General features: G+C 46.1%; 2 protein-coding genes across 3 annotated transcripts; one reads left to right on the top strand and one right to left on the bottom strand.

Annotated features, from left to right (window-relative positions):
* Positions 1-8,467: 8,467 nt before the first annotated feature.
* Miga1 (mitoguardin 1) lies at positions 8,468-48,322 on the bottom strand. Its single transcript, XM_051195523.1, has 15 exons — positions 48,209-48,322; positions 45,990-46,167; positions 43,646-43,782; positions 41,895-42,021; positions 40,088-40,221; positions 39,116-39,239; positions 22,740-22,837; positions 19,315-19,433; positions 18,947-19,019; positions 18,027-18,113; positions 15,894-15,992; positions 13,964-14,098; positions 13,001-13,054; positions 9,838-9,954; positions 8,468-8,701 (listed from the first exon to the last, which is right to left on the bottom strand). The coding sequence occupies exons 1-15, from the start codon at positions 48,305-48,307 to the stop codon at positions 8,483-8,485; spliced, it is 1,800 nt and encodes a 599-aa protein (XP_051051480.1). The 5' UTR covers positions 48,308-48,322; the 3' UTR covers positions 8,468-8,482.
* Positions 48,323-67,632: 19,310 nt separating this feature from the next.
* Positions 67,633-108,847, top strand: Usp33 (ubiquitin specific peptidase 33). 2 transcript variants are annotated; one of them, XM_051195535.1, is made up of 23 exons: positions 67,633-67,756; positions 67,903-67,956; positions 68,377-68,439; positions 69,818-69,967; positions 71,375-71,477; positions 73,756-73,825; positions 78,964-79,077; positions 79,503-79,581; positions 81,508-81,922; positions 84,368-84,508; positions 87,702-87,814; positions 88,987-89,156; positions 89,250-89,344; positions 89,802-89,835; positions 92,861-92,906; positions 93,722-93,902; positions 95,101-95,227; positions 96,752-96,921; positions 98,143-98,224; positions 99,020-99,128; positions 105,419-105,521; positions 106,929-106,997; positions 107,746-108,847. In XM_051195535.1, the coding sequence occupies exons 1-23, from the start codon at positions 67,676-67,678 to the stop codon at positions 107,901-107,903; spliced, it is 2,727 nt and encodes a 908-aa protein (XP_051051492.1). In that variant the 5' UTR covers positions 67,633-67,675; the 3' UTR covers positions 107,904-108,847. The 2 variants fall into 2 exon arrangements, with proteins under 2 accessions (XP_051051492.1, XP_051051500.1); XM_051195543.1 differs by having other exon boundaries at positions 89,274-89,344.
* Positions 108,848-130,647: the final 21,800 nt, after the last annotated feature.

Genomic DNA, 130,647 nt, shown 5'->3' on the forward strand with positions numbered 1-130,647 from the left:
CCTTGGTCCTCTGGGAGAGCAGTCGGTGCTCGGAACCACTGAGCCATCTCCCAGGCCCTTTCTGTTTTTTGTTTGTTTGTTTGTTTTGTGTTTTTTAGACTGGATCTCATTGTGGGATCTTAGCTGTCCTGGAAACGGATATGTAGTCCAGGTTGGCCTCTGCTGGGAATAGAGGTGTGTGAACACACCTTCCCCCCCCCCACAGTGCTTTCCACTGTGGATGTTATGATCAGGACCCCAGAATGATGGGCTGTGCCCTGGAAACGTGAGCCTAATAAGGTCTTCCTCCCTTAAACTGCCTTTGTAAGGTATTTTATTACAGGTCTAGCGGCGGCTGTGACACAGCATACACAGGCTGTCCATTCACCAATGATTTCATTCAACAGTCAGTAGCAGACATCACGCAGCAGAGACAAGCTCCTGCTCTCAGGGAACAGATTCCCAGGGAACAGGGAAGAAAAGCAAGCCCGCCCATGAGCTGTGGAAGTGCTTACCGAAGCTCCACATGGAGAAGGAACTGGCTGGTGTGTGGTGTGATGTTAGTGTGCACAGAGTCTCACGGGAGAGGTCTTAAGGAAAGTGGGGTACCGTGTGAGCCTTCCCTGCCACTGGAACAAATAACTGAGGCTGTGTAAGTCATAGCTGTTTTTCCTGGGTCTGACGGGACATTATTTCAGGTGGCACAGAATTTGTGGGAGGGGGTCACACATGGAGACAGGAAAGGCCGGGAGTGACCTCTCTACACTCTATTTCTGCATGTGTGTGGTGTGCATGCATGTATGTGTTGGTATGTGTGTGCACAAGGAGGTGAGAACCACATCAGGTGTGTCTGCTTAGGAAGACAGGGTCTCATTGGCCTGGAATCTACTGATTATGTTAGACTGGCTGAGCATCCAGACCCCGGCAGCCCCGGCCTGTTTACACCTCCCCAAGCGAACACACCCATGCCTGACATCGTTCTTACGTGTCTGGACTAAGGCTTGATGGTGTGGGGCCTCACACTGGAGAGGCAATCAGTTTTCCCAAACAGCTCCCTCCTCAGTGCTAGCGGCTCCTCCCGCAAAGGCCTTAAAGTTCCCTCTACCTCCTCTGACACGCAGGACCCAGATCCCACACAGATGATATGAGTGGAGAGCCACACCTCCTCCACAGGAGGCGGTGAGCTATGCAAATGACTTCAGGTGCGAATACCTGGGGAAGAGTGGGTCCACAGAGGGATCCTACCTAGAAAGAGCCAGGGAAAACAAGCAGGCTTGTGTGGGTGAAGCTTAGGACCTGAAGGCTGAAGTAACAGGAGCGGAGGTGGGCAGGGCCAGACGATGACACAGGAGCTTTTGTAGGGCACTGGACCCCGCTCTCAGATAGGCAGGTGGCCCCCAGGAGGTCTCAAACAGTGTGGGCGTGCTGACCTGACCTGCTGCAGCATATCTGTTGCAAACAGACAAATGGGGTGAAGGAGGAAGCGGGAGCAGACCAAGAGGGTCCACAGAATCGAGGTGAAAGGTAATTGGAGGGTGGTGGCTGGACAGGGTGAGAAATGCCAGGCATGTTTCTGATAGAACTGGCGGGCATTTTGGAGCAGAATGCCTGCCAGATACGAAGAGAGGTTTCTGGTCTTTGAGGTGGAAAATGTTCTGGTGGGGAAGGTGGGGGGGGGCAACAGTGGGTGGAGTTACGTTTTATGTACAAATTTGGCATTTGGCATTACTGGAAACCCAGTGTCTTAGTTAGGGATTCTGCTGCTGTGAAGAGACACCGTGACCTGGCAACTCTTATAAAGGAAAATGTTTAGCTGGGTGGCTTACAGTTTCAGAGGAAGTGGTCTGAGACATTGGGCATGCTGTGAGCAAATATGAGACCTCAAAGTCTGCCTCCACAGTGACACACTTCCTCCAACAAGACCACACCCACTCCAACAAAGCCACACCTACCTCCTAATAGTGCCACTGCCTATTAGCTGATCGGGCCCAATTCCATTCAAACTACCACACGGAAGATTTGTAAATATGTATATGAATTCCTGTTGTTTTCACCACAAATCAGCTGGGGCTATTTTCAACCTATTATAGTTTATAATAGTGGAATTCAAACCTGGGACCTTGAGTGTGCTGAGTGTTCTAACACTGAACTTTAGCTTCCATCCAAATTAGTCAAACTTCACTACATAGATACAGAAACAAAGTTGAAGCTTTGAAGTGAACTGGTAAGACAAATAGCTTATAAAAATTAACCATCAACCCTGGGAGAATACAAATGTAAAATAATGGGTACAAACATAAATCCAGTGAGAGTCTGTGGTTGTTATTCTTCTAAAGGAATTCTCACTTTTAAAAGTAAGGGATGCAATTGGCTGTCTAGTACCAAACAGTTAACCCTGAAAACACACATACAAGTAACATTATAGCGACTGAACGGGTTATATTTAGGGACAGATATATGAATATACAAACACATATGTATGCATTCAACAACAACTGGTGAAGGAAAGAGAATAGACTGTGGATTTGAAGGAACGGGAGGATTTGCAGGGAGGAAAGGGAAGGGAGAGATGTTATAATCAAAATACAGCTGCAAAAGTAAACAATGGCAACCAATAAGGTTGCTGGGTGGGTATGGGGGCACGTGAAGCCGGAGACAGGCCGTCAGACACCTAATGCTTGGTCTACATAATGAGTTCCAGGCTAGCCTGGGCTGCATAGTGACACCTTGTCAAAAAGAAAACAGGAAGTTAAGGACTTTTAAGGTGCAGGATGCACGTTAGTAGAACACACACGTAGCATGTGTGAGACCCTGAGCATGTATGCATGCGTGTGTGTGTGTGTGTGTGTGTGTGTGTGTGTACACGCGTGTGTGTGTGCACGCACACACATGGAGGTCAGAGGACAACTTTCAGGAGTAGAGTCTCTCATTTCACAAAGTGTTCTGGGGATAAAACAGTTCATCAGACCTGAATGGCAAGTGCTTTCCCCAAACAAGCTGTCTCTCAGACGCTTTTGGCTTCTGTGCTGTGGTGTTCAGCCAGCAGAAGGGTCGGATGAGCTTGCCTCCTGGCGAGTAGACTGTGCAGCCTTCTCCCACACTGGGCAGCGCTGGCGTCCTGCAGAAGCACCAGCGCTCCAGGTCTACATATTGCCAACGCTGGGAGATGCCAGTGGGTAAAGCGCTTGCCATGCTACCTGACCATCTGAGCCCAGTCCCCAGAACTCGTGAAAAGCCAAATCCATAGCCAGGGGTCTGTTCTCCCAGTGCAGTGCACTCCTATGGTAAGGCAAAAGAGAACTTCCGGAAGTGACAAGCCAGCTACCCTGTGGCTAAGGAGACCCTGTCAGTGTGGAGGCGAGCACTACTACCCGATGCTGTCCCGACTTGTACTTATGCACCATAGGCTGGTCTCTGCTTGCACGAGCATGTGTCCCCCCTGTCCCAAACATTGCCTATCACACAAATACTGCTTTTCACCTTGCTTTCCTTGTATTAGAGAAGGAGCCATTCTGTGTTCTAAAACACCCAGAGAGCTGTGATGAGCACGCAGCCATTTAGAAATTACGGTCTCCTGCCAATAACCAGCAATGGATAGAGGACTACTGACTGCAGGCCCGAGTCAGCAAATCTCCTCGCCTTCTTAACAGGCCTCTGCCCTGTAAACCCTGCTCCTCTTCCAGGCTGCCTTGTCTAAGGAGGTCTAGCAGCTTCGCAAAGTTACAGAAGCCGCTTTTCCCAGTGCTGCACATGGCAAAGTGGCTCTTTGTCCAGGCACTGTGGTGTCATTTCAAACAGCAAACCACCAAGCTCTGAAATTTCCTAGATAGAATGTGCCTGCGAAAGCTTCTGGTGACTATAGGCAGAAGCAGAATGCTGAGCAGATATTCAGCCGCTCTGCTAGGGCTGGCTTTTAAGTAGGGGATGAAAAGTGCCATCAGGCAGGTGTGCTCCAGCCCTTCCTTGCCCAAGTGATGGTTACGGCAGGGGTTTTGATGTACAAAACGCGAGAGAACCTGAAGTCCCAAAGTCTGTATAGCCTGATCACAGACAGCAAAGAGCAAGGGAGAAAAGGACGGGAGATGGTAGGGTAAAATATCAAAGAACACAGGACCCGTGGAAAAACACGCAGGAAAAGGACGGGAGATGGTAGGGTAAAATATCAAAGAACACAGGACCCGTGGAAAAACACGCAGGAAAAGATGCGTCAGAAGCTGCATCAAAGCCACAGTGAATACAGCAGGGACACAGTGTTCATGAAAGGGAGGCGCAGTCTCACTAAGAGACCTGTGGGGACAGCGGCAGAGGAGGGTTCACAGCCATCACAGCTGGGGGTGTGGCCCTACAGAGAGTAATGACAGGCACGAGCGGCTTCTTAAACACGCGCCCCTATTCTGCAAGAAGTGTGCACCTTTAATGGCAGAGCTTGTGAGGCAGAGGCCCCGTGGATCTCTGAGTTCAAGGCCAGCCTGGTTTATAGAGTTTTAGGACAACCAAGGCCACACAGGTGGACCCTGTCTTAAAACAAAAACAAAAACAAGCAAAAAACCAAAGCAAAAAGCATTCTGTAACATTTCTATGGTGCCAAAATCAAATCTTAAGTTTGGCTAGGAGAACCTAAGAGGACACAGAGATGACTAAGAGTGAGGCAGATAATGACGTGAGGGACCATGTGAGGCCTCGGCACCTGTGTAGGGTCCTATCCCCCAACCCTGCATCTCGGATCATGGAGAAACATCTCACACCTGTGTAGGGTCCTATCCCCCAACCCTGCATCTCGGATCATGGAGAAACATCTCACACCTGTGCGACCTGATTATTAAATAATATACTTCAGTTCATGTATTTAACAGATTTAAAACTGAAACAGGAACGTAGTGCATGTCTGTAACCCTGGCACTTGGGGTAGACGCAAGGGCATCTGGAGGTAAAAGCCAGCTTGGCCAATATAGACTCTCTTCAAAAAGCACACAAGCAAATCAAAGAGACTGAAAAATAGGAGCTGTGTGAGTAGCTCAGCGGTAGAGCACTTCCCTAGCATGTATGAAGTCCTGGGTTTAATCTTCAGCACTGAAAAGAGAAATCGCTGATGAAGGGAATGGTTGTAGGCAAACCCATCCCAGAAGCTTCTACTGTTGGATGACCTTGTTCAGTGAAATCGTCGTTTTTTAATTTTATTTATTTTTTATGTGCACTGACCTTTCTGCTTGCGTGTCTGTCTGTGCCAGGGTGCCAGGCAGTTGTGAGCCGCCAGGCGGGTGCTAGGAATTGAACCCAGGCCCTCTGCAAGAGTAACCTGTACAGTGCTCTTAACCACTGAGCCATCTCTCCAGTCCTCTCATTGAAATGTTTTAACCAAATCACGAGTACTGGGACTTTGTCCATCACAATGCTATCTTTATTTCCATGTTAGTGCGTACAGATATTTGGTAATATTTTACACTTGATTGCAGTGCTCCCAGAATCCTCTGTTTTTCTGTTTCCATATGCGGTCTCTGTCAAAGGGCAGGCCCCACAGCCATACAAAAGTTACTTAAAGCAGCCGGCACATCACCAAGACACCATCCCTTTTTATTTGGCTGGGACAGAAAGACATGCTCACCCTAGTGCCTGCCCGGGGCCGCCGCTGTCTGTTCCCATGGTGGTTTACTCTTACAGATGAGTTCAGCCCCGACACTGAGGAAACAGATTTGCCGAGGTCAGGCAAGGAAGCAGTAACACAATACGATCGTTAAGAACAAGGTGTTTCATGTGCCCGTTTATCACAAGTTACATAAACTCTTACATCCCACATACATACTTGATAGTTAAAAAATTTACAGATTTTAATTTAGTTTTATAGTCAGTTTGAAATCACAGCCAATCAATTTCTGAAGCCATGTTCATGTTAAAAGTGAAAATGTGTTATAAACATAACTTACAGTTCTGATCATGACAGGCCATGGAGTAGTTCATCACCGTTTTGCCAACCTTACTTTGCTATTACTCATTTCTAGGCTAACTGCCTGGAATTAAGTGGGAAACACCACATCTTAAAGCAAGAAAACATTTGTAAAGAGTCCTGTATATTCAGTTAACTCGACAAACCCACAGAGTCACGGTGAACAGATGCAAACAGTTTGTATTAACTCAGGAGACAGGCACAGGTCTTTGGAGCTGACTTTAACAATAGAAAACTTGGCCTCTTGTGAAAAGATAGCTTTATTTTGTCGTTTCATGAACAGTGTCAACCTTTGGCAAGAATAACTATCGTTTTAGTTTAGCAAGAACAGAGAGAAACAAAGGAAAATAAATCAACTGAATGCTTTTCCTTTTTTCTGGAAGACTTTTCTTGGGATTAACCCTGCCCTCTTCCATCCTGCATGTGGAGGCAATCCCCAGTTAATACCATGGGTCCCCTTAGCTGCCTGCCCCCAACAGGCTCTATCCGTGTATGTGTGTGTGTGTGTGTGTGTGTGTGTGTGTGTGTGTGTGTGTGTGTAAATCTCTTTAAGCATTTTCAACAGCTACGTCAGAGATTCTTTTTAAAAAGACATTTTCCTTTAAAACCTTAAGCTTCCCCCAACCTTCACCTCCCAAAAGATTTTTCTCCTATACTAATAAATAGTCCCCAAATCCTATTTGGTCACCCTTATCTCTTTTGTCAAAGGCCACAAAGAAAGACTCTGGCAAGTGTTCTAATTAGCTCACCAGAAACTCATCAAATTTAAGCACTGGAGTTCGACAAACCAACCCTTTCTTTCCTTTTGGTTTTTTCAAGACAGGGTTCTCTGTGCAGCCCTGGCTGTCCTGGCACTCGCTCTGTACACCAGGCTGGCCTCGAACTCACAGAGATCCGCCTGCCTCTGCCTCCCGGGTGCTGGGATCAAAGGCGTGTGCCAGCATCTCCCAGTCAAACCAACCCTTTCTCGAAGATGGGCTATTTATTTATTTTTCAGTGAAATATAAAACATGTAACAATCAAACTCTTTCTGGAAAGGCCCCCACCAGGGCTGCTCATGTAGCAGCATTATTGCTACATAGTGAACTCTTCAAAAACTATTTCAAACAGTATTTTCCCGCTTATAAAAACCTCGGCACAAAACAGTTAGCTCCCCCGCATCAGCGTAATCCACAGCCACTCACGTGCAGTGACGCCTCAGAGGGGAGACACATCCAATGCAAAAGTAAAAAGGGAAGCAGCATTAATACATTTTGGTACTTGTCATTAGTGAGAGTCAGGAATAGGCAATTAAGAAATTAAAAGGGATGTAGGAGAAGGCAAGGCATTGTTTATCAAAACGACTTTATGGTCCTAATAGCCTATACATACGATGGCATGAGTCTAAATTTTACATCTTGTAATAATTTACATCAGCATGTATATATAAATTTGAAATCTTAAAAAAATTACACTTATTTTTACTTTTTATTTTCTCACCATTAACCTTAATCTAGGCACTTTAAGCTGAAAATCCGTTTTTTTAAAAGACGCATTTCAGATCTTTCTGTATAACTCTTAAAACTAATGCAGTCCTTTTTAGGACCACCAATCAACAAGTCCAATCTACCAGTGAACAAGTGGTACATGATCTTAAAACACGGTTAACAGGGCTTTGAGAATACATAGTACACTTTGCCACTTCTTCATATGTTTATCATAAGGACACAGGATATATTCCCGATTAGAATATCTGTGTTCCATTTCTGAGAGGAAAAATCCTTTAAAACCCAAGCTGATAACATGGCAAGCTTCCCGTGTGCTGCTCTCGCTGTGGGGAGTCATGCTTGTTTTGCAGACAGAGCAAGGAGTAGATATTTGATTCTACCAGGTTTAATAACTTATGTCTCTTGGTAAATCATATTTTCAAGTTTAATATGTTATGATTTATAAAAAGATAAAAATCTCCAGTGTATTGTAAATCATAGGACTCTCGTCACGACAGGACCCTCCACAAGGTGCACACTCTAAACTCAGTTTCATTCTGTATACTAATCCTTCGTGATTACAATTTCTTCCATTCAAATACAAAAGCAAATACACAAGCAATAAGGCAAACAGCACAAACACCACTATTCCCTACATTTGATTAGACAAAGAGATAACTTGATGGTTAAGAGTACATTTCAGGCAAAGTTAGATATGTTGACAGCAGAAGTCATAAATTCTCACACATGTGAACCATGAGCACCTTAGGGTTAGTGTATTTTCAAGGTGCAAAGCATCGTGATGTATTTTGAGGATGATAGTGGACATTCCAGACAGTGGAATGTGGCAACAGCCACAAAGTATGCAACATTTCATAAATTATTACCTAGACGTGATTAAAAAGCCACTCTAGACACGTCACACACGGATTCGATGAGAGAATTTCCGCGCGCGCACAGCAAATCACCCGTTTTTTGAGACTTTCTTTCGCTCTCTCTCCCTGAGTCCACATCAACAATTCTGTGGATCCTGAGGCACACTTCACAACGTCATTCACTTAAGGTTCCAGACAGCACTCTCAAACCTCTTCAGTCCTTACTGTACTTTGCCTTCTACCAGGGTGGAGGACACGGCATGGGGGTGTCCACTAGTACAAGTTGCGGCATGCCTCAGGGCATCCGCACCAAGACAGGCGACGAGCAGTTCCGTGCGGCGGATGAGTAAGTGAGTGAGGTCCTCTGCCAAGGTGTCTATGCTCGAATAACGCACCTTCTCAAAGTCAAAGATGTCTTTGAGAAAGAAAAGAACTTGATTCTGGAAAATGAATATGCAAGAGATTGGTATTTATTACACCACAATTTGTTAAATCTATGAACTGCTGATCCTGGAACAGACAGCCTAGTTCTGGGGCTGGTTTCACATTTCATGGGCAAGGGGCTTTGAAGAAGTTATTTAACCTTTGGGCTGTTGTTTTCTATGTCTGTAAAATTTGGGCAAATACTACTTGTCTTTTTTTTTTTTTTTTTTTTTGAGCCATGGTTTCTCTGTGTAACAGCTCTGGCCGTCCTGAAACTCTCTTTACAGACCAGACTGACCTTGAACTCAGAGAACTCGGTAGGCAGAGGCAGGCCAAATTTTAATCTTGTAGGAATCATATGCTAAGGAATACGAGGACGGCTATCCCAGAGTCCCTGCAGGCCACAGGCCAGCAGCCTTCGAGTGCCCCAGTCTGCAGATGGGGAGGAGGTGGGAGGTGGGGGCCTCAGGGCTGGCTTAATCCAGCTCTACGCTTTTCACGGAAACACACACTTTACAATTGGAAAGTTAGGTAGACTAGAAACAAAGTAATGAGTTCTAAATAACAGTAAGATAAGTACTTCCTATGTCATTTCTACAACTAAAGCAAACAAAAATTAAAATAAAAAAATTCACAGTACAGCGAGACACCCAAGCATTCACATCTATACTTAGCTAACTGTTTGCCTCTTGAGATTCAGCCACCTCAATACAGTCCAACAGAGAGGTTTTCCTTGGTACTTTGCCAGCCACAACACTTTGTTGTGAGCTCTGACAAACACAGACTTCTAACATGAGGACATAACTGCAAATTCCAATGTGATTTCTTACAACTTGGGTTTCAGTGTTCATATCATTTTGTACAGAGCTGAGTTCTCTACCACCCAGGGGCCACTGTAGCATGGCAACAGGGTTCAAGGCCCTGACAGGAAAAGTGGGCAGTCAGTGGACCTGTGGGGTCTACTCTACAGTAGAGTGTCAGCTGCCTAAGACCCTGGTCTGTTACATTAACATTGGTATTTAGAAATGTCACAAACTTAATACTGGTACTTAAATACAGAATTTAGGTGATTTTTACAACTTTATATATGTTATACAAAAGCAAACAACTTTGTTTTATTTTTTTAAAGCAATGATTCAATGACTGAACATACCTTAAAGAAGCAACATAAGTCATACAGAGAATTTCTAGGGCCCAAGAAGCCCCAGGCTAAGACAGGGCTTATATGCTCACAAATGGCATAAAAATGGGCGAAAAATCCATCTGAGATCTGTTGGGAAGCAAAAGGGAATCCGGTTATTTTTACCTTCTTCAATTTACATTCTCTATTAATGAAGCATAAACTGGTAGCATGTATGTGGGCAGCACTCTTTGGGAGCAGACCAAGGTTCCATAATGAGGCAGCCTATTGGGAGCATTAACAAACTTACCAGTAATTAAGGGTCAGGGGGTTTTTATAGGCTATACCCTAGCCAGCAGATTTCCATGTGAAACACCTTCTAAAAGGCAAGTTCACCTCATAAAAATACATTTTGAATCTTCCCTATCCAGGAGCTCCAGCCAGAAAAATTCCAGATTGTTCTGAATTTTGGAACACCTCTTCCAATAAGGCCACACCTCCCAATCCTTCCCAAAGAGTTCACCTTGGGACAAAGCATGTAGAACAGGAGCCGTTAGGGGACATTCTCAGTCAAAGCACCACAGAGCAGTGGGTTCTGCATTTAACTTCTAGTTCCTAAAAGCAATTATCACACGGCAGCAAAATTCTAGCAATGCTACAGTGTTCTTCCATGACATGAAATGAATACACCTAACTTAAAGCATTTTCACTAAAAGTATTTGCCTTCTCAATGTCTTCCTCGGCCTAACTATCATTCAATAGCTTGCTGCTTAGTTTCCATGATTTTATGTACTTTTCTATTGCTCTTGGTATCTAGTTTTATTCCATTGTGGTCAGATAGACTCTAGAATGTTGTTCTAATTTCCCTGCATCTATTTACACTGGCTTTGTGTCCTAATATGCTGTCAATTTTGGACAAAGTTCCAAGGGCCGTTGAGAAGCACACTCTTAGTGTGTGGGTAGAACGCTCTGTGGTGTCTGTTATGCCCATTTTATTTGTGGCACAACTTTACTCCCCCATGTTCCCTGCTCAGTTTTTGTCTGTTGGTGAGACAATTGTGAAGTCCACGGTTATCGTGGTGCTGAGGTTAACGTGTGGTTTTAGATCATAGAGGATGCATTGTGCAAGAGTTATTTTAACTTTAGTCAAGTGTGTGTGTGTGTGTGTGTGTGTGTGTATCTCTGCGCACATAAACAGACATGCTCACAGAGGCTGGAAGATGTCAGATTCCTGGAACTGCAGTTACACGTGATTGGGAGTTGCCTGACTGGAGTACTGGGAACTGAACTTGTACCCTTTGCAAGAACAGTATGTGCTCCTACCTGCTGAGCCATCTCTCTGGCCCCAAACAGCTTGCTTAGAAATTCAGTGCCCTCCAGAGAGGCCTGTTTCTTTAAGCATGAAGTACCCTCCTTATCTCTTCTGACTAGTTATGGGGTGAAGTTGATTTTGTCAAACATTAGAAGAGCTACTCTGATCGTCTCTTAGTTCCATTTGCTTGGATAATTTCCATTCCATGACTCTAAGGTGCTGTCTATCATTGATAGTGATATGTGTTTCTTGGAAGCAGAAACAAAAACAAAACAAAACAACAACAATAAAAACAAAAATCCCAACAACAACAAGAATTGGGGAAGAGAAGGGTATCCTGTTTACTAATCACATCCACTAGCCTGTGCTCTTTATCGGGGAAGTAAGACTGTTAATATTATTGGACAATGTATGTTATTTCTTGTCCCTGTCATTTTGTGGTGTTTTATCTGTCCTTTTTTGATTAGCTGTTCTGACACAGTTTATTTTCCTAGGTGAGTGTTATTCTTCTCTACAGACCCAAAGTATTCTTTCCAGTACCCTCCACCTTCTGCAGAGCTGGCTTGGGGTCATCAATTCCTGTGATCTTCGCCATAGGAAGGTTTTCTTTTTCCTTTTTTATCTTTATGACTGATAGGTTTTTTTTTTTTTTTTTTTTTTAATTTTCGTACAGTGGTCTGGGATGTCATCTGCTGTCTTTCAGGACTTACAGACCATACATTTGAGGCACTGTGGCTCTTTAAGTCTCCACTAAAAAGTGGGCGTGGCTCTTACTCCGCTGGGACCCGTTACATGGGAGCTGGCCTTAGCTTCTGTAGCTGTCAATAGCTTCTGTGATCTGGGCATCCGGTGTTATGACCACTATATGACCCAGACAGTTTCTTTTCTGGTACCAACCATTTCATGTGTATGCCTTTTGCATCTTGATAGGCATTTTCTTGCCTTAAATTTGGAAAATTTTCTTCTGTGACTTTGTTGAACATATTACCTGGTTTTTGACATGGGTTTCTTTCTTCCATGTTTCAAAAGTTTGGCACTTTTATGGTGTCTTAAAATTCACCAGTGTTCCGTTCATGGATGTGCTGCTTTTTGCTTTTGTTTTGTCCACTCGACACAAACTAGAGCCAGCTGGGAGGAGGGACCTTAACTGAGGGACTGCCTCCATCAGACTGAAGCGGGCAAGTCTGCGGGCACCTTCTAGACTAATAACTGTTACGGAAGTGTCTGGCCCTGGATGACACAAGAAAGCAAGCTGAGTCAGCCAGGAAGAACAAGCCAGTGAGGAATGCTCCTCCAGAACTCCTGCCTTGAATTTCCTGGACGGTGCACTGTAACACGCAAGTAAGCCAAGAAGCCCTTTCCAGTTCCTTCTCCTGTCTGACATTATCCCACGTGGCCATATGTCAGTGGGTAAAGAGCTTGTCACGCAAGACTTACAACTTAAATTAAGATCTTTAGAAACTACGTAAAAGCCAGACACATGGCACACGTGTCTGTAATGCCGGTATAGGGAGATGGGACTAAGGGATAGAAGAATTTTCACATGATCTAGCTTACACTGCAGCAAAAAGACCTTTCTCAGATACGGTAAGCCCTGATACCCAAATGCCTTTACTGACTGACACGTCACTCTGTTCAGACTGAGCAAGCGACTGTGAGGGTGTCCTGTTACAGAGAAGACTGTCCTCGTGTCCCTCCTTACACCCAGGCCTGCTTATTCTGCAGGCCTTGGGACAGCACAGAGCCTTGTCACATACTAGGCAGGCAGCCTTGGCCGTGTGGTCTGAGCCAGCCTCCTCCCCATCCATAAATTACCCAGTGCTGGTTGTTTTACAGCAACAGAGCATGGGCTAAGGCAGGACCCTGGGGCGCGCCAAGTCTCACCTTCATCTGCTGCCTTTTCTGTTTCAACACCGACCAGCAGCTTGAAGCCACAGCCTGAATGTACACAGAGGAGAAAACAGACTTAGATTGATAGCTGTTGTCAATGTTTCAATTTAAAAACAGTGATTTGTATTGGAATTCAAAGTTTCTTAGTCTAGAAATTCCAAAGAGTAATAGTAAGGGCTAACCTGGGCTCCTGGTATTGTTTATGAACATTAGGGGGATAATTCATTTTAATGAAATAAAAATTTAATACAAAGCCAATAAGAGAAAAAGACTGAACTCTGGAACCAAGGTTAGCAATTACAACACAATTCTCAAGGGCTCATAAATTCTAAAGCTACATACGGGCACTCACTCCTATAACTCTGGTACCTAAGAGGCTGAAGCAGCAGGTCCCCAGATTTCAGAGCTCCTAAACCCTGTTTCTGTGGAAAAGCACTGAAGATAAATTTAGTATTGCATTTCATCCAAGGACAGTATTGCTGGAACATCTGAGGGTAAAGCTAAGTTTTATTCAAGAACTAAGAAATGGCAACCATGATGAGTGGAAGAAAAGCCCCAGTGGACCCTGATGAAGTCTCTTCTCTGGCCAACCCAGCGTTAGCAGACATCCACTTCCTGCGGCTAGAGCATAGTTTATGTATACTTGAAATGCTTTACAGTGCAGTATCTGGAAGTTTCCAATTGTGAAACAGTGAATGGAACTTTTAAAAAGACATTTCTAGCATTCAGACTTCATCACCCTCCCTCCCTCCGTTTTTTCTTCTTTTTTGAGACAGGCTCTGTTCATGTAGTTCTGACTGGTCTGGAACTCACAGAGATCCACCTGCTTCTGCCTCCTGATGCTGGGATTAAAGAGGTGTGCCACCACTCCTGACCTCTATGTAACTTTTTAATCAGCTGTCCATCTCTGGTCATTTCCCATCAGTCTGAATGGCGAGGAAAGTAAATAACACTCACTGTTTCCTTGAAAGAGGAGTTGAGCCAGCGATTGTTCACGACATTCTGTATGGATGTTGGTGGGTTTTCTAAATCCTCAAAGGAGTCCATTAAGATAAAATCCAGAACCACATCATAAAAATTTAAGTTTTTCACCTGTATTAAATTGCAAGATAGAAATGGGTATTACAGAGAGCTGAGTAAAGTCTGAGCACTTCAATGCCTGGTGTTTCTCTACAAAGAGACGGTAAGAACACAACCACATCTCCAGGGTATTCGTCCCTTCCTGGCCCACGAGGTCAGCTCATCTGCTTACTATCCCTTTCCTGTGCCTCAGGCTGAGTGGTGGCGGCGCTCATGGGGAGTGGGTCCTCACTCACCCCCAGGTCAGCCTGTCTTACTCCATCACTCTGTGAAGTAGCAAGTGATGTTCAGATACGGGGAGTCTACGGGGAAAACAGCAAGAAAACAGTCCCACAGATAAGCAATTACAACCCCAGTAAGCACAATGAAGCATCAAGAGTGTGTGGCACCGGTTGGTTTTAAGCTGGACTTTAGAGAGGGCTCCCTGGGGAGTGGGCCTTCCCAGGAGCAGGGAATCCTGTGAGGCTTTAAGGCCAGAGGGAACGAACGCAAAGGCGTCAAATGGAAACTGAGACCGAGCAGGTGGAAAGTCTGGCAGGAGACCACAAGTAGATCCTGTAAGGATTTATACCCACGTGGAGGACTTCTACTGTCACAGCAGGATGGAGCTGGGGCGGGGGGGATGGGGGATAATCAGATCACATAGCTTAAAGATGCTCGTGGCAAGTTTGGCCGGGAGGCATGTAACTGCGACCTCAGCACCTGGGAGGTAGAGGCTGGAGGGGCAGGAACTCAAGTTCATCAGCAGCTCCCTGGAGTTCAATGCTGGGTTACAATGAGACCTTGTCTGAAAAGATAACTTTAGCAGAAGTGTAGGTGGGAACGGGTGTAGGGGAGAGGGTGGGCAGGAGTCACAGAATACAGAGACAGGCAGTAGGTTGGGCAAAAGGCAATAGAGATTTAGGCCAAGGTAAAGGCGGCAGGAAGAAAAGCCGAAGGAGCTAAAATATGTTTGGGGGTTCAGCCGTGCCCAGGTCAGAGACGACTGTGGAAAAGCGGGTAATGGGCAGGAAGGCTGAAGAGGAAGGCTCGGGCGTCTACTGATTCAGTTCACAGAGTGAGAGAGCACAGAGCCGAGCTCTGGGTGCCTATGGTTCCCTCTGCGACGTCTCCCTGGTAACTAACTCACCTGTAAGTTCCACCACAGCGAGCGTCCCACTCAGCCTGGACTCGGCCTGCGCTGGGCTGGAATGGACACATTCTCAATGGTTTCTACCATTGGTGGCTGCTGGTCAGAAGCCAAGAACTGAGTTGGGAATGATGTGTGGTACTGTTGCTGCTCCCAGACCCCACATAACCAGGGCCAGGAAGTAAATACCCGAACCTTCATGTCTCTATCAAATCCACCACCGTGTGCATTTATAACCTACGACCCCACTTTGCATTGCAGCCACTGAGGTGCTAGGCTCTTCTGCCGTCTCTGACAGTAAGGCTCTGCCTCGGATTCTTCTTGGCACCTTTGCGTCTTCAGTCCTACAGAAGGCGTCTACTCCCTTAGCTTTCCTAAGGTGCTCATCCCTAGCTCATCTCAAGCTGCTCTTGTACAGGGCAGTCACTGCCTTGCTGAATGAAGCCTGCCACTTGATTTTCAGATGGGAGATGTGAATGAAGAAAAACAGTCATTTCTTTACAAGCAACCAATGCATAAAGAATACAGTTTCCACTGTTTATGAGTGTCAGGGACAGCATGGTGCCCACCACCACACAGCTGGATTTCCTGTCATTTAAAAAAGCAGAGAGACACTGCCTTCGTCAGGTGAATACATGCAGATAACAGGAGTAAAGGTTATATAAAATTTGAATTTACCCCTCTGGCAGCAAGTTCCATCTCAGTACTATCCCAGTGATCAGTCTGCTCTAAAAAATAGATCATTTCATCAAAAACATCTTCAAATTTCTTTGGATTCTGCAAAGAAAACATATTGAAGTCTAAACTTTATAACAAGACAAGTCTGCAAAATAAATAAGTTACTTTTCCATACAGTTAGTTGGATCTTAATTATTCTAGAAACCACTCTCAAAGCAAGCCAAATTATTTACTTTTTTAAAGTGTCCTAAGTATCCCAGGCTAGCCTCAAATGAACTGTATTGTAAAGGGTGACCTCACACTTCTGACCCTGTTACTTCATTCAACTTCCTCCCAAGTGCTGGGATGACAGATGTGCCCCATATGTGGATTATAGGGTGCTGGGATTACAGATGTGCCCCTATACCTGGATTATAGGGTGCTGGGATTACAGATGTGCCCCATATGTGGATTATAGGGCGCTGGGATTACAGATGTGCCCCTATACCTGGTTTATAGGGTGCTGGGATTACAGATGTGCCCCATATGTGGATTATAGGGTGCTGGGATTACAGATGTGCCCCTATACCTGGTTTATAGGGCACTGGGATTACAGATGTGCTCCTATACCTGGTTTATAGGGCACTGGGATTACAGATGTGCTCCTATACCTGGATTATAGGGCACTGGGATTACAGATGTGCCCCATATGTGGATTATAGGGCGCTGGGATTACAGATGTGCTCCTATACCTGGTTTATAGGGCGCTGGGATTACAGATGTGCTCCTATACCTGGTTTATAGAATGCTGGGATTTAACTCAGGCCCTTTTACATGACAGGTTAGGCAAGTAGTCTACATTTTTCAGCCGTTCACTTAACACCTGTTACTCTACGGAAGCCAAGAATGAGAATATTAGTAAAGCCTCGTAGCAAACTGCTATTCAGACTTTGAGATGAAAACGTGGTTCCAGCAGAAGACTGGGGTCCTTCCGATGCAGCTCTGCCCCTCCCGGAGGCACACTGGTTCAAACCCCTGGGCTTGTCTACAATAGGAAGGCCAAGAGAGCAACCCCCAATTTGTACTTGGACTGACAGTCACTCAGTATACTTTGTTACTTTCCCAGGTATCATTTATTCAGTCACAATAGTTTCTGTACTGTAACTGCTTAGTAGAGTGGATGCAATTCTACTACACTACACGGATCAAGGATCAAGGAATTGAGGGTGAATAGGACTGGAGCTGAGCACCAGCTGGCAAAGAGCTAACGGCAGGCCTTCTTATTTCTGTTAGCATGTTTAAATCTGGACAGGCCTGGATAAAGGAAAGTGGCTCCTTGCAGTCTGAACGAAGCCCTTATCCATGTCTCTGCTTTACTCAGTCCAGTGATGATGAGTGACAGGCGGCTCAGTCTGTGTTCAGGCTCCGCAGTGTTCTTCCTGCACAGCTGGAGGATGTGGTAGCAACAGCTGGTCACAGTAGCAGCTCTACCAACACCTCTACTCACCAGCGACCTCCAGTCAGCACAGTCCAATGTAAGTTATTAGAAACAGCCTGCTCAAAGGACACGAGCTTTACACACAGAAAGTAACTCAAGTGGAAACTAATGCTCTTGGGCTAGATGGGGTAGTGCTCATCTGTAGCCCCAGCACCCAGGAGGCAGAGGCAAGACAATCAACACACATCTGAGTTTAGCTTGATCCACAAAGTGAACCCCAGGTCAACTAGAGGAACACAGAGGCTTTGTCTCAAAAAATAAAATAAAATAAAATACTGTTTGTGGACCTTTCCAGTTGCTTACACAGTTTTCTTCCACCATTAAAATTTTAGTATATTTTAATTTTTAGAAAAGTTAAAAATACTTATTTTTTCGTTTGGTAGACAGGTGGCACATGCCACCGTCTGTGAGAGAGAACAACCGCTGGGCTGGGTTCTCCTTCGTGCGGCGTTCTAGGGTTCTCGACCGCGTGAGTTCTAGATCATGTGGGTCCTAGGGTTCTTGATCATGTGGGTTCAGGGTTCAAACTCGGGTTGTCAGCTTGTTGACAAGGACCTTTACCTGCTGAGCTATCTCACCAGCCCCTTGCATTTTATTATTTACTCTTCAATTACATAAACCACCTAAAACAAAACTTGCTTAGAGAATAGATTTACCTTCCGTGCTTTCACAATTAAAGCTGATAAAATCTTCCTCCCGCTTTGAGCAAGGAATATCCTGTTAGCTGCTTCTGAAAGAATCACCTGAAAAATACCAAGCCCCAAGGTGAGAATGGGTTCCAGTGACACCAGAGACCGCTGCCTGTGATGCTAGGTCAACACTGGAAACACAGGAGGCCTAGATGTACAGAAATGAGGATCTCTTAAACCCAGTGATCAAAAAGATAAGAGGCAGATAATTGGAATTTAAATCCTGCTTTAGACACTTGAGTGGCAGGTCACTTAGTGGTTCAGAAGTTTGGTTCCCAGCACCCACGCTGGGCACCTTAAAACCACCTGCTACTCCAAGTCCATGATATCTATCTCATACCATCTTCCGGTCCCCCTGGACACCTGCACTCACGTGTACCTACCTAACTTCCCACACACACGCACACACACATGAAAATAATAAAAAGATTTTTTTTTTTTTTTGAGACAGGTTTTCTCTGTGTAGCCCTGGCTGTAGACCAGGCTGGCCTTGAACTCACAAAGAGTGTTGGAATTAAAGGTGTGTGCCGGCAATTCTGGTTTTAGTATTAACAACCTCACTTCTGTTTAGGAAATCAGTATCCTTTATCACTGATGCAAATTTTAAAAACATAAATATACTCTGGTTGATGACAAAGCGCCATTTGAAGAGCCATTTACACACACGTACACCATCACTGTGTTCCGCTTAGACAAAGTGTGGTGGAGGAAGGGTTGGGGAAGGGCAATGGAAATGGGGACAGCAGCCTGGGGGGGGGAGAATAAACTTGGCCGGCTGCCTACCTGCCGTGAGCGGCCAGCATAATGAAAGGAGCTGTCCTGTGCACAGGAAGGGATGCCACGTCACACATAAAGGCACACAACTCACTCAACGCCCTAAGACACACCTGGAAAGCCTGCCGGATGCAGTGGAGTTTGGCGAGAAAGTCGCTGTCTCCCAGACACTCCAGCATCTCAGTTCTGTATCATAAAGAGCAGAGAGCAACCGTCAAGTCCCATTTGAGAGCGAGCCTTCCACACACCTGGACTTGAGCGGGGCTTCACCACAGGACCTTAACATAAAACACATGTCCTCTGCACACTGGCAGACCGTGGAAAAAATTCACTTGTACCAAAAATGTGTTTTCCCCATAATCGTAAGTATAATTTAATAACTGTCACACAAAAAGAGCATCAGCACTGTAATTTATTATTACACAATAATATATTAGCCGCTAAGATAAATGATTAGCCATAAGCTAAACTCGCATAATACCTCAGGACTCGGGAGTGAATTTTTCCCTCTTCAACCAAATGCATAGCTTCCTCATAAAAAGGGCAGCAACAAAAGGACTCCAGGCCGTAGCTGTGCTGTGCTTCTCTGTGCTCCGTGAGCTGAGAATGCAGAAAAATGACTCACAATGAAGTAAGAACTCCCAAAGCACCCGGACATTACCAAAATACGCTAAGTGTGACTAAACCACAAAACCACTAAATTCATTTTACTTCAGATCTCAGTTGTCACAGTTTCAAGGTGAGCCTGGACCAATATGGGCAAGACCCTGCATCAACATAGATACCCAAACAACAAAAACTCAGGCATTGGGCCGGAGGGCTGGCTGAGGGGTAACGGAGGCATGCTCAGTTTCCAGCACCCACAGCGCAGGCTCACAGCCTCCTGTAACTCCAGCTCCAGGGGAATCGGCAGTCCTGGGTTCCATCCACTCCTTTAATCCCTGCACTCAGAGGCCCGCCTTGTTACACAGTCTCAGTCCAAAAGAGAAAACGTAACAAGCTTAGTTCATTTCAAACCCAACTACTTAAATCCACAAGGCGTGCAAAAAGCAGACTAACTAATGAGGAAGAGGGTTTCTGTCATCCACAGAGCACTTTAAACTCCTATGGCGACACCCAAGAGGACACAGACACACATCCTACCTTGCTGTCGTAAGGAATTCTGTCTTATACGTGACTTTACCTAGCTTTTATGTTACTGAAAGATAATGCTCTTTTGATTCTACAAATAGAATCTAACAACTCTATAAATAAAATTCCGTCTGATGCTTCCTTAAAAAAAAAAAAAACTACAAATACTATTGGGTGGTCAGCTACACAGAAATCCCCAGAACACTGTAATGTGTGAGTGTGTGTGTGTGTGTGTGTGTATGTGTGTGTATGTGTGTGTGAGTGTGTGTGTGCATGTGTGTGAGTGTGAATGTGTGGATGTGTGTGAGAGTGTGTATGAGTGAGTGTGTGTGCGTGTGTGTATGAGTGTGAGTGTGTGTGTGCATGTGTGTATGAGTATGAGTGTGTGAGTGTGCGTGCATGTGTGTATGAGTGTGAGTGTGTGCATGTGTGTATGAGTGTGAGTGTGTGAGCATGTGTGTATGAGTGTGAGTGTGCATGAGTGTGCGTGAGTGTGTGCATGTGTGTATGAGTGTGAGTGTGCGTGCATGTGTGTATGAGTGTGAGTGTGAGTGTGTGTGCATGTGTATATGAGTGTGAGTGTGCATGAGTGTGCGTGAGTGTGTGCATGTGTGTATGAGTGTGAGTGTGCGTGCATGTGTGTATGAGTGTGAGTGTGTGAGTGTGTGTGCATGTGTATATGAGTGTGAGTGTGCATGAGTGTGCGTGAGTGTGTGCATGTGTGTGTATGAGTGTGCATGTGTGTATGAGTGTGAGTGTGTGTGCATGTGTGTATGAGTGTGAGTGTGCATGAGTGTGCGTGAGTGTGTGCATGTGTGTGTATGAGTGTGAGTGTGCGTGTGTGCATGAGTGTATGAGTGTGAGTGTGTGCATGTGTGTATGAGTGTGAGTGTGTGTGTGCGTGCATGTGTGTGTATGAGTGTGAGTGTGTGCGTGTGTGCATGTGTGTATGAGTGTGAGTGTGTGTGCATGTATGAGTGTGAGTGTGCATGAGTGTGCGTGCATGTGTGTATGAGTGTGAGTGTGTGTGCATGTGTGTATGAGTGTGAGTGTGTGAGTGTGCGTGCGTGTGTGTATGAGTGTGAGTGTGTGCATGTGTGTATGAGTGTGAGTGTGTGCATGTGTGTGTGCATGAGTGTGCGTGAGTGTGTGTGCATGTGTGTGTATGAGTGTGTGAGTGTGTGAGTGTGTGAGTGTGTGCATGTGTGTGTATGAGTGTGAGTGTGTGTGCATGTGTGTGTGTATGAGTGTGTGTGTGTGTGTCTATGGGGAGAGATCCTAGGGTCTGTACATGATATGCATGCCCTCTCGCTCCTCAGTTATATTCCCAGCTCTACACGTTTGAAAATAGTATTACTGAAAAGTCTTGCATATACCATGATATCCACTCTGTTAAAGTATACAACTTGCAGGGTGTTGGAACATGCAGAGTTACGTAACCAACAGTACTTTCAAGAATGTATTTGTCACTCCACCAGGAGGCCTCTTTTCCATTAGCAGACCTCCTGTTCGCCTCTCCTTGCTCCTGGAAACCATTACTGGGAAACCACAGTTTCCTACTGAGGAAATGGCATTTAATGGGATTAGCCTGTGTGTGGCCTTTTGTGTTTAGCTGCTCTCAAGGTTCTACCACGATAAACTAAACATCGGCAGTCCACTTGTATTTATGGATCACCAAAACTCAAATGCATGGGAGCTGAGAGATGGCTGTTCTTCCAGAGGACCCGGGTTCGGGTCTCAGTCCCTCACCAGATAGGTCACAACCCCTGCGCAACCACACTTCCGAGGGATCCAGTGCTCTCTTCTGGCCTCTGTGGGCACCAAGCTGCATGTAGTACACATACATACATACATGCATACAGTCATACATATACACATACATACATACATGCATTCATACATACAAACATACATACATTCATACATGCATACATTCATGCATACATACAAACACATTCATACATGCATACATTCACTCATACATACATTCATATAAATATACATACATACACACACTAATTCATACATGCATGCATGCATACATACATAATACATTCATACATACATACAGGTTATTCACACATACAAATATGTAGATAATATTTAAAACAACAAGGCTCTGATGAATGGGCACACTTCATTTTATTTGTCTATTTCTCAGTGATGGACACTGGGTTTTTCCACTTTCTGGGGTCATGAACAGGTTGCTATGAATATTTTTGTTCAACTTCAAAACATACGTGCTTTCAACTTTCCTGGTACATAAACAGAAGGGTAAGACGGTAACTCTGTGTTTTACTGTTTTGCAAAGTGGCTCTCCTGGCTCTCTGTCACCAACAAGTTCACACACCCTCTCATAACGACGGCTGTTCTGCCTTTATGTGACAACGACAGCAGATGAGCAGATGACTGATAACAGGTAGCACTTTACTCTCTTTGGAGAAATCTTTCAATTTCTGTTCGGTTTGCCCATTTTTACATTAGGCTACTTACCTATTTAGTATTTAATTGTAAGGGTTCTTTGTACAGCACAGACACAAGCCTTTTTTTTTTTTATCAGCTATGTAATCTGTGAACACACACACGCGCGCACACACACACACGCGCACACACACACGCGCACACACACACACGCCTGCGCGCACACACACACGCGCACACACACGTGCGCACACACGCGCGCGCGCACACACACGCGTGCGCACACGCAGGGTAACTGAGCTGAAGTGTAGTGCACTGGTGAAACTCCTTCACCATGAGCATAGCTTATCTTACCTCTGCTGCTGAAGCAAAGAGATCTGATTCACTGTCCCCTGTGTCCTGCAGGCCAAAGTCATCCATCGCCTCCTTCGTGCCCGCATCTGTGTCTTTATCTTAAAAGGGAAAAGGTGGGGCCCACATCGTTATTCTTTGTCACGCTCACTTTCTAGAGTGTGAGTTCACCTCTACTCTTTATTCGGACAGTCAGGGCTCGGCGCAAACAGTAACAAACTATGGTGGGTGGTAATCCGACAAACTCTACAGTGTCCTCGCTTGACATAGCGCCATGGCACGGGACAAAGTGCTGGAAAAGGCAGTCTTCATTTTTCTTTAATTTTTTTTTTTTAATTAAAAGAGCTCCCCCCCCCACCAAAAATACCAAAAACAAAAAACCCAACAGAGTTTCTCTGTGTAGCCCTGACTGTCATGGAACTCACTATGTAGTCCAGGCTGGCTTTGAACTCATAGAGACCCACCTGCATGCGTCTTGCAGGCTGTGGTGGCCCACACCAGTAAGATAAGCTGAACAAGCAGAGGAAGACAGAATCATGAGTTCAAAGCCAGACATCTACACGGTGAGACTGTCTCAAAATACCAAAGGGCCTGTGCCGCCACACTTGGGTTTTTGGGTTTTACTGAATTATTAACACAAAGTTTCTGGCTCATCACTGACAGAGAGCCTCCGTCAAACTCTGAGGGTGACTTTAACAAACGGAACAACCCATGAAGACCAGATATCAGATTGTCATGTTTATTCTTTTTACTTAAAAACTAACCACCTCGGTGGCTTTTGTTTTGTTTTAGGAGACAGGGTTTCTCTTTGTAACAGCCCTGACTGTCCTGGAAACAGGCTGACTTCGAACTTGCAGAGATCGGCCTGCCTCTGCCTCCCACCACCTCCCGGCTGGGTTCTTAAATGGTGGTAAAGCTTGACCTGTTTGGAAATAATCTATGAGGCTGTACTAGGACAGGTCACCTGTTAGCAATGCACGTCATCCTGACTGTGGGTCTGAAGAGCCTCCAAACTATCAACAGGAATCCAGTCAATGACAATAAATTTTCAGCTTGAAAACTACTTATCTGTTTGATTAGATTGTACCTAATAACCAACGTACTTAAAAAAAATGCATCATGGGTATAAAAAGCAAAGAATAAAACATTCTCAATCTGTTAAACTTGTTAAAATGCTTTATCCCCTTTAATAAGAAGCCAAGAATTTCCTTGGTTTCATTTATTCAAATTTCCATTCTACTAAACCTCCTTTAAATAAATGTCATAAATTTTGCCAGAAATCTTTCAAAATTTCTTGAGAACCCCTATGTATCAGAAACACAGAAATGTATTGTGTTTCATTGGGAAGTAAAATCCAAACTCTATTAATATAGTTTAAATTCAAAAACCGATTACATTTTAAGTCCTATGTAGAACAAAGGGGTGATGCCTAGGGGCGAGGTCCCGGGTAGGCTGTGGAGAATGCCCACCGGTGCTGCATACCATACTCTGTTTCGTGTTTGCTGCGACCAGCTCTTACATTTTAACTATTCACCTTCTAAACTTTAAGTTATAATTGTTTCATATGATGCTTGTATCAAGCCTTTGAAAGCACTTCTCTTAAAATTCTACCAAATCAGGTGTGGTGTTGCATTGGTACAATCCTAGTTATTCAGGGGTCAGGAACCTAGCTTAACCCAGCAGTTCAAAGCTAGTATGGGCAACATAGCCAGACACTATCTCAAAAAACAAAGAAATAAAACCCTTCTGCTAAAGGACCATTGTAAACAAAGATTAAATTATTCTACTTAAAAAATAACAGTCTGGGAATGTAGCTCAGTGGTAAAATACTTGTGTAGCATCCACAGTGACTACAACCCTGGATTCTTTATCTAGCATAGCCAACAAACACACACACAAACAAACCAACCACCCCAAACCAAACCAAAAGGAAATGACAAAACCTCAGAAATGTACAATACTCTCCCAAACTAGAAAATAAAACAAGTTCCTTGCACTTAAAATTTTATGCTACTACTTATGTACTTCTATGTGTGCCTGAGTAAATTTATGTGAACCATGTACATGTAGATGCTCACAGAGGTTAGTTCCTGGAACTGGAACTACTATGGTTGTGAACCACGAAGTGTGTGCTGGAAACACACCCAAGTCCCCTGTGAGAGCAGTATATACTTTTAACCGCTGAGCCATCTTTCCAGTCCAGTTCTTTCACACTCTTATAAATAGTTTCATAACTGGCAAATAGTATTTTTGGACACTCAATTATGGGAGAAATTCTCGTAAGTTTCATTTCAGTACATATAAGCCACTTAAAATGCACACACACACACACGCATACATGCAAACACACACATGTGCTAGCACACAGACATACACACACCTGTGTGCACATAAAGGCACACATATACATACATGCATGTAAAAACACACCTGTGCCAGCACACACATACACATACTTGCACACATACATATGAATGCAGGCATACATACTTGCACGTGTTAACACACATACACACTTGCGCACACAAATTCATGTGTGCAAAAATGTGCAAGCACACACATACACACTTGGGCACACGCAAATGCATGCATGTAAGCATACACAGACATACACACACTCATACACATGTATACACTTGAGATGTTTAAGAGTCTGCATTGTGAAGCTGTATTGTCTTAATTCCTTTCCATTGTCAGTGGTGCTTGTGTAAGCGTGTACCATTTCATTACACCACAGCTGTAAAGCAGGATGAAATTTACAGTCTGTTCTAGGTTCCATGTGGCTGTCGTCATTCTCCACACACCACGGTTATCTAGAACCACTCTCTGTTCTAGGTTCCATGTGGCTGTCGTCACTGTCTCCACACACCACAGTTATCTAGAACCATCCCCTGTTCTAGGTTCCATGTGGCTGTCGTCACTGTCTCCACACACCAGTTATCTAGAACCACTCTGCTTTGCACATATTACACAGGAACTGTTAAGCCTGTTTAGATTCAGTTGACAGTAACTAGCCATTCAATGTCATCCAGATCAATTATGATTGTACTTTATTTAAATAAAGAAAATTAACAAAGCTGACTCAATCCAGAGGGACTAGAACTACTCATTGAGTCCAACTCTGCTGTGGTGATGCAATATTACAAAGCATCTCTTACATTCTAACAGACTGGAACCTTTGCTGGACTTCACAGCCAGAGTTAATAATGTACCTTACACTCACGTAAGGCTTAAAACTGCTGTCCTACTGTGTACCTGGCCTGTTGGGTTAGCCCGTGTTTAAGAGAATAATGAAACAATCAACTTACTAGCTTGGATTTCCCTGTAACCAACTTTTACAACCTAAGCTAATGCATAGCTGTAATCTTAGGTACCATCCCATGCCCGACTCTGATCAATGTATGTTTTATGATAACCATTTGCTGGAAAGAGCAAACAGGCTGAAATCAGTCTTTTAAATGGATGTCCATGATATATGTCAGCTGGAGTCAGTGGCCCAACCCCTTGTGAAATTGCTAAAGGTTCCATGTGGTATCTTCTGTGCTGTTCCAGAAATGCAGAGAAAAGCCCCCTTTTATGGACAGCCCCATCCAGACAGACACACACAGGCAGACACACACTCAGTGACGGATTCCCATGTCACCTTCAGGCAGGAACAGACCCAAACTCATGCAGCAGGCAGAGGACGGAAGTCTTAGGGAAAGTGAAGAAGAGAATTCAAATCTGGGCTTGTTCTTGGTTAAATAGCACCGAGGGGAAGTGCTCCGATTTCTTTGCTTAATGCAATAGCAACTAATTATTGGCGACTCTGAGTTCATCACTAATGTGTTGTGTCTATGTGCCAGAAAACAACATACCGTGCCCCTTATTTCAGAGATTGTTGTAATTCCTGAATGGCAGCCTAACGATGAGGAACAGAAACAACACATCTGCTTCTTGGATGAAGCAATAAAATGTGTAAGAAAGTCTGGGCAAGCCCCCATGCTCAGTTTTCACACACCCAATTAAAACATACAACACACTTTCAAGAGCCTCAATTCAATTCTTGACTGTACTGCCAAAACACAACATCTGAAACGGAAGCTTTCATCCTACCAGTTTCCTAAACTCCTACGAAATTTTCCCCGGGGATGTCTTAGTTAGGGTTTTTACTTTAGGTATGTATGGATCTTTGGTTTTCTGAGGCAGGGTTTGTTCCTGTAGACCTGGCTGTCCTGGGAGGCAAAGGCAGACGGCTCCCACTAAAGTCAGGGTCCTATTGCTTATTAGCTGTGTAACCTTGAGAGAGTTCACCTGTTTCTCAGTGAGCTCGTGTAAACAGAGGAGCAAAATCCACCTGAGTGTCACAAGGATTAAATGTTAGGTATATAAAGATCCAAAGTTGGCCATTCATGAACGTGTGCCACATAATGGACTCTGTTTTTCAGCAACCATTGCCTAAACATATAACACAGAAGAAGAAACCAATCTGCGGGCAGGAAGAAGCAACTTTAGCAGCGAATGTTTTTCTTCTTTTGCCCCCAATAATTTATACAGTTCTTCAAAGCACCAAGGACGTTAAAAGCACTTAAATGTTGCTTTGTGTAAACCAACATTTCTGATGTGGTGTTGGTAATTCCCAAGATATGTGAACCATGATTAAAGGGCCTAACATTAATTTCATTTGGGTCGTTTTGTCTATAGTAAATCTTTAACACGTTTTTAGAGCCCTGTTAAATTTCTGATGTTTCTAATATTGAGACCTAAATTAACTACGTGAAGTCAGTTTACAAACCGGAAATATACAGCTTATGCCCTTTAATGAATGGAAACAACCTCAGAAGTCCTCAAAGCTTTCCACAAATGATGATCACATGTTAATGACATTTTGCAAATTATCAGGGCCCACACTGGCTTCCAACGGAGGAGCTTTTTGTTGGGTTAGTTGCTTGGTAATCTTTTAAAAAATAAGCAAATCTAAACATCTCTTAATGTTTTCTGTCTATCTTTGTCACCTGGAACTTAGAAAAGACTCATGCAGAGACAGTCGACGTTTTTTGGAAGAGCAATGATACCGCGATGTTTAATTTTAGCTCAGTTATCATGCTGTAGGCCAAAAACCTGACTGGATTCAAGCCCTTCCTCCTCCTTTACAACCTCGTAATTCATACATTACTTAAGTGTCTTCCAAAGAAGGATTTGCTTTTTAAGTTTTGGGGGTTTTTGTTTTGTTTTGTTTTTAAGGAGAGATATAAAACTAGAAGTCACTTCCGCCTTGACCCTGGCCCTCAGGCCTTAACTTTATTTCCTTAGACCAAGCCAAGTGGATTTTCTGTGTTTGAGTTCCGATGTCCTGGGCACATTCTATTCCTGTCACTGAGGAGGCCCTGGGTCTATTTTAGCCTCTGCAGACTCTGTGGAGATTCCAGAGATTCCTCTGTTCTTTCCTAAGCCCACAGAGAAGAGGCCCCCAGTGTCTTCAGGTCAGTCATCTGATTGCTTCCGGCTGCCGTCCAGAGGGGTTCTACCAATTAGCTATAGCTCACAACCTTGTCCTCTCTCTGGTTTTATTGAAAATGGACAAGTTCCTGCTGCCAACAAATATTTTGTAGTCTTAAATCGTTCAAAATATCAGCTGCCTAGAAAACTACTGTGGCTCTTCTCTGGGAGGGTTTGTTGCCTGTGTTGAGGCAGGGTCTCACTGTGTGGCCCTGGTGCCACAGAACCCACTATGTGAGTAGACTATAGGACAGCCCCTGCCTGGGATTAAAAGTGTACGCCACCACACCCACCCCTTTTTGTACGACAATCTGCTACCCCCCCCACCCCAGTTTTAAGATGCTAAAATATGGAGTTTGGAAGAGAGAACAAAGTCAAACACAGTTTCAGAAAGGGCAGGGCTACGCTCTGATTTACCCTTCAGTGACCTCTGCAGCACTGAGGTCCATTGGTCCAGAGGAAAGCTGGGTTCTGGGTGTGTTCTGACTCCCACAGCCTCATGTACGTGAAATGGTGGCGTGTGGACAGAGGGGCAGAGACAGCTTACCACTGGCTTTCCCTGTTTATCATTCATGCACCATGATGACATGGCAGAGCAACTGTGATTCCTAACAGGGAGAAGAGAGGGGTGCCCACATTTTAGGTAGTAGCATTATCTCTTTCTTTAAAAAAAAAAAAAAAATGACTGAAATAAGGTGTAATTAGGGCCAAGAAGTGCTGGTGCATGCCTGTAATCTGAGCACTAGGGAGGCAGAGGCAGAGGCAGAGGCAGGCGGATCGAGCTGAGGCCAGCCTGTTCCACAGAGTAAGTTCCAGGACAGCCTGGGGGAGAAACCCTGTCTCCAAAAACCAAAACAAACAAAAAGAGCCAGTTTCCAGTTAGGGAGGGTTAGACCTTAATTGGGACAATAGACACAACTCGTTTGTGTACTGCATGAAGGCCCTGGCCAAAAGGACAAGTGGGGGGGCAGAAAACTAGTCCAAATACTAGTCAACTTGGTCCTGAGGAAGACGGCGACTCTTACCTAGCCCTAGATGGGCCTTCCCTAATACCACAGAAGTCGGAGTGAAATCCTCGACGTGTAATTAGTCACCACGGTGAAGGTATGCTTTGGACTGGGGAAGAAGGGCAAGCATCAGGTACCCCACTGTTTCTGGAGGCCACAGCTCCTATGTCCGACTGGTCTTCTCAGGCGCAGAAGTGACGCCGGCTAAGATTCGTTTTGTGCTATGATTTTGCCCTCTGAAATTAGAGTCACGAGGCTTCGCACTGGAGGGCAGTTGCTGCCCACATTCTCCAGTGTTGTGTCATTTTTAGTCTTTTATTTAGAGACCCGAGGATATAACTTAACCCTACAGTCCAGATCGTGTCCTCAGGGAGGTCCTCCCGTCACAGAATTCTGCAGGAGAGAGGAGGACAGTGGCCTCACGGTGTCAACTTTGGGCCATTTGATGAGAGCAGAGGCTGCGCTATTTCTGCTGACAGCTAAGCTCACTCAGTGTTCGTGAGTGTTCTGTCTGGCTACTTACCAAGCCTGAGAATGCCTCTCCCCTGGACAGGAGGAACTGTTTATAGGTTTTTGTTGTTTTTCTCTGCCGGAGAAATGTGTGTACTCAGTACTAGAGCAGAAAAGAATATTTATATTTTCCTTAGAGGGACTCTCCTTAACTCAAAACAAAACAAAGCCAAAAACCCCAAACCCAGAGACACAGGCACGTCTGCAAAGAAAGAGCTAAGAGACATGATAAAAGCATTGCCGGATCCTTGTCTCAGCTCTCCTCCTGACAGACTGCTGTGTGTCTCCGCCGCTGCTCCTTCCCGGAAGCCTTCTCTTAAGTGCCCCAGAGAACACGCGCTTTTTCTTCAGGGTTCCCACGGCACTGAATAAACACAGAGTGGGGCTTATTCCCCTGTCGTGTGTGCTCTGTGATACTCCTTACACGCCAGACTCTGAGTGACTGGGACCACAGTGAGAGCGGCACATCCTCTTCCCTGTGACACCTTCGTGCCATGCTTGCTATCCACACAGAAATGACATGTAAGTGACATGTTTGACCTATGTGTGCTGGCACACTCCTGTAACGCCAGCATGCAGAACACGTGGGTTTTACATTTACTTGTTGTGCGTGCATGCATGCATGTGTATGGGCACAGATGCCACGGCACGAGTGTGGGTTCAGTTTCCTCCTCCACCATGTGAACACCAGGACACCCAAGTGGTCAGGCTTGTCTGTGTCTTCACACACCGAGCCGACACACCGGGTTAGCTCAGGTCCTGACGAGATTTCAGGCCGGTCTATGCTATGCAGTGAGATGCCCATCTTAACCAAGCAAGCAAGCAACCAACCAAGCAACCAACCAAGCAACCAAGCAACCAACCAAGCAACCAACCAAGCAACCAACCAAGCAACCAAGCAACCAAGCAACCAACCAAGCAACCAAGCAACCAAGCAACCAACCAAGCAACCAAGCAACCAAGCAACCAAGCAACCAAGCAAGCAAAGCTGAAGAACAACAAAAATACAAAAGAAAAAATGTTTTTCTAAATACATATTCCAGATCTAAAATTCTTAGTTCATTTACTTTAAAAATAGATCATGTGGGGGCCTAACACCTAAAGTATGCACATTTTATAACAATGCTTGTGAACAGTAAAAAAAAAAAAAAAATTCCTGGCTTGTTTTTAAGGTCTAATTTGTTCCTACACATCATTGTAAAAGAATCTCAAAATCCTTTGCATCAGCCAAGAAAACAAAAAATACAGCCAACATTGATCATACTCACAGCTCTAGAGTTGCTTCTGATACTGATGCTACAATACATACTGTTATAAAAAAGCATATGGAATATAAAGCCTAATTCACTTTAAAAATACTATAGGTTAGTAAACTAGAACTTTATTCATATTAGTCCTATCAATTAAATTATGTTCAGAAACTATTAGCAAGCTTGATATGTTGTTAATCACATTTATTATTAAATTGGCATTAGATCCAGCAATTTGGTCCTACAAAAAAGGACCAAGAGAGTCAAGAAAATATATTGGGACATTTGTCTAGCATTCGGACACTTCACTCGACACTTAGCACCACAAGAATGGAAAGGGGGTACAATACTAATTCCTGAGTGTTTTACGTGATTCTCGTCTGGATATTTAGAGACGAGGTTGTAACGAAAGTCTACGATTCACATCACCCCTGAAACAGTGCTACTGAGAAACACAGAACACACTACCAAACCTTGAACTGACACATACCCGGCGTCACACACTATGACACAGACTCATACACATGATGCTAACAGGAGGGTTCCTTCTAAAGTGACGTCACTCCTGGGTATCAGGCGTTAGTCCTATATTCTACCAATCCCAATTCTTGTGACCAACTAAAAAGAAGTTTCTATCTAAATATATGAAAGATAACACAATAATGAAAATAACAAATTTCTACTTATTGTAAGATATAGACATACTTTTATTGTACATTTGGTACACGAAAATTGACATACTTATTAGATATTTATATAGAGAATAAAAATAGTATTTCTGAATCTACCATCCACTTACACTACTTTTTTCAAAATTTACACGATTATTTACATACTAAAGAAAAATGTAATTTTGTAGACTACTACTACTATATATCTATTACTTGATATCTGTGGTATTTGTGTCTGTAAATGAATCCACAAATCCTCAGGAATAGCAGCAGATAAGCCAAAATTAACTCAAGTCTCAAACCAGATCTGTTTACTTTCAAGTTCTTTATCTTAGGCTCTTAAACAGGCAAGCTCGAGTTACAAGATATGGAAAGAACAGGCAGGCAGGGAAGCGAAGGGAGCTGCTCTGCGGGGAGCTTTGGCTCTGAGTCAATGTTAAAAATACACTGTATGACTCTCCAGTTGTTTCATAGGAGAAGACGTAAGTAGTCAATCCGATTGCATGCAGCAACAGGAAGGCCTGGCTGGTCTCATGTCACTTAAGTCACGGAACATAAAAGGTGCTCGGGAAACAATTCAAGGGATACTTCACAAGTTATTCACTTACTTTTCTTATGTTAATTTTGGGTTGTACATTTGTGCATGGGGGGGGGGTTAGAGGACAGTTTGTGGGAGTTCAATTCTTTTTACAGCATGTGGGTTCCAGTAATTGTATACAGGTGTCAGGCGTAACAGCAAGCTCCCATATTCCCTGAGCCATCCTGGTAGACAGCAAATTGCCTTGTTTTTTTAAGACAGGTTCACTATGTAGCCCAAGCTAGCCCAAAACTCCCTATGTAGACCAACAGGCTGGTCTCAGACTTGGAGGGATCTTCTTCCCTCTGCCTCCCAACTGCTGTATTTAAAGGTTTGTGTCACCATGTCTACCACAGGCCAGGAAATCTTAATGTCATCATCGTATCTATTGATCCAAGTGCATGAAAAAATCACATGCTTAAAAAACGTCATCTGCTACACTCTGAAAACCCAGCTTCATGGTCTTAACCCAAGGCTTCCTCTAGCAGGTCTAGAGCAACTGTCCCTTACACAGGCTCAATCTGTGCCAACCGTTCAACTGGGAGGGAGAGGGTCCCATGAGTCCCTCCCTTTCCATGACTGGCAGTTGACTGGCCCAGTCCCCTGCAGGCCCAGTACAGGCAACCACAGCTGCCGAGGAATCTGTTTGCCAGGGCTGTGTCATACCCTGACTTCCTATCTCTTCTCTCTTACATTCCTTCGTCCTCCACCTCTAGGGAGAGTTGAAAATGCTAGCAAGACATGTGATACATGGAAACTGGAGTGTCTCTGGGAGTGTTCACCAAACCCCAAGGTCAGGACAAAAAGCGTGAGGGAATCAGGTGCTAGCTGCACACGCACGAGAACCTTCGCTTGGATCCTAGGTGTCCATGCATAAAAGAGGACAAAGAGTTGGTGGTGGCCCCCATCCTTAATCCCAGCACTCAGGAAGCAGAGGCAGGCGGGTCTCTGTGAGTTCGAGGCCAGCCTGGTCTACAGAGTGAGTTCCCGGACAGACAGGGCTACACAGAGAAACCCTGTCTCAAACAAAACAAAGCAAAACAAAACAAAAACAAAGAAAAAAGCCACTTACAGCTCAGGAAATGTGCCTGACAGCTCAGGGCAAGGTTGGGGGTGGGGTGGGGGCAGCAGGGGTCTCTGAAGCTTACTTTCAGCCAGCCTAGCTAAGGTGACAAATTCCAGGGTCAGAGAGACCTGTGCACACACAGGAATGCACACACACCAGTGCATCAGCGTGGTGCACACCACACACACACCCCTCCACATAAACACGTATACTGAACACACAGAGCACAAGGTGTAGATTGAGGACGGAAAGTTAGAATGAAAGTACAGTAAGGGGCAGAAGCAAGGGGCAGCATTTGCCTGTTTCAAGCACGTGATCTCAGCCACTCTGCAAATTTGATCCTTGATGCTTTTTTTTTTTCTCCCAGTATGTAGCCTTTACGGAGTGGGCCTCCCGTGGTAAGCACACCGCCAGGGAGCTACAGCACTAGCCTCCTTCTGCGTTTTGAGACAAGGCCTCACAAGGTTGTCCAATCTGTCCTTGAACTTACTCTGGAGGCCTAAGCAGGCCTGGTAGTTGTGTCTTCCTGACTTGGCCTCCCGAGCTGGGAGCATAGGCTGGCAACACCAGGCCAGGCTAATCCTACATCTTATAGATAAACTGCATCTAAGGAAAGGTCTACACTTGCTTAAGGTCTCCAGGTGGGAAGAGGGTGGAGGCCAGGCTAGCCCAGACTTGCTCAGCTCCAAAGTTCATGTTTCTAACGAACTACTAAACTACACTAGACATTTTACCCAGAACTAAAATCACACTGCCCTTGGCTGACTGCACATTCAGAAATTTTTTTTGCAATATTTTCCATAATAAACTATATAACAGGGCTGGAGAGATACCACGTACACATGTGCAGGCCCAGCACACACACAGAAGTGAAAATATTTTTTTTAATTATAATATGTAACACCTTTAACCCCAGCACTCAGGAGGCAGAGGCAGGGATCTCTGACTTCAAGGCTAGCCTGATTTACAGAGTGAGTTCCAGGACAGAGAAACCCTGGTTTGAAAAAACTCAAACAAACACAAACTTATAATAGGTAGCCAGGCATCGTGGCACACACACTTGAACTGGAGCATTTGGAAGACCGAGGCAGGAGGATTGTCGACTGGAAGCCAGCTTGAGCTAGACAATGAATTCAAAGCCAGCACTGGACATACAAGGAGACCCTATCTGAAAGGGTTTTCTACGATTACAAAGTCACCATTGTTAGTAATCTGAAAAAACGGAAACTATGAATAAACTCAGTCCTAAGTGTCTAGATGCTATTGGGTAAAAGGGCTCACAAAGTCATGTAAATTTCCACAAGTGTCTGTGAATGTTAAGGTTTTTTTTTTTTCACTCTGAGTCACAGTGGCAGGTGTATGCAAAGTGTGCCACAAGTGTGGCCTTAAAATAACTCAGTTCAAGAAGCAGCCCGGAACGGCATCTGCAATCGTCGGTGCCTAGGTGGTAGACAAGATATGCTGCCCCCTAGCGACTTCAACAGCACATTCAACAATAAGTCTCCTAGGAGTGGGGAGCAGTGAACTGACTCAGACCTCCACTTCATCTGTTTGTAACTAACATCTGTAACAAGGGTAGAACAACACCTACTGTCTACATCAAGAGTTAGCACATAGAGTCTAGAAATATGGGAGCCTAGAAAGATGGCTAAGAGAAGCCTTCCCGAAGTCCTGGGTTCAATTCCCAGCATCCACAGGTGGCTCACGACCTTTGTAACCCCAGTTCCAGGGGATCTGACTTCCTCTTCTGATCTCTGCAGGTACCAGGCACACACATGGTACCCAAAGAAACATACGTGCAACCAAGACACACACAGAGATTAAAGACTAACATAGTTGTCTTTCCTCAACAGTTTTGAGATGTGGTCAGCATATTCACGGTGAAAAACTAACACATCTCCTGTGCCTAGTTGGAAAGATGCATCTTACACCTCTAAAATGTACAAAATGTCTTAAGGAGTCTAATTTTTAAAGGTCTGTTCTAGACTCCATTTTTTAAAGAGTTGCGTTGATTGACTGACTTAATGTGTATGTATTTCAGACTTCCAGGGTGATGTTCAGAACTTGGGTGCACGGGAGATAACACAGGCTGCAATTAGGAAAGGTACCAATGTCACCTGAAGCTGGAATTAGGCTTCCAAGGCTATTTATTTATTTGTTGGGTTTTCGAGACAGGGTTTCTCTGTAGGTTTGGAGCCTGTCCTGGAACTCTCCTTGAAGAAGAGGCTGGCCTTGAATTCACAGAGATCCGCCTGCCTCTGCCTTCCTGAGCACTAGGATTAAAGGCGTGTGCCACCACTGCCTGGACCAAGGCTCTTTTTCAATTTGCAAACTTGTTTTTTTCTTGGCAAAGGTTAAAATCTTTATCTAACAATCTTCCGGTTTACAAGAATGCTAGAAGGGAAGAGAAAACAGGGAAGGAAAACAGTAACTTAATTAAGGTAGCTTTCCAGTCGGGTGAGTCTGGTGTGGGTTTCCTCATCCCACAGTGTGGAGCCGGGGACTGAACTGGGACTCATCTAAATGGCAAGCTTCAGGCTAGCCAGGGCTACAAGTGAGACTGTGGCCCCAAACAACAGAACAAAACAAGGATTCTCGGTGACCAAAGAAAGCTGGAAGCGAATTGTGCTTCTGCCCTGCTGTCCATCCATTTTAAACCACCCACAAAGGTTTAGGGCTTACCAAAGTGCAGAGTGATTCACGGTGAGTGATATGACAATAGACGACAAGTCTAAATCTGCAATTCTTCTGCAGTTCAGAAGAATCCCGAGCTGACACTTCAGTGAGAAACACAAACATGACATCTAAACTTTACAAGCAAATGCAGATGTGGAAATTTAGTTAACCCTAGCTCAGCACTAGCAATGTTTCAAAAGTTGATGAAATAATCTCCAGTGTTATCACCAGAATAGTCAGAACTTCTAGCTCAAGCTGATTCGTGGAGTGCCTTCTGCGTCCAACAGTGAGTGCTGTGGGCCTGCAGCCTCCACTATTCAAAAGGCTTAGGCAGGATAACAGCTCAAGACCAAGACTTTAAGACCATCCTGGGTGACACAGTGAGCTCTTGTCCCCATAAAAACATGTGCCAGAAAATTTAAAGATTAACTTAAGATTGTCATATACAGGATCAGGCAAATGGACCAAAACATGGTAACTCGTGACCTCCGTGAAACCCTCAAAACAAACAAACAAATAAATAAATGCAAGCAAAACAAAATCTAAAAAGGCTGCATCTCAGTGGGTAGCAATAGCCGTGAATGCACAATGCCCCTCATGCAAACTCCAGTACTACATGAAGCAGGGACACTGGTACAAACCACTGAGCAGACAGTCGGGGGGCCACATGTTCAAGGTCACCCTCAGCTACGTGGCCTGGGACATATGAGAACCAGACTTAAAAAAAAAATAAAAACATCCAACCTATCCACTTCCCTTCTAATGGCAAAATGGTCACTGTTCTGAGAGCCCTAAGTTCCAAAGCACCACAGCCACCGTCACCTGTCCTAGAGCGTCATGGCTAGCCTCAAAGTTTATATAAAATACACACATTGTGTGTCCCTTTTGCAGATGAGGATCCTGAGAGTCTTGGGCAAGTGCTTCCAAATGACAGTGTTGGGGCATGGGTCCATGCGTGAGAGCGCCTGGTGGGCTGTCGGCTATTATACGGACAGAGCCCGCACCTGGCAAGGAGCGCACCGGGCAAGGAGCGCACCGGGCAAAGGGCGCAGGGCGCAGTCTCAGGGCCCACAGCTCCGGCACGCTCTGCCTCAGGTAGGCCGATCAGCGCTCTTTTGTTCCAGGGTTGGCCATGACAGGCTGTCTTTCTATGAGCCACATGTCACCAGTCCCCGTCATCTCAGCAGTGAGAAATCACTGGGGGCGTGGGGGCGTGAGGTCTATGCAGTGAGTGTCAAAAGACAATGTGGGGGCTGGAGAGATGGCTCAAAGGTTGGGAGCAGTGGCTGCTCTTGCAGAGGACCCGGGTTCAATTCCTAGCACCCACATGGCGGCTCACAATTTTCTGTGGCTCCATCCAGAGCATCCGATACCCCCTTCTGGCCTTCTAGGGCACTGGGATACTTGTGGTGCACAGACATGTATGTGGGCAAAACTCCCATACACATGAAAGAAAACATTAGCCAGGAGAACAGATGAAAAATTATTTCCACAAAACATGTGAACTGCGCCCTTGAGGGCCTGACAGAGGAGGACAGAGAAGAGTCAGCCAGATTACCACACACATATGGAAGAAGAAAACCTTTGCTAAAAATCCAGGGGTGTGGAAGGCGGCTCAGCGAGGGAAGTGCTTGCATGCGAACAAGAAGACTTGGGTTCGCACCCCACATGAAAGCCACGTGTGTCTATAGCCCTGGCACAACGGGTAAGGAGGGGCACATCCCTGGAGCTCACCGGCTACTCCGCATAGTCAATCGGTGAGCGCCAGGTTTGCCCGAGACTTCGTCTCAAAACGTGCAGGGGAAGGCGACAGCCAGTGCTGACTTCCTGCCTGCAGGCACGTAAGTCAGCGGAAGAGCAGAAGTGTGAGCCACTGTGCACAAGCCCTGTGTTACACCCCAGCGATGGAAAAGAAGGTACTACACCCACAAAAGCCGCCACCCGCAGAACCGAGTCCTCTTTGCTTCTGCAGGGCACGGGTTCCAGGCCGCCTGCTCCCAGCCTGACAAAGAGTTCACAGGCAGCAGCCTTCCTACTCAGGCATGCTGCTCAGCCCCATAAGAGGCCAGGCAACACAGAGCACTGACTAAGAAGAGGGACTCTTGCACTCCTCACCTGGTTCAGGTCTTTGTAAGACAGGGTCTTCCTATTGTGTAGACCAGGTGCTTGCTGGAGACTGGCCCTGGTCAGCTGGCCTTATGTTACTCTCCTGCCTTAGCCTCCCGGGTGCTGAGGGCACTTGTTATGAATAATAAGTTTTCACTGAGAACGGTGCTTGCCTCAGAGAAGAAAGTGCTCCACATAAAGTGTTCAGCAAAGAACCGGGCACAAGGTAACCAGCACGCAAGGTGGTTAATCACAGGCTCAAGCAATCCTCCTGCCTCAGTGTACCAAAGTAGCTAGGACTGTAGATAAGACACAATCAGATCCTAAGTTACTTTTTTTTTTGCACTTGAGAACAAAAGCAGGCTGATCTCTGTGAATTCTAGGCCAGCCTGGTCTACATAGTGAGTTCCAGGACAGCCAGAGCTATGTAGAGACCCTGTCCCCACACCAAAACATAAACAATAAGAACCACAAAACCAAACCAAACCAGATGCATAACATACTTTTGTCTCACTTCAATCTTTTGGAAAACATTTTATTTTTATTTCGTGTGTATGAGTGGTTTGCCTAAATGTGTGTCTGGGCACCAAGGCATGCTTGGTGCTTGCAAAGATCAGAGGAGGGTGTGGGACCCCTCATGACGGAGGTTGTGAGCTGCCATGTGGGTGCTAGGAACGAAACCTGAATTTCTGGCAAGAGCAACAAATATTCTCAACCACTAGGCCACCTCTGAAGCCCCAGCCCCCTCCTTCCCTTATTTCAGTCTTGGGAGGGATTTACAGAAAGAAACAATGTTAACCAGTCCTCTCTCCCAGACCTCATTCACAAACTCATGCCTTGGCTCTTGGTGCTCGGGAGGCTGAGGCAGGCTCCTCCCAGCTTCAGGCCAGCCTGGGCTACAGCAGACACTTTTTCCCCTTGGCCATTTCCTAAAGCATGTCTGACTCAATTATAAGGCGCTCCAGCAAATGACTTCAACATATGAAAGAAAAAAAAACCCCACAGGTTTCAGAAAACCACAAAAAACATCAACCTTACCTGTATCGTTTGCAAGGGAGTTAGGGTCAGATCCCCCAAGGGTAGCTTCAAACTCCTCCTGGAGACGATATGCCCTTTGTAGCAGAGCCTCCAGTTTGTGGATGAATTCCGTACTAATTATGTCCTACAAAGACAGAGGAATAACAGTAACACACAGCAACTGTTACATTCAGTGCTAACACTCTAAACACAGAAACGCTACTTCCAAGAGAAACCAATCATAAAATTTCAACCAGTCCTATTGTCTTAGTAATAGAGAGGAAGGCCTGGGTCCTCCCTGATCACTGAAGCAGACTCCGCATTTTCAGACTTGAGCATGTACGGGAATTTCCTAGATTTGCTAAGTTAGACTTAGCGCCCCTGCTCTGGGCTTCTTATTCTGCGATCCACTCCCCTTTTGAAATGGTCAACAAGGACCCCGTTTTACCTCTGTATCACACAAAGAGAAATTAACGGCATCTTCTGCTTCTACACACCCTAGGAGAGTAAGAAAAGTTGGAGGGGAGTGGGCTCAGCATTTGGAACTTTTACAGCGGACCTGGGTTTGAGTCCCAGGAGCTGCATGGCCGCTCAGAATTGTTCGTACCTCTACTCCCTGAAGGCCCAACACCCTCTTCTGGCCTCTGCAGGCGGCTGGCACACCACGGCACACATACACACATGCAGGGAAAACTATTTTTAAAAACCCCAAAGTACTTAAAAGCTTGATAGAAAATGTCCAGCAAGAAGCCCCTTCATGCTGGACACCATCCCAGCACCGGGGAGGCAGGGGCAGACACGCGTGAGTGCGTCAGACCAGCCTGGTCTGCTGAGTCCTATGCCAGCAGGGGCTCCATAGTGAGGCCCTCACTCAAATCGAAATCAAACAAACCCTACAAGTCTCTCACAGAGTCCCACGCGCGGAAAGCTAACAACTTGCATTAACTGCCCAGAAAGGGGCTCTCCCCACAACCGGAAACAAACCGCCCTTACATCCACGCTTTCTTCAGCAATGGCATCACCGGCTCCCAGCTTAACAGAGCTGCAGGCATCCTCTTCAGCCTGTCTGCTTCGAAAGGTCAGAGCCTGTTCCCACCGACGCAACGCCTCTTCAAACAATTCCATCCCTAAAAAATTAAGAGCAGGGTGATTGTAAATGAGCAACACATAAAGTAAACCACACACAGGGAGTCATTACTGCCACTACGATCATACGGTTCATAGGCTTGCAGGAGGAATGTGTTCATGGCTACAGGCTAAAGATGCCCTGAGATGCTGTATACAGAGTTTAGCGGGCACTGTGGAGGAGTATGGAAAGCCAGAATGCAGAAACAGTGCAGGCTCATGCGGGCTCAGAAAGGAAAAGGGCCCTGTTGGAAACTGTGCAAGGGCTGTTGAGTTTACATTCTGACAAAGAATCCGGTTGCCCTCTGGCCAACATTTGTGAGGCTGAATTAATGTGTAATGAACTAGTGTGCTGTAGCGGGGGCCCAGCGGGGGGCCCAGCACGTGGCAGGCAGAGGTGGGTGGATCTGTGTTCGAGGCTAGCCCGGTGTACTGAGCGAGTTCCAGGACAGCCTGGGGTACATACTGAGAAGCAGGTGATTAGAGCAGTGGCTCCATGACCTGGGTTCAATTCCTCTTTCCAGAAGTAGCTGTGGTAAGAACAGGGGAGATGGTGCAGCCTGCCTGTGCCCAGCCAGCCCCTTCCCTGCTCGGAGGCCAGGCCGCAGGAGGACTGTGGGCATTTCCTGCCCAGCCTGCACTTCTACTGAAGGGAACTGACTTGACCTAAGGAGAAGAGTGTCACCCGTCCCCATCAGGTCCCCACCCTACAGCCAGCTCCCAGTCAGGCGTGCTTGTGAAGTCCAGGGGAGTACTCGGTATTAAATATGGGTGGGTTTTCTTCCTACTTAATGGTTTTGTGAGTACAGGACACAGATGATATCTAGGCAATAAGCAAATCAGATTGTGATAACTTCACTGGCCAAGGTCAACAGCATACCAGGCTGGATAAAGGCACCTCAAAGCATCAGGCCTTCGTGTCTGGAACCTGGGTCTTTTGAGATGTGGCTGCTTCGGAATTCCTGGTAAGTCGGATTGCAGGCATAATGGAGGTTTCGGCAGATGGACCACAGACGGGAGTGTGATGTGAACACTGTAGTGATGTTGCCACAGGGGTGAGCATGGGACACTGCACCAGGGCAGAGCTGCACTCTCCCAGAGGTCTAAGATTTTGGACTTCTGGCTCCAGAACTCCGAGCGAACTAATTGCTGTTTTGTTGCTATTGTTTGCTTGTTTTAAATTTTTTTTTTTTAAGATTATTTCTACGTACATTGGTGTTTGCCTGAATGTATGTCTCTGTGAGGTGTTGGATCCCCTGGAACAGGAGTTACAGACAGTGAGGGGCCATGTGGGTACTGGGGAATTGAACCCAGGTCTTCTGGAGGAACAGCCAGTACTCTTAACTGATGAGCTATCTCTCCAGCCCCCTAATTGCTGTTTTTTTTTTTTTTTTAAGTCTCTATGTTTATGGCAATTTATTATATCACTCTCAAGAAACAAACATAGATTCTGCTGACACAGGCCATTTTAAAATTACAGTTGATTCTCTTAGAAGAAGTCCCTGTTTTGGCTTTTGTTTTTATTTTCCCCACAGCGCTGAGGATTAAAGCCAGGACACTAACATGCCAGCCTAGCTCTCTGCCCCTGAGTAACTCCCATTCCCTACTCACTTCCCTTCTGCCTTCAAATTAACCCTGACCGCAGTATCTCAGGACTCGGAAGGGCGCCACCCACCCATCAGATACAAGTTCTCTGGCGTGGTCACAGGAATGTTGACAAGTTTGATGTCGTCCTCATCTGCCCTGTCCCAGGAGCTGGAATTCCCACAAGCACAGCTATGACAGGAGTTGACACTCTGGACCTGAAATGGAGACCAAGGAAAGTGTAGGCCATCATCTCACATGCACACGCTCGCACACACATGCTCTCACACACACGCAGGGCCTTCTGCATAGCCACCGACAACCTTGAATGTTTCATCCGTCTGCCTCTGCCTCTACCCCCCAAGTGCTGGGATTACAGGCGCAGGCCACCGTACCTGGTTTGCATGCAGGGCCAGAAATGGAACCCAGGGTTTTAGGCATGTAAATACTGTCCTGAGTCACATGCCAAACCTGCTGTGGTATTTACCAACTATTTACACATGTTCTGTAATTATAGTCCAGGTAAGTTCTACCTGAAGAGATAATTCTGATTATATTCAAATTTAGCTTTTCTGCTGGCATCATAAACCTATTATGAGCTCAGCATCCTTCCCATTGTAAAAATTCCTCCTACAAGTTTACCCATACTTCTATTCCCATTATCTCTCAAATTTTAAAAGAGGAAGTTATTTTTAAAACATCTCTTGCCACACCTTTAGATTTCATTTCCCCCCCTTTTCTATTTTGGTTTTTGGAGACAGCGTGTCTCTGTGTAGCTCTGGCTGTCCTGGAACCCCCTTTGTAGACCAGGCTGGCCTTGAACTCACAGAGATCCTCCTACCTCTGCCTCCCTGAGTGCTGGGATTAAAGGTGTGCACCACCACCACATGGCTTAGATTTCATTTTTTTAAATGTATTTTTATTTGTAATTATGGTATACATGTGTGCCTGTATGGGGTCATTTGCACGTAAGTCCAGTTGTCCAGGGAAGTCAGGAGAGTGTGTTGATCCTCTAGAGCTGGAGTTCTAAGTGGTTATGAGTTACTTGGCATAGGTGTTTCGATCCAAACTCAGGTCCTGCGCAAGAGCAGGGCACACACTTCACCTCTGAGCATCTCCAGCTCCCTTGACTCCACTATCAAGTTTTGCAGCCTAGATCCCTACCGTCTTCTGTGCCCTGATCCTGGGGTAAGCCTCCACGCCTGCGTCTAAAAGGCAGACCCCTGCCTCACAGCCGTTAGTAGAAGAATGGCAGGGTGGCTGGGAAAGAGCCAAGAGGTGACTGAATGTCCCTGCAGCCACCTCTGCTAACAAAGGGGGCTTTAACACTCGTTAGAAAAATGCCCAAGGCTGAGGAAGCCAAGCTACAGGGGCCTCACGTGGGTCATGCTGCTGAGCTCACAGAACTGCAAGTCTGCAAACTCCAACCCAGGTGCTCCTTCTCTGCCACAAGCACGTCTTTACATTTTAGCGTCTTTACACATAGTGAGGCTCTCTGACTCAGCAGTCTAGCTACCCAGGAGGCTGAGGCATCAGGATGACTTGAGCCCAAAAGCACAGAAAGACCCACTTACCCAAGCGCTGGAATTAGCGGCGTGAGCCATCACATCCAGTCCAGGAAAAAGTATGCCTGCCCCTACTTCTGAATCAACACTCCACAGCAAAGCTATTCCCAGAGGACTAAAGTGGACCACATCACTTACTCAGTGAAACTGGATGCCCATAGCAAAGGAAACAGACTCAAGCAGACTGTCTCCTCCAAGCAGCAAACATGCCATACTTAAGCGGTGAGATGTGCAAGCAGACAGACGTAAGAGTAACAGTAACGGACATTTTTCTTACAGAGGCTAAGCTCTGGGCAGAGCCCGAGTATTTGCTGAAAAGTCCTCCATTGGTGTAGTTGTAAGACTGCGGGGCTTTCTCCTGGGTGGAACTTAGCGACAAGGTCAAATTCTGTCTACTACTTGAACAACTTGAACCTGGTAAACAAACACACCAAACCAAAAGCATCAGCAACTCCGACAATGACTTCCAGGAAAATGGTGAAGTTATATTCTATCCCTTCAGAAAGCACCTGATTTTTTAAAACACATTTTATTCAAGCATATAAATTATGAAATGTGCGATGTTACTAAAATTGTATATTATATATTCAATTGTATGTTACAAATGCAAATGCCAGATTTATAAACATTCAGCTAACTATTCAGGAGGGTTCTGAATGGCTTGCAGTAATCAGTGTAAGAATATTGGCAACTGCCTCACAGACTGCCAGTTTAAGATGTAAGCAAGCAGTTTTCCCTGAATTACAGCTTCTCTTTGAACGTGTTTGGTTTTGTGCCCTTCTGACCCCTCCACCCATGCGATGCGCACACTTATCTGCACACCAGGCCTAGCTTCTGCCAGCAGGGAGGTCAGAGCCTTCTGGTTTTAAATCCCAGTACACACCGAGCTATGTGAGCTCGGTGGTGTCTTCATGTCAGTGTTTCACATGCATAAATGAGAAGAGCATGGGAGCTGTAGTTGTCCTTCATAGGACTGCTATAAAATTAAATAAAAGCTGAACATAGTGCTTGTCTGAGATCCAATAAAATCTCAGTAAATAGCAAACAGTGACTCTCTTTGTGCCAATGAATAAATCATAAAACCATAAAATACATGAACAGTAAAACTCTAAGAAATCTAGCCTGGTCAAGGAATTATTATTATTATTATTACTACTACATTCCTATTAATGTTGTGTGTGTGGGCCCGTGCACTACACTGAGCCTGTGGAGGTCTGAGGACAACTTTCGAGGGTCGTTTCCTTTGTACACGTCACAGAGTCCTGAGGATAAACCGAAGGCTGCCAGGCTTGCAGGGGTGCCTCTACCTGCTGAGCCTTCTCACTTGCCCCAGGGGACCATTTTTATTGCTACAGTTCAGCTGTATGCATCGTATCTCTTATTTAAAAGTACGTTTCCTTTAAGTATCAGCAACTCTAGAACTTTTGATAGTAAGGAAATAGACGAATGTATGCAGAACAAGCATGGTGTTGCACACCTGCCTGATGAGAATCAAAAGTTCAAAGCCGGCCTCAGTACCCAGTGCCGAAGAATACTCCTTTTGTTCACTGTGAATATGTATTACTCTACTTGGTTAATAAAGAGCTGACTGTCTGATAGCTAGGCAGGAGATTCAGGGCAGAGAGAATGCTGGGAGGAAGAGCAGAGTCTGAGGAGTCAAGAGGAGATGCCACAGACTCGGAGCAAGCAGGATCGGTGAGGAGAGGTAAATAAGCACATAGAATAATAGAATGCCTTCATTTAAGTTGTAAGAGCTAGTTAGTAATAAGCCTGAGCCACTGGTTCAGTATTTATAATTAATATTAAGTCTGGTGGGACAGAAAAGTCAGACTATAACATAGTGAAGTCAAGGCCAGCTGGAGCTACATAAGACTCTTGTTTAAAATCTCATAAATAAAAAAAAAAACAAAAATCACAATCCCCACAAAGGTAACAGAGATAGAATTCAATCAATTATAGCATATATGTACAAATGTTATAATTATTATGTTGTACAAACAGTATTGGCTCATATATGTTAGCAAATACTTAGAAAGCAGGTTGTGAATGTAGTATCATGGTTTCACAGAATTTTACATCATTTTAAAATTGTGTGTATATGTTTCTGTGTGGGGGTATGTGCGTGAGGGAGATGCTTTGAGGACAGGGGTGCCAAATCCTTGGAAACATCCAGATACGGGTGCTGAGATGGAACTCTGCTCCTCTGCAAGAGTGGCTCTCAGTCTCCACAGCTGTGCCATCTCCAGCCCCTAAACTTTATTTCACTATAGAATCTATGGACACTTATTTGTTTTGTTTTTCAAGACAGGGTTTCTCTGTGTAACAACAGTTCTTGCTGTCCTGGAACTAGCGCTGCAGACCAGGCTGGTCTCGAACTCACAGAGATCCTCCTGCCTCTGCAACACTCATCAAATTTTCAGTCACTATACTCGTGTGTCGATGTATGTGTATAGATGTATAACAAACAATCGTCAGTGATAACTTCTGTGCAGCAGGACCCTAGGTGGCTTTAATGTTCCTGTCTTTTCTCCTCCGCACTCACTAATCCTACAGACTGGCGATCCAGCTATGATGCATAGTGCCTTATGATCCACAGATTTAATCTGGAAGTTTCCACAAACCTTTGTCCGATGCTGCTCTTTTAGTGTGTTCAAGTATGAGGTGCTCTGGTTCCCATGGTAGTATTTTTCCTTTCTTTTTCCCACGTCTTCTTTTAAAGTGATGGGCAAAAAAAATTACAGACATAGCACTCACAGCAGTCACCACAAACAACCTTTTAGCTACTGGTGAAAATTTCATCTGAAAAAGATTGGGAAAAAAATTTCATATTTTTTTTCAATAAAAGCATAAGAACTAAAATTAGCTGTTGTATGATATTTGATCACAATATGAGTCCCGAGATTGCATTATTTACTGGAAAAACCTGCTTCTAGTTGTGGTGTGGCTCAGCCCTAGCACACACTTTTAATCCAAGAGCTTTCTGCTTGAATATTGCAAATGGGATTAAAATAAAGTCAACCACAGGTCAGAGATGGAGCAAGCAACCAGTTGGCAGGAAGTGAATACTGGATTACTAAAAACCACAGGGAGTAAGAGGAGTCAGGAGGATGAAGAGAATATTCAGGGAGTAGAATGCAGGAACACACAGTGTGAGGAGGGTTTTTGGAGACTGCATAGGAAGAGGAGGCTTCTGGGACTCTGGCCGAGGAGGCAGGGTAGCTGGGTGCTTTCTCTGCTTCTCTGAGCTAGCAGGCTTCCACCCCAGTATCTGGCTCCCGAGACTGACATTTACAAACAACAATTAGCCTTTGATCCCAGCACTTGGGAGGCAGAGGCAGGTGGATCTCTGACTGAATCTTCTATATGAACAATTATCAAGGTTTTTAACTACAAAGATGATGAAGTCAGACTTGAAAGCTGAGCTCAGTTTAAAACAAAAAAAAATGTCTGGAATTTTAAGCAAACAGAAGTAAACTTATTTTTAAAAACCACAGGAATAAGTGATTTTATTCATAAATTAATTTAAAAATATTTTTAGAACACTACTACCTGGACAATCACACAACTGCTTACCAACGCCCTGTCCTGGTCTCCATGGACCAAGGAGACAGATTGCCCAGACATATACGCAGGCAAAACACCCATACACATAAATAAAAGTATTTTAAAATTAGAATGAAAGCCACTAACAACAGAATGCAACTGACAGTACGAGAGGAAAGATCTGGAAACCACATCCCTGTAGGGTGGCCACCACAGGGACACCAGACCACACGCATTAGTGAGGCTGTGGGAATGTGAAACGTTGTGCCAGCTATGGAAGTCGGCCCAGCAGCTCCCCCAGAATGAAAAGATTCGTGACTTAGAGATTCTACCTCTGAAAAATAGTTCTGGAAAGAGCTGAAGTCAGGGTCTCTCCTCCCTCCCTTCCTCTGTGTGTTGGGTGCCTGTGTGCACACAGGGTCTACACAAACCACTGCCCACCACTGAACCCGGAGCTGGACCATCTGGTCAGGTGGGCTGGCTCGCAGTGCTAAGGCCTCCCCAGCAACTAGAAAACAGCGTGTGGCCGTCCCTACGGTGCCTGGCTTTTCTGCTTGCTTGATGTTAGTGTAGACTCTGGGGACCAGGTCCCGATGGGCTTCGCACTTGGGCTGAGACGCCTCCCTAGCCTCCCTGTCATGGTCCTCCAGCTTTTGCCTCTGGAGTGCTGAGATTACAGGCGTGTGGTACTGTGACGGGTGAAAACCAGTCTCCCAGAGTCACCCATGATCATGGGAGCCTTATTCAACATGCCCACAACATGGAGACAACCCGCGTGACCACAGGCGGACGGAAATGCGAGCACACGCTTGTATACACACGCCTGTATACACATGCTTGTTATCCACACAGTGGCGTATTAACTCCATATTGAAAGGAAACTCCAATATGGGCTGTAATGCGGATAAATCTTGAAAATATTATGCTCAATAAAATACACGAGTCATAAAAAAATGCTGAATACAGGGTTAAAAGGTGTACGCCACACCTGGATAAGAAAGGAGGGCTTTTTAAAGGAATGCTGTACATATGCATATATTTTAATGAAGTATATTTATATACAAAGTATATGAATATAACGAAGCATGAATATGCATATGTACACACACACAAAATAACTTTTAAAAGTAGGTATTAGCTCCTTTAGCATTTTGACTGTGCTGTGTGAAATCCTCAGGGGCTGTGAGTGTCCCGCAGTGACCACCTGCCTGGTCAGCGAACGCTGGGTTCAGATCCCCAACACCACAGAAACAAGCATCAAATCACACAGAACAGCATAAACGTGCTCTTTGTCTACCTGGGAGAGAGAATTGCACCAGGACACAGGGAGACCAAACACTCTCAGGGCGGCCAGCTTCAAGGAGAGCTGTGATTCGCTGCCCGGTTCTCCTGACATGACTGCTCACTCAGATCTCAACTCAGTGAAACAGAAGGCAATCAGCCACAGGGATTCCTGGTTGCTTCATCCATGAAAGAGGCAAAGTTAAATTCTTGCCAGGTGTGATGGTTCATGCCCTTGATTCCAGTTCTTGGGAGGGAGAGGCAGGCCAGCTTTGTGAATTTGAAGTCAGTATGGTCTACACGGAGAATCCCAGGCCAGGCAGATACATAATGAGCCCCTGTTCCCAAAAACAAAAAAAGCAAGTTAAACTGGTAAAATCAGAGAGCCGACTCCTGCAAGTTGTCCTTCCATGCCCACAAGAGAACCAAATTAATAAATATAATAAAATACTCTGTCAGTTTTGAGTTCATTATGTGTACGTGATATTGCAATGGAGCTAGAACTGCATTTATCAGTTACCAAAACAGCACAGGAAAACATGAGCTGTGTTTATACTTAGTCTTAACCAAGAGGCTAACCGTGATGAAAATGGGGTAGATGTAATCCCATTCAATCATACATTTTCCTTAGAAGGCCACAGGTTTTACCGGTGATAGTGGGGGGGGGGGACTAAAACAAAAAAAAAACAAAAAAACAACCCACTACAAGTACACACATGCATGAAGATCCCAGGGGTGAAAATCCTTTACTTTGTGTGTTAACCGAAAAAAGCTATGGGGAGAGGAGAGGGAGACATGGCTAGGAAAGCATGTTCTAGAGCCGGGGTTCTCAGCCTTCCCAGAGCTGCCACCCTTAAATGCGGTTCCTCACACGGGGGGGGGACCCCCAACCATAACTGATTTTTTTCCTACTTGCCACAGGGAGCCCATGTGGACTCTGGGTGGGCTCAGAGCGTTGCCTGTGGTTCTGGAGGCCAGGGATCCCCGGGACAAGCTGGCTGACGACTCTGGCCTCCACCGACCCACACTCACATCTATGCCTGCAGACTCCACTTCCTCCCACAAGTGCTGCGGAAATCAACGGTTTAGGGCAATGTTTAATAGATTCCTCCTGCGGTGGTCACCCCAATCATACAATTACTTCATTGCGACTACATAACTGCAATTCTGCTGCGGTTGTGTATCATGATGTAAACACCTGTGTTTGCCCATGGACTTAGGCCGCCCCTGTGAAAGGGGGTTCGACCCCACAAAGGGGTCACAGTGCACATGCCGAGAGCCACGGCCTCAGTCTGGGTCCTGCCGAATCACAGGTCACTGTTGTTACTGCTGTACCCAGTCTCACACAGTAAATACATTTACAGAAAACAAATCGGCTCACTGCTATAATTAACAAATGCTCTGTCTGGGATAAAGAGATGCTCAGCAGTGAAGAGCACTGGCTGTTCCTCCAGAGGATGGGGCTGATTCTCAGGCCACACAGTGGCCCACAACCGTTTATTTCTAACTCCAGCCCCAGGGAATCCTGCGCCCTCTTCTGGACTCTAGGGCATTAATGCACAGGCGTACAAGCAAGCGAGCACCCATCACTTACGGGGATTGAAAACAAAACAGAATCACTGCCTGGTGACAAAAATTCATATTTGAATTTGCTGCAATACTTGATAGACCTTTATTTTTGAATTCTAGCTATCTCGTTTCATTTCACCAAGGAAAGTGCGATGCACCAAAAAAGCTGAATGCAAATGCAACCATTTCTAACTGAGAAACTTCAAAAGTAGGCAGTTTCATGACTATTCACATTTTGTAAAAGAAACCTTAAAATGCCACTAAGAACTTACTCATTCATTCCACTCCAAACACTGGCTTGGAGTTTTCTTCTTAAACATCCTAAAATCCGATTCTACAACTCTGGCTTTAAAGACAGGAAGCAAATGTAAACCATTGAGCTAATTTGTCAGGAAACATGAAGTCTAAAGTCTGAGGAGGAACAGACATTCATTCTCTCTGTCTCTCTGGGGCGGGGGCGAGGTCCCATGTAGCCAGGCAGGCCTGGAATTCACTGTGTAGGGACCAGGGCCTTGGATCTCCGACCGTCCTGCCTCACCTCCCCAATGCTGAGATGCTCTCAAGTAGCTCAAACCGTTACTGACAACAGCCTGACAGATACAACGAGAGCAGTCTGTGATGTGAGGTCTAGTGGTCACGCCTGTAATCCCATCACTTGGGAGGCTGAGGCAGGAGGATTACCACCAGCTGGACCTGCTGTGGTTTTCACACAGATCTGGTGGGCTCCGGGGAGGGAGGCTGCCTGGATAACACAAGGTGTCTGGGGCTCCCGGTAGAGGAGGAAGGCGCTCAGCGATTTTGGCCAGCGGGCATGGCTTCTCTGCAGGCGCCCAAGACAGGCGGCACCGAGCACCGAGGCAGCTGCGCAAGGTCAGCGCACCCCGGGTCTCCGCCCCCCGATCCCCGCCCTGCACCCCGGTCTCTGCACCCCGGGTCTCCGCCCCCCATCTCCGCCCCCCGATCCCCGCCCCGCACCCCGCGCCTCCGCCCCGCACCCCGATCTCCGCACCCCGGGTCTCCGCCCCGCACCCCGATCTCCGCACCCCGGGTCTCCGCCCCGCACCCCGGGTCTCCGCCCCGCACCCCGGGTCTCCGCCCCGCACCCCGGGTCTCCGCCCCGCACCCCGATCCCCGCCCCGCACCCCGCGCCTCCGCCCCGCACCCCGATCTCCGCACCCCGGGTCCCCGCCCCGCACCCCGGGTCCCCGCCCCGCACCCCGGGTCTCCGCCCCGCACCCCGATCTCCGCACCCCGATCTCCGCACCCCGGGTCTCCGCCCCGCACCCCGATCTCTGCACCCCGATCCCCGCCCCGCACCCCGGGTCTCCGCCCCGCACCCCGATCCCCGCCCCGCACCCCGGGTCTCCGCACCCCGCCCCCGCCCCGCCCCCTGGTTCTGTTCCGCGCGGCGGTCCCGCTCTGCCCACTCCCAGAGGTGCCCTCCCTCCCCCGGGCCCGCCCGCCCGCACCTGCGCCTCGTCCGCCCGGGACCCCGCCGCGGCCCGCACGGAGCAGCCTCCGGCTGTGGGAAGCGGAGTCCTTCCGGGGTCAGGACGCAAAGGTGGGGAAAGAGGGGCGGACTGCGTGAGGGGCTGCGTGCGAGGCCGCTCCCGCCATATTTGTTGAGGGCAGTGGGCTCCATCGAGTACCAAGCCCTTTCTTTATACTATACACCTGTCTGTGGGTAGCACGGCAGGTGGAAACCCTTTGGGAATATAGGAACGTTCAGTGAATCTGGTTAAAATACGGGCTTTTCTCTGCAAAAACGACCATGGCTAGTCATTATTAGGGAAAATATAATAAACACAAACAGCACGCCGTTTTGAGCCCCGGAAACCCATCACGGATCCCAAATTAAGAATTTCTGGGCTGGGAGTGCCCGGGAGAAGGCTCAGCGGTTAAGAACACTGACTGTTCTTCCAGAGGACTCAGGTTCAACCCCCAGCACCCACATGGAAGCTCAGTATAGTCTGTAACTCCAGTTCTAGAAGATCCAACACCCTCACACAGACATGCATGCAGGCAAAACACCAATGCACAAGAAATTAAATAAATAAATAAACAAACAAATAAATAAATAAAAAAGAGTTCTCAAGTGAGTGAGGTTACAGGCATGAGAAATGACCTATGTAAATGGTACATTTATTATAACTTAAATTCCCATTAGTTGCTGGGCGGTGGTGGTGGCACAAGCCTTTAATCCTAGCACTTAGGAGGCAGAGGCAGGCAGATATCTGAGTTCGAAGTTAGCCTGGTCTACAGAGCAAGTTTCAGGACAGCCAAAGACTAACAAAGAGAAACCCTGTGGTGACAAAACAAAAAAGAAACAAAAAGTTCTTTGCCTTTCTTCCTTCCTTTCTTTTTTTAACCCCCCACTAAAGTACCCTCCAATTTCACAAGTCAAAATTAATCCTTCCTCCTGTACTCTCAGAGATCAGGGTGGGGAGGCAGGAGTAGCAAGATTTCAAGGCCAGCCTGGGCTATATAACAAGATACCAGTGCTGGAGAGATGGTTCAGCAGTTGCAAACATTGGCTGCTCTTCTAGAGGATCTGGGTTCAATTCCTAGCACTTACAGAGTGAGTCACAACATCTTTAACTCCAGTCCTGCTGAATCTGACATCTTCTTGCCTCTTGGGGACCCAGTTATGCAGATGATACACAGACCATATGTAGACAAAATGTCCATGTACATAAATAAATTTTAAAAATAGCAAACCAACCCCCCCCAAAAAAACCCCTTGTATATTGTAAATATGCACCATGTGGTATTTTGTCCTCTGGGCTGGTGGTCAGAGAGGCTGTGTTTTGCAGCAAGAGACCTTCATCAGATTGGACCAATTATCATTCCCCATGAATGGAGGGGAGGGTATCCAGGCTCAGGGAGCCCTCTCATCTCCCAGGATATATATGTGGCATATATACAGAGACAGAAGACACCCTCATTGTTGGCCGACGCTTGAATAACCCCAATTAAATTAACTGGTTCACCAAGTTGCATGTGAATGGAAACAAGTTATTTGATCTGTCTGTTGTTCTACCTGGGTGACTAGAAATGGGCTCCCCAGAAAGTCATTCAATAAAAATTGGAAATAGAATTGCTTTGGATATCAGTGAAAACAAAGAAGCAATATTTGAAATGGGCTGAGGATAGAGTATAGGGGCCACCTTAGGGTCTCTCCCGAGTGGGAAGCCCCACACAGAATGTGGCATCGAGGCTAATGTCCTCCACCTCCACCAGAAGGATGAGTAGAAGCCCCCATATTAGTAACCCGATGGCGACAGAGACGAGGGACAACCAGATAGACAAGTCTTACTCTGTGGTTCGGGCTGGCCTGGACCCCAACAGTCCTGCCCCAGCCCCGCAAGGTCTGGGTTTAGAGGGGGGCGCCCGCTCCTAGCTGACAGACCTCTTCAGTCTAGCACTTTTTATTCACAGCCTATGGGATCATCCCAGAGAACTGCAGCAGATACACCGCAGTGCGGTCAGCACTGACATCCCCGGGTTTCAGTGAGTATTTATTTCATCCGATCTTCCTTTCTGACCTAGTGGAAAATGGTAGAGATTAATTTCTTCTTTGTATATGTGGAAAAGAGAAACGCGATTGCTTCCGGAGAATGTAGGTCTTGAAGAAGTTACAAGAAAAGCTAAGGTCAGGACTGGAGTTGAACTGAGGTAGGTCTAACATTTATTTAACTGTTTTTTTTTTTCAGTGGCAAAGCCTCACAGGCTAGCCTCGAAGTCACAGCCATCCTCCTGCCCCAGCCTATCAAGCGCAGGCTTTATGGGGACTAGCCCTCTCTCGGGTTGCAAACCTGCGGCCTTTCAGTACTTTTCCGTGCTGCAGAGTCTGTAATGCACCGCGCGACGAGACCTCGGGAAGTCGCCGTGTGACTGCAGAGGGTGGGAGAACGCGAACCGAGCCGAGATACGTCGTCGGCAAGCAGCGTACACGTCAGCTGCGGTTCGCGATCCAGGGCCCCGGGCAAGCGCAGACCCGGCGGGGAACCCGGGCCCTCGCGAGGCCCCGCCCAGAGGGGGGCGTGTCCTCGCGAGGCCCCGCCCCAGCGCCCGCCGCGGCCGCGGAGACACCGGAAGGAGCGGCGGCCGCCGAGGGACGCGTCGGGCTGCGGCCGGGACCCGCGGGCCGTGCGGAGCGCATTTGCGGCCCCGCGGAGCCGAGCGCGCCGGGCCGCGAGGAGGAGGAGCGCTCGGGCGGCGGAGGTGAGCGCGGCGGGCGGGCGGGCGGGCGGGCGGCGGCGGGCGCGGGCGGGCGGGCGCGGCCGGGCTGTGGCTGGCTCGCTCCCGCGCGCGGCCCGGCCGGCTCCTGGGGCAGCGGCCGGGGCCGGGGCCGAGACCGGTGCGCCGCGCCCGCCCGCCCCGCCCCGCCGCGCGCCGCTCTCGGACGCCCGGGACGGACGCAAGGCCGAGGTGTCATCCACCGCGCCGGGCCGCGCGCGTCCCCGGCCGGTCCGCAGCTTTTGTTCGGGTCACACTCCCACCGCGCGCGCCTCGCTGGAGAATCCCCGAGGCCGACCCGCGGGGCAGCGAGCTGGGTTGCAGTGGGGGTTCTGCACCCAACCTAAGGGTTGTTGGGGGTTTACGTTCTCGTGGAAATAATCGGTATTCGGCCTGCAAAATGGAGACAGGGGCTGAGATCCTGGCCGGAGCAGATCCTAAACCGAGGATGCATTTTATTAAAGGTCTCTAGACTTAGTGATTAATGCACAATTCTAAAGTAGTCTCTTTTTCTTTCTGGCCTCCAGCCTCCCAAGTTGCTAGGATTCTAACTGTATTGCCACTATGTCAAGTTAAATATATTTTTTCGTCTGATTTGGTCATTTTTACTTGAAGGAAAACCTGTTACCAAAGATAACGAGAGCCAGGCTAGATAGCTCAAGCCTGGAGATGCCAGCATTTGGGAAGGAACAAAAGGGCTTCAAGACTAACCTGGGCTACGTAGCCCCTGTTTCAAAGCAAAGGCACCCCCACCCCCAGTAAAAGAATGGGATCATTCCCTCCTCATTCCTTCTGCGGTTGAGAGGGCACGGTTGTACATTTGGAAAGGTCAGAGCAAGTCAGACGAAGTTAAAACTGCAACAGGCAGTTTGGTTTTAAGATCTTATAAATGGCAGGAGTGAATTCGTGCTGCTAATATAAGTAGGGACAAGTAAGAACCTTCCTGATCGATAATGTTTGTTAGTAACTGCACTGTGCTGATAGCTTTGCTGTTTCATCTACTTTGGCAAGATGAGGAAAACCACTACCAAAATGTTCCTACAATAATACATTTGACCTTCTCTACCCACAAGGGATATTGCGCTTACGATTACAGGTTATTCTTGATGTAATTAATTACCGACTTTGGTTGCTTTCTTTTCCAGTTCTTGTAGCCCGTGAATAAGCAGGTCTTTTTACGTAGTTGCAGTGAAGGTGACTTGCTGATTTTCAGGAGCCTTGGACTTATAACCCAGTTCTCTGAAGAATCTCAGTAGCCTTTCCCCAAGTCAGAGAGAGTCTCATGGTTGTGTAAGGATCAGCATTTCCCTCTGAAGTAATATTGCCAAGTCAGCCTCTGGTCAAAAGTTGAATTCGGATAGATTAAGATTAGAAGACTGAGCTGGCCATTGTGGCACACTCTAATTTCAGCCGGATCTTTCTGAGTTCAAGGCCAGCCTGGTCTACAGAGTGAGTTCTAGGACAGCCAGAGCTGTTATACAGACAAACCATGCCCTGAAAATGAATAAATAAATAGATGGATGAATAGGTAGATGGGTAATAAGATGTGGCTTACTTCGTAAGGTAGACTGAGACAGGCTGACCTTGGACTGTCTATACAGCTGAGGATGACCTTGAAACCCCCCCCCCCCCCATCCTCTTACTCCATTAAGTGCTGGAACTACAGTGCTTACTGCCCCTGCTGGGCAAGACTACATGTTTCAAGAAAGAAAACCATGCAAACTGCTGGGATAAGAGAGGAAACACAAATTGTTTTAAAAAATAAGGAAATAATTAATGTGCCTTATACTGATGCCCAGATTGGCCTGGAAGCTCAGTTTTTTTTCTGTCCCAGACTCCTCAGTGACTAGGACTGGAGGCATGCACTACCACACCTAGCTACAGATGTATTCCATTGGTGTAGTTTTAGAACTGCTAAGAGTCTACGTGGGACCTCAGGAGCATTTGATAGTAGAAAGTTCTGGAAAATCCTATAAGAAGGTACATGGGCCTGGAGAAATGACTTCGTGGTTAAGAGTGCTTGCTTGCCGAGGCCTGAGTTAAATTCCTAGCTAGGCAGACTGAACATCATCTTTTGGGTTCCATGGACAGCAGCCAACACATAAACATGTAAAATAGTAAAACTAAACCACACACACAGGGCACATGAATTACGTGCAGTATGGTGTCTTATATGTAAGGAGAACTCATTTAAATATTGCCCTTGGGTTACTTCATCTCTAGAGTCCACTAGAGGCTCCCTAAGTGAAAGGGCCTGGAGCTGGGGTTTAGCTCAGTGGGATCACTTACTTAGCATGCGCAAGGCTCTGGACCCTGTTCCCCAGAACCAGTGGGTAGGAAGTAAAAAGGCTGCATCATGCATTCAGAAAATGTAGTTACTGACCGTGGTCTCTTGGGGGATTAAACCGTGGCCTGGCACAAGCTGGGAAAGCGTCTGTATTTACCTTAGCTGCTCACTTGTTTCTTATTTTGAAGCTCGTCTCACTGAAGTGCTTAGGCTGATCTTGAACTAACTTTATAGCCTTGAACTTTTTGCATCTTTTTCTTTTTGGTTATTTGGATGGAGTCTCATGTAGCTCGGGCAGAAACTTGCTATGTAATGTAGCCTATGCTAGCCTTGAACTTGAAAAGCTTACACCTAGGGTGTATACTGCCCCCCCAAGGTCTCACTATGTAGCTCAGGCTGTCCTAGAACTCATTGTGTAAATCAGGTGGTTGGGGTCATTCCTTTAATCCCAGCACTTGGGAGGCAGAGGCACTCTGTGGGTTCAAGGCTAGCCTGGTCTACAGAGTGAGATCCAAGATAGCCAGGGCTGTAACACAGAGACGCCCTGTCTCAGAAAACAATAACAAAACAAACAAAAGTGTGTGTGTGTGTGGGGGGGGGGGACACAAAACAAAAACACCTCACCGTGTAGCCCTGCTGACCTGGCATTTAGAGGCCTTCATGCCTTTGCCCTCCCAGTTAAAGCTATGTGCCATTACGCTAGCTCACCTCTCCCTTTCTTAATGAGTGCACTTAAAGTGCACTACAATCTCTTCTGCAACCTTGCCTCATAATAAATAAGCAATAAGAAGGTCTTTGGAAGTTTAGCCCAGGAGATGTTACCCTGTATGAGTGAGTTCTTAGGGAAGTCACAGACACTGGAAGATTAACCGGGTACCTTCAGGGTAAACTAAATCTTGACAGCACAGGCTTCTTTAATTGGACACGAGTTGATTGTACATAGTAGTGGGTAGAATGTGTGCAGACTGGGATCGGCTTTGCAGTGTCTGATTAACAACGTGAGCGTGGATGCTCTTGCAGGAGATGTGAGGGAGTGACTGGAATAGTCTTAAAGGCTGAGAAACTGAGGGTTTAATGCTGCACAGACGTAGAGAGCTGTCCCCAGTGTGACTGCGCCTGCTGCTTTCTGGTTACCTCTGTCCTTGCTGCCTGTGGCTGGCAAACTTCTGAGGGCTAAGGAACTTCCGAAAGAGCAGACTGCTGAGTGGGACTCTTAAGTGTGCCTGGGAGCTGCTGTAAGGCATGACGTAGGTTCAAAGGGTCCTGTGACTAGCCAGCAGTGGTCTTAGCAGAGCTTCTCATCCGGTCGTCCTGACATGACTTATACGCAGTAGACTTGAGAAGTGGTGGGAAAAACAAAACAAGCCAGAATTCGGCAACAGAAAGTAGGGAGGGAATTTGAGAGTAATGACGTTGCAAAGCCACCTGTCAGGGGCTTTCAAATCAGTTATTGCAGGAGAGTCGGGGACTGAGCGTCGGGTGGGTGGGGGTGACTGGTGTAGATGAATGGTCATTCAGAAGCGGCTGCCAGTCTCACTGATGGTTGGTGTCAGGCCTGCATTAACAATTAGTGTGTTTCCAGGCCTTGTAACCCTTATCCAGAGGACTTGAGATTTTTATCTACTCCTTTCAGAGTGGCCTTGAACCAGCCATCTTTGAGCTTGCAGTTCCAGGGCAGGGATTACAGGTGTGTGCTTCCACTCGTGGAGTATTTATTCCTTATGACCGCTGATGTTACCATGCAGTAAACACTCACCCACTTCCTGTATTCTGGCGGTCTCTGGGCTGTGGTGGCTGCGTTTGTTTTATAGGTTGTACCTGTCTGAGTAAGCAGCTTGTGTGATGAAGGGGAAGGAACCTAGGGTCTCATGTACGCTGGAAGCTCTAGGTAAATATGTGTGATGACTGATCTTTTGCTCCTGTGTATGTAGCTCTGGCTGGGCTGGAACTCGCTGTGTGTGTGGACCAGACCCTTGCCACACTTGCCTCTGCCTCCCTAGGGGTGGGGTTACAGGCGTGGCCACTGTGAATGACTGCTCTTAGTGTTTTTTGAGTTAAGACTTAAGGCTTTTTATTAGACCTCTGCCAAATTTGTTAACCCCTTCAAGGTCTCTCTCCCTTGTCAATCACAGCTAACTAGATAGACTAAAATTGACCATGCCTTGTCAATTATTGGCTGGTTTTTAGAAATTATTATTTCTTGTTCTTTTAAGATTATCCTATAATTTCATCATTCCCCCTTCCCTTTCCTCCTGCCAAAGTATCCCATATACTCCCACCTTGATCTCCTTCAAATTCATGGCCAGATTTCTTATTAATTGCTTTTTTATGCATATTTACACACACACACACACACACACACACACACACTCCTAAATAGAGCCTGCCGAATTGGCATGTTACTAGCGTGTGTTTTCAGGCTGATCGTTGGTGTTGGATAAAGAGTTGGGTGCCCTCCCTGGGGAAGAGTGTCGCCCACTCCCAGCTCTCCTTAGTTACCTGTCCTTTTTGCAGTGTTGAGGCCTTGTGGGTTTCCCCTAGTCCACTTTGGGGTGTCTGTAGTTGTCCTTGTTTAGCTCATGTTTAGGCAGTCATGCTGATGAGACTATGCGGGTAGCTTCTGACGTTACTAGGAGACACAGTCTCACAGAACAGCATCTGGCCCTCTGCCTCTTACAGCCCCACCCCCTCCTCTGCAGTGTTCCCCAAACCTCAGGCACAGGGATTGGTGTACAGATGTGTCAGTAAGGACTGGGCTCCACAAGTCTGCGTTTTGATTGGTTGTAGTTTTCTGTAATGGTGTCTGTCGCAGGGAGAAGTTTCTTGATGAGGGTGGGGACTGTATTTGTCTGTGGGTGTCAGGACACATGTTTACAATGTAGCTGGGAATTAGGCTGGTTTAGTGAAGTGGTAGTTGTCTTTTCCCCAAGAGCCATGGCTTTGCTAGCTGCAGGTAGTTAGGGTTGATCTCTTTCCTGAGCTGTTGGTTACTGCCAAGGTGTGTGGGCCACAGTTACTGTGCCATCCTGGTCACTGTGGTTCGTAGGTGTCGAGTGGCACATGTTAAGTTGGGTAGCTTTTTATTGTTTTTCCCTTTGTAGGAAATACTACTTTCTGTTCACAAATCTCAAAGGGTTTTTTTGGAGTGAGGGTTGGTGTTTTGGAGCTAGGAAGTGTTAGGATGTAAAAGTAGGAGACTGTTCTTTTGTTTTTGTTTGATGTAGCCCTGGCTGTCCTAGACCTGGCTCTGTCGAGCAGGCAGGCCTCAGACTCACAGAAATTCACCTGCCTCTGCCTCCCCAAGTGCTGGGATTAAAGGGGTGTGCCACCACTGCCCTTTAATGGAGACTATGTTCTTAATAGACAGACTCTCACTGGACTTTCTAACTAGGCTGGTATTTCTAGGAGGAGAGTCTAGAGAGTTTGCTAACTTTAAGTAAGTTAAATTTTGATCAAAGTCAAGGATGATTGGGCGCTTTTAGGACCGCTGTGTGAGCTGCAGCTCTTCTCATAGGTGTGAAGGATTTGCCCCACAGGGTCAGTGTGACTACAAGAGACAAGGTTACAGTTTGTTTTGAATTTTATGTTGTCAGTTTGTGAGCGTGTGCTGCAGGGCCTTTGTAGACTTCAGAGGGTAACCTTGGGAGTTGGCTCTCCCTCATGCTGTGGGTCCCTGGGGTTGGACTCAGGCAGTGGACACACCTTCCTTTTCTTTAGGAAGAAGTTGCTCTAAGGTTCAGTTGTTTGAACTGCATCTGATGCAATATAACCAACACATCTTTCTTACATAAAGGGGTCATGTTGTTGTCAAACTGAGTGAACTTACTGAACTTGGGTAACAGGAACACAAAGACCTGTGTGAGGTTGGGATGTGTAACTCTAGGGCAGCACAGTGTGAGTGTGCATCTACATCTAGGAAAGTAGAGTGTGAGTGTGCGTTTACATCTAGAACAGTAGAGTGTGAGTGTGTGTTTACATCTAGGAAAGTAGAGTGTGTGTGTTTACATCTAGGAAAGTAGAGTGTGAGTGTTTACATCTAGGGCAGCACAGTGTGAGTGTGCGTTTACATCTAGGAAAGTAGAGTGTGAGTGTGCGTTTACATCTAGGAAAGTAGAGTGTGAGTGTGTTTACATCTAGGGCAGCACAGTGTGAGTGTGCGTTTACATCTAGGGAAGTAGAGTGTGAGTGTGCTTTACATCTAGGACAGTAGAGTGTGAGTGTGTTTACATCTAGGACAGTAGAGTGTGAGTGTGTGTTTACATCTAGGAAAGTAGAGTGTGAGTGTGCGTTTACGTCTAGGACAGTAGAGTGTGAGTGTGTGTTTACATCTAGAACAGTAGAGTGTGAGTGTGTTTATATCTAGGAAAGTAGAGTGTGAGTGTGTGTTTACATCTAGGAAAGTAGAGTGTGAGTGTTTACATCTAGGGCAGCACAGTGTGAGTGTTTACATCTAGGAAAGTAGAGTGTGAGTGTGCGTTTACATCTAGGACAGTAGAGTGTGAGTGTGCGTTTACATCTAGGACAGTAGAGTGTGAGTGTGAGTGTTTACATCTAGGAAAGTAGAGTGTGAGTGTGCGTTTACATCTAGGACAGTAGAGTGTGAGTGTGTGGTTACATCTAGGACAGTAGAGTGTGAGTGTGAGTGTTTACATCTAGGAAAGTAGAGTGTGAGTGTGCGTTTACATCTAGGAAAGTAGAGTGTGAGTGTGTGTTTACATCTAGGACAGTAGAGTGTGAGTGTGTGTTTGCATCTAGGACAGTAGAGTGTGAGTGTGCGTTTACGTCTAGGACAGTAGAGTGTGAGTGTGCGTTTACATCTAGGAAAGTAGAGTGTGAGTGTGCGTTTACATCTAGGACAGTAGAGTGTGAGTGTGCGTTTACATCTAGGGAAGTAGAGTGTGAGTGTGCGTTTACATCCAGGGCAGCACAGTGTGAGTGTGCGTTTACACACCCGGGTTTTGATAAATGCCTTGGGTACCAGGAAACTGGTCGTAGGATGCACAGCGTTGTAGTCTTCCTCTTCCTCCTCCTCACTCCTTCTCCTCCTCTATTTTAGAAGTTCCTTTTCAGTCCCCACCCCCTTTATTTCCTCCGAGGCAACCTTCCAGCACTACTCAGGAAGCCACGAGAGCCTTCCCATCCCACTAGCAAACAGCAAGAGTACGTAGGGGAAACGCTAGCTTGTTTTTGTTTGCTTCTTGCTTTTTTCCCTTGTTTCTTTTCCCTTCTCTCTTCTATTGCCCAGGCTGGCCTTGAACTTCTAATCCTTCTTCCTCTACCTCCTGAGAGCCAGAGCATAGACATGTAACACCATACCATGCCCAGGGTATTTTAATTCAATTTTTATTTTGGGTATGAGTGCCTACATTTATGTGTGTGTACCATGTTTGTAGCGGGTGTTTGAGGAATCCAGAAGAGGGCGCCAGATCCCTCTGTAACTGGAGTCACAGGTAGTTTTGAGTTGGCTTGTAGGTTCTGGAAACTGAATGCAGGTCCTCCAAAGGACCTATGCCATCTCTCTAGCTCCACATTTTAATTTTTTATTTTAGCTGAATCTGGCCGTGTGTGCGTGTATGTGTGCGTGTGTGTATGTGTGTGTGTGTGTGTGTGTACACGCGCGTGCATGTGCGTGTGTATCAAGATGAGTGAATTGACCCATGAACTAAAAACTTGAATTAAGAAGTTATCTTGAAAGGACTGAAAAGATGCTTAAGAATGTGTCTTTGGGGCTGGCATGGTGTTATATGCCTTTAACCCTGGCTGTTATATGTCTGAGTTCAAGGCCGGCTTTGTCTACATAATGAGGTCCAGACCAGCCTAGGCCATGTAGCAGGAAAAAAACCCAAAGCAAAACAAAATCCCTAATGACAAAAAGAATTGGTCTTTGACAACTGCAGCGTATCAGATGGTTTTAATGTAAGAATCCTCATCTATTACATGTAAAGCAAAGGACAGCCAGTCCTCAGCCCCAGAGAAGCTAGGTAACAAGGAGGACCTGGGTAAACTGGGGGTGAGGAGGTAAGGGGGGATGGGGAGATGGGAACCCGAGGGGCCAGGATGGTCCGGTGTGGGCAGGACAGAACAGGACAGTGATGGAGTATCTTGATAGGGGGAGCCATTGTGTGGTTAGGGCAAGCCTGGTGCCGGGGTGTTCTCCCGGGAACTAAAGTACAACGCCAGCTAAGGCGCCTAAGCGCAGTGGAGAGGGTCCCTGAACCGGCCTTCTGTAATCAGATGGCGACTGCCCTAGTTGTCATCATAGACCCTTCATCCAGTACCTGATGGAAGCAGGTTCAGAGACCCACAGCCAGGCACTGGGCTGGGTGGAGGGACAGCTGGCCTGAGCTGGTGGGAGCTCAGATGAACAGACAGCACGGGACTGACCTCTGCATCTGGGTGGCAATTGTGTAACTTGGCGTATTTGTCGGGCTGCTAGCAGTGGGACCAGGCCCTGTCCCTGGTGCATGAGCCGGCTGTTTGGAATCCATTCCCTGTGGTGGGATGCCTGGTCCTGCCTCAGCTTGATGTGCCATGCTCAGTTGACTCCCATGGGAGGCCTTACCCCGTCTAAGTGGAGGAGGAATGAAGGGAGGGGTAGGGAGATGGTGGGGGAGGGAACTGGAAGAGAGGAGGGAGGGGAGAGTATGGTTGGAATATAAAATAAATTAAAAACAGATTAAAAAAGAGAATTCATCATTGTAAGGAAAACCCTGTCTCCACCACTGGAGACACTGCTCCACAAATCCTGTCTAACGTATGCTTCTGTCTCTGAAAAATGCTTCCAAAACAGGAAGTACAGAATTTATATGTGCAGGGTTATCCACCTGGGTGCAAATATGAAGCAACAGGTTAGCAGCATTCTTTGACCCAGTGGAGTATGTTGTGTACCTGATCTGATAATAGATTATATCAATGAGTGAAGCAAGAAATATGTGCCATTAGTGTCCCCAGACAGACTTGATAAAACGCCTAGGGTGTGGGGGGGGGATGACTCAGGTTAGCACACTTGGGGACTCTCGTAGAGGACCGGGGCTCTGGCCTCCACGAGTACTTCACACACTGGTGTACATTCACACATACACATGTGTCAGACAACCCTGAACAACAGCAAATTCATGTCACAAGAGTGTAGGGGCTTGCGTGACACATGGGACCACAGTGTGAGAGGAAACCCTGTTGTCAGCTGGCGTCTGAAGATAAGTGCTGGATTTACGAAGCACCCCAATTAAACATTCCCCCAATCAATCATCCAGTAAATCAATGGGCACGTGGACAGACAGTCCTCAGAAGAAGGAATACAGATGGCCAGTAAGTATTTGAAGGAAGTGTTCAACATGAACACGCTGAGTTACCAGGGAAACGGCAATTGAAACTTTCGGATAGCTCATGCTCAGAGTGGCTGTCATTAAGGAAACGGGGTAAAAGTGCTGGGGTGTGGAGAGGGGGCTGCTGCTGGCTGTGAATTACAGCCACCCTGGAAATCAGAGTGGAGGCTCCTGGGCTGCAAAGATAATGCCCGGCTGCCACACTGCTGGGTCTGTACCTACAGGTACACACTTGCACCTGCCTGACTACTGAAGCAATAGTCACAGTAGTTACATAAGGAACCACCCTTGGTGCCCATCAGCAAATGAGTGAGTAAGGAAAACCGGGCATATATATGCAGTGTAGTTTTGTTCACCCCTTAAGAAAGAATGAACTTACATCGTTTGCAGAAAACTGGATGGACTGTAAGTCATCATGTTAAGTGAAATAAGGCATCAGAAAGCCAAATACCATATTTTCTGTTCTATGTAGAATCTAGTCTTATATTTTATAGAAAACCTGACATGGGTTTCAGTTGAAGCCACATTGCTCAAGCTCCTTCACCTGATAGATGCTCTATTGTACTTACACTGGAAAGACAAAAGAGCTTCCCAGCGTTTTAAATTGTGCAGGTTGAAAGAATAGGCAGAGGCTTCGTGGCCCTGTCCTCTGCCGCAATGTCTAGTTGGTCACACCTTGATTGTGTGTAGAGAGACTTGTGTTGTGATCAGAAAGCGGTCTTCCCTCGCTCATTAGTGCAGTAGATGTTGTTACAGCCCCACTGGAAAAGAATTTTGCACAATCTATTTTTAAGAACCAGCCCTTTGCCAGGCCATGTGGTGCACATCTTTAATCCCAGCACTTGGGAGGCAGAGGCAACTTGGTCTAGAAAGCAAGTTCTGGGACAGCCAGAGATACACACAGAAACCCTGTCTCAACACACACACACACACACACACACACACACACACACACACACAAACACACACACAGAGGAACCAGCCCTTGCAGGATGTGCAAGGCTCTGGGTTTCAGCCCCTCTAAAACCAAACCAACCAACCAAAACCCAGCCTCCTTATAAAGTTCTGTCTAGAAGGATTCTTTCATGCTTGTGTGTGTATGTGGAGACTAGAGAACGATGTTGACTGTCTTCTGCTGTATTATCTTCTAAAGATGCAGCTGGCTGGGCATAGGATCCCCTGGAGAGTGGCTGTATGGACAGTTATGAGAAGCCATGTCGGTGCTGGGAACTGAGTGTGGGTTCTCTGGCCATCACAGAGTTTTATGTCTGTGATTTATTTTCATTTTGTTGGGATCACTGTTCTATACTGTGTATACTATTGGTGCCTAAAAGCCAAAGCTTACATGTCGTGTTTATTTACTTCTGTAGTTAAGGTAAGAGAGAAATGAGTCCAGCTCTCCCCTCTTGACTAGCAACACAGGTACTTAGGTATAAAAAGGAGAGCAGAGATGAGAAATGGGTAAAGAAGGTTGCTAAGCATTATCTTAAAAATACGATTAAGAACATTAACAAGTGTTTAAATTGAGCTTCATGCCCTGGAGACTACAGCATGCTTTACTTAATAGTTTTTCAAATTTTAAAAATTATTACTATTATTTCTGTGTGTGTGTGTGTGTGTGTGTGTGTTTGTGTGTTTGTGTAGGCACACACATGCCACAGTGTGAATCAGCCCCTCCCCCTTCTCACTGAGACAGGTTCTTTCTGGTTGATAAGACCCTGTTGATGTAGTCACCACAAAACTTAAGTCATAGGACATGGGCGGTGAAGCTAGTACTCACGTGGTTGCTTCCGGAGTGCCGGAAGGTCCTCTGCATGCTACTGAAGGAGTAAAATCAGCAGTCTTACCCAGCCGTGAACTGTGCGAGCTACAGTAACAGCTGGCCTGGCAAGACGTGCCCACTGGTGAAGTTGTAGCATGAACACTGGGGAGCAACAACTACTTTCTGATTGGATTGAGCTCTTCTACAAGAACAAATTCATACTTGGTACCAGTATTGGAACAGAGAACCTGTTGCTAGATAGGTCATGGGTCCTAGGGGAGAACTTATGTCTGCTAGTTGACATGGCACTAAACTGACTCCTAATAACTTATTGTTACACCCATAGATTAATACACCTCATTTTCATTTTTTGTTTTTGTTTTTGAAGACAGAGTTTCTCTGTGTAGCCCTGACTGTCCTGGAATGCTGTAAACATACTGGCCTTGAACTCACAAGGGTTCTGCCTCTGCTTCTTGAGTGCTGGGGTTAAAGGCATGTATCACCATCACCCAGCTGATTAATAAATCTCTTAGTCTATAAGGGATCTTTCTCTGTCCCGCCAGCCCCCAAATAATGATATGGAGACTTATTAATTATTGAAAGCTCGGCCTAAAGCTAGTTCCTACATAGTTCTTATATTTTAAATAAACCATTTATACCCATCTATATGCTGTCACATGGCTTGTGGCTGTTACCTTCCCCGCTGCACACCCTGCTTGCTTTGTCTCCTCACCTCCTCTCCGTTCTTCCCAGAGTCCTCTCTGTCACCGGAAGCCCCACCTAACCTCTTCCTGCTTAGCTATTGCCTATTCAGCTCTTTATTAAGCCAATCAGAAGGCCCCTTGGCAAAGACATATCTTCACATTAAACAATTATTCCACAACATTAACCCTCATCAGAGAAAATGTCATTTGTAGTAGACCCACAACTGTTAAAGATAGAGAACACTTAGCCCCAGAGGGGCAGCTGTAACATACTCCTCCTCCAGAGGCTTGGGGTCATGTGGAAAAGCCTCACAGGATGATGAAAAGGAAAATTTTCTGGAAATAGCAGGGCAGCCAGCTGCACACAAGAACACAGCACTGGTTATGATGGTGTACAAGACCTGTGTAAGCTCAAGTCCGACCAGATCCCAACATGTAAAGTGGAAGTGAGCACAGGGCCCATTCCTAGCTGAGGAGTTGGTGGTGGTCAGGAGCTGCTAGTGCAGGGTGAGTCAAATGTCTGTTTTTAAAGAGTGTAGCCCCGGTCAAGTCAACCAGTGGAAGGTCACATATCCAAAAGTCAACAGGGAGCCCAGGGTGCATTTGATGGCTTGGGAAGAGGAGGTGGATCTGGGAAGAGTTGAGGAGAGGAGTGAATATGATCAAAGGTGGTATATGAAATTCTGACTGTTTAAGCTGGACAGTGGTGGCTCAGGCCTTTAATCCCAGCCCTTGCTCTGGAGGCAGAGGCAGGTGGGTCTCTGTGAGTTTGAGGCCAGTCTGGTCTACAGAGTTCCAGGACAGCTATGGCTACACAGAGAAACCCTGTCTGGAAAAACCACACCAAACAAAACAAAGGAAAAAGCAACCAAAATATAAAAAGTCTGGTGCAATGGAGCAGCTTACTTCCTGCCCTCCGGAGGCAGAGACACTTCGTCTCAGTGAGCTAGTCAGTCAGTCATTGAGTCAGTCTGTCAGTCAGTGAGTCAGTCTGTCAGTCAGTCATTGAGTCAGTCTGTCAGTGAGTGAGGGAATGAGTCAGTGAGTCAGTCTGTCAGTCAGTCATTGAGTCAGTCTGTCAGTGAGTGAGGGAATGAGTCAGTGAGTCAGTCTGTCAGTCAGTCATTGAGTCAGTCTGTCAGTCAGTGAGGGAGGGAGGGAGTCAGTCTGTCAGTCTGTCAATTAGTCAGTCAGTCTGTCAGTCAGTCAGTGAGTCAGTCTGTCAGTCAGTCTGTCAATTAGTCAGTGAGTCAGTCAGTCTGTCAGTGAGTGAGTGAGTCAGTGAGTCTTTCAGTGAGTGAGTGAGTTAGTCAGACTGTCAGTGAGTGAGTCAGTCTGTCAGTCTGTCAGTGAGTGAGTCAGTCTGTCAGTCTGTCAGTGAGTGAGTTAGTCTGTCAGTCAGTGAGTCAGTGAGTCAGTCAGTCTCCAATCTCAGGTTCATTTGAACATTCTTTACAGGGTAAGCATGTGTATTCCTTATTTCATCTTTTGCTTTAATTGTGTTTATCTTGTTAACATTTTGTAATTTTTGGGTCACTTTTCTTGTAGGTATTGCCTGATTTGGAAAACTTCGAGAAACGTAAAAAATTGTGAGAAAATGACGACTTTTCGAAATCATTGTCCACATTTGGATTCAGTTGGAGAAATAACAAAAGAGGATTTGATACAAAAATCTCACGTAAGTCCTTAACAATACTCACTTTTCTCTTTAATACAAATTTAGTAAATAGAATACTCTGTTATATTTTAAAAAATAAGTGTTTTATAGTGAACTGTGTGTGTTTTCTCCAACATAGCAAATATCTCCTGTGTTTCCTTTCCTAGGGTGCTTGTCAGGACTGTAAAGTCAGAGGACCCAATCTGTGGGCATGCCTGGAGGTAGATATACACACACATACATATTTATACATGTTGTTTTCCTGAAAAGCCTGATATTGTACATTTATACATGTTAAAAACAATTTTTTATGCATAAAAGAATTTTATGTGACTATACTTTTAAACATAACAAAAGTTAAGGTTAAAGCTTTGTGTGGATTTTAATTCAGGTAGCCTGTAGAGTTTGTAGTAAAATACTCATATTTTTATCCTTAATTTCTGTCGAAGTTGAGATAACTTTTAGTTTTGAAATACTTAGCCTGTTCTGTGCTTGGTACCTTAGAGTTATGTTATCTAGCCACGGAAAGTAATGTAATCATTGAATTAAAGTATAAAATCAAAACCCAAGTGTAAATATTACTGTAATACTATCTGCAAACTTAATGCGTCTGTGATAAAATGCTCCCTTCTTATTTATAGAATCGGTGTTCCTACGTTGGCTGTGGAGAATCACAAGTAGATCACAGCACCATACATTCGCAGGTACGTGTGTAATTGTTGGATACGCGGCGGTTGTTATCCTGGGGATCAGATCTAGGATCTTGTATACCAAGTACGCATGTTGTTGCTGATCTAAATCCTAGCTATAAAGGACGTTCTCAGAAGCACCTGAAGGACAGGAAAATCAATATCATATTAATTCAGGTTGTGACTAGAGTTTGTGAGCTGCTTTCAATCAGGTCTGGCTGTGTAGCCTAGACTTTGGAATCTTCCCTTTGTCTCTAGACGTCACACTACAAATATGTGACACCACACCAACGTAGAGTTTTTGCTTTTTAGAAAATATATAAGCTAAAACGTTACTTATCCTCTGTGAAAGGTGTGTGTGGGGCTGTTGCTTAGAAAATCAGTATTAATACATGACGGTAGTTGAGTATTGATTAAAGAAGGACACGTGAATATGTGTGCAGGTTATAGGCGTACTGTCAGATTATGGAGGTTGAAGTTAGTGTAGATGGGTAAGTTTCTGTTTGTTCTAAGATGTGATGATTTTCATTAGTGTTTGTCGGAGGCATCTCTGTGCCACAGTGTGTGTGGAGGTCAGGGGACACTCTCTGGGAGTTGTAGGTGTGAGTTTAGGCTGTCAGGCTTGTACCAAGCCTTTTCCTGCTGAGCTATCTTGCTGGCCCACTGCCTGGCTAACTTAGCTGTGTTCCAACTCTTGCCCTGCCCCTGCCCGAGACGCCGTTCTGAGCAGTGTCATCTACATTGCTTCAGCCAAGTCCCAGTGTTTGAAGCCATGGCCGCATTGTGCAGTTTGCTTCCCTGTGCTTTGGAAGTGGCCCTTTCTGTGGCCATCCTTAGCAGATGACTTCTTGTGGTTCTGTAGGGCTACAACCTGACACACAGCTCCCTCTGAGAAAAGGCTGTCGACTAATCTGAGAGCTAATTTTTACTATTGCTTAAGTCATATTTTGCTTCCATTTAAATAATGTGTGTTCTTTTGTAGTTCTGTTTTTCTAGACTTAAACAAACACTCCCTAGCTCCCCAGAAAGTCTCCTGTAGTGCAGGCCAGGCTTTGATCTGGAACACACAGTCATTCTGACTGCTAGGATTACAGGAATGGCACTGTACTGGCTTAATTGCCAACCCTTCTGCTCTTGTTTGCCATTCGCAGGACCGAGGGGCTTTCCACCGGGTGTTTGTCTTGGGTGTGAGGGAGACAGATGCTAGAATGACTTCTGGAGTAGGTTGGGTGTTGTTACTGTGTGAGATTCTGGGGTCTTTTTGCGTGAGCTCTAGATTAGCTCTGCTGAGTAGACTGTTGCTTGCTAGGGCCTGGTGGTTCATTATGCGTTCCTTTGCAGATGCATTTCAAGTATATTTAATGGTGGCTCCTTTCCCCTGTGAACTGTGCAGGAGACAAAGCATTACCTGACTGTGAACCTCACCACTCTCCGAGTATGGTGTTATGCTTGCAGCAAAGAAGTGTTCTTGGACAGAAAGTTAGGAACTCCTTCATTGCCTCACGTAAGACAACCTCAGCAAACACAAGAAAACAGTGTCCAGGTAATCTGAATTTACATAATGTATGTTCGGGAAGTAATTCAGAATTTGTCATGCAGTTGGGATTTACAAAGCAGGCCCGTGTGCCTTACTTGTCCTGTTAAAAGCCTCTGCAGTGTGAAGTACTCATGCCTTGCTTCGCTCCTTTTTAGCAAGAATGGGGGGGCGGTGAGGGTGGGACTTGAGGTGGAAACACCTATGAACTGTAAAAGCTCTTGAAGAAAAGGTGGAAAGGGATGTCCCATACCAGGTATGAGATTTTCATTAGTCCGTGCGGACTGCCTGTGTTCAAGTTCCTTTTTTAAAAATTTCTTCATTAGCTTACCACGTAGGAGGTTTTTGTAAAGCTTCTCTCTCTGCAAATCTGAATCAGGAATGTGGTAGAAGCTTCTTAGCAGCTGGTGTGAATGCAGCCCCTCTCCTCTTAGTCGGTTAACCCTGAGAACTAGGAGAAAGCATCAACTTTCCCCTTTGGACCAAGACTTAACAAGTTTCCAAAGATGGGTGACTAGTTTTCAGAGGTCTATGCTATGTGTGTTGTTGCATGTGTGTAACCAGCACAGTAGTGCACAGAGAAACCACGGGTCTGTGGATGGACGCGTCTGTCACGTCCTTTTGTTTCTGTAGAAGTTACAGAGATCAGAAAGACAAGTCATGCCACTAATTTACATGAAATTAGTTCTCGAGCTTAAATTCAGAAGTGCCATTTATGCATTTATGAAGTGTTTTGGGGACGGGAAATGTGGCCCTGCCTGGATAAGAGCATGCGCTTCTCTGGCAGAGGACCTGAGTTTGGTTCATAGCACCTGTACTGGGTGACTCAAAACTCAGGCCTGTAACTGCAGCTCCAGGGGACCGGGCCCTCTCTGCACCAGTACTCACATGTACACATCTATGCTCACATAGACCTACTGATATGTAATTAAAAATAAAAAGTGTGCTTTTGTAGATACTTGTTTCCTGCAAACTATAAATGTAGTTTTATAATCATTGCTTATGCCATGAACTCTTAGGGTTCTATCTTCTTCATTGTTGTTAATTTTTAAAATTGTTTGGGTGTGTGTCCATGTGAAGGTGTGTCACAGATACCATAGGATCCAGGAGAGACATCAGACCCCCTGGAGCTGGAGTACAGACAGGGTGGGCCCCCTGAAGTCCGCACTGGGCATGGAATTAGGGTCCTCTAGCTCCTAGCACTAAAAGCCCGCTGTCGGGTGTTTTTGATCAGGGTCTCATGTAGCCCAGGCTGGCCTCTAACTGTCACCAGCCAGGACTGTCTTTGCACTCTGTACCTCTTGGGTGCCACCATGCCAGCCACTTCGTGTTACCGTAATAACTCTTAGTGGTTAAAATTAAAGTGTGCCTTGGTGCCGTGAGAGTTGATTCCAGTGTGTTGTCTTTGTGGTGAAGGACTTTAAACTACCCAGCAGCACAGCGCTGAAAACCCCCCTGGCTGCTGTGCCTGAAGACCTGGATACAGACGTGGGGGAAGAGGATGAGCTGCAGGCCAGAGGTAAGGACCCGCCCACCGCATCCAGAGATGACAGTTAAAGCACCTGACAAGCGGGGCCCTGTCCAGTGTCCGTTTGTCACAGCGGGCGGGCTGCCACCTTCTGCTCTTAGCTGCTTTGAGTTCTCACCTCCACTGATGGTGGCTGCAGGGGAGATGTGAAGAGTTTGCCTTAGCAGGCTGGGGAAGCCAGGCGTGGGGCCCATAACCCGAGCACTCGGGGGCTGAGGTGACCCCAGGCTACAGGGTTTTACTCCCACCCGCCGAAAACAAGGGAAAAAAGAATAGAATAGAATTCAAGGGGGCAGCATCCATTTGGAAAAACAGGAGAGTCCAGTGTACCTCTTGTCCTAGTCATTCAACTTTTAACTTCTAGATTGTAAGACCGTCCATCAGGATTTCCCATGGTTTTAAGTCTCAGAATCTTTGATATGAACCTTGAATTTTCTGCTAGTTCTTGGAACACAGGACTTTTGTGCATATTAGACAAGCAGTTTTCCAGAACTTTTTGAGACAAGGTCTTTCTATTATTTAGCTCTGGCTGTCCAGGAACTCATTCTGTAGATCAGGCTGACCTTGAACTCACAGAGATCCGTTTACCTCTGCCTCCTGAGTGGCGTGTGTGCTGGGATTAAAGGCATAAACTACCACGACTAGCTTAATTCTATATTTGAAGTGTGTGCGTGCATGTGTGCATGTGTGCTCTTGTACATCTGTGCTTGCATGTGTGTGTGTGTATGCATGTATGTGCGCGTGTGTGTGTGTGTGTGTGTGTGTGTGTGTGTTTTGGGACTTTGTAATACAAAAAAATAAAAACCCAGAGACAGATATAGGGGTTCAAGCTTCAGGCTGAAGACCAGAAAAACAAAGCAGCCAAAGCCACCAGCTCTCACGTCTGCCTCAGGCTGAAAGGGCTGATCCTGTCTGCAGGAGCTCTCACCAAGCCTCTCCTCAGTGTGGCTGGAGAGTCCAATGTCTTCCTATCCTCAGCGTGGCTGGAGAATGAATGCCAGCTCTGAGAGCCTGTTCCTGTCTTACACACCTCTCATGAGTCCTGGGATTAAAGGCGTGGGATCTGTTACTCTCTTAGACCGATTCTTACAGACCTCTCATGGGTCCTGGGATTAAAGGCGTGGGACCTGTTACTCTTAGACTGATTCACTCTCATGCAGCCCTGGGTGGCCTTGAACTCACAGAGATCCATCTGCCTCTGCCTCCTGAGTCCTGGAATTAAAGGTGTGTGCCACCACTGCCTGGCTTCTCTGGCTAACTAGTATGGCTGCTGTGCTGTTTTGATCTCCAGTGGCTTTAATAAATCATAAACAATATGTCACCACAGGATTTGATCTCAGGAGCTCAGAAATGTCAAGTACATGTTTTGCCTCTGAGTTAACATCCATGCTGTTGTGTCTTTTAATAATGAGATGGATGACAAAAGTAGAGTGCATACAGAAGCTGGAGAAAGCACAGCCATGGAGAGGAGGGAGGGGCTGCTACGAGGTTGGCGTTAACATCAGGACAGCCGCCCACTTGGGTTTTGGTAGGAATGAAAATTGTAATCAAATAATTTTAAAAGATGTATTCTTAAGACAAGCATAGTGGCACACATTTTTAATCCCAGCACTTGGGAGGCAGAGGCAGGGGGATCTCTGTGAGTTTGAGGCCAGTCTGGTCTACAGAGAGAGTTCCAGGACAGCCTTAGAACTTGGTCATCTCCTCCTCCCAGCAGATGTACTCCTCATTATAACAGTAGAAAAGGTTTTTTTGTTTTTGTTTTTTTTTTAAACTGTAGATTTTTGAGGTTAAATGAACTAATCCTTGAGTTTATCTAAAGCTTAAGAATGTGTATAGGGAAACATTTTCAAAAGCATAGCCTCTGAGTTATTCAGACTCTTGCCTTGTATTTCCATGTTTCTTTAGTGTTCTTTCTTGTTATTGCCCCTTGTGGGGTATGGGGTGTGTGCGTGTGTGCGTGTATGTATGTGTCTATGTGCATGTGTGTGAGTGTGTGTGTGTCTGCGTGTACGTGTGCATGTGTGTGTGTGCGTGTGTGTGTATGTGTGTGTGTCTGTGTGCCTGTATGCGTGTGTGCATGTGTGTGCAGACACATGTTATGCATTGCATTCATGGCCATGGGCACAGTATTCACATGCTTTACCAGTGAGCTATTTTTAATCCTTTTCCATAGCTTTAACTTTTGAAGTTGTTGTTTTCAGTAAACACCCAGAAAATTATGTCATGTGTGTCTTATTAAATGATGACTTTTATTTGTTCTTCATAGGCCTTACAGGCTTGAAAAACATCGGAAATACTTGTTACATGAATGCAGCTCTGCAGGCCCTTTCTAACTGGTAAGGAGTGAGACAGGTACAGCTGCTGCTTAGCTCGTTGCTACAGAAGGTGACTAACTCCCAGAGCAGAGCACAGAGGCAGGGGCCTGCGGGAGGGGTCTGTGGTCCCAGTGGGACTACTGTGTGTGCAACTAAGTTTACTAGTTTCTTTTTCTTTTCAGAGTGTCTTGTTATAGCCCAGGCTGGCTTGGAACTCTATAGCTGAGGATAGCCTTGAGTTCCTGATCCTTTTGTTTATACTTTTCAAGTACCTAAATTATAGGCATCTATAAATATACCTAGTTTATGCCTGTAGTTTTCTAAGACAGATGTCCTGGTTTAGACTTCCTGGCGTATGTCCCTGGGCAAAGTATTTGTGTTGTTTTTTACAGAGCTTGGCCTCAAACTTAGGCCTTAAGCATGCTGCTTTCCTGGATGACATACGTCTCTGGCAAGTGTATTTAGGTACAGAAAACGAGGTGCATACACCTATCAGATACTCAGATAATGTCTAGGTTAGAACTCTTATGAAAGTGTTTTATACATTTCTGTAGATGGAATCCCTTGGATAGTGCAGTTATATTTTTCTCCTTATTTGTGGCATATAAATTAGATGGGTATCATTGATGGATTGAGTTGGGATAGCATTCAGAACCACTGACTTTGGCAATGTCAAAGCATAGCCTGAGTTTGTAAGCCTTGGGAAAGAGGGTAACACAGAACCCGGAAGAAGGTCTGTGTGGCAGACACAGTTATTGAGAAGCGATGACCTAGCTCCATGTGCAGTCCATGTTAAAATTGACGTCTTTGGTGGGGTAAGAGACCACCAAAGTCCTTGTACAGCAGGATAGGGAAGTTGTCCATCTTACGGCACTGGTATATTGGTGGGGATTTAAGATGATTCAAGAAAGAAGTCTAAGGATCAAGAATTCCAGAGGACCACTGTGCCTAAGAACAGAAAGGATACTAGGAGAAAAGAAAGTCGCCTGAGAGGGATAGTAGAACAGTACATTGAGTGAGTTCTGTTTAGGAATGAGGGCCGCTGAACACGGTGCATTTATAAGTATGAACGGCTGAGGCAGAACGGTCATGGGTTTGAAGCCAGCCTCGGCTGCACAATCTTTCCTCCCCTCTGGCCACTTCTTCCTCTTTTCCCATCTCTTCTTGCTCCTCACCCTATTCTCTGCCTCCTCTCAGGCCTCCTCCCTTTCTTGTTTCCTCAGTTAGGAACCCGGTGTAGCTCAAGCTAGCCTTGAATTCCTGTCTCCTAAGTGCTGGGTTACAGGTTTGTGCCAGTGTGCCCAGTTACAAGACGCTTTCTAAAAACAGAAACAAAAATGGAAAAAGAGGTTGGGTGTTGTGGGTCAAGCCTTTTATCCCAGCATTCAGAAGGCAGAGGCAGGTGGATTGGTCTCCTTAGTGGGTTCCAGGTTAGCCAGGGTGACCTGGTGAGACCTCAACTTTATATGGAAAAACAAAAATCCCAGGATAGCTACAATCCTGTACAATAAAAGAACTTCTGGAGGTAACACCATCCCTGATTTCAAGCTCTACTACAGGGTTATAGTAATAAAAGCCACATGATATTAGCATAAAACCAGACAGGGTGATCATAGAATTAGATTGGAGGCCCAGGTGTAAATTCACACACCTATAGACACCTAGTTTTTCATAAAGAAGCCAGAAATACACAGTGGAACAAAACGACAGCTGAAGTAACTGGATGTCTGCATACAGAAGAATGCAGATAGATCTGTATCTGTCACCCTGTACAAAACTCAAGTCCAACCAGATACACTGAACCTTACAGAAGAGAGAGTGGGGACTCCCTTCAATGCATTGGCTCAGGAGACAACTTCCTGAACAGAGCACCAGTCTTACAGGCACAAGATTGACAATTTATAGACGGGACTGCACGAAACTGAAAGGCTTCTGTAAGGCAAAGGGCGCCATCAAAAGGACAAAAACAGTAGTTATAGGAGGGAAAGAGCTTCACCAACCCCACATCTGACAGAAGGCTGATCTCTCAAATATATCACTAACTCAAAAAACTAAATCAAAAACCCAAATAAGCAAAATTAAAAATGGGTTACAGATCTAAATAGAGAATTCTCAGCAGAAGAATCTCAAATGCCTAAGAAACAGTTAAAGAATTGTTCAACATCATTGGCTATCAGGGAAATGCAAATCAAAACAGGTGAGATTCCATCTTACACCTGTCAGTGGCTAAGTTCACAAACACAGGTGGCAGCTCCTGCTGGAGAGGATGTGGAGCAAGGGGAACATTCCTCCACTGCTGGTGGGACTTGTACAGTGACAGTCCCTCAGAAAGATGGGAATCCATCTACCTCGAGACTAGCTACACCACTCCTGGGCACATACCCAAGGGACACGTGTCCAGCTATGTTCATATAGTTTTATTTGTCATAGCCAGAAACGGGAAACAACCTAGATGTTCCTCACCTGGAGAATAGCTAAACAAAATGTGGTACATTTATACAATGGAATAATGTATAATTTATACAATTATACTCAGCTGCTTTAAAAAAAAAAGACATGAAATTTGCAGGCAAATGGGTGGAACTAGAAGAAACCGTCCTGCGTGAGGTAAGGACAGACAGACGTGGGCAGACATAGCATGTACTCTCGTAAGTGAACATTAGCTGTAAAGGAAAGGGTAGCCATGCTACAGCCCTCAGACCCGGAGGCTGAGTAGGGACGGACGGAGGGAGGGAGGCACAGGGAGCTCCCTGGAAAAGGGAAATGGAGTAGATTTCACTGGTGGACTGGGGTCCCGTAGGGATGGGGACAGGGTGGATCGTGGCGGGAGGCGGGAGGGTGGGGTGAGAAAGTGCCGGGAAGTATGACGGAATCGGGGCATTTTGCGGGTGAGGTAGAAGCCTACTGCAGGGAAGCTCCCAGGTTTCTGAGTGTGGCTCTAGCAGAGACTCCTAGTAATGGGCATTTGGAGCCTGAGCCCGCCAGACTGGGACACCAACCCAGACAAAACCTTAAACCTACCACTCCTCCTGCCTGCAACATGTGACACAGAACTTGTGGGCGTGGCCACAAGAGGGAGCCCATCCTGACAGCCTGGAGGGTAAGGACCCAAAGACTGGATGGCCCAGAGACCCAGGGTAGAACCCTACATGACAGCCCCCCCCCAAAGATTCCTAATAATCGTCTGCTGTACTCATAGATAGACTGGAGCCTTGCATACTCATCATCAGAGAAGCTTCATCCAGCAATTGCTGGAAACATGCAGAGATCCACAGCCAAGCATTAGGCAGAGCTTGGGGATCCTGCAGGAATGGTGGAGAATAGATTGTAGGAACCAGAGGAGGTCAAAGGAATCACAGGAAAACTCACAGAATCCACTAAGCGGCTCATAGGGGCTCAGGGAGCCTGTATAGGTGTGACCTAGGTCCTCTGTGTATGTAAGTTGTCATTGTGTAGCTTGGTGTTCTTGTAGGACTCCCAGTATTGGGAGAGGAGGCCGTCTCTGACCTTTTGCCTACTTTTGGGACCCTTTTCCTCCTACTGGGTTGCCTTGTCCAGCCTTGATCTGAGGGCGTGTGCCCAGTCGTGTAACCCGTTGCACCGCTGCTTTGGTTAGGTTTCTATTGTGGGCAGAGAGCACCGTGACCAAAAAGCAAGTGGAGGAGGAAAGGGTTAATTTGGTTTACATTTCAGCATTGCTGTTCATCACTGAAGGAAGTCAGGACAGGAACGCAAACAGGGCAGGATCCAGGAAGCAGGAGCTGATGCAGAGGCCATGGAGGGAGCTGCTTACTGGCTCGCTCAGTCTGCTTTCTTATAGAATCCAGGACCACCAGCCCCGCCCACAAGGGGCTGGGCCCTCTCCTATTGATCACTAATTGAGAGAATGCTTTACAACTGGATTTCATGGAGGCGTTTCCTCGGCTGGGAGGACGACTCTGACATCTAGAGCTTATGTCAGTCAAGTTGACACAAAACCAGCCAGTCAAACTGACCCCTTATCAGCTTGACACACAAATATATCACTATTAAGCCACAATTCTTCCTTCCTTATTTATTCATTCCCAAGACCTCACATTAAATTTCAGTCCCTATAAAATAGCCAGTCTCTCAACTGTGGTCTCCAGTAAAATAAAAAAGAAACAAAATACTCTCTTTAAGAGGAAGGACCAGGGCAGGGTCACAATCTGAACCAAGCAAGACCAAACTCCAGCAGAATAAATGATCCCAATTACCTGGGATTCTTTCAGTCTCTGGGCTCCTCCAAAGGGCTCTGCCTGCCCTGTGCGGCACACACAGCTGTCTTCTAGGCTCCAGCTGGCTGCACTTCACTGCTGCTGAGCTTGTGGCCATCCCGTGGTTCTGGCATCTCTGAAACACGGTGTCTGCTGCAGCTAGGCTGCACCTTCACCAGTAGCCTCTCCTGGCCTCTCACAGTGCCGAGCCTCAGCTGCTCTCCATGACCCCTTCATGCCTTCAGAACCAGCACCACCTGCGTGTTACACGCTACCACGTCTGGCTGCCAGCACGAGGTATGACCGTGGCTGCCTCTGGAGCAGAGGTTCTCTGTACTCTCAGGAAACACTTCCCAGAAGATTGCCATTTGGCGATGCTGGTGATTAATCACCGCTAATTTCTTGGCTCTAGCTGAACAGCATTAAGTATCCTAGCAAAGCAAAGTTTCACTTTAGTAGTCAAACCCTCTCCTCCCCAGCTTGCCTTTGGTCAGGGTGTTTTCTCAGCAACAGAGACCCTAAGACAGCTGTGTGCGGTGAACACGCCTGGGAAGCCCGCTCTTCAGGGAAATGCAGGAGGAGAATGGAGGGAAACTGGTCCAGATAGAATATAGGAGAGAAGAATACATTTTTTAAATGGGAAAATAATAATAAATAAACGAAAGACATGATGAGGGAAGTAACATGTGGCAGATGTTAAAACCGACAGGTGTTACCTGAACTGTGCCGTGTAGAGGACTCTGATTGACAGATCCCAATGTGAGTGCTTGAACTTCGTAATGCTATAAAGGAATGAATATCAGACTGTAAAAGGGAGCAAGACCTAACAGAGGCTGACACGTGCTGTCAATTCATTGAGCAACGGGAGAGTAATCAGAATTCAGCCTTGATTTCACTCTGACATTTTTCTCTTTCTTAAATTAGCCCACCTTTGACGCAGTTCTTTCTTGATTGTGGAGGACTGGCTAGAACAGATAAGAAACCAGCCATTTGTAAAAGCTATCTCAAACTGATGACAGAGTTGTGGCACAAGAGCAGGTACGTACTATGTAATCACCTTTAGAGACCAGTACTGTAAGCGTGGAGAGTGTGCAGACCCGTGTGGAGAGCGGGCGGACAAAGTGTGGAAATGAGATTTGAGATACGCCTGGTGTTGAATTTGAATCTGGAATGCATTGAAGGAGCTGTTGCCATTACCAGGTATCAGCTAGTGATGCTCGAGCAGCAATGCCTCTGTCACTGAGGTACAGCAAAGCCTTCCCAGACTGTGGGCAAGACAGGCAGCTTTGCGTGCCAAGTGCCTAAGCATATTAGTAATATTGGCAATTATTTGATGCACTATGTTAATTTTGTTTGGAACTGTTTGGAAGTTCTGTTTTTGGAAACTATGAATTGTGAGAATAATAACATTCTTAAAAAAAGAAACCTACAAAAATATCTGTTTAAAACTGTTTTCTCTTCAGGCCAGGGTCTGTTGTGCCTGCTAATCTGTTCCAAGGAATTAAAACTGTGAACCCAACTTTTCGAGGTTATTCTCAGCAGGTTAGTTATTCCTTTAAAGAAATCCTTCAGACTGATTTTATTTGTGTGGATGTTTGCCTGTGTGTATGTGTGTGTGTTTACTACATATACCTAGTACCTACAGAGGTCAGAAGGGGGCATTTGTCAGCCGCACCATGTGGGTGCTGGAAACTGAACCTGTGTCATTTGTAACAACAGCTGCGCTTAACTGCTGAGCCATCTCTCAGCCTCTACTTAATAAGTAGAAAATGTCATCATAGTTTTTTATTTCCCCATTTACCTTTTTGATAATTGCTCCTTTGTGTCTGGGATTAAAAGTGTGTGCCACCACTGCCTGACAAAAAATTTTTCTTTAAGACATAGTTTATGGATGGGAAAAGCTCTAACAAACCCAATTTACATAATATTTTATTTTGGGACATATTTCTGAATTCTGGTTGTCACCTGAGGAAAATCTATTTTCTGTTTTACCCAGTTTCATTTCACAGCATTGCTTTATTTACCTAGCTTTTGAAATGCAGGGTGGTTACCCTACACACCTCAGTCCTCTGTGTGATCCCACACACCTCAGTCCTCAGTGTGATCCCACACCTCAGTCCTCAGTGTGAACACACACACCTCAGTCCTCAGTGTGATCCCACACACCTCAGTCCTCAGTGTGATCCCACACCTCAGTCCTCAGTGTGAACACACACACCTCAGTCCTCAGTGTGAACACACACCTCAGTCCTCTGTGTGATCCCACACCTCAGTCCTCAGTGTGAACACACACCTCAGTCCTCAGTGTGAACACACACCTCAGTCCTCAGTGTGAACACACACCTCAGTCCTCAGTGTGAACACACACCTCAGTCCTCAGTGTGAACACACACCTCAGTCCTCAGTGTGAACACACACACCTCAGTCCTCAGTGTGAACACACACACCTCAGTCCTCAGTGTGAACACACACACCTCAGTCCTCAGTGTGAACACACACACCTCAGTCCTCAGTGTGAACACACACCTCAGTCCTCAGTGTGAACACACACACCTCAGTCCTCAGTGTGAACACACACACCTCAGTCCTCAGTGTGAACACACACCTCAGTCCTCAGTGTGAACACACACACCTCAGTCCTCAGTGTGAACACACACCTCAGTCCTCAGTGTGAACACACACACCTCAGTCCTCAGTGTGAACACACACACCTCAGTCCTCAGTGTGAACACACACCTCAGTCCTCAGTGATCCCACACCTCAGTCCTCTGTGTGATCCCACACCTCAGTCCTCTGTGTGATCCCACACCTCAGTCCTCAGTGTGATCCCACACCTCAGTCCTCAGTGTGATCCCACACCTCAGTCCTCTGTGTGAACACACACCTCAGTCCTCAGTGTGAACACACACACCTCAGTCCTCAGTGATCCCACACCTCAGTCCTCTGTGTGATCCCACACCTCAGTCCTCAGTGTGAACACACACCTCAGTCCTCTGTGTGATCCCACACCTCAGTCCTCAGTGTGATCCCACACCTCAGTCCTCAGTGTGAACACACACACCTCAGTCCTCTGTGTGATCCCACACCTCAGTCCTCTGTGTGATCCCACACCTCAGTCCTCAGTGTGATCCCACACCTCAGTCCTCAGTGTGAACACACATCTCAGTCCTCAGTGTGAACACACACCTCAGTCCTCAGTGTGATCACACACCTCAGTCCTCAGTGTGATCCCACACCTCAGTCCTCTGTGTGATCCCACACCTCAGTCCTGTGTGAACACACACCTCAGTCCTCAGTGTGAACACACACACCTCAGTCCTCAGTGTGATCACACACACCTCAGTCCTCTGTGTGATCCCACACCTCAGTCCTCTGTGTGTGATGCTCTTACACACACCATTCACGTCCCTCAGGTTCCCACAAACCTGTGCTCTAGACTGGTAACGTGGTTTTGTTGTTGATGTGTAGGATGCCCAGGAATTCCTTCGCTGTTTAATGGATCTGCTGCATGAAGAGTTGAAGGAGCAGGTCATGGAAATGGAGGAAGACGCTCAAACCCTGACTAATGAGGAGACTGTTGAGGAAGAAAAGAGCCAGTCGGATGTGGATTTTCAGTCCTGCGAGTCCTGTAGCAGCAGCGAGAAAGCAGACAATGAAAGCGGCTCCAAAGGCTTTGCTGAAGATAGTAATGAGACCACAATGCTCATTCAGGATGAGGACGACTTAGAGATGGCCAAAGACTGGCAGAAAGAGAAGATGTGCAATAAGATCAATAAAGCAAATTCTGAAGTGGAACTGGGTAAAGACAGAGACACCATGTGTGAGACAGTTGACCTGAACAGCCAGGAGACCGTCAAAGTGCAGATACATGGCAGAGCTTCAGGTGACAGCGCTAATCTGATTGGGAGGTGACAGCATTTGCTGTGCAGGGAGTGCACACTTAACTAATGGGTACTTTTGGGCCAGTGCATTTGTTTTTTGAGGCAGGATCTCAATGTGTACCCCTGGCTGGCCTAGAGCTTACTGAGTAGTCCAGGCTGTCCTTAAACATCCACCTGCTTCTGCCTCTTGACTGCTGAGACTAAAGGCGAGTGCCACCCACCTGGCTTACTTTTGGGTTCTTTAATTGATAGACTTGCAGTTTAATGCTGTTTGAAGTGTTACAATTATAAGATTATAAAACTAAAAATAAGATAATTTTGTGACTCATTTACTTAGGAATTTATTTGTTTATTTTAAAGCAATACCTCATCAGGATTACTGTACATGCTTACATAGTAATCTAGAAAATTAGTCCCTTTGGAATTTTCCCTTTTATTTCAGTTAAGGTCCTGAGTAAAAGACAATCCAAATTTTCTTTTCTTGCCAGAAATGGACATCGGATCCCATTGTACATGATAGTGAGCCACATTGTGGGTGCTGGGAATTGAATTCAGGACCTCTGGAAGGGCAGCCAGTGCTCTTAACCTCTGAGCCATCTCTCCAGTGCCCGATCCAAATTTTCTAATCATGCATGTTATCTTATTCCAATGGTTCTCACTATAGACAAAGCCAATATGTAAATGAACTTTATTAGGATATATTATTTGGACAGTGTTCCTTTGAGAAAGGGCAAATACCCAAATGAAAGACATGAGTTAAATAGCTTTACATACCATATTTATCTTGGTATGTGTTATTGATTACTCTAAATTCCTTAAAATTAGATGGTTAGGAAATTAGATGTGACTCAGTGATGAAGAAGTAACACAGTTTATCTCTGTAACCACTGGAGAGGTCTGCTAGGCAGGTAACTGTCTGAGTGCACTAACGGTGTTTCTTGAATAGTGTTCCCTTAGTGTAGGAAGACTGCCTTGTACCTTCCAGCTGGGAAACCCAGGAGTGCTTAGCTCTTTACAGACTCACTGGGTAGAACCCTTCTCCAGTAGATGGCTCAATGTCAGTTCTGATAACCAGACTTCCTGTCGAATGCCAAAGGGAAGCATAATTCAGGGACAAACTGTCCTTTGTTGCTTGCTTGTGGGTTTGTTCTTAGCACATAGAAACTAGGCAACGATCTAAAGTAGGTTTGAGCGTCTTACGTTTTAACTCCTGGGTGAAAAACTATGACCAAGGCCATGTGGTGCACAGATTCTGAGCTCACTGTCGCCACCCACAGGAAATACTACCTAGTCTCTGCAGTGCACAAATCCTGAGCTCACTGGCGCCACCCACAGGAAATACTACCTAGTCTCTGCAGTGCACAAATCCTGAGCTCACTGGCGCCACCCACAGGAAATACTACCTAGTCTCTGCAGTGCACAAATCCTGAGCTCACTGGCGCCATCCACAGGAAATACCTAGTCTCTGGAGCCTTTAGCCAGGAAGTCCTGTGTTGTGGCTTCCACCAGTAGTTTTCTATCTTCTTTAGTCATGGTTGACATGTGTTTGTTTTAACTAAATTTGCATATATTTTTTTGTACGTGAGTGTTTTCGCTGCATGTATGCGTGTGCATTACATGTGTGCCGGTGCCCATGAAGCCAGAAGTGGGTAGATTCCCTGGAACTGGAGTTACGGATGGTTGTAAGCCATGGTCCGGGACATTGCGTAGCCCTTTGGAGGTCACGGGCTCTCTCCCCAGCACAGGGAAGAAAGTTACCTGAGAACAGAGTGGTGGGTCTGCGGAGATGGGCAGCACTAAGAGCCTGGGCTGCTCGTGCAGAGGACCGGCTTTGCTTTCCAGCGCCTTTATTGGCTGTCTCAGCTGTCTGTATCTCCAGCTCTCCTGGCCTCCAGGGGCGTCTACACTCAAATGTACATAGTCACACACAGACATAGACACACATAAGTTGAAAAAATGTTTTATAAAGATTCAGGAAGCAGACATGGCGTGTATGCCGTTAGTCCCAGCTGATTGGGAGGCTGAGGCTGAAGGATCAGGCGAAGGGCCATCCTACCCTTGGGTGCATGGAGGAGCCAGACTGAGCTTCATGAGACTTTGTATTAAGACGACAAACAGTCCCTTTTGTAACATGTGGGTGGGTTTTTAGAAATTTTACTAAATTTGCGAGACGTGGGCATCTTTGGCTTCGTATTACCTCTAGTACTTGCTGAGCTGACTATAGCAGTGATGTGTTAGACATTAATTGAATACCTAGGTGGAAAAATCACTGTTATTTTGCTTAGCAAACACTTTGTCAAGAACCTCGCGTGTTAATATGTACTGTCTTCAATATATCAAATGAGTCTTTACGTTAGTTAACATTATTGACCACATGGGATATAGCTACTTAGTAGTTTCGTTTATAATTTTAATTGAAGGTAATAATAAAAATTTAAATATTACAGAATATATCACTGATGTCCATTTGAATGACCTATCTACATCACAGATTCTTCCATCAAATGAAAGTGTTAACCCGCGTTTATCAGCTAGCCCTCCTAAGTCAGGCAGTCTGTGGCCAGGATTGACACCTCCACACAAAAAAGGTAAAGGAGCCCCCTCCTCACCCCTCACCCACCCCACCCCTCTGCTTCCATGCTAGCTTTAGTCTGGTGATTCCGATGTAGATGGCGTGTTATGAAATATGTGCTCTCTTAAAGTTGATAGAATTATACAGATTAGCATTTTTTGTCTGTGGTTCTCTACATTAGGACTTTTTCTTATAGTTTAGTTCGCTTTAATATTGTATGTGTATTGGTCTCTTGCCTGCATGTGTGTGTGTGCACCACATGTGTCCCTGGGGCACGGAGGTTAGAAGAGGGCATCAGAACTGAAGTGGATGGGTTGTGAGCCGTTATCTGAGTGTTGGGGACAAACCCGGGCTCTGTAAGAGCTGCAGGTGTGTTTAACTGCTGATCCTTTCCGCCTCTTGAGTCACCTTTCATAATCAGATTGCCACCTACGCTGCGGCCCACCATACTGATTCTCTGTCCCTGCATACCCTAAAGCCTGCTACTCTTCCTCTTTTCCCTTTTCCCAGAGTGCCCTGTAAGTGATGCTGCACAGTACGAGGCTTAGCAAACAGCCCTTTAAACCATGTAGTGTAATGTATATCAGAATTGCACGTTGACTATTCTTAATCGTGTAGTGTAATGCGTGTAAGAACCGGCTGCAAGACTGCACAGCTGAATACTTTTTCCCCTACCAAGCTTTGTTTCAACTGTTTCAGCAAACCATTATTTATTACTCATCAAGGGGTGTTTTAATTGTTTACAGTTTTTGGCAATTATGAATAATACTGATGTAAACATTTCTGTATAGTTTTTGTGTGATCCTAACTTTTTCTTTCAAAGAGAAGGCCTGAGGCTTGGTGTCCTGGGTTTCATGTACATTTTATGGCAGCACTGGATGGAGCTTCCTGTGTTCAGGAGCCTGTACCATTCTGTGTTTCCACCTGGTCTATATCGCAATGCTAGCACTATAGATGTGAAGCTAGAAAGCGTGGAGACGTCCCGTGTGGTGGAGCATGCCTTTAACGCCAGCACTCAGAGGAAGGTTGACCTGTGTGGGATTGACTCCAAGGACAGTGTGGTCTAAATAGGGGTTCTGCAATAGTCAGGGCTGCATAGGGAAACCTGTCTCACACACACAAGTGAACAGAGAAACAAACATAGCTGAATGTGTTAAAGACACAGTGGGCCAGTGAGGTGGGCCAGTGGGTGGACGGCAGCGCTCGCTGTGTGCACACATGTTGTCTTCTGACCTCCACACATCACTGCATACACTCTTCCCCCCACGCACAAACAAACACCATCTATAAAACTAGAAAGCATGTACTGTTCACCCCCACGTACACGCAAACACCATCTATAAAAGAAACGGAAGCCTTGGCAAAGACCTTGCTGGGATCTTTAAAAGGAAAGGTAAGAGTGAAAGACGTGTTTGTAGGTTGACAAGGAGCATATACCCAGAAGAGTATATATAACAGACCTCACTGACTGAAGCCTTTCTTCATGTGAGCCCTGGTATACAGCAAGCAAGAACGGCGGGGCCTGCTCCGAAGGCGCAGGGTGCAGGCCGGCCCTCCTGGGCTGTCCTTCATCTTTACCCTGCCTCTCCCAGCTTCAGCTCTGCCCCCTGACTTGCGGAGCATAAATATCCCAGGGATGGGGCTAACTCCTCGTTTTGTATATGGAACACACGAGTGAACTATTACGCTGTTTAATATTAACTAATTTCATATTGTTTTCATATCCCTCTATGAACATTTTAATACGACCAAAAACCATAAATACTTAAAGCCAGCTTAAGCTTTATTTGATTTTTGATTGGCTTCTCTAACTAATGAATGTTTTTTTTTAAGATTTATTTTCACTATTATTCTTGTATATGTGTTTTTCTGTGTGAACATGCCATATGTTTGGTGCTTATGGAAGCCGGAGAGGATGTAGGTTTCCCTCTAGAGTTCCCGCAGTTAGGAGATGCCTTCTGTAGGGATGCAGGACCCCCTGTGTTAGGGTTACTGCAGTTAGGAGATGCAGTTAGGACATGCCTTCTGTAGGGATGCAGGACCCCCTGTGTTAGGGTTACAGCAGTTAGGAGATGCAGTTAGGACATGCCTTCTGTAGGGATGCAGGACCCCCTGTGTTAGGGTTACTGCAGTTAGGAGATGCAGTTAGGACATGCCTTCTGTAGGGATGCAGGACCCCCTGTGTTAGGGTTACTGCAGTTAGGAGATGCAGTTAGGACATGCCTTCTGTAGGGATGCAGGACCCCCTGTGTTAGGGTTACTGCAGTTAGGAGATGCAGTTAGGACATGCCTTCTGTAGGGATGCAGGACCCCCTGTGTTAGGGTTACAGCAGTTAGGAGATGCAGTTAGGACATGCCTTCTGTAGGGATGCAGGACCCCCTGTGTTAGGGTTACTGCAGTTAGGAGATGCAGTTAGGACATGCCTTCTGTAGGGATGCAGGACCCCCTGTGTTAGGGTTACAGCAGTTAGGAGATGCAGTTAGGACATGCCTTCTGTAGGTGCTGGTCCTCTGGAAGAGCAGCAGGTGAGACATCTCCCCAGCCTGAAGTGATGCTCTTGGATGGCTTTTTGAATTTTTTCTTTCATCCAGTAAAGTGTTTTATCATGTGTGTGGGTGCATATGCCTCAGCAAGCTTGTAGAGGTCAGAGGACATCTTGTTGGTTTTTCTCCTTAGATCCTGTGAATGTTGGGGATCCCACTCAGGCCTGAGGCTGTACAGGAAGTACTCTACCTGCTGTGAGCGTCTTTTGGGCTGGGTACTTTCTACTGTTGAAACATTCTAAAGATGTGGAGGGCCCAGTGGCTAAGGGTGTACACAGGGTTCAGTACTCATCCATTACACCAGGTCAGCGGCTTCTGACTCCAGCTCAGGGAATCAATCCAGTGCCCTCTCTTCTGGTTTCCATGGGACCCACAGGCACAGGCTCAGAGACACATAGCAACAAATAGTCAACAAATAAATCTTAAAAAGGAAAAGATTCTAGAGAAGGCCAGGATGGGAGCTCGCTTCTAATCCAGTGCCTCAGGGAGATGGAGACATCAAGGGCCTCAGGATGCAGAGTTGTCTTAGTCATGGCGAGTTTGAGACCAGCCTGTACCACATGAGATCCTGCCTCAAAAAACAAAACCTTCAAGACAATGCAAAAATACTTTAGAGAAATATATTCAAGGAAATAATGATTCTTTTAACGTTCTTTTAATTCTAGCTCAGTCTGCATCTCCAAAGAGGAAAAAGCAGCATAAGAAATACAGGAGTGTTATTTCTGACATATTTGATGGGACCGTCGTTAGTTCAGTACAGTGTCTGACGTGTGACAGGGTGAGTATGGGGAACCGGAACAGCAGAGGGTTTCTGTCAGATGATATTTTAAACCCTGAGAAGGTCTGAAGAATTAAATCGCTCATTGCTCTTGAAGCCCATGCGTGCATTTCATGTGTTTGTGTCAATTACACATTGATTTTAGATGGAGACTAAAGGTGTGAGACGTAACCTTTGCAAAGGATCATGGGTCTTCTCTCTTTGGTGACATACAGAGGAGAGAATTTGCTTAGCAACAAGAATTGTTAACAGTGCTTATTCTCCCAAGGGTGATGAAATTAGGTATGCCTGGAAGCTGTTGTGTTTACAAGCAAAAGGCAGTAAGGGTATTTCTTACACTTGGCTTTGTAGGGAGCTTGTAAATAAATGTCACAGGTGCCTCAATAATAAAGATAATGCCAAATTCACAAACACACAAGACCCGTCTCAGACATCAACACTTCAGGGTTTCTTGGCTTTTCGCTTTAGTGCGGTAATGAGTGTAGTTAGTGAATATGAAATAATGTCTTACAGGCAGAAGAGAAATAAGCTTTCAATTACTGTATCAGACTGTTACGCACAGACGGGCTATTTCCCAGAAATGTTTTTACGTGTAGTGTATGGGTAGTGCTGCAGTTAAGGCTGTCGTGTGGTAAGAGTCTGTCACCAAAGGCACGATAGTCACCTTCATGCGTGGTAGTGAGACTCCGTGGTTTCGTGGAGCATGTGTCTCCCATGCTGTATCCCTGCTGTTAATCGCTGGCCAGGGTCAGGCTTGTTTTCCTCTTCACCCTTTAAACAACATTAGAGATTATTTTCAGCCTGCAGTTTCTGTATTTGAGAGTCAGAGGGGAGAGGGTGCCTTGATCCCTGGAGTTTGAGAACAGTCTGGATGATACAGTAAGACCCAGTCCCATGTGTCCCCCTCCCCCATGACCAAATACTCTAACACACCGGTCTTCAGTGGCCAGGAGGCTGGACTTGCTGTTTCTTAACACTGTGACATCTATGATCCATAGAAACACTACTGGCTTATTCGAAGATTACATTTGGAACAGTAGTATTCTAAAAGCAGTTTGCTTGTTGTTTATATTTGCTTATTATAATAACTTGCTTTCATTTTTGGGAGAAATCTAATCTTATAAATAACTGTGCTGGGTTCTTTCCATCCCGTTACAACCAAACCCTTGCAGGTGTCTGTAACCCTCGAGACCTTTCAGGACCTGTCCTTGCCGATCCCTGGCAAGGAAGACCTTGCCAAGTTGCACTCCTCCAGCCACCCGACCATAGTCAAAGCAGGGTCGTGTGGCGATGCGTATGCGCCACAAGGGTGGATAGCGTTCTTCATGGAGTATGTGAAGAGGTGTGTACTCATTCCCTTTGCTTTGACCCATCGCTGACGCTGCTGCTTCTGCTAGCAGAACACTTCCTTTTTCTTCTGTCAATGATGTTTCAGGTTTGTTGTCTCATGTGTCCCTAGCTGGTTTTGGGGTCCAGTAGTTACCTTGCAAGATTGTCTTGCTGCCTTCTTCGCCAGAGATGAACTTAAAGGTAAGAAATGTAATCATACTGATGACTGGGTTCTGGTAGGTTTGGCTAATGCTGAATTTTTGGACAACTTAAAAAGTACTTGCTTGTATTTCCATGGAGGTATCTTCCATGGCAGTGGACATATGATGAGAAAACCCATGGCCTGAAGGGTTTATATAAATCTCTAACACAAATGGCCCTTTTTGAAGTTCTGTGACTCGGAGAAAGGAGAATTCACGAAGACAGTGGATGTCAGATGTGTCTTGGATTGTCTTGACATCTTCAGCTTCATTGAAGGTCCTACATTTTCCTTGTGTGTCCAGCATGATGCTTGGGCATAGGACAGGGTTATCAGAAGTTCTGTTTAGTGAATACATGAAGAGACTGTTAGTCCATCAGACTGGGAAGAGAGGGAGGGCACCCTGGGATTGCAGATGAGTTGGCAGCTGATGAGTGATTACATCTGTCCTGTTCGCAGGTGACAATATGTACAGTTGTGAAAAGTGCAAAAAGTAAGTATCATTGTGTAACCCGAGTTAACCAAGACAGAGAGGCTAATACTGGGGTTCCAGCTTCAAGCTGAAGTTCAGAAAAGCAAAGCAGCCGGCCACGAGCTCTCCCCTCTAGCTCAGGCTGAAAGGGTGGATCGAAGGGCTCTTCACCAAGTCCCAAACCGCTGCCTCTCCTCAGTGTGGCAGAGTGAATGCCTGTGCTAAGACTGTCTCTGTCTTACACACTTCCCTGATGTTGAGTTAAAGGTGTGAGCTCTACTGTTTTAGACTGATTCACTCTTGTGTAGATCTGGGTGGCCTTGGACTCACAGAGATCCGTCTACCTCTTAGTCCTGAGTCCTAGGATTAAAGGTGCGTACCACCACCTCCTAGCTTCTGGATCCTGGGATTAAAGGTGGTGTCACTACCACCTGACCTCTATAGCTTGAGGCTGACTTTGCTTTTCTGAATCCTCAGGCAAGCTTTAATAAATCATAAATAATATATCACCACACATTGCTTTCAGTTTCATATTTTTTGTTTGTTTATCTGAACTGGGCACATTGGAGTTATACTTGATGCTATGTCTGGAGATTGGTTATTTTGTAAAACATGTTTAGGGTAGAAGTTTAGTATTCTGATGTGAGATGTTATCAAAGGTGCAGATTTTGAGGGATGAAGTAACTGAGTTTGCATTAACTAACATAAAACACAATGAGTCTCTTTGCATTGCTGTGGTACAGTGGCGCTCCGGAAGTGCATGGTCTGCTGTTACAGGGCAGAGCAACAGGACAGCTCAGCCTCTTTGTGTTCACGTTTTCTACCAGCTTCCTTTTCTGTCCTGTAATAGTTTTGACTTTAAAAAACCTCTTTTTTTGGTTGGATGTGGTGGCACACAGCTTTAATCCCAACACAGAGACTTGCCAAGGTGGTCTGGATAGTGTGTTCTAGGCCAGCCAGAAGTCCACAACTACAGCACACAAACAGAAAGACGTCTCAATGATGTCAGAGAAAGTGAGCAGAGATTAATAAAGGCAAGTACCTTTGGCGTAGAGGGAATTGGAAAATTTTCTGCATCTGTAATGGAAAAATAATGAACTCCTAAGAAAAGCTGGAATCTTTATTTTTCATTTTTTAACAGTGCTTATTTTATGTGTGAGTACTTTGCCTGCGTGTGTGTGCTCAGTCCATGGAGATCAAAGAGGGTGTCAGACCCCCTGAAACTGAGTGTGGCGCTGGGTACTGAGCCCTGGCCCTCTGCAAGAGCAGCCAGTATGTCTTCAGCTGGAGTCAGACAGATGGAGAAGCTGCTGCCAGTCACAACAGCTCTGTCTTCAGTCGTTAAATAAATACCTCTCTTACCCATGTAGAAAGATTTTTGTTTTGGTTTGTATGGAAGCCCTGTCTGACAGCTGCAAGTAGAAAGTTATAGAAAGGAAGTCTAGAAAAGCATCTCCTCGTGTAGCTAGACGTGCCAGAGAGAAGAACAGGCAATGAGGGAAAGAGTCAGGTTCACCCCAGTTCCCGAGTGGGGGTCTGACAAGTATGCATTGATACTGAGTAATTATGACAATCACTCTGCTTCAGTTTTTCTCCAGTACTTAAGATATCTATATATTATGTCATAGGCCAGGTGTGGTAACTCACGCCTGTAATCCCAGCTGTTAGGAAGCAGAGGCATGTGGATCTCTGAGTTTGAGGTCAGCCTGGTCTATACAGTGAGTTAACAGGAATTCCAGGGGTATGTAGAGAGACCCTGTCTCAAAAAATTAAAAAAAAAAAAAAAAAAAAAAAAAAAAAAAGATTTTCAAGCCAGGTGTGTGTTCATGCTGATAATTCTCAGCACTAAGGTAGAAGGATTATAAATTGGAGCCTTTGTCTCCAGAACAAATAAAAAGAGCAAATATATGAGCTTGAACTACTGATCTTGAACAGTTGGAGTTTGCACTATGCAGTTTTACTTAATATCTGCATGTTAAAATATAGACAATGGCACAATTATTTAGTTCTAACTTTTTAAAAGCAGGATCTCGTGTATCCCAGGCTGGCCTCCAGCTTGTACTGTATCTGAGGATGGCCTTGAGTGTCTGATGTTCCTGGTGCCACTTCTGAGTGCTGAGGCTGCAGGCATGTGCCATGATCCTGACTGCTGCAGGCATGTGCCATGATCCTGACTGCTGCAGGCATGTGTCATGATACTGACTGCTGAGACTGCAGGCATGTGCCATGATCCTGAGTGCTGAGGCTGCAGGCATGTGCCATGATCCTGACTGCTGAGACTGCAGGCATGTGCCATGATCCCGAGTGCTGAGACTGCAGGCATGTGCCATGATCCCGAGTGCTGCAGGCATGTGCCATGATCCCGAGTGCTGCAGGCATGTGCCATGATCCCAAGTGCTGCAGGCATGTGCCATGATCCTGAGTGCTGCAGGCATGTGCCATGATCCCGAGTGCTGAGGTTGCAGGCATGTGCCATGATCCTGAGTGCTGCAGGCATGTGCCATGATCCCGAGTGCTGAGGCTGCAGGCATGTGCCATGATTCTGAGTGCTGCAGGCATGTGCCATGATTCTGAGTGCTGAGGCTGCAGGCATGTGCCATGATCCTGAGTGCTGAGGCTGCAGGCATGTGCCATGATCCTGAGTGCTGAGGCTGCAGGCATGTGCCATGATCCCGAGTGCTGAGGCTGCAGGCATGTGCCATGATCCTGAGTGCTGAGGCTGCAGGCATGTGCCTCCACTTACCTGTTGTGCTGTGGGGTGGATCCCAAGGTTTGTGTATGTAGGCAAGTTTTCCCCACATAGCTAGTCCCTAATTTTTTTTTTTAAATTAAAGCATTGTCCAGTAACTTTTAATATTTTGGTGTAAGTTACTTTTTATGATAAGGGATATTTTGCTGTTAAGACTATTGATTGCATAAATATGAAACATAACACAGGAATATTGCTACTCTGATACCTTTCTTCTTGACATTTTCTGAAAGTGTTTTGTGGTCCTTTTGAATATAATAAATGTTTTGATTATTAGTTTTTCTCTTTTGTCTTTAGGTTGAGGAATGGAGTAAAGTTTTGTAAAGTACAGAAGTTTCCCGAGGTATGACTTCATCTTCGCTTGTTTAAAAATGTAGTAAACTCAGCATGGCTGAAGCAGAGTAGTCATCTAATGGTTTGTCACACACACCGTTAGGATTCATCTTAGGAGGTTGGGTTGACTATGTGAACACCCTTTAATAGTTCCTAGTGCTGGTGAACATGCCATCAGATGTTGAAGGTACAGTCAGAAACTGGGAATGTTGAGCTTAGGGAGAGGAGCTGTGCTCACTCGGCCTCATTGAAAATATATCTGAGCAGGGCGTTGTTGGTACACGCCTTTAGTCCCAGCACTGGGGAGGCAGAGAGAGGTGGATCTCTGTGAGTTCTAGGCCAGCCTGGTCTACAGAGCTAGTTGCAGGACAGGCTATAAAGCAACACAGAGAAAACCCTGTCTCAAAACAAACAGACAAACAAATAAAGAAAATAAAATAAATCTGGAGTCATGTTAGAATTCAGAGTGATATTTAACATTCTTACTAAAGTAATATAAATATCTCAAATACTGTATTTTGGTATGAGCCAGGCTAGGTGGCTATACAGATCTCTTTGAGTTTGAGGCTGGCCTGGGCCTACATACTGATCAAATTCCAGGTTAACCACGACTACATAGTAGACCTTGTCTCATAAAAATGAATAAAACAACAAAAACCACCTAACCCCAAAGTACAGTATTTTAAAATAAACATTTAAATTGCTATAATTTTACTTGATTGGATGCCTCATTTTCTTGTTTATAAAATAAAACTTTATTGTACACTTTTACCGCTTGTAATCTTTTCTGATAATTAATTTGGATGCTTATTTTTTTTTTTTTAGATTTTGTGTATCCACCTTAAAAGATTTCGACACGAGCTGATGTTTTCTACTAAAATCAGCACCCACGTTTCCTTCCCGCTGGAGGGCCTGGACCTTCAACCGTTTCTTGCAAAGGATAGCCCAGCTCAGATTGTGACGTACGACCTATTGTCAGTCATTTGTCACCATGGGACTGCAAGCAGTGAGTACAAAGACTTGACATTTGTTTTTTATTTAAAAACACGTATCTGAATGATTGCTCAAATAAGCCCCATTTGACAAAGTGAAGAAAAATTTTAAATCAGATTTAAGTCCTTATTATTCGAAAAATGACAGATTTAACACCAGGGAGTAAGTGTTTAGGAAATATTGAGCTAGTTCAAACAGGTACCAGGGATACAGATTAGCTATCTAACTTAATTTTGTTTGCAGACATTGAGTGCCTGCCAAGTTCAAGGCCACCCTGGGTGTAGCATCATTAATAAAGGGCCCCAGACACACATACTGGAGGTTCAGGCTTCAAGCTGAAGATGGAGAAGCAAAGCAACCAGGCCGTCAGGTCCACCCAGCTAGAATGGCAGTCCTCTCTCTGCAAGTCCTCAGAGGCAAAAGCTCCCAGTTCCTGTGTCCTCCTCCTTTTAATTCCTTCTCTGCCCGGCCATATCCTCCCTAGTGCTGGGATTAAAACCGTCTGATCTAGGTGCCGACATCACCTTTGTGTGAGCTGTTTGTCTTAGGGCTGGATCAGTTTCGTGTAGTCAGTGTGGCCTTGAACTCACAGAGATCCATCTTCCTCTTAATCCTGAGTCCTGGGATTAAAGGTGTGTGCCACCACTGCCTGGCTTCTCTGGCTAACTAGTATGGCTGCTGTGCTGTTTTGATCTCCAGTGGCTTTAATAAATCATAAACAACGTGTAGCAAAGACTGTCAAACAAAGAACTCCCCAAGTTTAAGGTAATGATGACATAAGTTGCCCTAATTACAATTTTCTAACCCATAAATATGTACAATTATGATTTGTCAGAGGAAGCATTTGTGATGTCAAATTTTGAGACACCACATATTTTCCTTATAATATATGGAATAATAGAAATTACTTATAAGAGCAAATGGTAGCAGCTTTAACAGGGTGGGCTTTGTACAAGGTTTTCAGAGCTGTGTGGTCTAAGGTGAAGTGTAGTGGAACACACTTATATTCTCAGCACTTGGGAAGCTGGGCCTGGAGGGCTGCCAGTTCAAGACCAACCTGGGCTACAGTAGTGAGACCGTATCTGAAAACAGAAGTACAGGGTTAAAATCCCCGTGCTTCCTGTCCTTCAGTGGCCGTGCGGGGTAAGATCACAGATGTCGTGTAGGTGTGACATGTGACACACTAACAGGCTCTTTTCCTTGCAATACAGGTGGGCACTACATCGCCTACTGCCGCAACCATTTAAATAACCTGTGGTATGAATTTGATGACCAGAGCGTCACTGAAGTCTCAGAGTCCACTGTCCAGAATGCTGAGGCCTACGTTCTCTTCTATAGGTGATGGGGACTGGGACCGTCATGACTGTGGTGGACATCTCTGAAGGGATTTGTACTTCTGAGACTCCGGGGTTTATGTGTGAGGGTTAGAAATGTACTCTTAATGAGTAAGATAAAGACACTTCTACAGAAAGATCTCTGTTCAGAAAATGAAGACTTCAGATAGGCAAAGGGATATATTTTGTTTTAGAAAGATTGTTTTTTGTTTGTTTTTAGCACTTAATTTCTAAAAGTTCACCTAAATTTATTTTATTTTATTTTTTATGTATATGGGCATTTTTTATGTACCTGGTGCCAGAGGAGGTCTGAAGGGGTTATCAGATCTCCAGGAACTGGAGTTACAGATGGTTGTGAGCCACCATGTGGACTCTGGGAATCGAACCCAGGTCCTCTGCCAGAACAAGTGCTTTTAAGTGCTGAGCTGTGTCCCCGGCCCTCATTTTTTTCTTTAGCATTTATTTATTTGTTTATTTGCTTGTTTGTTGCTTATGTGTGTATGCATGTATGCACCTACATGTGTGCACTGAAGTTAGTTTGTAGAGACCAGAGAACAACTCCAGGATTCGTTGTGGGTTCCACTGTGTGGGTTCTGGGAATCGAACCTAGGTCCTCTGATTTGGTGGCAAGCAGATCCTTATCTGCTAAGCATCTCACTGGCTCACGATTAGTTCTTTTGTCTTTTCTTTTTTTAAAATATAAAGTTAGAATTAAATACCAATTTTTTTCTCTAGATATCCCATAGTAAAAACCCTTGCTATATTTCAGTATCTTATAAAAGAGGGTGCTAGATGCTGAAGCAGGGACCAAGAATGGATGTGGCTCAGCCACTTGGCTTGACCTTATTAACACTGACTGCCCACCTCGTACAGGGGGCACATGGACACCCATAGTTAGGATTCAGTATCAGCCCCCAGGGTAAAGTATGGTGCAGTGGGCACATGGACACCCATAGTTAGGATTCAGTATAAGCCCCCAGGGTAAAGTATGGTGCAGTGGGCACATGGACACCCATAGTTAGGATTCAGTATCAGCCCCCAGGGTAAAGTATGGTGCAGTGGGCACATGGACACCCATAGTTAGGATTCAGTATCAGCCCCCAGGGTAAAGTATGGTGCAGTGGGCACATGGACACCCATAGTTAGGATTCAGTATCAGCCCCCAGGGTAAAGTATGGTGCAGTGGGCACATGGACACCCATAGTTAGGATTCAGTATCAGCCCCCAGGGTAAAGTATGGTGCAGTGGGCACATGGACACCCATAGTTAGGATTCAGTATCATCCCCCAGGGTAAAGTATGGTGCAGTGGGCACATGGACACCCATAGTTAGGATTCAGTATAAGCCCCCAGGGTAAAGTATGGTGTATTGAGCTGTGGGACAAAGAATATTTTTGTTGAAATTCTTAGGGCTGGCTGATAAGATCCATAGTAATCGTATGCATTATAATCTAATAATGAAGAGGAGTTATAGCCTTGTTTAATGTAGTAAATGTGCCTTAACTTCAATGAATCGTTGTCCTCAATAGGAAGAGCAGTGACGAGGCTCAAAAGGAGAGGCGGAGGATATCGAATCTGTTGAACATAATGGAACCCAGCCTCCTTCAGTTTTATGTATCCCGACAGTGGTTAAATAAATTTAAGACCTTTGCTGAACCTGGCCCTATTTCAAATAATGACTTTCTCTGTACTCATGGAGGTAAGGAGTGCTGTTAGGTAAAACAGTGGCAGACGGTTGCAGTTAAATAATTTGCAAATTGGGAAAGAGGCAAGAATTCCCTCTCCGCTTTACTGCCCACCCCATCACCCCATCTGGAGCTGAGTGATTTGATTGTGTATGGTTTCAAAAATTGGCCCTGGGTGAAACCCTGCACTAAAGCCTAAGAGTACCATAGACTGTCTGTCCCAGTGCTGTGCAAGCTCGGATTTCATGCTAGAGTCAGATACTGCAGTCAAGTAGCTTTGTGCATGCATGTCTCCTGGGGATGGCCACTCCTGCAGTGTGTCTGTCACCTGTCTGTCTAAAGTACGGAAGCACGTTTGGTATTGTTAACTGTAACTTACACCTCAGTGATGGATGGGCTGTTATTGTCTGCTCCTGCAGTAATAAGCAGGACCTTTGTGTGGACACTTTGACTGACCTTTATGGTTGGAGACTTGGTATTGTTAATTATTTTGTAATGAAATTATGGGGTGGGAACACTCTGTACTGTGTGCAGAACCTAAAGTTGTGTTATTTCAGAGTCTGGTGATGCCGGTTAGTGGTTGGCCAGATGCTTGGCTTGCACAGGGTCCTACCGCCAAACCCTAGTGCTGCCAAAGAAATAATTCTGAATGTGTATTTCAAGATGTGTGCTATGCTCATCGTGGGAAGCATGGTTACTGAAAATGCTTTTTACTTATGTTTTTATAAGGGGAGCTTTAAGAACAGTGATTGAAAGACAGGCTTGGTGGTAATCCCACTGTTTGAGAGTCTGAGGCAGAAGAATTGCTGAGTCTGAGGACAAGCTGTGCTACAGAGTTAAGACTCGGCGGGGGGGGGGGGGGGGATTGGCCAATCACCATAAAAATGGCGTTATGTGCCTGGTGGTGCTACACTTTTAATCCCAGCTCTCAGGAGGTAGAGCAGGGGGTGGGGGGGGCGGGGGGGGGGCCTCTGTGAGTTTGACATCAGCTTGGTCTGCAGAGTGAGTTCCAGGACAGCCAGAACTACACAGAGAAACCCTGTCTTGAAACAGAAAAACAACTAAAACTAATAAAGACAGGAAAGAATGAGTTTGTGCGGGAGATGTAGGAGAGTGCTCACCTTGCTTGAGTAAGTCGTCGTTTAGTTTTAGCACTGCCAGAGTTAGCCTTTGAAAGTCATATAAAGAGATTAAAGACTAAAACATTAAGAGCGCTTGTTACATATTTCTTTTAGGTATCCCTCCACGAAAAGCTTGTTACATTGAAGACTTAGTTTTGATGCTGCCTCAGAACGTTTGGGATAGCCTCTATAGCAGGTTTGTTCATGACGCACAGTAGGAGAGTCAGCAAGCAAATTGAGAGCGCTCACAAAAGTGTTGGGTTAGGCCCCAAATACCCAGTGTGTTACCTGATGCCTATGAGGAATCTTCCTTTTCTTTATTTATTCTAAAGTATGAGTAGAGGCATTTTAGTTAGTAGGGTCCTAGTCTAAATAATGGGAAATTTTATGATTGTCTGTAAGGTATGTTGTAGCAAATAACTTTATGTACCTTGTTTAAAGGATGTCACATCTTCCCAATAGTAAATTTTTCATAGTTGTACACTACAGAAATTGGGTGTCCTTGTTCCCAAATTTTAAGTTTTAAATGTTACTTCCATGCTGAGCATCTTATAAAATGTTAGAAGCGCACTCAGTAAGCATGTTTTATGTGAGCATTGGAAGACCACATTTGATTACAGTTTGCTTGTGTAGCTAAGAAGGGTTTGTGCAGATTTGAGCACCTTTCAGTGTTGTCATTTCTGCTGTTGTAGCAGAAGTGACCATAAGGGGGCGCTGTGTGCCCTGATAACATAAAATGGCGTTTCATGTGATTTTCCTATAGATTTGTGATTTAATTTTTTTTAAAAGTTATTTTTTGTATGTATGCGTTCATGCTATGGAGGAGGAAAACATTCTTTGATTCTGTCATGTGGGTCCTGAGAAACACAGAACTTAACTTATTTTAAGACCCACTGAGCCATCGTTATTTGTAACTGGCAATTTAAACATTGATTAAAAAGCTAGAACATGTGCCTTCTCTGCAGTTGTGATTTTCCCTCTTCATGTTTAGGTATGGAGGAGGGCCCGCTGTCAACCATCTGTACATTTGCCACACTTGCCAAATCGAGGCAGAGAAGATTGAAAAACGAAGAAAAACTGAATTGGAAATTTTTATTCGGGTAAAGAAGTAACACTTTCAAACTGTAAATGATGTAAGATAGAGATGGCAATCAGACAGTTGTTAGAGAATGGTGGAGAGAGGGCTGCAGTGGGTGTGAGGTCCTGCCTGCACAGCTGTGACATACCCTGTTCAGTCCTCCAGTCTAGACCCTGCTCAGTTCTCCACAGTCTAGACCCTGCTCAATCCTCCAGTCTAGACCCTGCTCAGTCCTCCAGTCTAGACCCTGCTCAGTCCTCCAGTCTAGACCCTGCTCAGTCCTCCAGTCTAGACCCTGCTCAGTCCTCCAGTCTAGACCCTGTTCAGTCCTCCAGTCTAGACCCTGCTCAGTCCTCCAGTCTAGACCCTGTCAGGTATCCACAGTCTAGACCCTGCTCAGCTCTCCACAGTCTAGACCCTGCTCAGTCCTCCAGTCTAGACCCTGCTCAGTCCTCCAGTCTAGACCCTGCTCAGGTCTCCAGTCTAGACCCTGCTCAGTCCTCCAGTCTAGACCCTGCTCAGTTCTCCAGTCTAGACCCTGCTCAGTCCTCCAGTCTAGACCCTGCTCAGTCCTCCAGTCTAGACCCTGCTCAGTTCTCCAGTCTAGACCCTGCTCAGTCCTCCACAGTCTAGATCCTTCTCAGGTCTCCACAGTCTAGTCCCTGCTCAGTCCTCCAGTCTAGACCCTGTTCAGTCCTCCAGTCTAGACCCTGCTCAGTCCTCCAGTCTAGACCCTGCTCAGTTCTCCACAGTTTAGATAATGCTCAGTCCTCCACAGTCTAGACCCTGCTCAGTCCTCCACAGTTTAGACAGTGCTCAGTTCTCTATAGTTCCAGACCCTGCTCATTTTTCAGTTCTAGACCTTGATTAGTTCTTTATAGTTCTAGATCCTGCTTAGTTCTCCACAATTCTACTCTCTTCTTCTGGTGCATGCTCTTCTGTTTTCTGTTCATTTGTCATGGCAAGAAATATTACTCCCCAAATTTTATGTTTTCTTATCAGACTGGTTGTGGCTAAAGGAACCTGCACCTTCATTCTCAAAGGGTCTGGACCCTCAGTAGTCTTAATTGTTAGATTTCTGTAAGGTAAAGTTTTAACCTATGGTTAAAGGTTATAAAACTACTGAATAGTGTATGTAGTCATGTAAGGAGTAAGGTTTTTTCCGCCCGCCGCCGAGTCTTGTCCCGCTGCAGTGCCAGCCCCAATTAACACACAGAGACTCTATATTTGATATAATTCTGTTGGCCAGGTACTAGTTTCTTATCGGCTAGCTCTGCCTTAATTATTAACCCATTTCTATGTATTTCCACGTGGTCTTACCAGGGAGAGGAGGCTGGCAGTTCTTCCTTCTCCAGACTCTCCGTCTTGACCCCTCCTTCCTACTTCCTCTTTCCTCCTTGTCTCCTAGTCCCGCCTATCTTCCTTTCCTATTGGCCAACAGTGCTTTATTATTAACCAGTATGAGAAACATATATACAGAATGACATCTCCCATCATAGTCAGTTGAATGTTGGATCCTAAAAGGATTTTCCTTGTTGTGCCTTTGTGAATTGACCTTAATGACAAATGTGACCTTGGATAGAATCTTTGCATAGGATTTTGAGTTGAAGTCATCCTGAGAAGTTTTTATAGAACCTAAGTACACTCAGTGTCCCTTCAAGGTAGAGAAGGATGCCATGGAAGGATGGAGGGCAGGTTGAAGTGACAGCCATAGGCAGCCCTCAAAGGAGTGAGGAGTGGGATCTCTAGGTTTCCAGGGGACAGTGTTGTGAGCACTTTGATGCTGGATGCTTGTGTAGATGGAGTCCTTAATTGGTCTCAGTAATAAAAACCCAGAGTTGGATATTGAGGGAAAGGCTAAGAGATCAGAGAGATCACCTCCTCAGCGTCTCAGCAGACAGGAGAGTGAGTTCCTGTTTCTGCCCAGATCCCTCACTTCCTGTCTGTCTGAACAGACCTCAGACCTCTATGCTTAGCTGGTGCCAGGCTTTATTTGTACAAGCAAACTATCACCACTTGCGTGTCTCCAGACCTGTGAGAAGACAGACTTCCCCTTTCAGTTACCAAGTCTGTGGTCACTGGTCATTGTGGCACTCCACAGCAGATGCAATGGCTGTAATCTCTCTCTCACTTCTGTTTTTTAAAGACAAGGTCTTTTTGTTGTTGTTTTTCAAGACATGGTTTCTGTGTAGTCCTGACTGGCCTGGAACTTGCTGTGTAGAGCAGGATGCCTTGACTCACAGAGGTCTGGCTTGGTTATTCTTCCCAAGTGTTGTGGTTACAGAATGTGCCAGCATCCGTGACCTAATGGCACTGGTTTTCTAGGACTGAGTCTCTGTTCCTATTGTGTAGCAGCCATTTGTGTAATTACAGTTTGTACAGCAGCCACTGTAACTGAGCTTAATTGTTTTAGCTAATATTTGAACCCTTAATTCCACTTTTCCAGATGGCTCAGTGACAGGGAAAACACAGTGTAGCCATGGGACTGTTTCTGGGACCAGTCCTGTAAACTCTACTTTTTCCCCGTGGAGTTAAATCCTGTAAAGTAGTAGGAGCTAGAGTCTGGCGTGTAGGAAGTCGCTTGGGGTTTTCCACATCTTTACCCGCTTGTTAGCACTGTAAATTCTAGAGATGAGAAAGCGGTTTGGGGCATAACCCACATTATGCAGAACACTGTCAGGCCTGTAAACTGCTGCAGTCAGCTAGAAAAATCGAGTCTGTGATGGGTGGGTGGTGGCATGCGGTAACTTTAATGAACCTTGTGGGTGTGAGCCCTTTACTTTGTATAAAATCAGTTCCATGGTCAGAAGCAATGGAGGTGAAATCTGGTGGCAGTGATTTTTCTTTGAGAATTTTATACATGCATGTCGTGTATTTTCAACATGTTTACTTCTGCTCCTCACCTGTTTTCTGTCTCTCTCAACAAATGGACTCACTAAATATTCTTGGCTGTCTTGGAACTCACTATGTAGACCTGGCTGGTTTTGAACTCTTAGACAGTTGCCTGCCTTTACCTCCTGAGAGTCCTGGGATTAAAGGTGCCCTCCACCACCTATCCCTTTTTAAAAAATTGCCTGCTGATTCCAGTTTCTGCTTCTCATGTACTCATGGGTGTTGGGCTGTCCATTGTAGTATGATCTACCTATTGGGGAGCAATATCCTCAAAGAAAAGAAAACTTTCTTGGGCTGGAGAGATGGCTCAGAGGTCATCATACCATTGATGACTTCCAGAAGTCCTGAGTTCAATTTCCTGCAATCACATGGCAGCTCACACCCATCTGTAATGAGGTCTGATACCCTCTGCTGGCGTATAGGCAAATATGCAAGCAGAATACTGTTTACATAATAAATAAATCGAAGGGAAGGAAGGAAGGAGGGAAGGCAGCTTTCTATCTCAGAAGCCATTAGTTATTAGTAGTTCCTCAACTAGACATGGGGGCTTGTGAGCTGTTTTCCTCCATGATGGGAATTTGAAGGACCACATGTTAAGTGATTTAACAGTCTGGTGTTTATTTTGTGGTGTTAGATATTAAAGCGTTAGGTAGGTGACTTACCATGGAGCCATATGCCTAGTGTGGTAGGTTGTTTTGTTTTGCTTTTGAAATAGACTTAATAGATTTAACACTTAACCCGTGACTCTGAGCAGTCTTGCTTCCAAGTATTTAACAGAGAAATGAGAACTTATAAAGCATAAAACCTGTAAACAAACTCCTTAGCAGTATTGCTCATAAGTTGCCCTAAAATGGCAATGGTGGAATGGGCAAAAGCTGTGAAGTCGATAACACAATGTCCTAGAGTCACACAGGGCTGTCATCAGCAGTGAAAAGCACATGGTTTGCGGCCAGCCTTGGTTTTCGAGGAAGACTCGGGAGCAACACAAGCAGTCAGGAGTGGGGCGCTCCTATGGTAGAGGCAGGGTGATCAGGGTTTCTACGCCACCGTCGGCTTCATACTGCTAGCTTGAGGCCCGGCTGAGCACGCAGGTGTAAACAGATGCTCAGCTCCCCATTCTGGTTCCAAATTACCACACAGGGACTAAATATTGCTTGTAAGTGCTCACCCAGTATCTCAGGCTTATTACTAACTAGCTGTTACGTTTTGCGTTAACCCACATTCCTTATTTAGGCTCGGCTGCGTGGTGGTACCTACTTTGAACATGGCGCTGTCATCTTGTGGTCCCTCTGCGTCTGGCTGGCATCTCCTGACTCCACCCTTCTCCTTCCCGTCATCGTTAGTTTGGTTTTCCCGCCTGTACTTCCTTCCTGGCTACTGACTCCTCAGCATTTTATTAAACTAATTGAGGACAGATCTTTACAGAGCTATTTTATCCTGCAACACATAAGACACTGTCAACAGTCCTGGATAGCTAATCTGTGCAGCAGTGGGAATGATCTGAAGTTGTTTGTTCTGTTGTATGTGGCAAAAAAGACTTTTGGGGGCTGGTTACACCCAGTGCCATTAGCTTTCCTGGCATATTTCTTGAATCTCCTGGCGTCCCAAGTTCAAATTAGTCTTTTCAGGGCAAGGTTACACCATGTATTTTACACTATGCAAAGTCAGCATTATGTTGATGATACCCAGTTCTGCTGCCAGACTAAGGTGTATCCTTATCCAACACATAAACAACCTGGTCAGAAATAAGTGACCGTGGTAGCCTGGGATCAAGTGGGGTCTCTGGGAAACGGAGGAAGCAGGCATGATCAGTTTGAAGAACCAAACCCTAACCCAGAGGAAATGAAGTGCGTACAGGGCCTCGGGGCTTGGAAGCGATGGGCACCAGTGGCGACTTTGGCATTCCATGTGTGCGAGACAGCTTGAGGGGGTTGTTTCTCTCCTCAGAGGGCGCCAACTGGTCATCGGGCTTGGTGGCAGGGCCTCTCCTCACTGAGCCATCTTGCTGGCCTGCCTTGATTTCCTTCTTATTGGACAGGGTCTCTGTGTCCCAGGCTAGCTGTGAATGTTTGCTCTCCCACATTTACCTCCAGTGTGCTGGGATTGCCTGTCACCGTGCACAGACCTTGATTTCTTTAGAACCGTCACACATAGACCCAGAAGTTTCCCTGTCCCATTTTATGGTTCTTGTGCAAACCGCTTCTGAGTATCCCAGGAAGACGCTTGCCCTCAGTGGAGTTGAATTTGGTTAAATATTAAAGGGTCATGAGCATCTGGGCATGGTAGGTCATCCCTGTAAATTCCAGCCTTTGGGAGGTCAGAGCAGGGGTATCTGGAATTCGAGGCCACCTGGGCTGCATGAGATATTTTCTTAACCCCTCCCTTAAAAATAAGAGCTATAGGAAAGGACAAAAGGTTGAGTTAGGTTTAAAGAGTCTGAGAGCAGGGTGAGGACCTGAAGTGCTCAAGGTGGGTCTGCTTTGATAGACAGGCTTGTAGGGTATGTGAGAGATAGTCATGGAAATAGTTGTAAAAGTGGTGAATGTGTGATCATTGCAGAAGCCTGAGATTCAGGAAGGTATCGTGGTTTCTGGGCATAACTAAAAGATTACTGTGATTACACATGGAGACAGGAACAAAGCAGTCAGCTCATGGAGCACTACTGAGGCAGGAATGTTCAGTCCCTAAACTGCATAAGCATGGAACTGGTGGTGCATGTGTGTAATCCTAGCACTTGGGAGGTAGGAAGATCAGGAGTTTAAGAGGATTCCTGGTTACACAGTCTGAGGTCCATCCAGCGTCTTTAAATAAAAGTGTCTGTGTAGCTCAATGTTAAAGTACTTATCTAGCCAACAGAAAGTAGCTCTCTAACTCTGCATGTTTGCAACGGCATGCATTAGTGCAGGAGCACACGTGTGTGCATGCCCACGTCACGCACACGCACGCACGCGCACACACACCCCAGTGCTAACTAAAGAGCTGGCTGGCTGCCCTTACCTAGTCTGTGTCATGGGCATTGCACTGCCCAGCAGGGATGCTGCTGTAGTTAGACAAACTCCAGCGCCCTGGCTCTTTGAGGCCCTGTTACTTGCACCTCTTTTGTGTACCAGTGTTTGTAGCCATTCGATCTTTACTGTGTTTTAAAGTTGGCTGTGATGGTTTTAAAGCATGAGGGACTTATTGAGCCCTCTGCCTCAGCTGCCTTCCCTGGTCTTTTATGGCTGCTTGTGTGTGCTTGTGTGAGCTTCGAGACGTAATCTAGTCATCTATCGGGAGACTGCACCCTGCATCTTAGAACTAAGGTAACCTAGGGTGCCAGTCTCAGAGGCCCCTCATGCATGTATTATGTAGAGAGATTGCCTTGTTAGGAGAGTATCGCGGATCCGACATTAGGTGCCTAACCCTTTTCTCTTTTTGCAGCTCAACAGAGCATTTCAAGAGGAGGACTCTCCGGCTACCTTTTACTGTATCAGTATGCAGTGGTTTAGAGAGTGGGAGAGTTTTGTGAAGGGTAAGGATGGAGGTAAGTGCTTAACAGAAAGTTTCTTAGCCATTTTTGTTTATTAATTTTATGAATATTAGAGATTATACCAATGAACAAAAAAGACCCATTACTTCAGGTAACCTATATTCTAGTTTATAGTCTTACTGCTATGAACTTACAATTATTACTCATGACAAGAATAAAAGGACTGAACAAAAACAAATGTCTTTAATTTCAATACCAGTGGCCAGGGAGATGGCTTGGCAGTTAAGATGTTGCTCATCTGGGGGAACCTAAGTTTAATCTCAGTGTCTACACCACCACCTGTAACTCCAGCTCCACAGGAATCTGACACTCTCTCCAGAATCCACTGGCACACACATCCCATACACACAGATACATAAATAAAAGTAAAGTTTATCTTAATGCTGAAAAGCTTTAGAGGAGGTAGGCATTTGTGAGTTCAAGGCCAGCCTGGTCCGTGTAATAAGTGATGTAGCTTTGGAGCCTGTCTGTCTTGGAACTCACTCTGTAGACCAGGCTGGCCTTGAACTCAAAGAGGTCTGCCTACCACTGCCTGGCCGCAGTGTGGACTTTTAAAAATAATTATGTGTAATAATTTGAGTAGAAGGCAGGATGGTGCATGCCTGTACTCCTGGCACTGGGGAGCAGCAGGGTATCTGAGAAGTGAAGGCATCTTATATATACATTGGCAGTTTCAGGCCAGCCAGGACTGTATCGTGAGAACCTATTTTAATACTACTAGAACTATTAGTAATAATTTGAAAAATAAGGTGTTCTTGATATGTTGAGTTGATTGCAGAAAAAAATATGTATTATTTGAATCCCTTGGTTTTTCAAATTAACAAAGTGGTGGACTTATAAATTATGACATTTCAATCTTGTGTGGCATTATGCTTTGTTCTCTTATCCTCCCGACTGCCCTCTCAACTACTTCTTAAACCATGTATTGTGCAAAAGCAAAAGACCACACAGATGTTAAAACCATATGCCTATTTTTCTGTAAGATTTTAGTAATTTCCTCGTGCCTGTTGACAGCTTTTGAGAATTGACAAGTACTGTACTCTCATGTTTAAAGAAAAAACACTTTGATATTTCACTTTATAGTGATTTTGGTTTAAATAACAAATTTGGGACTGAGAATTTTTTATGTTTTTTTATTATAAGGGGGTTGTTCTTTTGTGGCATTAAGAAACACTTGATCTGCAGATTATTTCTGTGATCTTGGTGCTGAGTAGACTCTTAACCTTTCTTGGTTGTTCTGGGTCAAATGAACCCAACCTGAGAAGACACTAAAATAGATGGTGTTTGTCGCAAACAGCCAGCTTGGTCACATTGGCAGTTCACAGTCATTTCAGTATGTACTTGTCTGCAGCATTTCTTTGAAAGTAATCGTCTTGTAATTCCTTCATCCTTTTGATTTAGATCCTCCAGGTCCGATCGACAACACTAAAATTGCAGTCACTAAAGGTGGTAATGTGATGCTCAAGCAAGGTAACTGTTCAGTACACACATACACATGCACACACAGATGCATGCACAGATACACACACACGCACACATACACACCTACTCACACACACACACACGCACACACATACTCACATACACACACACACTCACATACACACGTGTGCGCACACACACTCACATTTTCACACACACACACATATACACATGTGTTCACACACACATATACACATGTGTTCACACACACACACATACACACACATACTCACATACACACACACACATACACATACATACACACACATACTCACATACACACACGTGCACGCACACACATGCATATCCCCTCCGCCGCCCTCTCCCCCCCCCCCCCACAGTCTTTTCTGAGACAGGCACCATGTACCCCAGACCGGCCTTGAATGTGCTGTGCAGCTGAGAATGGGTTCACTTGTGGCTCTCCTGTCTGTACTTCCTGGGTGTGGGGATTACAGGCATGCACGTCATGCTTTAATTAGTATTGAGACTTTTACTTGCTGACGATTTCTGATAGAAATACTAACCAGCCATCATGTTATTTATTTTTTTTATTAACCTAGTTCAAAGATGTCCAGGCTTAGAGTAGAGCAGAGGGTTACTTGTGGGAAGGGTTTAGAGTTGCACCTAGGGACTAGGGATACAGATCTCCAGGAATTTAGAAACATTACACACTGTTCTATATCTGTGCAATGTAAGCATGTTTGTAAACGCCCTTCTTTCTGCACACACATTTCAGGAGCGGACTCTGGTCAAATCTCAGAAGAAACATGGAATTTCCTGCAGTCCATATATGGTGGAGGGCCTGAAGTCATCCTCAGGCCTCCGGTTGCTCACGTTGACCCTGATGTGGTACAGGCAGAGGAAAAGATTGAAGTGGAGACCGGATCTTTGTAGTGGGTGCAGAGCTCTAATGAGAAGTCACCCTCACTTGATGCTCACACGTTCAAAACATTCCTTAAAGCATGTCCATTTCTATTTTCATCCTGCGTCACATTTAGTCCTTTGTACTGGGCATTATGGGAGGGTATGCTAAAACGTGTAATATAAGTTGGTCATATCTAATGCTAAGTAAATTATCATTATGTCTTTAGTGTACTGTTTGGAAAGCAAAGGGACACGTGATAATTAGGTCTTCTGACCTTTGTTCTAAGGCAGATGCAGGTACCCTCCTTAGCACTGTAAATACTTCTGCTTGAAAACGTTTTCATTGCCCTAAGCCATCCTAACTGGCCAATCTTTTCAGTTCTCAAAAACCCTAATTTAATTGTATAATTTTGACATGGCTTTGCGTAGTAAGGAGCCTATTTTTAATTGAGAGTAGTGGTCAGAAAATTGTTAATTTCCTAAAGCTCAGGAAACATTAGGGTGTTACTTCTTTTGCACTGCAATATACAAAGTTGGGTATTAAATTTATGAAATGTCTTTTGAATGTAACAGGATGTATTTAGTTTGAGTGGAATTTGTCGTCAGATTATCAGTAACTTATTGCCTCTTATAATGTAAAATGTTAAACTTTAATTCTATAGACCTGAATGGTATTCATTAATGTCAGTAACTAAAAAAGTCTTAGTTTTAGGCCACTTTTTATTTTGAGAGCATGAAGTATGGAATGTGTCAAATGATTTTTAATTAAATGCACAAAGTCTTTTTGAATCTTAGAGTATGCATTGCTGTTTGCTTGATTATGTGATGTCAAAAGCCTAACTATGTACACACATGCCGAGTGACACAGTGCTGGCCAGCACTCACGATGACTTTGTTTCTGTGTGGGTTAGACCCACCACCTAAAAGCAATGGTGTTAAAACTCATCCAATAAAATAATTTTAAGATGTGTAAACGGAACGTTGAACTTATTTGATAGACTTTAACACTGATCTTAGGCCCAGTTTGTAAAATGGAGGAAGTTTAGATCTCTCATTCCCCCCCTTGAGATTGACGCCAGCCTGAATTCTTGATAGGTCAGGGGCTGTGTTAGGACTTGAGGATCATTAGCTGACCTGTAGAAATTCGATCTTTATAACAACACTGAGAGTGAGGGGCCACAGACTAAAATAAGCAGTAGCAAGATCATGGGTCTGGCTGGCTTTTGCAGAGAGGAGCGTGGTGAACCAGGGGAGGGAGATAATTAAACAATGACTCAAACCAGTTCATGTCCCTGTATTATTTTCTCAGCCAGTCAGAGTTCCCTAATCCCTCAAGTGGTTAGCATAAAAGCAGCATTTCCCCAGGGGCTGCACAGAGTCGTCCCCCCTCCCACCTCCTTGGAGAAATACATCTAGGCTGTGGCAGTTCTGTAAAGCATCTTCAGCTAGGGAAGAGTAGGAGGCTTCTAGGTGAGCAGATTTTCCTAGTTCTAAAAGGTCTCTGTCAGTGGCCTCTCTCAGGGCATTATGGTTTTTGTCCTGTAATATGAGGGCTGAAGCTCCCAGACCTGTTGACCTAGCCATCCATAGACCCAGTAAAGTTGGGACCAGAACAGCAGCCATTCCCACGGCCTGTTTATTTATGTCTGGTCTGGAAGAGGGAAGAAGTCATTTTCCTAACTCATCAGTGTAATACAAGAATGTGAGGTGTGACTTCTCGTGTTGGATGCAGTTTCAACACACGGTGTGAGATTGCGGGCAGGGCTGCCAGGCATTACTAGGGTACCAGACACATAGTCTGACTACCTTTGGGGACGATTATGGTCTCATTACAACGGTGTGCATGGGTGAGGAGAATGTGTTTTCACAAGAGGATTCCTCAGCCGATGCAGCTCTACCCTCATAGTATGGTGGCTTTACCTCTAAGCAAGTCCAAGAGTCAGTGGTCAGGTCAGGTCAGGCTGAGAAGTGTTTAGGACAATGTAGGTTGCCGTTAGGAGTGGATAGGGTCAGGGTAGTGAGGGCAGGGACATCAGACCCAGGATGGGTCAGAGGGACACTGTGGCAAGAATTTGTGGCCTTTGAGGGGGACCTGTGTGTGTGGTGCCAACTGTCAGATGGGGTTGGGCCCCAGTAGGATTACCTTTGGGTCAACAGTTTGGACATGATGTATGGTGAATGGCCATCCATAATCAGACCATTTTTAATATAGCCTTAGCCCCCAGGTCTCTACCCCTCCCAGCAAGGGGTATCTTCCTGTGTGGGCGAACTTCCTAAGTGGGTTTCTGTCTAAAATTCTGGTGACTGTGATAAGGCCATTCCTTACAAGTGGGTCCCATGGAATAGTCCCTGTTGACTCAGCCCCCCTTTTCAGATATGACCCAGTGAAGCGCCACACTTGTCCCCTTGGGCTCCTAACCACTGGCTCCTGACTGGGGTAAATATAAAATGATGGCTCCTTAAGGCTCATACGGTCATCCTCCTGACCATATCAATAATTCAACCTGGTCACAGCACCCCCCCACGCCATCTTTCCCCTGCCATAGAACATAGGTAAGTTCTGAAAGAAGGAAACAGCGTGTTTGAGGGAGCAATCTTTGAGGTGGGACAAATTACTGCCCCTGTATCGGTGTTGTACAGTACCCATGTGATATTAACAGGAAGGTGTGTGTGGGCAGAAGTTGGGGCTATTAGTACTAACAACGTAGCTGGAGGATAAGGAGTGTTTGGGTCTCCCCTCTAACGGGGCATGGGGATGTTGCTGGGCTCTGCACTTTGTCATCGTGGGCAGGTCTGACAGCTGTCCCTTTTGTGGCTGTGACCTGACTGTTGGGTTGGCTCACTCAGCAGACTAGTGGTCACTATGTGAGGGCCTTTCCAACAAGGCTCAAGTGTCATGTGTTTGTGCGTCTTAATCAGACCCCAAAGCGTGGGGTTAAGAGCGGGAGCTGCTTCACAGATCTGGCACATATCTGGGCAGAACAGGGATTTCAGGAACCTCTGGTGGTTGGATTTCATAGTGTCTTGAATGGGGTCAGACCCTGGGTATGGGGGTATTTCTTGCTGTGTGTAGGGCACGGGGGAGGAAGGGTACCCAGTCACTGCCAGTTTCTAGGGCTAATTTAATAAAGGTCTCCTTTAAGGTCTGATTTCTCTCTTCTGAACTTTGGAGAGTGTATGCACAATGGAGTTTACAATCTGTCCCCATGGTTTTAACAAGTGAGTGTGCAACCTGAGAGGTGAGGAAGGGCAGGCCCATCAAATCCTAAGTGTAGGCAGTCCATACCTGGGAATGGTCTCCTGCAGCAGCTTGCTGATCACTGTGTTGGCTGTTACTTTCCTTGGAGGAACATGCCTCAGCCTAACCTAAAAATGTATCTTTGAAGACTAGATTTTTATATCCAGACAGACACAGTTTATTTCTGTATAGTCTACCTCCCAGAAGGCACCCAGTAGGCCTTCATCCACAAAGCCTAGTCCCTGGGGTCTCTTGTCCCTTCGTCAAGGGGTCTACTGCCTTACAAGCCGGGCAGTAGGAAACCACTTCGTCCACTAGGGGCAGCAGATGGAAGGTCTTGTGTTAAGCTTCCTGTGTCCTGTGTGTGTATTCAGGAGTGTCAGATAAACACACTGTTTAGGGAGGGGCTGTGCAGCCACAGGCTGCATGAGCTATCCATCCTCTTGACCGTCCTTGACACCGTTCTGCCTGCCCGCTTACCCACTGAGCTGCGGTGAGGGGCGGGGCTGGGGGAAGTTCTGGCGGGAACAGGGCTAACAGGGCAGTAGTGGCAGTGCCCAGCACAGCCTCCTGCAGCTTGATCTGCCAGGCTGTTCCCTTGCTCCAGTCACCTCAGCCTTTTCTGTGGCCTGGGCAGTGGGTGATGACTACCTGCTTCCAGCAAGGCCAGGACTTCTTTATCTTTGTTTCTAATGCTTTTTCCTTCCACCATAAGCAACCCTTTCTTAAAAGAATCCGTGGGGTGCCGGGTGCTGGCGCATGCCTGTAACCCCAGCACTTGGGATCCTCCCTATTTAACCTTTCTCTGCTACTGCCATGATCTCTGTCAATTGCTTAACCACAAATCCATCTAGTCGGTGTAGTTTTTGTTGAATGGTTGGATGTCTGGTGCCGCCTGCTTGACAGCAGACAGCTTTTCTCTTGCTTCTTGGTCAAAAGATGCGAAGGTTCTATAAGACCCCATTAGCTTCTCCAGAAAGACTCCTGGAGTCACCCTTACTTTGAACTACCTGTCCTACCTTGGATGAATATGTGGTCCCGTCTTGTGGCCTCAGGAACCACCCACCCCTCAGAGTCTGGCAGCTACTCCTACCCATGGTGTCGTGATCCCATGCTGGGTGGGTTAGAAGAAATGCCTCATCAATATTGGCCTGAAGAGCATGGGCTGGCCACTGGGTCCCAGACCAATTTCAGGGCAGCGCTGGGCCAGGATCTACTCTCCTTCCGTAGTTGTGAACAGTGCATGTAGAAGCTGCTGGAAATCAGCCCAAGTGGACTGACGAGCAATCATTACAGAATCTAGGAGGTCTGATAAAGGGATGTTTTAAAAAAAAAATTTTTTTTTGGGATTCTGCCTCTTCCAACTGTACAAATCACTAGTAGCAAGGGATGGGCGGGGCATGCATTGATGATGAGCCTGGTCTGGTGGCCAGACTGTCCCCAGGAGGAAGGCCACCGTGGTGGAATCTGCTTGTCTCATGGTCAGGGCTGGGTGTGAGGGGGACTCACCACACCCTCTTACACCCCCTCCCGACCCCCAGCCCTGGGCCCGGTTCATGGCAGCTCCCCGGGGAAGGGGTAGGCGCTGGAGTGGGGTAAAGATCCTCGTCTGGTACAGAAGGGGGAGGGCCGCCTTCGGCAGATCTTTCTCCTGCAGGATTGTCGGGACCCAGCAGGGGGCGCTCTATCAGATACTGCCAGGCGCTGATGTATGGGACCTGGTTGGGATGCAGAGGTTTTCCATACACAGATGGAAGGGAAGTGGGAGGAGCCCCTTTCCGGCCATCCTGCAAAAGATAGTTTCCCGGGCCAGCCCTAGATCCTCCATCTGGTGTTTGAAGTCCTTCAAATGTGACTGAACTAGGTCCAGCGGGGTGGAGCTTGCCGCCTGCCCCATGGTAATAAGCTTTGAGAAAGTAGAAAGGGAAGTCAGGCGTTGGTGGTGCACACCTTTAACCCCAGCACTCGGGAGGCAGAGGCAGGTGGATCTCTGTGAGTTTGAGGCCAGCCTGGTCTACAGAGAAATTTCTATGACAGGCTCCAAAGCTGCACAGAGAAACCCTGTCTCAAAAAACAAAACAAACAAAAAACAACAAAAAGGAAAAAGGATAACAAACAGACCCACACACAGAAAAACCCACTGCAGTCTAGAGAGAAACAAACACCCCCACTGACAAACCCACTGGAATCTTGGAAAAAACAAAACAAAAAAACCAAATAGACATAGAAAGCCGCCTATCCCACAACCGGGCTCTGCCAGATGGGAGTGACTCATCAGTGTCTACCAAAACCAAAGTCAGACTGGAGCGCTCCAGCACAGGGCAGCCTTATGGCTCTAACGGGGGAGGAAGGGCATCTGGAGTGTCCTCAGAAGCCCCACCCTGGCCACAGGCCTCTAGATTGTGTCTGGACACCAGACCAAAGACACACCCAGACTCACTGGTTATCAGAGAACAAAATGTCCTACTACAGAGCTGGGGTCCCTAGCAATCCCGGACGAGCCCCCAAATGTAAGGGTTTGAGAATTGCAAAAGGAAGACCCCAGACTCAACAGTGTGCAAAAACAGTGAATGTTTATTCTGCAGGAACTGCCTGCACGTGACGTCAACCACTTGTACCAAACGGTGATCCTGAGAGGAGCCTGCGGACTCCTTTCAAGCATAGCTAGGGGGCTCCAGGGACAGTTACAGTGTATACACTGTACACTTCTGCTGGGCGGAGGGTAGCATAGCCAGGGGGCTCCAGGGACAGTTACAGTGTATACACTGTACACTTCTGCTGGGCGGAGGGTAGCATAGCCAGGGGGCTCCAGGGACAGTTACAGTGTATACACTGTACACTTCTGCTGGGCGGAGGGTAGCATAGCCAGGGGGCTCCAGGGACAGTTACAGTGTATACACTGTACACTTCTGCTGGGCGGAGGGTAGCATAGCCAGGGGGCTCCAGGGACAGTTACAGTGTATACACTGTACACTTCTGCTGGGCGGAGGGTAGCTTTACCTCATTGGATGTACTTGGGCAAGCCTAGGCTTGTCTCATGGGTCGGCAGGAACAGGCCCAGCAGTGGTCTCCCCAGGGTGTTGCTGATTAACAGCCTTTGTCTGAGACACTGATGCTTAGGCCCGGTTTGTAAAATGGAGGCAGTTTAGACCTCTCATCTCCCCTCTCCTCCCGCCCACCCTCAGATCAGAACAGAGTCTTATGTAGCTCAGGCTGGCCTCAAATTTGATTGGTAGCCTACAATTCCAGCACTGTGAAGCAGAGGCAAAATAAATAAATAAATAATCAGGAGTTCCAAGCTGTGTATGGTATTTTACATCAGCCTTGACTATAGAGGGTCTTGTGTCAATGAAAACAAACTCGAAATTGTAATATATATTTTGTCACAATGTGGTAAGCTCACAGGCTGGGTTGCTGTGATAGCAGATGTTTACACATTAGTGCAGGGACTTAACAAGGAATGCTCGTGGTGTCATTCACTTGGAAGAGAACTAATTCTGAGTGCGGTGCCTTATCAAGTCCACCAGGTTATATAGATGGCACGCTGTGTCAGGATGGATGCAAGATGGAATGCATGAGGGCCTTCACCATGACAACCATCAGTTCCCTCAGAAACAGATGACCGTGTGCCACAATGACACGGCTGGTAAGTGGTGCCTGGCTCTGCACGATGCTGAGCAGTGGAAAGGTAAGTTCTGACCGCCCGGCACAGAAAGCTACACTGGACGGCATTTGGTAGGGACACGGCTGTGCTTCTGTCTATACCTATTCCAACAAGTTCAATAAGCCACGGGAGGGAAGTGCCCTGACGAGGCCTTGCAGAGCCAGCTGCAGGTGCCACTACCAGCTACAATACAGTCGGCGCTCTATCTTGAAGCAGATGTTACTCTGAGTTGAATTGGAAACTAAACAAACACATGACCACGTCAACGATTAATAACTTAGCAGCAATTGAAAAGAAACTGCAGACATCCACTTGCTTGGAAACCAAAGGCTCCAAGCAGTACTGTTGTGGAGAGCCCCCATCAACAGACTCCACCCGTGGGCCTGGTGATTCTGGAGCATAATCTAATAGCCAGAGGTTTAGGCCAGCGTTCCGACAGCTCACAGGGGACAGGCTGCGGTCCCCAGTGCCGTATTTACAGGCAGCTGTTGGGGACGAACTGTGAGCTTCAGCAGGGTAAGCCCAGGCTGAGCTACACCGACAACCCGAGTCCCAGTCACCATTTCCCCCACTACCTGTTGAGCCACACTGGTGCTGGACGCACCTGTGGGGTGAAGGCAAGAGCTAATTGAGATGGGGCATCTTTAGAGACAGTGCTACATTCCCGATGGCCAGAACGCTTGCGAATACCGGGTACAAGTGCGCAGTGCAGCGGGCTGCTGGGACCCCGCAGTGGCCGGGCAGACTCCCGGGGAGCGGGCAGCGTCCTGCGCCGGGGAAGCAAGGGCTTGAGCGGAGGCTGCGGCGGGCGCGTGCGGACCGCACGGCTGGGCGGGGGCTGCTCTGGGCCCGCGGGGCCCGCGGGGCCCGCGGGAGGCCGCCTGGGCCAGCAGGCTGGAGCGGGGGGAGCGCGCCGGCCGCCCCGCTCTCCTCCCCCGCCCGGCCGCCCCGATCTCCCGCCCGCCCGGCCGCCCCGATCTCCCGCCCGCCCGGCCGCCCCGATCTCCCGCCCGCCCGCGCCGCTCCCCCGCCCGGCCGCCCGGCCGCCCCGCTCTCCTCCCCCGCCCGGCCGCCCCGATCTCCCGCCCGCCCGCGCCGCTCCCCCGCCCGGCCGCCCGGCCGCCCCGCTCTCCTCCCCCGCCCGGCCGCCCCGATCTCCCGCCCGGCCGCCCGCCCCGCTCTCCTCCCGCGCCCGCCCGCCCCGCTCCCCTGCCCGCCCGCCCGCGCCGCTCTCTTCCCGCGCCCGCCCGGCCGCCCCGCTCCCCCGCCCGCCCCGCTGTCCTCCCGCGCCCGCCCGGCCGCCCCGCTCCCCCGCCCGCCCCGCTCTCCTCCCGCGCCCGCCCGCCCCGCTCTCCTCCCGCGCCCGCCCGCCCCGCGCTCGGGCTCGCACACCGCTGCACTCCCCGCGGCCACCAGCAGGCGGCGCCAGCCCGCGCGTGTAGGCCGGGGAAGGAGGGGACCGGAAGCGGCCGCCGCGGCCGCGGGAAGTGGCGGGGCGGGGAGGCGGGGACCCACCTGGCAGCGCCGCGGCGCCGCTGTGGAGCTTCCTGCGGCGGAGGGCGCCCGAGCCAGCGCGCGGCGGGGGCCGGGAGCGGGCGGCGGCTCCGCGAGCGGCCCGGCCGGACGCCAGAGGTGAGCGGGCCGCGCGGGGCCCCCGGCGGGCGGGAGCGCGGGGCGGGCGGGCGCGGGGAGCGGGAGAGCGGGCGGGCGGGCGGGCGGGCGGGCGGGCGGGGGCGGCCGGGGCCCACGTGGGGCGGGCGCGCGCGTGCGCGGGCCGAGGGGGCGGGGAGCCCCGCGGGGACGCCGGGCGCGCGCGTGCGCGGGCCACGTGACGGCCACGTGACGGCCGCGGGCGGGCGGGGAGGGGGCGGGGCTCGGCGTGCGCGGCGCAGGGCTCGGCGCGGCTTCCGGACTGGGAGCCGCGGGGCGGGGCGGGGCGGGCTCGCCCTCCTCCCGCCGGCCCGCGGCCGTGCAGTCCGCGCACGCGGCAGGCTTCCCCGGGCGGCGGCGGCGCTGGTGCCGGTGGTCGCCGCCCCTGTCCCCGCGCCGCCATGTTGGCCCCCGGAGCGCGCCCGCGAGACGCCCGCGGGCCCGTATCGCGAGATGTGCGGGCTCTCGCGGGACCGCGTTGGCAGAGCGGTTGTGCCGGACGGCGGACGCCCGGGTTCCGGGACCTGGGAGCCGCAGCTCGCAGCTCTCGGCCGGCAGCCAGGCAAGTGGTCAGGGGGGCCGCGCCGCGCGCCCGGGCGCCGGGAGGAGCGGGCCGTGCGGGCCGGGCGCGGGCTCGGGCTCTGCGCTGCGCCCCGGCCGCCCCGGCCGCCCCGGCCCCGGCCCCGGCCCCGGCCCGCACGCGCTGCCTGCCCCCTCCCGGGTCTGCAGCCCCCGCCGCGCCGCCCGCCCGCCCCGAGGGCCTCGCTCCTCCCGGCGCCCGGGTGACCCTTCGGGTTGTCGCAGGTCGCGTGCCGGGTTGACGGAGTTCAACCCTGCCGCCCGTGCAGCCCAGGCGTGAGGTCGCTGCAGCCGGCTCCTCTTGACCGTGCCCCTTTTCATTTGTTTGTGTCCAGAAAAGCGTGCCAAGGTGCACAGCCGGGGAACCAGGCCGTCCGTTCGTGGGTTGCGTATTGTCTTTTTTCCTTTCCTTTTTTTTCGGGGTGGGCGGGCTCCTCTTGTGGCCCGGGACGGTCTAGAGCTGTGCAGCTGGCCAGGTAGACCCGGGACGAGGAGCAGGCCTCCTGTCCAGCCTTGGCAGTTAACTTCCACCACATCCAGCACACACACTGCCCATTCCCTAGGACCTGGTGTTACAGCAGTTTGTAAGCTTCCCGGAGGAGATGTGGGGTCCGAACTCTGGGTCTAGAGGTAGAGTAGTAAGCACTCTTAACCACTAAGCCATCTGTGGGGTTTTTTGGTTTTTTTTTTTTTTTTTGGATATTATTATTATTTTGTTTAAAACAGGGTCTCTGTTCGTAGCCCTGCCTGCCCTGGAACTCCCTCTTGTAGACCAGGATGGCCAACTCACAGAAAGCCTGCCTCTGCCTGCACCCGGCAAGGGGGCTGTTTGACGTTTAAGTAATAAACTACTACAGCATTAGCAAACTGTATAAAAGTATTTAGTGCCAAGTCTTTCAGGGCTCCTGTGCACACCCTCAAGTTTGGATATTTTGGTGAAATATACTGAAATTTTCTCCAAGAATAGAGCTAGTTTTTGTAGTGGAAATCTTCTAGGGTGCTGATAGCTTTACACAGAACGTCTTTGTAAAACAAAGATTTAAGGAAATTATTTTATCAACTGGATATTTTATTTTTTGTCTAACATTTATATAGCCACATATTGTGTATTCTAAACTGAAAACATGTCAATGCCTTGGGGTTTTCTAGAAGTTTTAGGTTTACTAGCTCAATTAAACTAACAGTTCTTTTGAAACATTTTTTAAGTTTAAAAATAAATATGTATTTTATGTGTATGTACTTCTTCGAATGTGTGCACCAGGTGTGTGAAGAAGGCGGTGAAGTTCAGAATAGTGTGTCGCAGTCCCTGAAGTTAGAGGTGGCAGTGAGCCACCGTGGAGGCGCTCTTAACTGCTGAACTGTCCCTTGAAGCCCTCAGAGAGACAGCTCTGACCATGCAATTTAGTGAACTTAATAGAATGAGAGACATCTACTTCAACTAGATGCTAAGTATCTATCGTTTTATCGTTATTCTGGAAAAAACTTAGCAGCAGTAGAGTTCTATTTTAAATTTTTTAAAAACTAGGTAATATAACTCGGGCTTTACTGAAATTTAAGAACCTCTTGCCCTAGTTTCTGGAATTCTGAAGCCAGCAGGCATTCATTACTAAATATAAATTCTTCTATGTTTATCAAGCCTGTTATAATAAAAAGTAATCCTACACGACTCATATGGTGTTCTTGTTTGTTTCTTAAAGTCAGTCTAGTGCAGGTTGGCATGCTGAGGAATAGACCTGTTGAGTTATGATATGAAAAGGTAAATACAATTTGACAGTGAAATGTAGACGTTGTAGAGAAAGGGAAGGGATCAGAAAGGCCGTAGCCAGACCCAAACAATAAGGCAGGCTCAGAATGGAGGGGGAAACTTGAATTGACAAGTTCTTCTTTCAGGGTGGGGGAGTGTTCGTTTAATGGGGATAGGTTCTGGGTATGTAGCCTTGGCTAGCTTGGCACTTAATGTGCAGACCATGTTGGCTTTGAACTCAGGGTAATATTTCCACTTCTGCCTTCAAAGTGTTGTGAATACGAGGTGTACTACTATTAGCAGGTCTTAAATATTCTAGACAGTTCTGCAGTTCACCTTCAAATTATACTAGGTATCACTTGTAATAAAGGCAGTAGATGAAGTGGATATTTAATTGAAATTTCATGGAGTGTTTGCTTGTGTCCCGCACTCAGGAAGGTTAGGACAGATTGGATCACTGAGTTTGACAGCAGTTTGGAGACAGTGATTTTTGAGGCCATTTTGGGTGACAGTAGAACCCCATCCTTAATACCTAGAGGAAAAAAGAGAAGGTCACACTTGTGCCATTGCTTTTGCAAAGCTATCCGCCTAAGTTTAGAAAAACAATGGTGTGTGTGTGTGTGAGTGTATGTGTGTGTGTAAGTGTATGTGAGTGTGTGTGTGAGTGTATGTGTGTGTGTATGTGTGTGTGTGAGTGTATGTGTGTGTGTGAGTGTGTGTGTGAGTGTATGTGTGAGTGTATGTGTGTGTGTATGTGTGTGTGAGTGTATGTGTGAGTGTGTGTGTGTGTGTGAGTGTATGTGTGAGTGTGTGTGTGAGTGTGTGTATGTGTGAGTGAGTGTGTGTGTGAGTGTATGTGTGTGTGAGTGTGTGTGTATGTGTGTGTGTGAGTGTGTGTGAGTGTATGTGAGTATGTGTGTGTGTGAGAGAGTGTGTGTGAGTGTATGTGTATGTGTGTGTGTGTTTGTGTGTGTGTGTTTGTGTGTATGTGTGTGTGAGTGTATGTGCGTGCATGCGTGCGTGTGTGTGTGAGTGTATGTGTGAGTGTGTGTGAGTGTGTGTGTGTATGTGTGTGTGAGTGTATGTGCGTGCATGCGTGCGTGTGTGTGTGAGTGTATGTGTGAGTGTGTGTGAGTGTGTGTATGTGTGAGTGTGTGTGTGAGTGAGTGTGTATGTGTGTGTGTGTGTGTGTGTGTGTGTGTCAGGGACCCCTCTCTTCTTCAGTGGTACATGGTGGTGGGACATCCTAGGATGATGTACGTCTTTAATCCCAGGATTTCAGAGGCCGAGAGAAGTGCATCTCTGCCTTTGAGGTTGTCCTGGTCAATAGTGAGTTCTAGGACAGCCAGGGCTACACAGAGAAACCATTCCTCAAAAAACCCTTAATAAGTAAGAGTAAGAAATCTGTTGCAACTGTTGATTTTCAAACCTTTTGGTGGGAATCTTGTAATTACCAATCTTATGGATAGGTAATTTATTTTTCAGTAAAAAATTTAAGGAAGAGAAGGAAAGTATTTTGCATAGAACCATTGTTCATGTAGATTATAGTAAAGTACATGGTCAGAAATATCACTGAAAATATGTTGTGGATGTTTTAGAAAGAAAACTGATTTCAAGTAAAAATTGAGTTAGGCATTAAACTATGTTGCCATTGAATATTATAGTAGTGTTTTGGTAGCACTTAGTATAATTATGATACATTTTTGGTATAATTTTTCTTTAATTAGTACTCCGGTAACCACTGTCGTACTAGAAGAAAGTGTGTGTGTGTGAGTGTGTGTGTGTGTGTGTGTGTGTGTGTGTGTGTGTGTGACCATTACAAAGCCCGGAAGCATGTGTGGCTACTGAAACTGGCTGTGGATTGACCTGGCATTTTGTTTGATGGTAAGGCAGGTATTCCCTCCCTGCCTTCTCCTCATTCTTCGTAGTATTGTATAGTAATTTCCATCTGCTCACATAAGTGAGTCTTGTAACTTGCCCTGAGGACGTATTGTTGTGTGACAGGTCAAGCTAGTCATTTATTCCTCCTCCCCCTTTTTGCAGTGCTGGGAATTAAATCTAGGACTTCATGCTTGCTAGATGAGCATTGCCCTGCTCAGCTACAGACCCAGTTCTCTGCCCCACTGGAGGCTGGCCTGGAGCTGTTTACCCTCCAGTGAACAAGTGAGGGTCTGCTGGTGTGTCTCACTTGTTTATATTATTTTGGTTTTTTCAAGACAGGGTTTCTCTGAGTAGCCCTGTGTCTTTTATTTTTTGAAAATAGTGTTCTTACATGTTAAGAGTCCTTCATGTAATGTTTATTGAGCAACAGTGAGCTCAGCCATTTATAACATGAGCAAAGATTATGGGCCTTAACCCATTAATAACCCAAGTGTCTCACACATCACTTTGTAGTGAGAGAGGGCCTTGTGTGTGGGAGTGGGAGCACAGTTAGGGGAGTCTCCTACCATATGGGTTTCACATTGAACTCGGGTTGTCAGACTTGATGGCAAAGGCAGTCATGATGGCCCAGCTAGCTGTCTGTAGTTGGTTGGAAGTTCTTTTTTTCCCTTCCTCTTCCTCCTGTAGTGCTGAGGGTCATTGTCCAGCTAATTTATGTGCCAGGCTGTAGTGGTGTAAGCCTTTAATCTTGGAAGGCAGAAGTAGGCGGATCTGTGTGAGTTCAAGGCCATCCTGGTCTACAGAGCTAGTTCCAGTATAGCCCGGGCTGCACAAAGAAACCCTGTCTAGAAACAGACAAAATAAATAAAGTTTATGTCTTTATGTTCTTCATAAGTGAAGTAAAATAATGCTTTGGGTTCATATGGATGTGTTACTTATCAAGATTATTTTCTTGAAAAAAGATTTATGTTTTGTGAAATTACCTTGTTAACATCTCTTTTAAGAACTTTGATTACCTTCCTGTAATCTCAGGCTATGTGGGGTGCCTATTTAACATGTCAAAGCAGAGAGGTTCTTCCCGTGTCCCTCTGTCCCTACCTGTGTAGGTACTGGCTGGCATTCCCTACCCCATCCCCTGAACTTCTCCAGCCCAAGGAATGGGCTGCCCTTCCCCTGATGCCCACCTGTCCCCGATGCCACCTGTCCCTTTTGTCTACCCTTTGGTGCTCTTGGTGTCCTGACACCCTACCCCCCCCCCCCCCCAACTCTCATGGCCTGGCTCAGGGACATGTTCACTTTGGACTCTCCTTTTATCTGCGGTAAACTTTTTGCTCCACCATACCTAGGAGTAGTTATGTCCTCTTTTATTTTTTTTGACCCCACACCCCCAAACACACAAGTGCACTTGCCCCTCACGATTTTCCTCTCCCTCTCTTTCCAGGGTCATGTACCCCAGGCTGGCCTCCATACAGTTTAAGGTTGGTCGTAAATTGTTTTGGTCTCCCGCCTCCTCCTCCCAGATGCTCGGTTTGTGAGCCTGGGCGTCCACACTGGACTGCAGTTCTTTTATCCTGTCCAGACCGTCACCCCCCACCCCACCCTCTACCACTAATTATGAGCACCCCCCCAACTTCAGGTTCTTATCTGGACTGTTTACACTAAGTGTAAGCCTCTGGTGTTTTTACGTTAATGTTTCTTTGCTTGGAGAGACATTTTGTTTTTTCCCTGCCCTGCTTTTTTGTTTTTTAACATGTAAATGCCATTGTAGTGTGATACACGTAGAACATTTTTACAAGTGCACAGCTGAGTGGATTTGCACAGACTGAGCATACTGGCAGTTCTCACTGAGAAGCAGGGTGTTTGAAAACCCAGAGACTCTTGAACCCTTCCCCTGGCTATTAGTCATCCTTTCCTTCTCCTGGAGAAACGTAGCTGTCGGGACCACACAATGTCTTGTTTACTTCTCAGCATACACTGTGTGCTTCCTTGTGTTTGGCTCCTTTTGCTCAGCAGTTTGAGATTCCTCTGCTTTATCATCACTTCATTTTCTAGCCTGAGATGGGGATCTGCACACTGGCTTAGATGTTTTCTCACAGCGGTCATTGTCTTCAGCAAAGAAAAGCTGCTTGCACTTGGACTGGTGAACGTATCCGTTTTTAATGTAGTTTAAGTAAACAATGTATTTTCAATTGCTGTCATTAGCTGCCTTACATCAGTACAGTACCTAGCTACTCCCCCAACTTCATTTTGTTCTGAAGACTTGAGTGCAGCATTCCTGCCCAGCTAGTGCCTTTTCATTACTTGGTAGCTCGCTTTACATTCTTGGAATTCCTCAGGTAGTAGTGATTCATGTGCCAGTTTGGGGGGTTGGTTGTAGAATCTTCAGTTATTACAAAGACTAATGAGAGATTCCACCAAGGAAAAAATCCTGATTTAGATTTAAACTGTTCTGCATTCAAAAGTACTTATGTGCATGGTGGTGTGCACTTTATAAAGTCACCTTGTGAGCTGCTCTGCAAATGTGTATCATGGGAGACCCTCACCAAGTTCATCTCTTCCGACTGCCTTCTGATGTAAGTGCAACTCCCTTAGCAGAAACTATTCCTCTGTATTTTTCTACCACTTGGCTTTCTTAAAGTTATTATGCAAGATTCATTGCTGTGTTTTTGCACATAATTCAAGCACTCTTACTTAACTTCTGAGCTCTCTCTATGTCTGTCTGGTTTTGGTGGGACATTTGGGAGAATATTATATTATGGATAACAGAGGACAGAGTGACATGTGAGTCTTACAGGGTTGTTTATCAGTCTCAATAAATGTGTGTGTTTTTGTGTTGCTGGTCATGAAATCCTGGTCCTTGAGCAAATGGTCTTCTGTTCAGCCGTACTGTTAATAAATGCCTTGGGCACAGGGGAGTTCATTTTTCCAGGCTAACCTCAAAGTCACGGTGTAGCTGAGGATGACTCTGAATTCCTTCTGCGCTTCCTCTCACCTCCTCTCAAGTGTTGGGATTCCATATATGTACTGTCATATTTGGCCCACAGATGCTAGTGTTGGTGAACTAGTCACAGCATCTCCTGGCTGGACCTTAGTTACCTGCATACTTTAATTTCTGTTAGCCTGCTTTGACTAGGAAATTTTTGATTAATTTGTAACTATAAGGCACAGGTTCTTAACATTTGCTGTGCTTCATAAATCACTACAAGGTTAGTTTGTTTCACTTTGTTTTGTTTTTGAGATGGAATTTCAGTATATAGTCCCAGATGTTTCTGAACAGAAACTCTTTCCTAATGTGCCAACTGCAGGATCGCGACGCACTGCTTGCTTGGAGAGTCTCTTGCTTGGAGAGTCTCTGTTGTTTTGCTTTTTGAGACAAGGTGTCTCTAGGCACCAGCCATCGTCAGCCTCCCATGTGCCATGCTGAGATGACAAAGCTGTGCCTCCAACCCATGCCATACCTGACTTCTTACATCTTGTGACTCATGTCAGTGCTTGAGGACACAGGCACCAACGATTCCCACACTGTTACCCTCAGCAGCCTGAGGAGGTCCCTAGAATTTCGGGGACCTTCCTAGGCTCATGTTGAACTAGGGCTTGTGGCTTTGACACTGAAGAATTTCAGGTATAGTCAGCTAATGAAGCAGAATTGTAAATTTTATTAAAGATGGTTTAACACAGGCTTAGGCATGAGAGATAGACCAGATGGCATACCGGAGTGGTTGGAGCTCTTGGGTGTGGGCTTCTTTCAGAGGAGTTCCTGGTTTTTGTAGGATTTTTGACTTGTCCTTAAAGGTACCTAATAGGATTATGATTGATAAAGTAAAAGTCTAGTCCATGGGGTTACGGTTTACCTTTGCTGTTAATAATTGTTTTTTTAATTATTATTTTATTTTGGAGACCAAAGAGGGTGTCAGATCCCCTGAAACTAGAGTTATAGAATGTTCTGAGGTATCATGTTGGTGCTAGGAATTGAACCTCTGTCTTCTGGAAGACAGCTGGTACTTTTAACTGGTGATCTTTCGCTCCAGACCCTGTTGTAAACTGTTCTTTAGATTGTTTAGCCCTGTCTGGGGAAAGGAATGAGGCCTTGCCCAAGGTTCTGGATATTCAGGCCTCAAGCTTAGGTCATTGCTACATCAGCATAAAATACCTTTATTTGAATGATGTGTTGGCAGCCTTTATAGCAAATGTTAACTGCTGGAGTTGCTTCTGAGCTGTGGAGACACTCCCGTTAGACTCTGGGATGATGGACCCTTTCCTTCCCATGTCCCCATAGTTCCCCGTCTTCTGTCCTGCTTCAGTGCAAGAGGTTCCTTAACACTGAAGAATCTGAAGAATATGCTTGGCTTAATTCTGAGATTTTAGTTTGTGGATTAAATAACAATACACTACTAATAAAAATTACAGCATTTGCTAAGTTTTTGTTTTTGCTGGTAATTTAACAGTTGGAAAGAACTGGAATTGAGAAATGGCTCTGAGGTTGAGAGCTGTTGCTCTTGCAGAAGGTCTGGGTTTGGTTCCCATCATCCATGGTGGTTCACAACCACTTGGTGCTGTGTTTTCAGGGACCGGACACCCTCTTCTGACCTCTGCAGGCAGGCACTAGGCAAAGCATTCATGCATACAAAATAAAGCTTTTGTAAAAATTGTTTTCCCCTTTAATTGTGTTTGCCTGCATGTATGCCTGTGCATCGTGTACATGCAGTGCCTGCAGAGACCAGAAGAAAGCATTAGATCCCGTAGAGCTGGAGTAACCGATGGCCGTGGGTGTTCTGGAAGGACAGCTAGTGCTCTTATACTGCCGAGACATCTCCTCAGCCCCAAATAAAGCTTTTAAAATTTTTTTAAAAGAATTGCTCGTGTAGCATGGGTTCTATCACTGAAGAAGAACAGTGAGAGATTTGAAATCTGCCATTATTGAACACTTGTTTGTGGTCAGGTGGGCCCTTTTTATAGTCATGGTTTGGGGTGGTATAATGTAAAGAACGGGGGCATGAAACATGAATTTAAATTCTGACTCTGGTAACCCTTATTAACTCTAAGTTTAAGCAAATTCCTTTACTTCTACACTGTATTTTCCTTATAACTAAACCTAGTGTATTCCACTTGGAGTTTATATCACAGAGGCTTGTCAGTCTTGCTGGCTCTTCTTACTGATATAGAAACTGGAGGTCAGGGTTTGTCACAGAGTGATGTGTGTGACTCCAAAGCCTTTGTCTTTCCATGGCTCACAGCTGTTAACTGAAGTGTTGGAGTTCTCAGATAAGTGGGTTAAGAAAGTTCAGAAAAAAGATAGACCATAACCATGACTAGTATAAGGTGTCAGTACTGATAGACAGTCCTTGACGATACAGTGTTACTGAAATGACCCCAGATTTCTATTGAGTTTCGAAAAATGTGTGAGTAATCCAAAGAAATTATGATTTCTTTGGGTGTGGTGGTGCTACACGCCTTTGGTCCCTGCACTTGGGAGGCAGAGCCAGGCAGATCTCTTCAGTTGAAGGCCAGCGCCAATCTGCATAATTGCAGGCAAGCCAGGGTTACAAAATGACCTACAAAAACAGACAAAATCACAAACAACACTTTCCCACCCAAACAGGTGAAGTACTAGGCTGGACCAATAGGATTCCATGTTGCTGTTAAACATTTGCAGTATGGCTTTGCTTTGAAAGCTATCTTGGGAAGGGTGAGCTTGGGAGAATGGGGCCCCAGCTTACTTTTCAGCACCAACATCAGGTCCTATGGTGTCATAGACACATATACAATTAAGAACTTGAAATAGTAAAAACATATTTTTTTTTTTGCTTCCGTTACTTTTAAGGGAGGATTTTTGATGTGCCAAAAGAACTGTTGAGGAACTTGAGTGTGCTTAGTGGTGAGAAGGAAGGAAGATCTGATTGGAACGAATAAGAATTTGTGGACAGTTGTTTCATAGAGCAGATTAGATGCAGGATACTGCTAGCGGTCTTCCCTAAGCGATATGGCTCTTTAAATCCCATTAAAGCGCTCTTTAAATCCCATTAAAGCGAACAGAATAGGGACTGGAGTGAGGCCTTAGAGGTTAAGAGCACCTATTGATCTGATCTTACAGAGGATCCAAGTTCAGTTCCCGGCATCAGTGTCGACTCTGGCTTCAGGGGTTTTGATGCCTGTGACCTCTTCAGGCTTCTGGACTCATATACAGACCCATACAGACAGGGTTTGTCTTTGAGATAGGGTCTCTATGCAGCCCCAGCTAGCCTGGCACTATGTAGACCAGGCTAGCCTCAAACATGAAAGAGATCTGCCTATCCCTTGCCTTAGAAGTGCTGGGATTAAAGGCATGTGCCACCATGCCTAGCTACCCTTGGATTTCTTAATCCTGACATTTTTGGAGAGTGTAAGTCGTTAACTTTGTTGATTTCCTTTAATTTGTGTTTGTGAACTTTGCTTGTGGCAAGATTCGGGTTATCTATAGTGAAATTTTCTGTTCTGGTCACTGCAATGTGTATTCAGGCATTCTACCTTTTCATATCTGCTGTTATATTGGTTTCATTTTAAAATGTTATTTAAACTAGATCAAAGCATGGAAAAGAATGCCTTGTGAGTTAAGAAACGTCTACATTGGACAAAAGAAACAGAGTCTGGAGTGCCCATCCCGTGTGTGTGTGTGTGTGTGTGTGTGTGTGTGTGTGTGTGTGTGTGTGTGTGCGCGCGCGCAGAATGCGGAGGGTAGCATCAGTTGTCTTTCATAGTCACTGTCTGCCTTACTCATTAAGCTTTTGAGATAGGTTCTTCTCTGGACCTAGAGCTTACCTGTAAACTGTATTGGCTGGCGAGGAAGCCTCCTGTCTCAGCCTCTTAATGCTGGGCTTGTAGGCATGTGCGAGCATGCGGGCCTTCTGTGTGGGCACTAGAATTGAATGTAGGCTTCTTGTTTGCTTAGCAAGCACGTGACTGAACCTTCTCCTTCCCTCCTGAGTGCCTCCTAGAGACAAGACCTTGGTAACTTATTCATGTCATTCCAAGTCATTCTGCTTTTAAATCAAATGCCATTGGGCAGTGCCCTCTCTGTTTCCATGTCAACTGTCAGAAAGCAAGTTTACCTTCAGCCCTCAACAGCCTTTAAGTCCCTTATAGAAAGCTGTGTGAGTTCTAAAGTGGCTGGCTGAAGTTGTATCTCAGTGAGGGGGCCCTACATTCAATTTCCTGGTAAACACAAGGAGATTATGGTGAAAACCATGTTAGGTGAGCTTTATTCAGATATGAGTTATACGCTATTGGTATTAATGAATGAGTCAACATCATAAGGTATCTTTAGGTAGAAATCCACATAAAATAAGGATATGTGTTAATAGGTTAATGGATGTCTTGACCAAAGGTTGGCAGGAATTTAATACTGTTTCATTAACGACCATCTTACTGGAGTCAGGAGACTAAAACAAAGCATAGCGTGGGGGGACTTAAACAAAAGACCCCACCCCCAGTTCTGGAGGCTGAGAAGTGAGACATCAAAGCCTAGACAGAGTCAATGCCGGGCGCAGACATACTCTGTGGTTTATACATACTTTCCCCATGTCCTAACATGTCACAGAGCTTGAATCTTACTAAACTAGTCAAAGTAAACATGACCCCACAGAAAAGGAATTGAATTTTGATCAGTTCTTTGCTTAGTCAAGTTTTGTCTGTATTAACCTGTTTGCTTGGCTTGTCTCTTCACTTTTCTAGAAGATAAACTAGTAGACTTACAGAATTTCAAGGCCTTACGTGCTGACTGTGTTCATCCCCCACACTTGTAGACAGTAGATGGCTATCTTCCTTATTAATAAAGATAGGGAATGAGTCTGCTGGGAACACTGAATGACTTTCACACAAGTATAACGCTGTTACGTTTGTTTCTTTTTTGTATTCAATCCTTCATGCTTAGCACTGGGCTTATCAGATAGCCTGCATATCCAATATTTACATTATATATAGTGCATAACAGTTGCAAAGGTACGGTTATGAAGTAGCAATGAAATAATTTTATGACTGGGGGGTCACCACACCTTGAGGAATTGTATTAAAGGGTCACAGCATCAGGAAGGTTGAGAACCACTGCCTTCAACAAATGAGGGACTAGGGATTGCTTGCTGTTTAGGGTCGTGGCTCAGTAGTTGCAAGAGACCTGGGTTTCATCCCAACACTCGGTTGGCAGCTCCCAAGCGTCCATCACTTCAGTGTCAGAATCTGACACCTTTTTCTGACTTCCTGGGGCATACAGCATGATGCACAGATGGACATGTAGGCAAAACAAGCATATACATAAAAAGTAAAATATAATAAAATTTAAAAAAAAATGAGGGAATGGGTGCTAGGCATTAATTTTTCAAAGTCACATGAGTTACAGGGTTAGTTTGGATTAGAACCCAAAACCTGTAGATGCTTTTCAAAATACTAAGATGCTTCTCACATACATGCTCTGGGCACCTTTCTTGGTTAGTCTTTAAAACTGAGTTTTGAGTCTTTCTATTCTTTCTATTCTTTTTGATTCTTTCAGTTTTTTTTTTTTTTTTTTTTTTTTTTTTGGCTTAATAGTCTAGATTTCATCCATGGAAAGAAAAAAAAAATAGTCTGGTTTTATTCTGGGCCAAGGTGAAACTGTGGCAACTTATAGCAAGGGCAAAAGGCCTTCAGAGCCAGAAATAAGAAAATACCTAGAAGGACATTTTCCTGTATAACCAGGCGCACGGCTTTAATCCCAGTAGTTGGGAGGCAGAGGCAGGCGGATCTCTGAGTTTCAGGCTACCTTGGTCTACAGAGTGTTTTTTTTTTTTTTTATGATTCATTTATTTGTTCATGTGTATGGATGTTATGCTTGCATGTCTGAGCACCTTGTACATGCCTGTGCCCATGGAGGCCAGAAGAGGGCATCAGATTCCTTGAAACTAGAGTTACAGACAGTTGTTAGCTGTCATGCACGTTCTAGGAACTGAACCTGGATTCTCTGGAAGAGCAGTCGGTGTTCTTAACCACTGCGTTATCTCCAGCCCCGTGTGAGGAAATACAGACAGTTGGGATGGGTAGTGTAATACCGGTTGTCAATTTGATTGCAGCTGGAATCAAGTAAAGACCAGTCACTGAGCACTCCAGTAAGGGATCTTGTTTATTAAATTCTGTCAAGTAGGAGGGTCCGCCCTTAACGAGGGTGGCATTTTCAGTGGTAGTATGGATAAAAGATGAAGAAGACAGCTTTGCTTTTGCCTTCACTCTAGCTGGCCAGGTCATCAGCTCTGTTGCTGCCGCTGCTGCGTTTGTTCACTATGTTAGGACTCTGATATACAGACTTCCAGCATGCACTCAAGACCAGCAGCTCTCTGGCAGTCGTCTGCGTCAGCACTAGTCTAGCTGACACACACAGCATTGGTTCAAGATTAGGGTTGGGCGGCTACATCTGAAGCTGGCAGCTGGATTTGGCTATGTTGTGTCATCTGTGTGGTACTGGCACTACCACAGGCCAGCCCAGATGAAACTGGGAATCTTCCTCCTAGGGATCCTAGACTGGACCATGTTGACAGTCAAAACCAATTCACACAAATGTATTCAGAGACATTTGGGGGAGCTACTCAGAAGTTGTTTCTTTTCCTTATTATCCTCCGTCCCTTCACCCCTCCACCTCAGAAGCTGCCTACAGGAAGCCTTATCTCAAACATGACAACCTCTGCCTTCAAAGAATTTGGAAGATGGTTGGAAAGACAAGGTTGTAACAATGAATTAGTCACTGTATTATTTCTGTCTTAAAGTGCAGCAGGTTTTTATTAAATTTAAAAAAAAAATTTAAAGAAGCAAAAGTGACTTGTGTTATTTGACTTCAGTAAGAAACTCAGGAGCATGCAAACAAACAATGCTCCTGTGGGCTGGGGTGTAGTCCAGGGTTAAGGAACTTACCCAGCATGCACAGAGGTCTGTCATCAGCAACTGTAAAAAGTTTGTAGTCAAATATCTATATTAAAGTGCTCAGAACAAAAGGCCAAACAGTGGACTACTGTTCCCAAGTTTG

The sequence above is a fragment of the Phodopus roborovskii genome, unplaced genomic scaffold (assembly GCF_943737965.1).
Source record: "Phodopus roborovskii unplaced genomic scaffold, PHOROB, whole genome shotgun sequence".
Lineage (NCBI taxonomy): Eukaryota > Metazoa > Chordata > Mammalia > Rodentia > Cricetidae > Phodopus > Phodopus roborovskii.

What these genes read in the sequence shown, in the direction of transcription:
- Miga1 (XM_051195523.1), bottom strand. Translation starts at nt 48,307, where the DNA reads ATGTCAGGAGAACCGGGCAGCGAATCACAGCTCTCCTTGAAGCTGGCC. An exon ending in ACTCCTCTTTCAAGGAAACA is followed by an intron (nt 13,055 to 13,963) that starts GTGAGTGTTATT and finishes GTGTACATTCAG; the next exon opens with GCTGTGGCTTCAAGCTGCTG. An exon ending in ACTTATGTTGCTTCTTTAAG is followed by an intron (nt 8,702 to 9,837) that starts GTATGTTCAGTC and finishes TTCATTTTCCAG; the next exon opens with AATCAAGTTCTTTTCTTTCT.
- Usp33 (XM_051195535.1), top strand. Translation starts at nt 67,676, where the DNA reads ATGACGACTTTTCGAAATCATTGTCCACATTTGGATTCAGTTGGAGAA. An exon ending in AAGTACAGAAGTTTCCCGAG is followed by an intron (nt 92,907 to 93,721) that starts GTATGACTTCAT and finishes TTTTTTTTTTAG; the next exon opens with ATTTTGTGTATCCACCTTAA. An exon ending in TGTGAAGGGTAAGGATGGAG is followed by an intron (nt 105,522 to 106,928) that starts GTAAGTGCTTAA and finishes CTTTTGATTTAG; the next exon opens with ATCCTCCAGGTCCGATCGAC.